Source organism: Mytilus californianus, unplaced genomic scaffold (assembly GCF_021869535.1).
Source record: "Mytilus californianus isolate M0D057914Y unplaced genomic scaffold, xbMytCali1.0.p SCAF_3, whole genome shotgun sequence".
Taxonomy (NCBI): domain Eukaryota; kingdom Metazoa; phylum Mollusca; class Bivalvia; order Mytilida; family Mytilidae; genus Mytilus; species Mytilus californianus.
Window position 1 is genome coordinate 97,988,732 of NW_026262679.1, and position 108,233 is coordinate 98,096,964.

The 108,233-nt window shown below is 32.2% G+C and overlaps 1 protein-coding gene across 1 annotated transcript; it reads left to right on the forward strand.

Moving 5' to 3' along the window:
- The first annotated feature begins 2,838 nt into the window (after positions 1-2,838).
- LOC127733288 (insulin-degrading enzyme-like) lies at positions 2,839-61,462 on the forward strand. The gene is made up of 28 exons (XM_052242642.1): positions 2,839-2,986; positions 7,644-7,822; positions 9,520-9,596; positions 13,280-13,306; positions 14,305-14,408; positions 16,536-16,705; positions 17,314-17,436; positions 18,482-18,594; positions 19,384-19,473; positions 20,538-20,610; positions 25,551-25,643; positions 27,216-27,307; positions 27,798-27,878; positions 28,206-28,309; positions 28,869-28,971; positions 31,045-31,143; positions 32,170-32,276; positions 32,851-32,995; positions 42,632-42,742; positions 43,899-44,019; positions 45,451-45,542; positions 48,581-48,692; positions 49,256-49,423; positions 52,487-52,611; positions 53,386-53,533; positions 55,114-55,175; positions 58,868-59,029; positions 59,820-61,462. Exons 1-28 carry the CDS (start codon positions 2,904-2,906, stop codon positions 59,919-59,921), a joined length of 3,066 nt encoding a protein of 1,021 aa, XP_052098602.1. The 5' UTR covers positions 2,839-2,903; the 3' UTR covers positions 59,922-61,462.
- Positions 61,463-108,233: the final 46,771 nt, after the last annotated feature.

A 108,233-nucleotide genomic window follows, 5' to 3' on the forward strand; every position in this document is an offset into this window, starting at 1 on the left:
ACCCTACGGTGTTAGGTGGCACATTGACACAGCCTACGGCACTAAATGGCATATTTTATATAGCCTGACCCTTACGTAACAAAGGGATAAACAAAAATCACGTATCTATTTTTTTTCAGATTTCATTGCCAACTGATTGTTAGTCCCCTACCAACATCGCTAAAGGGGACTATGTCCGTCCATCCTTCCGTTTGTCCATCTGTCACACACAGTCTGTTTTCCGGACTTTTGTCTAAACGCTTGCAGATATTAAATTATTATTAAGTATGTGAGTGTACCTTGATAGGTTATCAGTTTTCCTAACTTTTTAAGCAATTGCTTTCAGATATTTGAATTATGTTTGGTATGTCAGTGCACATATCAATTTTTAGTTTCATGCTGATTGGAATAATGTTTGGTGATTTATGCCTTTTAAAATTGCATGATCCAAAAACCGGTAGCAGACATTGTATTGCCCCCTCAATACTCATTCACTTGTTGTTAATGACTCGCTTCTGGGCGTCTTCAATGATGCAGTTGTGACGCTGGCGACTTTAGTGAAGAATTCCGCTCAAACCGGTGCTAGGGACCGTCTTTAAACTGGGATTGAGGTGAGAATGTTTTTCTCGGTGTTGAAAATAATTCAAGATATAGAGCAACAATAAAAGCGCTGTTCCTGTTGAACATTTTGCGATTTTGTGTCCTGGCTATGTCCTGGAGGTCGTAGAAATTGTCAACGTGCTTGAGGTGTATATATATAGTATAACTAATCATGTTGAATCGTTATCGATCGTACTGATAGTTACCATAAACAAATTGGGTTGATTGATTCGACATATAACGTTCAATCGTTATCGATCGTATCTATCGTTACGATCGAGTCTTCATCATAATCAAATTGAGTTGATTGAATCGACAAACGATGTTATAATAATAATAATAATAATAATATCTTTATCTAGAGAGAGTAACTCATTTGGATTACACCAATTTTCAATAAGGCTCTCTTAATACAATAATAATTACATTAAAATAAACAATACATATTCAATAATAATGATAAATAAAGATGTAATACAATTAAAATACAATAAACAATTATTATATATGGCATTACAGTACAAATATCATGGTAATGTTAAAAGTACATAGATTTGTAGTTATGTTTAAATTCTAATACTGTGTTTGATTTTTTAATTGAATTAGGAAGAGCATTCCATACTTTTGGTCCATTGTACGAGAAACTAGACTTATACAACTCTGTATTTGGTTTTGGAATTATAAAATTATCTGAGGACGAAAATCTCGTATTGTATTTTTGGTTTGCAGAAGCTGATAAAATAAGACTGGACATATATTCTGGACCTAAGCCATGTTTTGCCTTATACATTAGTAATGATTTATGATAATGTATTCTTTGTGTAATCGGCACAATGTTACATTCGTGAAATAATTCGCTTGAAGGTTTGGTGTAATCATGTTCGTCTAAAATTATTCTTGCTGCTCTCTTTTGCAGTTTTAGTAAACTATCTAATAGAAAGTTATCAATGGTTATCGATCGTATCGATCGTTACGATCGAGTAGTGGTAATAACCAAACTGTGAAGGTTGATTCGACAGCTGGTGTTAAATCGTTATCGATAGTTACGATCGAGAATTCATCTTAAACAAATTGGGTTGATTGATTCAACATACATGACGTTCAATCGTTATCGATCGTATCTATCGTTACGATGGAGTCTTCATCATTAATAAATAGAGTTGATTGATTCGACAAATGTTTTTCAATTATTATCGATCGTATCTTTCGTTACGATTGAGTGATCATCATAAACAAATTAAGTTGATTGATACAACAAACGATGGTAATCAGTTGAGTTGATTGATCCAACAAATGCTATTCAATCGTTACCGATCGTCTGGTTCGTTAAAGATTTGTTGAATTAATCGATCGTTAAGTTGTCTATTCAATACAAACTTTTTAATTGAATTGACTTTAAAAATGCAGGAAAAATCAACTGTTGTCGAATTAGTCGATTGTCGAATACTGTACCTTAATGTACTTTGCCACAAGCAAAATGAAAGATTTGAACTGGGACTATAATAGTCCCAGATTTGAAGGACAATTCTTAAACTTGTTAGGTTTATAAATAATGTTACTTAAAAAAAGTACCAATTTCAATTTAATTCCTGTAGATTAAAAAGTACTTCCACGACAATTTTTTTGTTTTAGTATGATAAAATTTAGTAAAAGTTAGGACCAATTCATGATATCTATTTCCCTGTTGTAAACGTTTTAGTAATGAAAATATTAAGTTAATAGAAATCCGAGACGTCACTTACCTACAAACACTCGCTTATTGAGAAATGTATACTCCACAAGAAAGATTCAATACGGAGCATCACCATGATCAAGGAAAGAATCGAAGCTTAGCAATAGGAAAGGAGTCTTCTCGTCAGTTATCATACATTTTGGTATAGAGATTACTACGAGAAAATATAAAATCAAGGTATAAAAAGGACATTGGACAATGGTGTAGATCGAAAGTTATGGTGGATAACTGAGACTACTAAAGTAGTTTCGATTAAACTACTAAAGTAGTCTCGAGTACAGAAGAAATCATAACCGGGTCGGATCATAAGCAGAGACAGATATGTAGACACTGCAAAAATAAATTATTTTTGAAATACAAGGGGCAATTCCATTCACGCAATAGTCAAGACAGAGACATATATTACAAATTTGTTTTGTTTTTATTTCTCTGGTCCCGGGGTAAATATTTTAAAGAAGAGGTGTATAATTCCGCGAATTCGTACAAACCTACTTCCGCATTTGTTAGTAATATAGAATGCTCAATCTACGAAGGGAGACAAATGTGGTTGAAAAGCTAAATTTGTCATGACTTAGTATTTTTTTGTAAACATATGCTTAATTTTAGATTAATTGTACCAAGAATAAGCAGGTTTCTTGGCAAATCCAATATACGAAACAGTAGTTTATCACACAGGTATACAGTATGACACATGCAAATCATGTCAGAGCTCCAGATAAGCTGCGTATTTGCGTGATCACGCAATACAAATAATTAAAAACCCAATGCAATTGCCCATTGCAGGGTTCAATAACCCAATTAATTCAAAGGAAACCCAATTATATGCCAAAACCATGAGTTCTTAACGCTTTTATTCGCTATCGTTTGCGTTTTTTACCCTTATCTGAATACAGTCGTTGCGTAAATCTATTTTTATAATATTTATAATTGGAAATGTCCTTTCGTTCTTAAAATAGAGCCCTGTTATCAAGTAGCTGTAATGGGTCCCTGTTGGAATTTTCCGTTGCTCAAAAGGTACACGTGTTTATGAAAACATTTCGATCTTCTCGAAGTTTATCCAATAAGCGTGTGACATGCTGTCATATTTTTTCGAATTGCTCGGGATTTGTCATAACATACATGAATTAAAACGAAAGTAAATGTCCGATAAAAATATTGAATATAAGCATGTTTTCGGCTTCTTTTTGATAGCTGAGGGAAAGTTATGATGATAACAAGAAACAGCTAGTGACTTTAGGAAGCGTCCATTGAACGCACGGGCGTGTTTGAGTACCTTAACGAGAACATTGCTATAGATCGATAAACACGGGGTTTTGTCAAAAACGAAATCAGTTGGAAAAATTGAAAGGCCAAATCAATTATGACATGATATGTAGTTGGAAAGCATCGGAAACCAAAAGTTCTGATAAGGGACAACTTAACCCAGATTTATGTAAATTGAATTAAACAAAAACAGTTTATATATTATTTTTTTTCATTTTAGTTCATGAATGAATACACATATCCGTTTTTTACGTCAAATTATGCAGCTTGACACTTTCTTTGTTTTGATCTAATTGTTCTGGATGCTTAAGATAGTTGTCTTATTGGCAAGTGCAGTATAACATTGTCATTTATTTACTTGATGTTGCAGAATTATTTGTAAATTTAAGTTGAATGTGGTCTCCATCATTAAACCACCCTATAAATCTCAAGGTTTTGGGGTATATCTTAAATCTGGGAACAACTTTTTATTTTTATTAAAAAGTAGATCTGGCAAATAGGTGAAAGGACTGGCAAAACTTTCTTCACATATATTACATAAAAATCTAAACACTTAGCCACACCTACCCCAACTATAAACTGTAGGGTGATCATATGGGATCTAGAAAGGCAATTAGTTACTGTCCAACTAGTGACACCAGCTGCAGTTTACATAAGTTTTGAGAAAATACAAAACTGACAGAACGTTTAAAACGGGACACAAATTAAACGTACAATTGCTCGTCAGTGAATAAACCAAATAAAACAGCTAAGCACATATACAAAGAAAGAAACACATTTAAGATGGAAACACATCTGGGGTTGATATAATGTGATTATAACATGCCTAAATTTTCAATATTGTGTTGATGAAAAAACCCAATACATTAAGGAGCTTGGTGGTGAAAAACCCAATTTGATATTTGCTTGAGGGGTGAATTGGAATTGATAATGCAATTAAAAAACTTTATCACCCAATTACATAAAAAAATGGTGGGTAAAAACCCCAATTTGTGAATTCTTATCTGGAGCTCTGCATGTTAAAAAGACGTCGTCTGTTTCTGTCAAAATCATATTTTTTGTTCACAAGTAGACTAGTGTCACTAGTATAAAATCTACAATTGCACACATGACATCCGTCAAAATTTTTTACCAAATTAAATAAAATATGACATAAATTGGCCATAATCTAGTGAAATTTGTCACACGCATCTCCTTGACAGTACTCCAGTCAGAGATTAGATAGTTGAAATTATGTAATTCTGTACACAGACACAGTGCTGCCAGCTATTTAAACAAAATGACTTTGAGTTATTGTGAATAATAATGGAATAACTTTACTCTTAAAAAGACTTTCTTTTGTATGTTACATACATATTGACAAATGATTGTACCAAATTTCATAAATTGTACTAGAAGATGACCACCCCCCTTTTTACACAAAGTAAAGTGGAGGATGATTCAAAGCTCCTGTCAGAATCAGCATCATTATGCATAGCCTACATCTATGAAAATTTGTCCAATGGCATATATTAATTGAAGACCTATCCATGGGAAGAAACTTTAAGGGTCTGAATTTTTCATTTTATTCTAAAACAAATTCTGTTGCTTCAAGGTTTATTATCCTTTCTCACTGTCCTTTCTGTAGGCCTGCTAGTGTGTATTACGAAGTTTTCAATGTGTATTAATATTGAAACAGAAAAAGTACTGATTAAAAGAGAAGTGCCATTATGTACATATATCAAAGGGAAATGTCTTTCACAGGAATTATATTTATTGTCTCATTGCAATTAATAGTAAATGTGGATTTTGTGGCTCCTCAAGCCAAGATTCTTACAGAAAATCCCCAGACTTTATTACATTGATTTTTGTTAAAACATTTTAAACATAGATGTCTTACTTGTTTGTTCATGTTGTGCTAGTCTAAATTGTTTTCAAAAAATCATAAACAACCTTTTCAATCCAAAAAACATTGTGCTGATTCACAAAAGTCAAGCCCACACTAGAAGGTGTACTTGAATATGTCCATATTTGTAGTTGTTTTAGTTAATATCTTTATTTAAAAACAAGTTTTAAGGAAATCATTGCTAGCACTGCATGCAGAAATCCACTTTCTATAATGTACATAATTGTTCAATATAAGAGTAAAAGGGGAAAGAAAGCCTGTGGATTTTTTAAAAAATTTCCATACATGTATGTTTAGCATTGAAACAACAAAAGGGTACATAATCCTTAAACTAACAAAATATGTTTTTTGAAGTAAAGACTTTGCTAACAGTTGTTTCTAACCTCCCTTTTAACTAATTTGAAGGTTTCATGCCATAAATTTCAAATGACACATTTGTAATCAAATACATGAACAAAATGTGTACCTAGGCTACTATGAAGATCTCAAAGCTGCAGATTCTTCTGCTTGGCTGTACTTTTACAGTATCAAAAAGTCTCATAATTTTCAGTTATTTTTCTTTCTTTCAAATGATTCAATGACATCCCTGATGTAAATAATTATAAATATTGTGTCATGCATATAGTCTGATGTTTTAGACACAAACATCAGTGTAGGAATTCGCACTACACATGTAGCTTGTACAATTATTTTCTTATGACAAAATATACTCTTTTGTACTATAGTGGCAACTGTGTATGTAATTAACCATTTATGTTGGCATATGTCACTTTATCAGTTCAATAGTAAATCTGATTCCATACTTTTTTATGTACATGTAGTGGTTAATTTGGAAAATATTTGCATAAGTTGTTGTCCTGTGATTTTCTATTTTTGTAGTTTAGGGACAAGACTCCAATAGTCAGAGAGTTTTATATTTAATTTCTTGCATGCCAATTCAGTCCAAAACCAATGTGATGGCAAAGAGTTCCTCTGTCCATAAGAATTTTAATTTTTCTTTTAGATACTGGCTGCTTTAAATCGGTTTGTGCAGCTCAGCATGGTCCTTGATTTGTTAAACATCATCAATCTGTAATTGCTACTGCTATTGATAATAGGAATTTTGTTAGGAATCAGCTCTTTACCTAAAATTTCTTGCTTTTTATGCCCCACCTACGATAGTAGAGTGGGGCATCCGTGTACTATGAACACATTCTTGTTTAGTACTATTCATCAGAAGTTTTGTTGTTCAAGAGTTTTTACAAACATGTATCTGCAATTCTGTATTTGGGATTTTCGTCCTGGCCACTATCGTAATCCCTTGAGAGAATTCCTTATCTTGCCTTTGCATTGGTCTTTTTTTTTTATCATTAATAAAACAACATTTGTTTTTTTAGTTTGCCTGCAGTGACATTGGGAGGTGAACTTGGTTCTCAATAAGGACTGCCTTTTTTGCATATGTCCAGGAATTTGTTATTTTGGCTTTACATCATGTACATTGTAAGACCCAAATTTTGAAGAAAAACAAGGACAGTGAAGGTTTATGTTGAATTCATCATTTATTTAATTACGTAAAAGGGAATGTGGGATATACAGCAATCCAACAACACAAAAACACAAAAAGCATCTCGTCTTCCAGACAAATCAGAATGTCATATATTCAAATTAAGGTTATTATGATCAACTTTTATTATGCGATGATGATGATATTGACCTAACTGAAAAAATCAGGAGGATGTATTATAGGATTTAAACTACTGTATAATGTACTGTAATGTTGTTAATTTCATGATTTCTAGGGCCTAACCTTTGTGTGAGGTTTTATTTTCATGTTTTGCTTGTTCTTGATTCTAACTTAATTGTCCCTACCTATTATATTTATTGTTAATTTTGTTCTTGTCCTGAAAATGCATGAAATATTTGCCACTGGATGCAAAGCAACCAACAATCAATCAATCTAATAGACACAAATGTATATTTTATGGATTTTATGTGAATCACTTAATAAGCATGGAAATAAAAATCAACATGTAAATTTCCCACTAGACAGTACTTAGAAAAATTATGAATCAAACTTGATTGTAGGACTCATGAACTCGTCTTATTGGGAACCCCTAAGTCTTATGATTTCATGCCATAAAAACATGAAACTTCGCTTTTTGCAGTCTCCATAGTTTAAATTTCTATTAATATTTATCATTAAAGATTCACTTCTACAATGGCAAGCCAATACATAAAAAGCAAAATCAACTCAGATGCCATCTTGAAATCTGCAGAAGATAAAAGAGCATATGAAGGATTAGAACTAAAAAATGGGATGAAAGTGTTATTAATCAGTGATCCTGAAACAGACAAGGCTTCAGGAGCTATGGATGTAAATATTGGTGAGGATTTAATATTGAGACTAAAAATGAAACTACCACTTGAAAATACATGACATTTTTGCCACTGGATTTTTTTCAAACAATAATCAGTCATGGATATACAGGGGTTTCATTATCTTTTATGTTCAGTTGACTGGTACTTTTCCCATTTGTAGGTGGTACTTTTCAATATAATCCATGTATACCTTATGTTATAATTCCTAAATTCAGGCAGTGCTTATCAGTAGAATAGAAAGGTAAAAGCACCCTGTAGTGCCTCCTAATGAATGGCCTAGATATATAGGTGGAACTGGCTGATGTGTATTGTAAATGATACACATGCCACCTACAGCTAATTATGAATAATTTGCCAAAGTTGTAACATTCAAAATATTTTCTGCAAGAAATTCAAGGTAAATGTGAAAATGTTGAAAACATCATCTAAAACATGAATGATTCAAAACAAAAATTTTAACCATTTACAAACAGTCATTGTACCTCTAGTACTGAGATGGCTTAAACATGAAGATTCAATCTATACAATAGAATTTGAAATACCAGCTGACTCATCCACTTGTCCATGACTGGTAAACTTTGTATAGGATAAGCTAGTTTTGTTGGGAAAATATGTAGAATAAAGTTTTCTGAGGATTATGTAGTATTTTATATGGAGCTTCAAATCCTGTGCTACAAGGCAACATTTTTAGTTGTTTTTTGCTTATTGTTCAATTAACGCACCTGGCTTTACTTCTGATTTTTAATGTTTTATATATATCTTGAAATTAGTTTATTTCAATATTAACTTGAGAAGCATCCATCAACTCATTTTAAATTTGAATATGTTGTAAGGGACCAATACTCGCAGATCCAGTCCAAATATAATCCATTTATCTTTTATCTTTCCAGAGTTATAGATATAAGAAGATGTGGTATGAGTGCCAATGAGACAACTCTCCATCCAAGTCAAAATTTATAAAAGTAAACCATTATAGGTCAAAGTACAGTCTTCAACACGGAGCCTTGGCTCACACCGAACAGCAAGCTATAAAGGGCCCCAAAAATTACTAGTGTAAAACCATTCAAACGGGGAAACCAACGGTCTAATCTATATAAAAAACGAGAAACAAGAAACACTTATGAACCACATCAACAAACGACAATTACTGAACATCAGATTCCTTAACACAGTAATAAAAAGGCAATCTTTTGGTTTCAACAGACATTTTGAGTTAACATCCTCTAAATTTTTTGAAATTTTGAAATGTTGTTATGACATAAATCACAAATTATATTTGAATTTGACTGATTTCACTTTTGTCTTTTTGATAAAACACAAAATAGCCAAAATTTTGATTCACAGACATGTACAACATCCACTGAACCATTCCCTTTACAATAACTGATGTTACTCCTGTCTGCATTATATACATGTATGTGGGGGTATCTGTGTCTCATATGGACAACTTTTTTTTTAGTTATTGTTACTTTAACATTTACTTTTCAAGGTTGTCAGTTGTTTACTTGTCATGTGTACATATTTATCTGTTAAATGTGTATTTGTATTTTTTTGGGGTTGTTCTTGTATTGTGTTGTGAATTTTTATAATTTTTTCGTGTAACATTGTGGCCTCAGTACTCTTCTACTCTTGAAATCTACCTATAACAATATGCGTTTCCTGAAATATTGTTATTAATTCTATTCAACAAATTACGTTTAAGGACACATGAAAGATCCGGTAGAACTGCCTGGGTTGGCACATTTTTGTGAACACATGCTGTTTTTGGGAACTAAAAAGGTATGATTACTTTTAATTTATTTTAATTTCACTCATTTCTGGAAAATTTCGATGTTTTAGCTTTTTGATTTCAGTGATTCATCATTCTGTATTAACAGAGAAGCTATGTATCAAAATTGATAATCCTGTTCTAATAAGACATTCATATGATATAAAATTGGAAACTTGTAATCTGGAAGAATGTTAAAACAAATCTGATACCTTTCTTTATGGGATGACTGTAATATTTTTTCTGTCTATGAAGAAAGAACATAAAATATGTGGTGCACACTGAATAACCTGCATTGGTGGTTATTTAAAAGTGCACCTCATTTTTGATGTTATATCGAAATGACAGAAAAAATGTTACAGTCATTCCTTATAATTTAATTCTAAATTCCATTTTTAAGGAGTAAATCATGAAAAAAACATTGATGACGTCACGATCACATGACAAAATTATGTCTATGAGCTGAGAGACAAAAAACTTTCAGCCAAACAAGTTACATCCAAAAATAAATTATTAATACATGTACCTGTAAAAATACATGTCTGATGCATACATAAATATAGGTATTATAATGAATTGTTCAAATTATATTTTTATGTTTGCCAAGAGATGTGAATTTCCTTAAGATAAGCTATAAAGTTTAAATCTCTCATTTGGTTTATTGATTACATAGTACATAGTGGTATTTCTTAAGGTGTATTTTTATACGGCCGCAAAAAAATTTTGTGGTCGTATATTGGTATGACGTTGGCGTCGTCGTCGTCGTCGTCCGTCGTCGTCGTCGTCCGGCGTCGTCGTCGTCCGGCGTCGTCGTCCGAATACACATTGGTTTTCGCACTCTAACTTTAGTTTAAGTGAATGGATCTTTTTGAAATTTGACCATAAGGTTAAATACCACAAAAGGAAGGTTGGGATTGATTTTGGGGGTTATGGTACCAACAGTTAAGGAATTAGGGGCCAAAAAGGGGCCAAAAATGAGCATTTTCTAGTTTCCAGACAATAACTGTGGAACGGTGTATGGACCTCTCTGAAATTATACTACAAGTTTCCATACCACAAAGGGATGGTTAGGATTTGCTTTGGGGGGTTATGGCTCAAACTGTTTAGGAATTAGGGGCAAAAAAGGGGGGAAAACAAGGTTGTCCTGGTTAATGGACAAATACTTTAGTACAAAACATAATTTAAAGCAGTGTAAGGGAGATAAATCAAATACATCATTGAAATTATCTCCCTTACACTGCTTTTAAATTATGTATAAAGTAATGGTTAATGAACAATAAAGATAATCTAAAACAGTGTAAGGGAGGTAATCCAAATACAACGTTTTGGTTACTTCCCTTACACTGCTTTTAAATTATGTTTAAAGAAATGCATATTTATAAAGGAAGACCAGTAAAAATATCTGCAAATGTTGCATCTTTTTTTTTTACAAAAAAATCCATATGAAAGATTTGACACTATATTTTTATTAATTCTATTATAAAATAGATTAAGTTAGCACTATGGTAAATTTAAATGGGTAATTATGGTTGCCAACTCCATTGGAAATTTGAATTGAGATTATGACCATATCTTGAGGGAAAGAATTTTTTTGGGGGAAAAAGGGGGGGGGGGGATAAAAAGAAAATGTGGGGGGCCAATTTTTTCTCATTTCAGATTTCAGAAATTAAAAAGAATTATTCTTCAAATATTATTTTTTTTTCAAATTTCAAATATTGAAAAATTTCAAGAAGTAATCTTTAATTGCACAGTATGGCGCATTAGATTTGTAAAATCTTTGATCACATTTATTTATTTGTTATGCCGAATCTAACAGTGTATTTAGATTTTTAATTTTGGGTCCAGTTTTCAAATTGGTCTACATTAAGGTCCAAAGGGTCCAAAATTAAACTTTGTTTGATTTTAGCAAAAATTGAATATATAAGGTTCTTTGATATGCTGAATCTAAACATGTATTTAGATTTTTGATTTTTGGCCCAGTTTTCAAATTGGTCTACATTAAGGTCCAAAGGGTCCAAAATTAAACTTTGTTTGATTTCAACAAAAATTGAATATATGGGGTTCTTTGATATGCTGAATCTAACCATGTATTTAGATTTTTTATTTGTGGACCCCGTTATCAAATTGGTTCATATTGAGGTCAAAAGGGTCCAAAATTAAACTTTGTTTGATTTCATCTAAAATTGAATTATTGGGGTTCTTTGATATTCCAAATCTAACCGTGTATTTAGATTTTTAATTTTGGGTCCTGTTTTTTAAATTGGTCTACATTAAGGTCCAAAGGGTCCAAAATTAAACTTAGTTTGATTTTAACAAAAATTGAATTCTTGGGGTTCTTTGATATGCTGAATCTAAACATGTGTTTAGATTTTTGATTATGGGCCCAGTTTTCAAGTTGGTCCAAGATAGGGTCCAGTATTTAAACTTTGTTTGATTTCAACAAAAATTGAATATATGGGGTTCTTTGATATGCTGAATCTAAACATGTATTTAGATTTTTGATTATGGGCCCAGTTTTCAAGTTGGTCCAAATTGGGGTCCAAAATTAAACTTTATTTGATTTCAACAAAAATTGAATATATGAGGTTCTTTGATATGCTGAATCTAACCATGTATTTAGATTTTTTATTTGTAGGCCCAGCTATCAAATTGGTTCATATTGAGGTCAAAAGGGTCCAAAATTAAACTTTGTTTGATTTCATCAAATATTGAATTATTGGGGTTCTTTGATATGCCAAATCTAACCGTGTTTTTAGATTTTTAATTTGGGTCCCGTTTTTTAAATTGGTCTTCATTGAGGTCCAAAGGGTCCAAAATTAAACTAAGTTTGATTTCAACAAAAATTGAATTCTTGGGGTTCTTTGATATGCTGAATCTAACCATGTGTTTAGATTTTTGATTATGGGCCCAGTTTTCAAGTTGGTCCAAGTTGGGGTCCAAAATTAAACTTTTTTTGATTTCAACAAAAATTGAATATATGGGGTTCTTTGATATGCTGAATCTAACCATGAATTTAGATTTTTTATTTGTGGGCCCCACTATCAAATTGGTTCATATTCAGGTCAAAAGGGTCCAAAATTAAACTTTGTTTGATTTCATCAAAAATTGAATTATTGGGGTTCTTTGATATTCCAAATCTAACCGTGTATTTAGATTTTTAATTTTAAGTCCCGTTTTGTAAATTGGTCTACATTAAGGTCCAAAGGGTCCAAAATTAAACTTAGTTTGATTTTAGCAAAAATTGAATTCTTGGGGTTCTTTGATATGCTGAATCTAAACATGTGTTTAGATTTTTGATTATGGGCCCAGTTTTCAAGTTTGTCCAAGTTGGGGTCCAAAATTAAACTTTGTTTGATTTTAACAAAAATTGAATATATGGGGTTCTTTGATATGCTGAATCTAACCATGTATTTTGATTTTGGACATTGGACCATAATAGGTAAATTAAAAAAATTCAAGTTCTTAGACCACATTCTTTCTGTGTCAGAAACCTATGCTGTGTCAAATATTTAATAACAATCCAAATTCAGAGCTGTATCAAGCTTGCATGTTGTGTCCATACTTGCCCCAACTGTTCAGGGTTCGACCTCTGCGGTCGTATCAAGCTGCGCCCCAGCGAAGCATTTTATTTAGTTCAGTGTGATTTGTTAAAGTGTTGAATATAATATAATTTGGTTTTTTTTCTCTGTTTTAGTATGAACAGGAGAATGAATACAGTAAGGTGAGTTTAATACAAATATTTTAAGTGAACCACTTATCCTTTTTTTATGTAGACTTAGTTGAAGGCTGTACATGGACCTATAGCTGCTTAAACTTTTTTGACGGGCCATACATTGACATTTGGTCTTCGGTGGAAAGTTGTCTCATTGGCAATTATAACCCATCTTCTTATTTTTCATTTGTATAATCCAGTACAGATATTCTGATTTATCCAGCATGAATTTATTATATTTTTGAGTACAAAAAAAGATAAGACAAATATAAATTTTCTAATTGTTTAAAAAAAAAACTAAACAATTGCAGATATATATATTTCTCTAATTCTTCGTCAATTTATCCCTTTCTGCACCCATTGTATAAAAAAAATTTAATCAACGTGTGGTTTGTTTGATCTCAGTTCTTCATTGGTTAAAATCCGATTATGACGTCGAATTTTCTTGCTTTCCTCTGAATTTCCTATTGTGACGGCATGAAAAAAGGCGACCATGTCTGATGACGTCACATAGAAAGAACACATCTTTTTGCAGATCATTCAAAAAGAAGGAATAAGTTTGCCTGCATATTGTTTGAAAATCATTAGAGAAACAGATTCCACCACCAAATCTCGTGCAATACGATATTATCCACTCTCGACAGTTAAATTTTAAATATTTAATTTGAAAATTTAACTGTCTCAAGTGGATAAATATCGTATCACACTCGATGCAGTGGTAGAATCGATATATATCTGAGTTTAGGAAAATATTTATGGAATAATATTTCATAAAATTTAAGCCTGACCACTCCTTATTTTTTCCAGATAAAACTTTAAGAATAAAATTTTTGCTTTCTGTCTCAAAACTTAAATGGTGAAGTTTTGTACAAGTCTAAAGATTTTGTGAATATGAAATTTGTACTGTCAGGATGAAAAATATCATTTTGGTTATTGTGTTTTAATGTATGACTTCTTATGTCAATGAAATATGAATAATTGGTGTATCTGAATTTTATCTGTTGTAGTTCCTAAGTGAACATGGAGGAAGTTCTAATGCTTACACTTCAGGAGAACATACCAACTTTTATTTTGACATATCACCTGAACATTTACCTGGAGCTTTTGATAGGTAGGCTTTCATATTGACATATCACCAGAACATTTACCGGTAGCATTAGACAGGTAGGCTTTTATTATTACATATCAACAGAACATTTATTGGGAGCATTAGACAGGTAGGCTTTTATTATTACATATCACCTGAACATTTACCGGGAGCATTAGACAGGTAGGTTTTTTTTTGTTATATCGCCAGAACATTTACCAGGAGCATTAGACAGGTAGGCTTTTTTTATTACATATCACCAGAACATTTACCAGGAACATCAGACAGGTAGGCTTTTATTATTACATATCACCAGAACTTTTACCGGGAGCATTAGACAGGTAGGCTTTTATTATTACATATCACCAGAACTTTTACCAGGAGCAATAGACAGGTAGGCTTTTTTTTGTTATATCACCAGAACATTTACCAGGAACATTAGACAGGTAGGCTTTTATTAAATATATCACCAGAACTTTTACCAGGAGCATTAAACAGGTAGGCTTTTATTATTACATATCACCAGAACATTTACCAGGAGCATTAGACAGATAGGCTTTGATCATAACATATCTCCAGAACTTTTACCAGGAGCATTAGATTAGTTGGCTTTTATTACGACATATCACCAGAGTGTTTTCCTGGATAATTATACATGTAGGCTTTCATTTTGACATATCACCAGAACATTTGCCAGGAGCATTAGAGAGGTAAGTTTTTATTTTGACATATCAACAAAACAATTACAGAAGTAAATGAGGGTATATTGGATAGGGGCAGAAATTTTGCCTTACAACAGGTCACCTACGGACCCCTCATTGAGTTGTTGCAAGGGTTCTTAATGTGCAGAGAGCGTGGCACCCTCTTCACAAAAGGCATTGGATTTAACATCCCCATTCTGACCTGACGTGGCTACGGATTGGTACATCCTGCACAGCCTAATAGACATCCTACTATGGCAAGGGTTTTTTACTGCCAGTCGGAGGAAGACCACAGGTGACAGGTGACAAATTATTTCTATTCCCCAGTCACCCATGGAAGGGGGGGAATTTTTTTTTGACATATCACCAGAACTTTTACCAGGAGCATTATACAGATAGGCTTTTATTTTGAAAATATCACCAGAACATTTACCTGGACCATTAGACAGGTGAGATTAGAATGTTTTGTTACAAATCTAGGTAGATAAGGGCCAAACAGTGTTTTGCTTTTGCGCCAATTGGCATTTCATTGCACCAAATTAAACATTCCATTTGAATCGATAATACAGGTAAATAATATAAATGATAGAATAAGATGTATTGAGCAAAGACTTTTAATAAAAACCACAATGAAAGCAATATACACTGAAGTAAAACTAAAAGTCTGCTATGCCACAAAACTTGTAAGCAATTGTTAGAATGTTCTAAATTTGTCTTTTTCCCATCGTATAAGTGATGACCGGTGTGTCCATAGATCACATTGTTATGTACTTTGTTGCCTGAATATTCTTAATTACGTCCTACTAAATGAAAAAGTATGATTGTTTTGAATTAATTTGTGCATTTTACAAAATCTTAAACTGCATGTGGCGATTCTGGTCCGTTGTTGGTTCTATTTTAGTTGTTGCAGATATGTTACACATGAACATTATACAATTTTAAACTTAAGCCACTCTCAGTTTTGTATTAAAAATGAGTATAAATTCACATAATTACGCAGGGTAAATAACTTTTCCCTTATGTGTTTATACCTGTAAAATTGCGCAAATGTAGTTTTTTGGGGCAAATGAAATATAACCAAGTGGCAAAAATGAATCATTGCATTTTTGAAAAATTGACACAAATGCAAAGTATTGGTCACAGATCTATTTAAGTAAATACATACTTGATTCTTGATTTGAGATCTGATTTACCAACTAACTGATACTTGGTAGCAGGTCTGGGTAAGTAAGCACTGAACTCTTGATCAAATCTAGAAAGTAAATACTGGATTTTTGGTTTAGGAATCTTGTTACTAAAGCACCAATGTTTTTGTTAACAGTCAAGGCTTATAAACATTATTTTCTTTAGGATCTGATTACATCCATTCTTGGTTGTAGGTTTCATTCAATTTATTCCCTAAATTTTTGGATAAAAAAATATATACTCACTAGCTCCTACTACTTTGTAGGTTTTCACAGTTCTTTCTGTGTCCTTTGTTTACGGAGAGTGCAACAGACAGGGAGGTTAATGCAGTCAACTCTGAAAATGATAAAAATTTACAGAGTGATCCTTGGAGAATTCACCAGTTAGAGAAAACCCTTACAGATCCTTCACATGATTATTCTAAATTTGGAACAGGTAAAATTAGATTTATTTTTTTTAATCAATCAATTATACCATTATATTTTAGATACTAGATAGGAAGAAAATTCTTTAATATTATTTAGAAATTCTACAATTAAATTTATTTAGGTGCTTAGACTTAGAATGTAAACTTTACAAAACAAATATTTAAGAAAAAAATGTACAGCATATACATGCAGTTCACTAATCAACAAACATTATCTGTGATAGATGAAGCATTTAGAAACATGATGACTGTATAACGATCATTTTTGTAAAGCAAGACTGTTAAGAAACCTTTGAACACACTATTTGTATGCAGCATTTCCAGAAATCACATTATTTAATAAGTCTCTCATATTTGTTGTTTGATTATCATTTGCAATATTAAATACATGTATATGTTTTTTGAATTTACAGTAGTTAAAGAAAAATCCAATGTTTCAAGAGGAGTTTTATGCCCCAACCTCTAGGCTAAGGGGGCATGAAGGTTTACTCTTGTCTGTCTGTACGTCTGTCCCATGAACACATTCTTCTTTTATTTAAAAAGTTCAACAGACAATATACAATACATATTTTTTGTAACTATGGTTTTAGTAATTATATTACGGTATTTTTTTCAGGTAATAAGGACACTCTTGACACCATTCCAAAATCTAATGGTGTAAATGTAAGGGATGCTTTGCTGAAATTTCACGATGGTTATTATTCTTCAAATATCATGGGACTTTGTGTACTAGGAAAAGGTCAGTAAAATTATACATAAATTTAAAGAGTACAATATGGTAAAATGATCACTTTTCAAAGTTTAAAAAAATCTTTTCTTTCTGTGGAAAAGCCATAAGCTGCAAATTCTTTCTCATGGACTGTGGAATCTTGATTTCATACCTATTTGGTGATGTTTATTTTGCTCATACATTGTTGTCAATATAATGGAATTCTAAGCGACAGTTATACATGTGAGAGGTTTAGCTAGCTATAAAACCAGGTTTAATCCACTATTTTCTACATGAGGAAATGCCTGTACCAAGTCAGGAATATGACAGCTGTTTTCAATTCGTTGGATGTGTTTGAGCTTTTGATTTTGCCATTTGGTAAAGGACTTTCCGTTTTGAATTTTCCATGGAGTTTGGTATTTTTGTTATGTTACTTTTTTTTTTGGATGCAATTTCCAAAAAGTTTAGGTTCGAACAATTAAAATTCTTACAATTTATATTTATTTAGCATACTGTAACTTCAGAAATTTTGGGATGTTTTTATTCTTTAGAAAATTGGGATAAGTGAGCTTTCTAAAAAAATAAAAACTTGCATTTAAAATTTTGATAACATTATTCATATGCAGCTATTTCTGAAATCACAATAATTTATCTGACATTTTTGTCCATTGTTCAACAATCACAATAATAAATGCAACAAAAAATTATTGAATTTAGGGCTATTTCATTAAAATGTATGTGGGAGGGTAGGAAGGGAAGTTTAATTATTGAATGTGGGCCATGGGTCTTTTTTCAGTATGCGTCTATTACCATTATGCAAAATTATCTAAAAAATGGTTCTTGGTTGTAGGGATATTTTGAAAGTCCCTTCCTACCCTCCCACATACATTTTAATGGAATAGCCCTTACAGTATGTGACATAGTGGTTAATCATTTTTGTGTAGCCATGATGAAATGTCCAATATTTCTTTAATTATTAAATCAATATTTGAAAGACTTTAATTTTGATTTGTTTACAATTCCATGGTTGTTAAATCAACTTGTTTCTGTCTAAATTGATGTTATATTTTTTTAGAATCGATTGAAGAATTAACAGAAATGGTAGTTCCTATGATAGCTAATGTAGAAAACACAAATGTTGTAGTTCCTGAATGGAAGGATCATCCTGTTGGTCCTGCACAGATGAAGGTATGTTTTATATCTATGACAAGATCAATTGAATGCATACAAGAAAGTTACTAATATTTGTCCTTATCCAATCATTGTTATGGTTTGAAATGTCCGAGGGCAAAATCATCTTTAACATAGATTTTGGATTTTCATTTTTCTTTCTGATAGAGATTGGATTTTTAAGTTGGAATTTTTGTTGCAGAAGCTTTCATGAATATTCAAATCAGTTGGAAGTATTGTATATAAATGAACAGATTTCAAAGAAGATTTCTCAACTTCTTTCAGTTATGTTATACATCTTTTTTTATGTATTGGATATATAAAATGTAGAACTCATTGGTCGGGTTGTTGTCTCTTTGACACATTCCCCATTTCCATTCTCAATTTTATCATTTATTTTTTGTGGATACCAATTTTCTTGGATTAAGAGAAAATTTGATTTTCTTTGTTTAACAAAAGTCTGCATACAATCCTATGGAAAATTTGTACTTCGTTGAACATTTAAATTCATGGTTTATCTGTACTCATGAAATCCATGAAAAATGGTATCTCGTGAGTAATAATGAATCCACAGTACTTGGAATGTTAGATCTACAGTGATGATGCTTAAATGAAAAGACTGTCTATGAGATAAAATTTCGGGTATGTTATTCTGTTATTGAAAGAAAACCAACAACCTCATTTAAATTTCTCAAAACTTTAGCAGTATCTATAAAGCCAATTACTTCTTAACATAAAAAAGAACTTGGATTTTAAAGATGTTAAAATTAAAAGAGATTCAATGTATTTGACTTGTTCTGTTGACAGAAAATAGCCTATACAGTTCCAGTGAAAGATGTTAGAAATCTCTCCATGTCATGGCCTATAATGGATTTACATCCTTATTTTAAATGTAATGTAAGTATCAATTAAAAATATTTGTTTGCAAGCTAAGCTCTAAGTTAGAAAAAAAAATCAAAAGTTGAGATGGTTTTGAGAGTAAGTATTAACTTTTTTATTTGTTTATGTTTACACAAAAGCATTTTTTCCATTATTGTCAAAGGACTTGGATAAACCTTTTATAGAGGAGTAAGTTTTGCATATCTAAATACATAAGCACTTTAATATAAAAATAAGAAGATGTGGTATGATTGCTAATGAGACAACTCTCTACCAAAGACTAAATGATATAGAAGTCTACAACTATAGGTCACCATATGGCCTTCATAAATGAGCAAAACTCATACTGCATACTTTAAAAGGACATTAGCTACCAGTTATAGAATAGATAAAGATACGATTTTTTTTTGTTCAATCATTAATGAAAGTGAAATAGTAAAATAATAATTCGCTTTTAGCAGACAGTTTGGTTCAATTTTGTCAAAAAATGCTAAGCTATAAAAGGAAAAGAATGTCAAAATTGAAAGTGAAACAGGGGTAAATGATTTGGTTGACTGATTCGATCCACAAAAACTTATTCTTATACAGGTTATAATGATGATTAACATATTTTTTTAACCTACAATATGAAATCAAACAGACCTAGAAAAATCCAATTGCATGTGTTTAGTATCTATTTATATCTATATTTATATTTATATCAGTTTATATGACTGTCGGCAGTCTTCGTAGGTCACCTCAATGGTTAATTAATGGTGTCTAGACTAAAATACACAAGAAATGCTGATACATATTATTGAGTCCATGCAACGTAAATTGTTTATTTTAGACTTTTTAAAATTTGGACATAGGTTTTAGTATGTTATAAACCAAATATGAGAATTTGAGTCAAATTAGTGAACATGAATTTGACATCTAATGCCCTTTTAAGACCACTTTGGATATTCAAATTTCCAATATGCTTCATCTTCAATGTTTTCACTTTTTAAATTTTCTTTTTGACATACTTACATAAATTTTGTTTTAATTTCTTATTCTGAAATGTTTTGTTCCTGGTTTTTGACTTTTTTCTACATTTACAGCCAGGTCATTATCTAGGGCATTTAGTAGGTCATGAAGGAAAAGGAAGTCTGCTGTCTGAACTTAAAAACAGAGGTCAGTATTTATTTCATGTTCTACAAAACGTATTTTATGGTTTCACAATAAAAGGAGAAACAGTGTAAATGAATACAACAACTCATAACAGCTACCCATTGTTCTTTGCTGAATTTTTAAGACACTGTGTAAATAGTTTAGATATAAGGAATATTGGTTACTAAAATTCATTTTAGGTGTTTTTCATACCAACACATGGACTTGGTCATTTCCTCTTATATTAGTTTGTTAATCTACAACTTTCTGAAAATAGTTTGACAGAATTAAGCCAAACTCTCACAAATTCTTCCATAGGGCATGGAGTTGTGCAACTGCTATTTTTATACGCCCGTCAATTTTTGACGGGACGTATTATGTTATACAAATGTCCTGTGTCTGTCCGTCTGTCTGTCCGTCTGTCTGTCCGGCGTAAACATGTCGCACCGTAACTTGAGAATGACTTATCCAAATTTCATGAAACTTAACATAGTTGTTTCTTATGATGGTCAAACGATCTGTATACTTTTTGGTGATAATAAGATTAAAACTTTTTGAGTTACGGGACTTAGTAACTAAAACAGGTGTGTGTTTTTTTTCACATGTCGCACCGTATCTAAAAAACAATTTATGATTATTGCTTAAAACTTTACACACTACTTAATTATATTAATCTTAAGATCTGTATACTTTTTGGTGATGATTCAAAATTTTATTTTAGAGATATTGAGTATTTTGTTAAAAAAGGGGGAGGGGTTTTTCACATGTCGCGCCGTATCTCAAAAACAGTTTATGATTATTGCTTAAAACTTTACACACTTCTTAGTTATATTAACCTTTAGATCTGTATACTTTTTGGTGATGATTCAAAATTTTATTTTTGAGTTATTGAGTATTTTGTAAAAAAAGGGGAGGGGTTTTTCACATGTCGTGCCGTATCTCAAAAACAATTTATGATTATTGCTTAAAATTTTACACACTTCTTAGTTATATTAATCTAAATTTCTGTATACTTTTTGGTTTTGATTCAAAATTTTATTTTTGAGATATTGATTTTTTTTTTTTTAAAAGGGGGGTTTTCACATGTTGCGCCGTATCTCAAAAACGATTTATGATTATTGCTTAAAATTTTACACACTTCTTAGTTATATTAATCTAAAGATCTGTATACTTTTGGTTTTGATTCAAAATTTTATTTTAGAGATATTGAGTTTTTTGTAAAAAAAAAAAGGGGGTTTTCGCATGTCACGCCGTATGTCAGAAACTATTTATGCTTATTGCATAAAAATTCACACACAAGACGACGGGCGTATCATGCACTCATGGCGCAGCTGTTTATTATTTTTGTCCTGAGTGTTTTCTGGGTTTTTGTCGAGCCTTCGACTTTTGTCGAAAAAGCGAGACATAGCGATCCTACATTATTATTTTAATAACTTTCTTAAACTAACCTGGATGTCTACCAAACTTGGACAGAAGCTTGTTTATGATCATAAGATAATATTCAAAAGTAAATTTTGTAAAAAAAAAATTCCATTTTTTCCGTATTTTACTTATAAATGGACTTAGTTTTTCTGCCAGGAAACATTACATTCACTCTGTGGTTAAAGTTTTTGAAATTTTAATAACTTTCTTAAACTATCCTGGATTTCTACCAAACTTGGACAGAAGCTTGTTTATGATCATAAGATAGTATCCAGAAGTAAATTTTGTAAAAAAAAAATTCCATTTTTTCCGTATTTTACTTATAAATGGACTTAGTTTTTCTGCCAGGAAACATTACATTCACTCTGTGGTTAAAGTTTTTGAAATTTTAATAACTTTCTTAAACTATCCTGGATTTCTACCAAACTTGGATAGAAGCTTGTTTATGATCATAAGATAGTATCCAGAAGTAAATTTTGTAAAAAAAAAATTCCATTTTTTCCGTATTTTACTTATAAATGGACTTAGTTTTTCTGCCAGTTAACATTAAATTCACTCTGTGGTTTAAGTTTTTAAAATTTTAACAACTTTCTTAAACTATCCTGGATTTGTACCAAACTTGGACAGAAGCTTGTTTATGATTTAAAGCTAGTATCTAGAAGGAAATTTTGTTAAAATTTTGTTCCATTTTTTCCGTATTTTTCTTATAAATGGACTTAGTTTTTCTTCCAGTTAACATTACATACAGTCTGCAGTTTAAGTTTTTAAAACATTTATTAGATTCATAAACTTTACTGGATTTTTACCAAACTTGGACAGAAGCTACTTACAATCAAAAGATAGTATATAGAGGAATATTTTTATTAATTTTTTTCCTCATTTTTGTTGAGCCTGCGATTAACAGCAAAAGTAGGCGAGACACTGGGTTCCGCGGAACCTTTACGAATTTTTTCTACATGAAAACGTGCACTTGCCTATTTCTGCTTATACTATTCTGAGATGACGTGCATCACAAGTTTTCCTTAGAAGACTTACACATTTTCTTTTGATAGGATTTAAACCCCATTTTTTGGCTTTGAGAACTATTTTTCAAAATTTCCCCATTGTGCTTTTGTAGCAATTTCATTTGATAAATGATCTCCTCCTACTTTTTTGTCGAGCCTGCGACTTTTGTCGCAGAAATCTTGACAGGGATAGTGATTCGGTGGAGGCAGCGTTAACTTACTTCTTATAAGCTTAATATTTCAGAAGGTTGAGGACCTGGATGCTTTATACTTTGTATATAGATGCCTTATGTTATGAAGTTTTCGTCTGTCATATGTCCTTTGTCCTTGACCTCATTTTCAAGGTTCAGTGACTACTTGAAAAAAAAGTTAAGATTTTTTGTAATGTTCATTTCTCTCTTATTATGAGTAATAGGATAACTATATTTGGTATGTGCATCCCTTGCACAGTCCTCATGCCTGTCAGACAGTTTTCACTTGACCTCAACCTCATTTCATGGATCAGTGAACAAGGTTAGGTTTTCGTGATCAAGTCCATATCTCAGATACTATAAGCAATAGGTCTACTATATTTGTCGTATGGAATGATTGTAAGGTGTACATATCCAACTGGCAGGTGTCATCTCACCTTGACCTCATTTTCATGGTTCAGTGGTTAAATTTAAGTTTTTGTGTTTAGGTCTATTTTTCTAATACTGTATGTAATAGGTTAGCTATATTTGGTGTATGGAAATATTTTATGATGTACATGTCAGTCTGGCAGGTTTTATTTGACCTTGACCTCATTTTCATGGTTCATTGCTCAATGTTAAGTTTTTTTTGTTTTGGTCTGTTTTTCTTAAACTATAAGCAATAGGTCAACTCTGTTTGGTGTATGGAATGATTGTAATGTTTATATGTCTGTCTGGCAGGTATCATCTGACCTTGACCTCATTTTCATGGATCATTGGTCAATAATAAGTTTTTGTGGTTGTTTGTTTCTTAGATACTAGATTTGATACATCAACTATATTTGATCCATGGAATGACTGTAAAGTGTACATGTCTGTCTGGCAGGGTTCATATGACCTTGACCTCATATTCATGGTTCATTGGTCAATATAAAGTTTTCATGGTTTGGTCTGTTTCTTGTATACTTTAAGCAATAGGTCAACTATATTCAATGTATGGAATGATTGTAAGGTGTACATATATTTCTGGCTCCGTTCATCTGACCTTGACCACATTTTCTTGGATCATAAGTTAATGTGATACTTGTAGTAAAACTTTATCTTTAGGGCTATTAACAAAAAATCAATGGTAGTAAAGCAGGCGAGACATTTCAGTGTGTGAACTCTTGTTTAGAATTTCTAATGATCCATATTTACATTTTTAGCTCACCTGGCCCGAAGGGCCAAGTGAGCTTTTCTCATCACTTGGCGTCCGTCGTCCGTCGTTGTCATCGTCGTCGTCGTTAGCTTTTTACAAAAATCTTCTACTTTTAACAAAACTTGGCCACAATCATCATTAGGGTATCTAGTTTAAAAAATGTGTCCGATGACCCCGCCAACCAACCAAGATGGCCGCCATGGCTAAAAATAGAACATAGGGGTAAAATGTAGATTTTGGCTTATATCTCTGAAACCAAAGCAATTAGAGTAAATCTGACATAGGGTAAAACTGATAATCAGGTCAAGATCTATCTGCCCTGAAATTTTCAGACAAATCTGACAACCTGTTGTTGGGTTGCTGCCCCTGAATTGGTAAATTTAAAGAAATTTTGCAGTTTTTAGTTATTATCTTGAATATTATTATATATAGAGATAAACTGTAAACAGCAATAATGTTCAGCAAAGTAAGATCTACAAATAAGTTGTCATGACTAAAATTGTCAGTCGACCCCTGGTTTATATCTCTGAAACTAAAGCATTTAGAGCAAATCTGACAGGTGGCAAAAATGTTCATCAGATTTAGATTTATCTGCCCTGAAATTTTCAGACGAATCCGACAACCCGTTGTTGGGTTGCTGCCCCTGAGTTAGTAATTTTACAAAAATTTTGCAGTTTTTTGTTATTATCTTAGATATCATTATAATATCTAATATCTAATACTATTAATTATGATTTTAACCTTATTTTACATGATTTCCAAAGCATCAGTAAATACAGGTGAGCAACACAGGCTCTTGAGAGCCTCTAGTTTGAATAGACATGTTGTTAAAGCTCACTTTTCTCCAATGACTGGGGTTATTACCAATGCTTGCTTATAACAACTGGGCATTTCAAAGAACCCTCATTTGACAGGATAATAAAAGTAAATTTGTACTATGAGAATCTTGCATTGATTTGAACCATCATCATTGTTTGAGTGAATGCATTACAGTGAATTATTAGATGGTAATAATTTGTGTTGAAAAGTAGTTTTCTGGCACATGCAGTATGCTGATGACCAGTAATATTGTTTGTTCAGAATGTCAAATAGATACACATACTTATTAGAATAACAAATTATTTGGCTTGACTGTTTATGTGTGAATTGCATAAAACACTTTTTTTTTAGGTTGGGTGAATACACTGTGTGGAGGTCAGTCACCAGGAGCCAAAGGATTTATGTTCTTTAAGGTTGATGTTGATCTAACTGAAGAAGGACAAGGTAATGAAAACATGTTGAAGTGACTATTATTTTGTTAAAAATATAAAAAAAGCAACCATTGACAATATGGAAATGGATTATTAGCATTATAAAGAATGGATGAAATCTTTACATTATAACACAGATTTTTTGGCGAAAAAAAGTAAATTTTATGGTTTGAACTTTGGGATGTTAAAATTATTCAATTACGACTAAATTTTTTAGACAAAAATGATGAAAATAATAGACACACAGGGCCTAATCTAGGATTTTGAAGAGGGAGAAGTGACTTCTCCTTCCATGAGAGAGAAGGAGAAGTGGTCAACTTCATGGAGAAGTGAGATTCCATTACCGTTTCAGGTGCATCGTTTTTTCATGCTTATCACTAAGAAAATTGTTTTATATTCAATAAAAGATATACTTGCAGTTTTTTCATATGTTATTGTACACAATGCATATATAGAAGTTCTTAATAAAAAGGTTTAGACAATATATAGTTGATATTTATTTATTGATACCATAATGTGTTCTTAATAAAATTTGTTGATTGGGACATGAGGGAGTAGCCTAGTAATATTATCAAGATGATGATGCATTAAATTCATGTGCATCTGCCTAAATTTATTTTTAAAACTCCAGAAAAATATGACTCCCAGTTTACCTGATGAATTTCACATGACTGGGAATTTAATTTATATCACCACTTGTCATTATTTTGTAAAACATAATTGAATGTCCAGGACATTAATGCATTTACATTAGTTGTAAATTGAGATTATCGTTAAAGATTGTAAGTCTATAAATGCAAATATCTTTCAATCGCAAATTAATTATCCGATAAACAGCTAATTTCTGTCATTTTTTAAAAATATCATCCATATCAACGAAGTGGTCATGAGAAAAAATCCACTGCTGATCACAATCTGGTCGAGTGTCATACGTTTGCAATCACGTTATCCATCAGCTGTCTTTCTACCTTTTATATTTCAATTTTTATTCAATGAATATAATAAATCTACCCTTAATTCCCACCCTATACCTACCAAATAGTAAAATTGATCGACTCGTGGAGGTAATAAAAATAAAACAAATCAGCTGAGTGATTACGCAACATCCTCAGATGAAAATCATCGTAAAACGATATCTTAAACAGACGTTCAGTTTTCCGTTTGAACAGTTTTGAAAGTTGTATCCGAGGATGTTCAAAATCTCCGTTGTATTTATTTAATTTGATCGTTTACAGTATTAGTCCTGGGTCGTTTCGAAAATCTCGATTTTCCTTGTCAGCCGCCATTTTTTTTTACCTGTCAGACTTGTCAATCACAAGTTGTCTCCCTTTTACAGATTTTGATAGCGATTTGACTTCGCTATGAAGTCAGTCGGCCGGCGAGATTTAGCGATTTTCAAAATTCTATGGCGACTTAAATCGTCATTTCGCTGGCAAGATTATGGCCTGGACACAAACTTGTTCTTATCTACTTTAGAATAGAAATGCTCTTCAAGTACTCTTTTAATTTTAAATAACATTTGTTATTACAACAACAAAAAAATAATTTCATTTGTTTCATAGTTAGTTCCCTTTGTATATTACAGAACACATTGATGACATCATAACTTTGACATATCAGTACTTTAACATGTTGAAGAGAGAGGGTCCTAAACAGTGGATATTTGATGAATGTAAGGTAGGTGATCAACAGATGATGAAACCAATTTTCGAACACAGGGGAATTATTTAGAATGCTGTTTTCTGTTCTGTGTCTATATTAAAACATGCTCACTACAACAGCATTCACCAAGGCAGTTAATAAGCTTAGAAGGTTGTTGATTATCAATGTTAAAGAGATTGAGTTTATTTTAAAAAAAATCAATTCTGAGGAAAATATGTTATCTCAAAATATAACTGTGTAATGAGACAGCAACCAAATGGCAAACATAATCAAGACATCTAGGGTGCTGTTTACAGTCCAACAAAAGATAGGTTTCTGTACAATTTGTCTAGCTTGAAATTGTCCCAAATCTATAAAAGTTGCAGATAGATTAAACAGAAAGTATTAAAGATCTGCCAACAACACCAAATTCAGTCATACTTATTTATTTTTATGCAGTATATGGCATTGCAAATTCAAGGATTTCTGATGTAAAGAAATATATTGACCTTATTTTCCATTTTAGGATTTGAGTGCAATGACATTTAGATTCAAAGGGAAGGAAAAGCCTAGAAACTACACAACACAAGTTGCTGGCCTTATACATGTAAGTTAATTTCATTAATCATACACATTTTAGAGATATACATATACTTCATATATATTATTTTGTTTCAATAAAAAAAAATTAAAACAGCCTTGCATTATTCTTCAGAAAAACCATAAAAAAGGAAAATAGAAATATGAAAATAATTTATATTTTTTTGATTGTAAAAAAAATCTTATCAACCATGTACATTTCAGGCAAAGGTATTAAAAACATTTTCACTACCTGAATAAAATAACCATCCTTATTAAATACTTAGTGCTGAAAGTCATTTGAATCTCAGTGAAAAAATAATCATAAGTTTTATTATCAGATTTAATTTTTCAGAAATACAGCTTATCTGAAGTGTTAAGCGGACCATACTTAATGTCAGAATTCCAACCTGATTTGATCACAATGGTATTGGACAAACTTCAGCCTGATAGAATGAGGTTAGATTGAACTCTGGGTTAAAGGTGACAATAAGATTTTTAGAATCAAGAGGTGTTTGAGATTCAAGCCTCTGAAAGCATAAATAGATTATAAAAGCTAGAAAAAACAGGTGTGCTCATACAAAAAATGATGATGCTAATGATGAACCAAAATCATAAGCAATTATCCTTTAATGGGGCCATGCATTGTCTAGAATTCTAATCCATAATTGGATTATGTTGTAGCCTTGTATGCAAAGTGTTTACTTGTTTCTGTTTTAAGTTTGAGTAATTAATAAATGTTATGTTGTTTTCCTTATAAATAACATTTTATTGTCAAATTCCAGTTTATCACTCTTTTTATCACTCTTTAAGATAATTGAATAAGTGTTCACAGGATTTTAGTTTTAATCCAATCGGACGTTTATTTAAAACCAATTATTAAATAATTCTGGTATCTTGATGAAATCTTGCATTTGAGGGAAGTACAGTATTTGGGCTTTATTTTTTAAATGATTTTGCTAGATCCTTGTTATTCAAGGCAGAATTTAAGTTGAAAACATTAACATTTCACTTTCAGGATCTTTGTAGTAAGTAAAAAGTTTGAAGATAAAACTAACATCAAAGAAAAATGGTATGGTACAGATTATAGTGTTGAAGACATCCCAGACTCTAAAATACAGGTAAAGTTATATTTGTATCAGGCCTTGAATGAGTAAGGATTATCTATTCCTGTATGCTAATCATTTTTTTATGCCCCCGCCGTAGCGGAGGGGGCATTAAGTTTTACCCTTGTCCGTCTGTACATCCTTGCGTCCGTCCCTCCCTACGTCCCAAAATTGGTTTCTGTTCTCTAACTTTAGTTTGCCTCAACCAAATGTTATGAAACTTATCCACAATGCTTATTACCACAAAACCCAGATCGAGTTTGAATTTTGGTGGCATCACTTTTACCGTTCGAGAGTTATGCCCCATTACAAATGGAAAAAATTGCTGAATTTTTCGTTTCCCTTATCTAACTTTAGTTTGCCTCAACCAAATGTTATGAAACTTATCCACAATGTTTATTACTACAAAACACAGATCAAATTTGAATTTTGGTGGCATCACTTTTACCGTTCTAGAGTTATGCCCCTTTACAAATGAAAAAATTGCTGATTTTTTTGTTTCCGTTCTCTAACTTGAGTTTGCCTCAACCAAATGTTATGAAACTTATCCACAATGTTTATTACCACAAAATACAGATCAAATTTGAATTTTGGTGGCGTCACTTTTATTGGTCTAGAGTTATGCCCCTTTACAAATGGAAAAATTGCTGAATTTTTCGTTTCCGTTCTCTAACTTTAGTTTGCCTCTACCAAATGTTATGAAACTTATACACAATGCTTATTGCCACAAAACTCAGATCAAGTACAAAATTAGGTAGCGTCACTTTTACCCTTCTTGAGTTATGTCCCTTTATAATGTATATGCAAGCGGGGGCATCATCTGTATTCCCCGTTTATTTTTTATATGTTTTAAGTTTTACAAAATTAGCTGATTGATTTGTAAAGATACATTATAAATCTGTGTGAAATTAAAACCATAAAATCTTTCAAATACTATGAATACGCAGAGATTTTATGGTTATTACAGCATAAATATAATTTTTCTACAAAATATGACAGTAGTTGTATATTTTTAACACATATTTGTGAGTGGGAAATGTTGCATGCATGTACCACAAAATTAATGACTCTTGAGATGTTTTTTTATAAAAACAAACATGGTAGCAAATTATTTAGTTAGAACTTGCATGTGCTCTATATTTTTGGGTTTAAAAACTATTTGAAAAATGTCTTGTATCTAAGATTTTTTTTTCATGAACACAATTAGAAGATAATTTTTCATGACTTCATAGCTACATTTATTGTGATGTAATGGATTAGAATCTAATTGTTATCTATAATAAATCATCTTTAAAATAGACACAAAAGTATTTAGATAAAATTTCTGTGAAAAAAAGGGCCCCTATTTCCCCCTGTCCCTTTGGGAGCATTCACAGAAGAATTCAGACCTGACCAAAAGCCAGGGGTTAACTCAGGTGCTGTTTCAGAGTTAGCAATCCACTTGTGGCAGATGTCAATATAAGAAAGGCAGCTACCCAAAATGAAAGCAAAACATGAATAATATCTGGAATTACATTATTTGCTAGTGGAGAATTTTTACTGATGAAATATTAATGTTTTCCCAGTAATAGCTTTAAGTGGAGCAGAACTGGGGAATTATTTCCCATAAGTATGCACAAGATGTCATTTATTATCTAGAGAACAACATATCTTCATAATGATAATAATGCACATAATTAATTAAAATTAACAGTTTTAACCATACATGTAGATACCAGTCTTAATGGGAAACAATCAGTTTCTTTGTCAATTATATCTGTTTTAAGCTGTTTCAGAAAACTGATGGTAGGAACTTAGGTAAATTAAGATAGGTTTAAGTCAACCAAAGTTATTCTTAGCAACTTTTTCTTTTAAATATCTACTTGTAGTTGAAAGAGCTGGAGATGAATTACAGATTGAAAGCACCAGTTACATAAACAAATTGTTATTACATGTATAGTTTGTGTTGTAAAGAATTTATCTGAATATACACTGAAATCAATGACGAATAAAGATTTGTTAACCTTCAAAGTGTATTAACTGCCATTGTAATTTTGATATTTAAGTATTGTCTCTAACATTTCTTATATGATAAATAACTATTTGCAGATGTGGAGTAAATGTGGAGAAAATGAAAACTTAACATTGCCAGAAAAGAATGATTTTATACCAACAGATTTTGAATTGGTAGCCAGGGAAGTAGATCCAGTAAGTTATTCCTACAGAATACTAGAAAGAACAAATGTAGATATTGTAAATTCAGAAATTTTTGTAATTTTGTAACTGGAGAGCATGGTTCTTATTAAAAAATTCACATTCTCTCCTCTAGGACTCGAACACAGGATCTCTGTGTTTCAAATCAACGCTCTAAACGACTGAGCTAAAGAAGTACTTCCCTAGTTCTACTCTTTATGACTGTTTAAGTATCTACTACTAAATGGAAGCAATCCTGTCACAATGTTGTTATTATTGCGAAAATTGTGCAGGATAGGTTTTGCAGAAATGAAAACTCTCATTTTAAGATTTGAAAGCATTATTTATTTTATTTGTATGCAGCTTTTTAATGGAATTGCAATAATTCATCTCCCATTTATTTCCCTTGTTTAATAATCGTAATGTTAAATGCACACAAACATTTCTGAATTTACAGAAGCTGATATTCAGGATGGCAAAATATATTGATAAACAAAAATGCTTTTATATATATTAATAATAATATTTACATTATTGTTATGTGAAATAAGTTAACAAAATAATTAATTCTCAACATAAAGCAAATGATGAAACAATTTTTATTTTATGACTTGTACATTATAAGAAACAGACAATAAATGTATGCTTCATAATGAAAAAAACCTGCCTTCTTCATGATGGGTACTCAGTAAATATATTTTGTGGATTGAACTTGTATGTTCAATCAGGGGACATAATTCACTTTATGCAAGCTGATTATCTACAATTACAAATTTTTTTCATGAGTATGCAGATCTGTAGCAGAAAGATAGAGATATCACAAAATTGAATTGTTAAAGTTTAATGGGACTGTTTTATATAGTAGTATGCTTCCGAATTTAAAAAAATCACTCTGATAAAAAAAAATATTGATTGCATTGAATTAAGTTTTTGCTTTTTATTAATTGACAAATATGAGGGAAACAACTTGATTTGCCACTTTGCTGATGGATTACTAATGTATGTGTTAATTATGAAATAAATGTTGTATCTTTTTTATAGACTTCATTACCAGAACTTATTAAAGACAGTGCTATGACACAACTTTGGTTTAAACAAGATGATACATATCTATTACCTAAAGCCTGTATTAATTTTGAACTAATTAGGTAGGTTAACTTCTATTTTTTGGATAAATTGCGAGAAGAATAATTATGTTAAAAGGCAGTCTCTGGTATTTCTTGTATGCAGTTAGTACAGGTATCCTCAGTAAAGAAAAAAAAAACGGAAATTCATTTAAGACCATTCTTCTTAATTAAAAAAACCTCTATATGAGAAAAAATAGTTTTGATTAAACAGGTGGAACAAACCATAGGCAAATTTATAGTTATTGAATGTTACTATGTGAAAGTCATTCCTGTATATATATCAATGTGAAAGGCTACAATGAGCACAGCATGAAATTACTTCAACAATCTGACCACGTTTTCCTTTACGTCTTTAAATTGTATGAGTTACACAAAATCCATAGAAAAATTAAGTTAAAGGGATCAAATAAAAAACTCAAATCAAAACTGGATAAAAAACAGATAATTTTAAAGCTTCAAAAGCATTCATGCTACATGATGTACTTGTATGCAGTTTTCTATCCAAACTAAGTTTTTATTGAATAATATATGCACATAATTTTTGATGCTGGAAAAAAGATAATAGTATAAATTTGTGTTTTTTGTTATATTACAGTTCTTTAGGTCGATCAGATCCAGTGAACTGTAACCTGATGTATCTGTTTGTATCCCTGTTTAAAGATGCTTTAAATGAATATGCTTATGATGCTGAGTTAGCTGGTCTACATTATGGCTTAGAATGTACAATATATGGCATGTCTGTGAGTAAAATATGTTATACCATCCCTCCAAAGATATATATGCTTTTCTTCTTCATGTAGTTTCAATGTTTTCTGGCATGATTTCGTAGAAATGATTACCAAGTGGACTCTTGATGTCATTGAAGATAACTTTTTGGGCAAATCGTACAGCTCTTTTATGTTCAGAAAAATAGTGGCATATGCTATATTGTTTGTGTATGCAAAATGATATGAAGTTTATACAGATGTAATTATAATGAAGTTTATACAGATGTTACTATAATGTATACATTTTCATTATATCATTATGTTTTAAGAAGATTATTCACTTGAGTTTACCTCTTAATTGTCTGCATTATTAATTATATTGGTTGTACTGAAATACTGGGATTTTCCAGTAAAACAAAACCATTAATTTCATGTATGAAATATATTGGATTATTTTATTCCCATGAGGTCATACAATAATGGCTGTTTTCAAGACATTGTCAGTGACGTTGCATCAAAACTAAATTGAGAATGTGTAGAAAAATTCTTTAAATGACCCCCCCCTCCCCCAGACACACACTTTTTTTTTGCAAAAAAAATAATTTTTGAAGAATTTTTCTTTTTAATTTCTGAAATGAGAAAAATTGACCCCCCACAATTTCTTTTTACCCCCCCCCCCCCCCCCCCCTTTTTCCCCCAAAAAAATTTCTTCCCTCAAGATATGGTCATTATCTCAATTCAAATTTCCAATGGAGTTTGCAACCATAATTACCCATTTAAATTTACCATAGTGCTTACTTAATCTATTTTATAATAGAATTTAAAATATGGTGTCAAATCTTTCATATGGATTTTTTTGTAAAAAAAAAAAAGATGCAACATTTGCAGATATTTTTACATGTCTTCCTTTATAAATATGCACTTCCTTAAACATAATTTAAAAGCAGTGTAAGGGAGGTAATCAAAACGTATTTGGATTACCTCCCTTACACTGCTTTTAAATTGTCTTAATTGTTCATTAACCATTACTTTATACATAATTTAAAAGCAGTGTAAGGGAAGTTTTAACACTGCTTTAAATTATGTTTCGTACTAAAGTATTTGTCCATTAACCAGGACACCCTTGTTTTTTCCCCTTTTTTGCCCCTAATTCCTAAACGGTTTGAGCCATAACCCCCCCCCATAGCAGATCCTAACTATCCCTTTGTGGTATGGAAACTTGGGTATAATTTCAGAGAGATCCATACACCGTTCCACAAGTTATTGTGTCGAAACTAGAAAAATGCTTATTTTTTACCCCTTGTTGGCCCCTAATTCCTTAACTGTTGGTACCATAACCCCCAAAATCAATCCCAACCTTCCTTTTGTGGTATTGAACCTCATGGTAAAATTTCATAGAGATCTATTCACTTAAACTAAAGTTATTGTGCGAAAACCAATGTGTCTTCGGACGACGACGACGCCAACGTCATACCAATATACGACCGCAAAATAATAACTTCAGTGATATATTTGATGGTCACTACGTTAATGATATGGGCTTTATGTATTAACTAGTATCCTAAATGCATGTAATATTGTAATTCTTATGGTTTGTAGAATTATTTATTTGTTGATACTTTAAATTGTATTTTCATACTTTGCAAAAAATATATAATCTGGTATACAGGTAAATAAATTAACAAAGCATGAAAGTGTGAAATTGTATTTACCAATAATTATTAATAAAGGTGACAACTAAAAGGTTACATTAAAAGTCATGAGTGCTGATTAACAAGAATTTGTAAATTAGTAAAAGCTTATTTGAAATATGTTCCCTTGTGGTCATAAATATGTTAAACAGGTAATGATCGTAAAAACAAGAGCACTCTCTTTCAAAAGGTGTTAATTATCAATTTGAATTCAAACATTGTACATAGATTACTTTCTGGATGAATTTTAAAACAATAATTCCTGCTATTTGACTTTCAAATCCCGACCTATGGTGCACACTCGTTATTCAGTTGGGGAGATTTGTTTTAGTATATGACATGACAGGAAATTAATATAGAATTCTAACACTTTTATATTCTTACATTTTATTTTTGTTAATAATGAAAAAATAAATTAATTTTAACTATTTTCTCAAGTACAACACTAACATCAATTAAGAACCCTGTGAACGGCCCCTTTAATGCTTTGCATTTACGGATATTATTGGGGTCAATGAAACAGCTACATAAACTATGCAAGCTGTAAATACTGCATGTCAAAGGCACAGAAGTAAACTGTGTGTCGGGGAGGGGGGGGGGTCATTTAAAGTTTAAAATGGCCCTACAGAAATGGGCATTGTTAACGAGTTGGGATATATAACAAATGTTTGTTTGTCTTCCAATGATTAATAACTTTAGTTAAATCTTGAGGAGAAGACTGATATGATGCCCTTCAACTGCAGCATACTGATAATGCCAGTGAAGAATACTAAGGAAAAGGAGTAGAGCCAGGAACCCAAATAAACGGCCCTGTTAAGGTGTTTTTTTTAAAACTTCAATATTAAAGTGAAACTAATGATTATGTATTGCTAAATGTATTATATTTGAATGTATGAAAATTATATATCTGCTTTATATTTATAGATATTATTAGTCTGAAATAGGAATAGATTTCATTGACGTCCATTTTTCTAGGAATTTGTCAATTTTTTCAACCTTTCTTCCTTATTTCATATGTGGCGCCACCCCTCACCCATTGAAATTTTTGTGGAAAAGTCAAGAATATGGTGTATAAAAAATATATTAGCAAAAATATTTGTGGGCAAAGGTTGGCGCTGCTGTTAATTTTTCTGAAAACCGTCATAAATTTTGCAGAATTCTGCCAAAAATCTGTTTTTTGCAAAAATTCAGCTACATTTGTAACATCACAAATAAGTCATAATGACGAAATTGGTGAAAATCTGTTTTGGCTGATACAATTGAACATTTTAACATATGTTTTCATAAAATTTTCCCCACATTATTGCCTTCAAAATTTTTTAAGATTTTAAGGGCAAATTTGGGAGTTATTGCACCAACTCCTTTAAAGAGATAAATGAAATTCACGTTTTGTTTTTAACATGAATTGGAATCTCCCTCCCTCACCCCATTTTGATATATATTTGGTCCAATAAGTTGGAGGAAACCCACTTGTGTATGGAATCATATGCAATTTTGTGCAACAACCAAGAATGTACATGCATTTGTTATTTCAGTCAATATGAAGCAATTATATATTTCATTATATAACTATTAATATTTTTCTGCATTATAAAAAGTGACCCGCTACCTTAGTGAAATTTTAATTGATTTTATGAAAAAAGTGAGTTTCTGTAATCCTATGAAATTATTAATTGACAAACTTTTTTGTTTTTCATGTACCTATATGATAATTTAGAATATTACATTTTTACAAATATACACTTGATTAGTTTTATACGACTGCAAATTTTTGGGATCGTATAATGGTATGATGTAGTCGTCTGCGTCTGCGTCATCATCGTCTGCGTTGTTGTCCGAAGACACATTGGTTTCCGGTCAATAACTTTAGTTTAAGTGAATGGATCTCTATGAAATTTTTTAAGAAAGTTCAATACCACAAAAGGAAGGTTGGGATTGATTTTGGGGATGATGGTCCCAACCATATAGGAATTTTTCTAGTTTCCAGACAATAACTTGTGTGTAACTGTATGGATCTCTCTGACATTGTACCACAAGGTTCCATATCACAAAGGGAAGGCTAGGATTGAGTTTGGGGTTAATTGCCCAAATATATAGGAATTAGGGGCCACAAAAGGGCCAAAAACAAGCATTTTTCTAGTTTCCGGACAATAACTTGTGTTTAAGTGTATGGATCTCTCTGAAATTGTACTACAAGGTTCCATACTACAAAGGAAAGGCTGGGATTGAGTTTTGGGGTTATTGCTCCAAGGGGGGTTTCAAAAAGTTGGAGGGGGGAATGGATTTTTTTTTCCAATTTTTATAGAGGATTCATATTTTTTTTTCTAAATTTTTCAAATTTGGAATGTTTGAAAAGTTTCAAGAAGAAATCTTCAATTGCACAGTATTGCGCAATAGATTTGTAAGATCTTTGACCACATTTATTTTGTGTCAGAAATCTATATTATGTCAAAAATTTGATCACAATCCAAATTCAGACAGTATCAAGCTTGAATATTGTGTCCAAATTTGTACCAACTGTTCAGGGTTTGACCTCTGCGGTCGTATCAGGCTGCGCACAGCGAAGCATTTTATTTGGGTTTTTTTTATAAAAGACAATTCACATAGCATTCTGTAAAATAGATGATGTAGATTGACATAAGAAAACAAACTTAAATATATAGAAAAATAACATTTTAAATGATATGATACAAGTTTGACTCACATATTAATATTTTGACAGGTATAAGAAGGTTGTCATTAAATGTTATTTCCATCTTAAGGATGTACTTAGGTGAGGTTTAGGAATTTTTGTCAGATGTTTGGACACCTTGGTTTTTTTCCTACGATACAGGGTAAAATATTTTGCCCCCATAACACCCAATTATATTTTCATATAAGACTTCAATAGCTCATAAAAGGTCATTTACCTAAATTTAAGCAGATTCTAGATTTCTTTTCTTTCGATTTGAGACCCAAATAATACCAATGCAAATATAAGGTAAAAGTCTTAGTCAGCCTTTTCCCGCCATTTTTTAAAAACTAAATATATGGAAAAGAAGCTCCATAACCTATCAATATTTTTAGCTTATTTTGTTCCTTAACTAATGTTCTTCTGACTTATGGTATCAATTTTAAATTCTAGATATTTTGAATTTCACCTTAGTACATCCTTAACATAGCTCTTCACTGGTTCTAAGTATACAATGGAAAAAAAGTAAAATGTATGATGAGCAAATAGTTTGTGTATTTAGAAGTCATTCAAGTGTTGAATATCAGTCCAATAAATAATATTGTTATGTATTGTTTATGGATTACTTCAGCACCCAGATATCTTCATTTTATACAGCTTGGCATCCTTGGCTGTACTATGTTTAGGTGTAGAACATCCTATATAGATCTGTCCAGTTTGAGAGAAAGCCAAGGCATATGGAAGTTTTATTCCATTGTCTGTTGTCTTTATGTATGTAATAAGCTGTCCAGAGTTGTTCAGGATGTGGAGGGTATTCGTATAAAGATCAACTACAATGACATTGTCTCTTGGTGTTGTCACTATTCTTACAGGTCTGAATGGTTTCTTCTTGTTGATTTCTGTATCCCCTGTATATATATTTATCATATCTCCTGCCTGATCTAACACTACCACTTTACCACTGCCTTCATGTGGATAATAATCTACCACATGTATATTACCATTACCGGTTGTAGTAATACTCCTTGAATATTTGAATATAGGTTGATTAAGTTTGTCATGTTCATACACAACTTCATGGTCTCCTTTCTTATTTATTACAAACACTGCTCCCTTTTCATCCTTAATACCTCCTATTATGACTTGACCATCACTGGTGACATGAATGGCTGAAGGATAGAAAGGATTAATGTCAAACACACTGTCTGTTACTTTACCAGTGGTATTGCTGATCATTTGTAGTCTGGATTTACCAACTACTGCCAGAAGTAGATCAACAGATGCAGTTATTGCCATACCATAGACCTTGATGTTGAATGTAGATATTGTCTTCAGACTTGTTCCTTCAGGTTTCACTTTCTGTATCACTTCATCTGGATCACAAGCTATCCACAGTGAATCATCAGGACATGGAGATAAATAACCAACCATGGTAAGATTAGTCTGATATTGATCAACAACACTAAAAGAAACCTTTGCTTCAGCTGATGGTATGCCAACACTTTGTAATACTCCAATGTTAGGCTGAGTTATCTCACCAGGAATAAATTGAAGTGTTGTTCTACGTGATATTTCAGGTGTGGGAACGGATACTTCTATTGATTTCTCCATTTGGCAAACTTCTTTGAAAAATTTAGTGATGTCAGTGGTATTAATGAAATCTTGAATATTACTATACTTTTCATCTATTTGTCTCTCACTTTTGGAAATGGCATTTATACTTTCTTCATTTGCTTTGGAGGAAGCTTGATGGTTCTGATCTAACTCATTTCTAAGTTTTGCATTATATTTTTCAACTGCTTGTTTTAAAACTTTCTCATGGTTGAGAATATCTGTGCATACATTTGCATACTCTGAATTCTCAGTGGTCTGAAGCAGATTCACCTGAGCCTTGGTCGCTATAATTTCTTCTTTTTCTTTTTGCAGTTTACTTTGTCCTTTCTTAAGTTTGTCTACCTTCAAGTTATATGCATCACTTATTTCGATTAGATCATGTTTCTTGTGAACCTTAACAACACAAGTAGGGCAAATGAGTTTGTCACAATTTGTACAAAAAAGGCAAGAAGATTGTTCTGAATGATCTTGACATTTAATGTTTGTAAAATCCAATCCTTCGCTAGACAGCCACACATTCTTTATGCTTACTACTTTATGATCCTTACCAATTCTTAGATGTATCTTATCTTTACATTTAATGCACATTAGAATTCCACAGGTCAAGCATTTCCATTTGGTATTCTCAGTTTCACATAAATTACAGTTTATGGGTCTCTGGGCTGTATTAACTGATTTAGAAAACGCCATTATTGAAGCTATTCTAATTCCTGGTTTGTATCCAGGTGACTGCAAAATATAACTGACCCGGTATAGGAAATATATAGATTTACATGTATGTTGTATAAAGGTATCATATCTTGATCAAGTAATGGTACACTATTGTTAACAGTTTAAAGATCTTCTTGATAATAGAACTATTCTTCTCTAAATAAAGAATTCTTTATCTTATAATCATATATCACAAAATGCTTTTTGAAACCATTATATTGAACAGCAAAGGAAAAAAATGTTATGGCCCCAGAACACAGCTACTTCGTAGTGCATTTCTTTTAGACAATAAATTCAAATTAAAAAAATCGCACCTGCTCTATCTAGAAAAAGATTTTTACAGTGTAGTGTACTACTTTTTGGACAAATAATATCAGAATTATAGAAAAGTCTACCAGCTCTTACTCAAAATATGGACACTTCTGTGTTAAGGGGGTCTATAATTCAGTTTGACAGCTTCAGACAGACTAATTTCTGACCTTTTATTACTTGAATTAATCACTGCTTTAATTAAAAATTGATCACCAAAATTTTTCTATCATGTAATTTCATCACCCTACTTAATATTTCATGTTCAATATTAAGAAGTATTAAATTGTGCAGATATATTTTATTGAAGTTGCCTTTTTCATATGAATAAATTGAGATTAGGGTTGTAAGTCAATGAGACAGCAACCCACCAACACAAAAACCAATAGACAGCTAGAGGCTTCAATATAAGTGTCTATACAATACATTAAGCTCTAAAGACTTAAAAAAGTTGTACTTAGATTTAACAGAGACTCTCAGACTATGAAAAATCTGCCAATTAGCATCAAATTCCATGAATGAGAAAAAAATACATAAAGATATGACAAATCTCAAATACTGTTGAGGTTTCTGACATGAACATGTGTGAGTTTATCACAATAGAGAAGGTACTGTAAAAGACCAGAAAGTTCCTTACATTTTACCTTTGACCTTTAGAGGATGAAGAAATTGATAAATATTTGAGGTATATAGAAGTTATTTGATATTAATATATTATAATGAAAAACAAAGTAAATATTTTTAAAAAAGAAGTAGGATATTTATCAAAACGGCTCGTTCATATGAAAAAAGTAGATGTTGGGTATACATCAAGGAGACAGCAACCAGAAGACAAGAAAACCTAAAAGAATTCAAGTGGTCAGCATATGGTCTTCTGCGATAGACAAGTGTCTAGAACACTTTTTCTTTTAAACAAATTATAAAACAATACTTGAGACAGTCCCAATATTCAGTCTTGAAATAATTGCAACTAGTACTCTTTTTTTTAGAATGTATGATTTTGATTTGTATATAATATCTATTCACTACATGCAATCTGTAACTGTTTTATATGTTCTAATTATGGTACATGTACATTGAACTATCATGACTATACGATTGTGTTAATATGTTGTATGTTTGCTTTTTGTCGAGCCTTCGACTTTTGTCGAAAAAGCGAGACATAGCGATCCTACATTCCGTCGGCGTCTTCGTGGCGGCGGCGTCCACAAATATTCACTCTGTTGTTAAAGTTTTTGAAATTTTAATAACTTTCTTAAACTATCCTGGATTTCTACCAAACTTGGACAGAAGCTTGTTTATGATCATAAGATAATATTCAAATGTAAATTTTGTAAAAAAAAAATTCCATTTTTTCCGTATTTTACTTATAAATGGACTTAGTTTTTCTGCCAGGAAACATTACATTCACTCTGTGGTTAAAGTTTTTGAAATTTTAATAACTTTCTTAAACTATCCTGGATTTGTACCAAACTTGGAAAGAAGCTTGTTTATGATCATAAGATAGTATCCAGAAGTAAATTTTGTAAAAAAAAAATTCTATTTTTTCCGTATTTTACTTATAAATGGACTTAGTTTTTCTGCCAGTTAACATTACATTCACTCTGTGGTTAAAGTTTTTAAAATTTTAACAACTTTCTTAAACTATCCTGGATTTGTACCAAACTTGGACAGAAGCTTGTTTATGATTAAAAGCTAGTATCTAAAGGGAAATTTTGTTAAAATTTTGTTCCATTTTTTCTGTATTTTACTTATAAATGGACTTAGTTTTTCTTCCAGTTAACATTACATAACAGTTTGCAGTTTAAGTTTTTAAAACATTTATTAGATTCATAAACTATCCTGGATTTTTACCAAACTTGGAAAGAAGCTACTTACAATCAAAAGATAGTATAGAGAGGAATATTTTTATTAATTTTTTCCTCATTTTTGTTCAGCCTGTGATTAACAGCAAAAGTAGGCGAGACACTGGGTTCCGCGGAACCCTTACGAATTTTTTTCTTTTATTATTATTTTTTACATGTATTGTATATGAGGGCCTCAGGGAAGATTAGTAATTGTAACTAACTGTGTTTACCCTCTTTAAATAAAGAATTTATTATAATTATTATTATAGACAATATTTGAAGGCCTAAACTGCCCATAGTCTAAAAAGTGGTGAAAAAATTAATCAGTCATGTGAAATGGTATGAATTCATAGTTCCCTACACTCAAAACTTTGAATTTTTGAAATAATAAGGAATTTCTATCTTCAGGAATAGATAACCCTAGCTGTATTTGTCAAAACCTTTCAGAATTTTGGACCCTCATAACTCTTCAACTTCGTACTTTATTCGGCCTTTTTTAACTTTTTTGTTTGAGTATCACTGATGAGTCTTTTTTAGTCGAAACGCTCGTCTGGCGTACACAATTTTATTCCTGGTATAGATGATGAGTTTATATTTAAGTTACTGTACTTTAGAGCACATTTATGCAGCAATATTATAAAAAGGTGAATTACATAACCTGAAAGATAGATAAAACTTTTTGCACAGGTTACCTTAAGATGGGATTTTTCAGAAATTTATGAGAATGTTATGCAATGGTTTCATTCTAATCTCTGTTAAGAACTTGAATATAACCCATTTTAACTCGTAATAAGAAAAAAACTGATGTTTTCTTTTTTTTTTTCAGTTTGCTATTGGAGGATATAACCAGAAACAGAAAGTTTTATTGGCCAAGATTTTAGAGAAAATGACAACTTTCAAAGTGGATCCAAAAAGATTTGAAATATATAAAGAAATGGTTGGTATAAGATGAATATGTAATTTCTGTGAATGTGTTGTGATATAAAGAAAGACACAAAATGACAAGTTTTACACTTTATAAATTACATAAACTGATATCATATAGACCTTGGTTCATTATTTGGTAGTAAGTGTAGGATATTTATCAAATGCCTGAAACTGAGTAATTATTCAGGAAAACAGGGAATAGATGAGTGAAACAATGAATGTGACATACTTTTTGGCAGTCATATCGCTGTCATGCTGTATGACCATTCCTCTTGGGGAGCAGTCAGATCCAGAAAACTTTGTTGTAAAGAAAACAGACATTAGCCCATGATAATGTTCCCTTAAAATTCCAAAAAGTATATTACATTAAGTTTCATTTCATCAAAAGGCATCAATTTAAAGACAATTTCTTAAAGACTTTTTCATTTTTGTATTTTTTACCTTCTTAAGTCACTGTGGTAATTAAACTTCTCTTTTCTATGAAAGGAATCAAATATCAGTAGATTGGTTGAATAAACTTGGCCTAAAGTTGATTGTTGTCTTGACTCTGGGGCACTAAATCATTTATTGGGAAATAACTCTAGGACAATAGGTCCGGGTACACAGTTATCGCCCTTTGATTTTCGTTGTCCACGAATATAGTCCCTAGTGTGGACAGTGTGTTACTTGTCGATTTTTTTTATACCCCTTCCAAATTTATTTCTCCATGTTTTATGACTCACATAGTAAGTAGGGGGGTGAAATGACACTGTAAAAAAATTTGGGTCATGAATTTTAAAGTAAAGTAGTGATTTGGTCCAGCTGAAAAATGTTAAAAATTAGCACTTCGGAAGCTGTCAAAAGATTTGAAGACCCCCTTAACATGAAATTGTCCATATTTTGAGTTAGAGCTGATGAAGTTTTCTATAATTTTGATATAATTTGTCCCAAAAGTAGTACACCACACTGTAAAAATATTATTGAGAAAGCGCAGGTGGGATTTTTTTAATTTTCATTTATTGTCTAAAAGAAATGCACTACGAAATAACTGTGTACTCGGACCAATAAGAAAACCGCAAATAATGAAAAAAAGCATGGACAGAGTTAAATTTAGCCACTGAAGGATGCATGAACTTAAATACACAATATCATAATAGTTTTACCAGTTTTTTTTATTATTTCTCTAGTATACCAGAAGCCTTAAGAACTTCAGTGCAGAACAGCCACATCAACATGCTATATATTACACATCTGTACTGATGTCAGAATTTATGTGGACCAAAGATGAATTATTACAGTGTGTTGAGGGTAAGCATAAATGTAATTTTGGCTTTATAGTTATTATTCACAGCTTGAATTTTCAAATTCTTAACCATAAAAATGGCATAATCATGAGCTCTTTTGTGTATTAGGGCTGTTCCATAAAAACATACATGGTACCCAGGGAAGGCACTTTCATAATTTGGTAACCTGCACCTAAAGAGGCAAATTTAGAATTTTAATTACATTACCACTGTACTTGACATCCACCCATAGTAGAGATTTTAAAGTGCCTTCCCTGTGTCCCATGTATGTTTTTATGGAACAGCCCTATGATATTAACCATTTTTAACATAGCTTAATTTAAAATTATGGTATTGTTAGTCTTTTTTTTATCTTTTTTTTTTTATCAAAATTTATGGTTTTTTTTTAATATTTGAGGGATCTTCATGGAAGTGGTTATGACTGCCTATGCAGATGGGTCAATATCCTTAATTGATTTTCCATAGGGGGTAATGGTAACATTTTTTCCTGTAGCTCAGCCCATATCATAAACTTGGATATGTATGATGGCTAGTTTCGAAGCTGAGACATTTTCACATTTGTGGTTAAATTTTTGGGGTACGAAGTGAGATTACTTTTCTGTAAATTAGCATACCCCAAAAATCCTTTCGTGATGCGGCTAAAAAATCCCTTTTTTAACACAATAAGTTCTTTGAAAATTTAATACTTTGAACACATTTAATAACTCCATAGTTTTTACACATTTATTCTATAGTCCTCTTCTTTCCAGATCAACACAAATGGTTAAGCTCAGTCACTTGTTAAAAATAGAAACATGTCCAATATCACTACACAGAGATTTTTTGTTTACACACAACATTTGAGTTCCTCATTTTGAGGCGCATTAGGGATATTGATCCAGGTCAGAATAGCTCAGTAGCATGATGCAAGTGTTTGCTTAAATGTTTTTGTGTGCTTGCCTAAAGGTAGGGGATGCAATCCCTACCACACAACCAAATTTTTAAAGTTAGTCTTTGCTGCTTCTTTATTTTGGAGTAAAAACAGAAACTGTTTTGATTGGAATCATAATAATGTATCTCAGTATGCAGACATGTCATGTCATGCTGCAATATTTTATGTAGTAAGCCAGTATGTTAAAAATATAACTCAGCATTATCACATTAACATGCTGGTGTACCTAATATGAATGTCAGTCAAGCACTTGACTTAAAAGTTAATGTTATACATGATGTATATAGTGAATCAGTTGGGTCTTTTTTTCAATGTTCTAAAAGAGTTTCCAGATTTATAAGTAACATTTTATTATATCAGTGCATTAAAAAACAAATGAGTATCACTATTTCTAATTTAAAAGCTGTGGCCATTTTCATGGGTCTAGCATATCTACATCTTACTTCTAGATCAATATCAGTAATGGCTGTTGATAACTTTAGAATGTTCATGTTTATATTCCAGAGATGACAGTAGAGAAGCTAGATGCCTTTATACCTCAGTTATTATCTAAATTATATATAGAAGGACTTATATATGGAAATGTAACAAAGCAGGTTGGTTGTCTTTAATTTTTAGCTCACCCGGCCCATAGGACCAAGTGAGCTTTTCTCATCACTTGGCGTCCGTCGTCCGTTAACTTTTACAAAAATCTTCTCCTCTGAAACTACTTGGCCAAATTTAACCAAACTTGGCCACAATCATCATTGGGGTATCTAGTTTAAAAAATGTGTCCAGTGACACGGCCAACCAACCAAGATGGCCGCCATGGCTAAAAATAGAACATAGGGGTAAAATGTAGATTTTGGCTTATATCTCTGAAACCAAAGCATTTAGAGCAAATCTGACAATAAAATTGTTTATCAGGTCAAGATCTATCTGCCCTGAAATTTTCAGATGAATCAGACAACCTGTTGATGGGTTGCTGCCATTGAATTGGTAATTTTAAGGAAATTTTGCCGTTTTTGGTTATTGTCTTGAATATTATTATAGATAGAGATAAACTGTAAACAGCAATAATGTTCAGCAAAGTAAGATCTACAAATAAGTCAACTTGACCAAAATGGTCAGTTGACCCCTTAAGGAGTTATTGCCTTTTATAGTCAATTTTTAACCATTTTTCGTAAATTTTTGTAATCTTTTACAAAAATCTTCTCCTCTGAAAGTACTAAGACAAATTTAACCAAACTTGTCCACAATCATCATTAGGGATGCTATAAACAGTTTCGTATAAAAAACTAGGGGTTATTCCCCGACTAAAAATAACCATGGAGGGAAATCCCTTTTTATTCATATAATTGGTGAAAAAGTATCATGTTTTTTGTATTTGATTGTAAAAATTAGTTAATTAGCTTTCAAATTAAACAGGTTGAATGATTAAAATAATTTTAAAAATAAGATTAAATATTCATGTTTTGAGGGGAGACAACACTGTAAACATCCTGTTTTTTTGGCAGTGAAAATTGAAAACTTATTTGCAGCCACTGTAGCTCTTTTCGAAGCAGGAAACCGTACCCTGAAACAAGATTTTTATTAAAGGCCAGGTAAAAACCTATGAATTTCATACAGTTTTGATTATGGGAAATGTGCCTGTATCATGTTTACATGGGTATGCACATGACCTGATTTCAGGTTTTTTATGTTCAGATTAGGCAACTTTTTCCCCATTTTCTCTGGATAGAACTTTTTTACTATATTAAAAAGTACAGTATATTATTATTTCAATATAAACTAGAGAAAATTCTGATTCCAGTAATATCTAGTTTTATACAAGTATCTTTATTAACCATTCCACCACTAAGGGTCACTTAGGCATGGTCCCTTAAAATATGACGTCATAGAAAAAAACTGTTGATTGCACCCTAGGGTATCTAGTTTAAAAAATGTGTCCGATGACCCCGGCCGCAAACCAAGATGGCGGACATGGCTAAAAAATAGTACATCGGGTAAAATGCCGTATTTGGCTCATATCTCTGAAACCAAAGCATTTAGAGCAAATCTGTCAGGATAAAATTGTTCATTAGGTCAAGATCTATCTGCCCTTAAATTTTCAGACCAATCAGGCAACACGTTGTTGGGTTGCTGCTCCTGAATTGGTAATTTTAAGAAAATTTTGCAGCTTTTGGTTATTATCTTGAATATTATTATAGATAGAGATAAACTGTAAACAGCAATAATGTACAGCAAAGTAAGATCTACAAATAAGTCAACATGACCAAAATGTCAATTGGCCCCTTAAGGAGTAATTGCCCTTTATAGTCAATTTTTATAATCTTCATAAATTTTGTAAATTTTTGTAAATTTTTACAAAATATTTTCCACTGTTACTACTGGGCCAAGTTCTTTATAGACAGAGATAATTGTAAGCAGCAAGAATGTTCAGTAAAGTAAGATCTACAAACACATCACCATCACCAAAACACAATTTCGTCATGAATCCATCTGTGTCCTTTGTTTAATATGCACATAGACCAAGGTGAGCGACACAGGCTCTTTAGAGCCTCTAGTTAATTTAATGACACATTTGATATTTTAATGTAATATCATGAGACCTTGTTTTTTTTAATGAAAATTCTTTTCAGTAGTGTGTATTTTGTTCTCAAAATGGCCATGCCTGACATTTTTAACAGTTTAACACTTGTTCTTTTACAATTTTGGTTTTAATTATTGCAATGTTTATCCAGTAGCTTTTTATGGAGAATTAAAAACATTGCTTTATTTTCTAATTTGCAGGAATTAAAATGAATAGTTGGCCATTAAAGGTTACATTTCTGTAAATATCAACAATGCAATTTCCCATAGGAACTCCTTTTATGGCTAAAACTGTACCACTTTTACTATGAAGTTTTGAAAAAAATTATATCCTAGAATGGAAAGTTCATATGCACTATTTTTTTCAAAGGTCAAAATATAGGGCTGTGCGGCATATTTTCAATGTTTATATGCCCCGAACTTCTAAGAGTTTAAACTTATACTAAAATTCTGTACTACCCCTACCTTAACTTTAGGTTTTCAACAGATTTCAATTTCACCGCTATGCATATGTATATTTACTGGTAACATTCCCAAGTTATGTCTCTACGAGATGAAACATAGAGATCATATCTGGGAACCAGTATGTAAACAAAATTAATTATCTATGAATATTATATATCTCCCCAAAATAGACGTGGTTTGTGAAATAGCTGTATTTACAAAGTGCAACCTATAGGTTGTCAATGAAACCATTGTAAAAAGCAACAAAATGTTTTTTGAAAAAGATGAAAGTGTTTTAGCTTGAACAGAATTTTAAGAACATTGTGATAGGATATTTTTAGGACATCATGTTTTAAGAAGCTTTGAATAATTTGGATATTGTGCAATTTATTTAAAATTAAATTAAGGATTTCTATCTTGTAATGTTGTTGGACCATTAAGATCATCTTTTATGAAATACGAAATAGGAAAAATACATGAATATAGAAGATACAACTTCAATTTTGATATAATTCATTGTCTAGTCAATTCAAAAAATCTATGTAGAGAAAGTGTTCTCTTTATTCTGCTTGATTGTATAATATACTAACAAAAGTTACGAAGCTATTGTATTTTACAGGGAGCATTAGATATTGTTGACACAGTAGAATCTATACTGACGACTAAATGTAACACTAAGCCATTATTGCCTAGTCAGACAAAAAGACTTAGAGAGTTACAACTGCCTGATGGTTAGTTTATTTTCTCATTGTTCTCATTGAATTATATGTTTACAAAATATACATATCTTAAAAAGCTGTGATATAAAAATAGACTAACAGAAAAACTGTCTATAACACAAATTATTTTTAGAATTACTTGAAGAAAGCTTGGGAGTTTGGTTTTTAGAGCAAAAGTCCTTCTATCAGAAAATTAATTAAGATTTGGTTGTAACCCCATGTACTTGAAGATTAGGGTTTCCATACAAAATTGAACTGAAACGATATTGATCTTACCTCTATACAGTAAAAGTATATTAATTATCAACAAACAATATGATAGGGTCAGGACAATAATAACACAATACCTAAATATCTCTTCAAGTGACAGCTTAGTAAACCGGAATCTTTCTATTATACTATAGGTATGTGCCTATCCAAGTATTAATTTCTAATAGTGAAAAATCAAAGGTTTAGTAATATAAAAAACTTCCAGTTAAAGACGCCAATTATCATAAGTATCAGATTATTTGTTTAACAAGTTGCAATTTATAGGAAGATAATCTAGTCATTCATGTACTTCTTTTTTTATTCAGGCTCATCATTTGTTTATCATGAAAAGAATCATGTCCACAAAAGTTCTAGTATAGAGGTATACTATCAATGTGGATTACAACAGACACAGCCTAACATGTTACTGGAAATGTTTGTACAGATTATAGCTGAACCTTGTTTTGATATCCTGAGAACAAAAGAACAGTTAGGTAAGTTTTTATACGACCGCAAAAATTTTTGCGGTCGTATATTGGTATGACGTTGGCGTCGTCGGCGTCGTCCGAAGACACATTGGTTTTCGCACTCTAACTTTAGTTTAAGTGAATGGATCTCTATGAAATTTTACCGTAAGGTTCAATACCACAAAAGGAAGGTTGGGATTGATTTTGGGGGTTATGGTACCAACAGTTAAGGAATTAGGGGCCAAAAATAATCATTTTTGTAACTTCCAGACATAACTTGTGTGTTAGTGTATGGATCTCTCTGACATTGTACCACAAGGTTCCATATCACAAAGGGAATGCTGGGATTGATTTTGGGGGTAATTGCCTCAAAATATTAGGAATTAGGGGCAAAAAACAAGCATTTTTCTAGTTTCATGACAATAACTTGTGTGAAAGTGTATGGATCTTTCTGAAATTGTACTACAAGGTTCCATATCACAAAGGGAAAGCTGGAATTGAGTTTAGGGGTAATTGCCCGAAACGTTTAGGAATAAGGGGCCAAAAATAAGCATTTTTCTAGTTTCCAGACAATAACTTGTGTTCAAGTGTATGGATCTCTCTGAAATTGTCCTGCAAGGTACCATACCACAAAGGGAAGGCTGGGATTGAGTTTGGGGGTGATGAATCATATGGGGGTTCTAAAAATTGGGGGGGGGGGGGATTTTTTTTTTTTTCATTTTTTCCTTTTTTTTTTCTTTTAAAATTTTCCATTTTAAGTTGGTTATTTCTGATTTATATTTAAAAGCAAATAATAATGATATGGTAGGAGATACACACCAAACAGGATGTGTAAATTATTATATAATAAGTATTGTGCAATAGCAAGAAATTTTCAATTGCACAGTATTGCACAATAGCAAGAAATCTTCAATTGCACAGTATTGCGCAATAGCAAGAAATCTTCAATTGCACAGTATTGCGCAATAGCAAGATATATCCAATAGCACAATATTGCGCAATAGCAAGAAATTGTCAATTGTGCAGTATTGCGCAATAGCAAGAAATATTCAATTGCACAGTATTGTGCAAAAGAAGATACTTCGTATAAATTGCTTATTTCTTGACCAATTTCAATGGGGTTTTATTCTTGAATTCTTGGGATTCTTTAATATGCTGAATCTAACCGTGTATTAAGTTTTTGCATTTTGTGCCCCGTTTTTAAATTGGTCCACATTGAGGTCCAAAGGGTCCAAAATTAAACTTTGTTTGATTTCATCAAAAATTTAATTATTGGGGTTCTTTGATATGCCGAATCTAACCGTGTATTTAGATTCTTAATTTTTGGTTCCGTTTTCAAATTGGTCTATATTAAGGTACAAAGGGTCCAAAATTAAACTAAGTTTGATTTTAACAAAAATTGAATTCTTAGGGTTCTTTGATATGCTGAATCTAAACATGTATTTAGATTTTTGATTATGGGCCCAGTTTTCAAGTTGGTCCAAATCGGGGTCCAAAATTAAACTTTGTTTGATTTCAACAAAAATTGAATATATGGGGTTCTTTGATATGCTGAATCTAACCATGTATTTAGATTTTTGATTTTTGGGCCCCGTTATCAACTTTGTCCACATTGAGGTCAAAAGGGTCCAAAATTAAACTTTGTTTGATTTCATCAAAAATTGAATTCTTGGGGTTCTTTGATATGCTGAATCTAACCATGTATTTAGATTTTGGATATTGGACCATAATAGGTGAATGTCCAATTTAAAATTTTTAAGTTCTTAGACCACATTCATTCTGTGTCAGAAACCTATGCTGTGTCAAATATTTAATCACAATCCAAATTCAGAGCTGTATCAAGCTTGAATGTTGTGTCCATACTTGCCCCAACTGTTCAGGGTTCGACCTCTGCGGTCGTATCAAGCTGCGCCCTGCGGAGCATTTTATTGTAACATAATATTATATTAGTCCTGATTAAAGTGGAAGTATGTTTTAATAGCCTTCTAACAAAAGAATGGTTAGATTGATTTATTTAACTGATGAAGCATGATACATTGTGTCTTAAACTCTGTTCATGGCATCAACAAAAAAATTAGTATATGTATGTAAGACTCGGAGGTGCAATGGGGACGCTAAAGTGTACCCTGGTCAGGCTGAAGTGTGGTGGTCTTTTGCAAAATGTGATGGTCCTTTTGCTGATGTGCAATTTTCTATATGACGCATGATTGCTAGTTAAAAATCTGCAGATGTGTAATTATTATAAAAAAAGTAGATTTTTTATTAGATGGAATTCGCGCTTATTATTGTCCATAAAATATTTATGCCATTTTGGTTTTGATGATATGTATGTATATGGATGAAATAAAAGAATTGTTAAAGGAATGATCATCCTGTTTTAAGCCTGTTTACCATACAAATTAGGATTATATGACAAACGTATACTGTTTAACTAGCATCTGTTAGTACCCTGCTATATTATGGTTTCATCGATACCAAGTTTGCATATATGCCTATAGAAAGTTTGTACTTTCTTGAACATTTGAATTGGGGGAAATCCACTAAAATTGGATTCCCATGAATAATATTGAGTCCACAGTACTTAGAAAAAGTGTCAGTGTTTGCAAAAGGAAAATAACATTTTATTAAGTTGCTGCGTCCACAGCCTTTTTATATAGTTTTACCCTTGTCCTTCATACCGCAACAAACAGTTATACAGGCTTTTTTCTAAACGCCTTCACATATTGAGCTGTTTTTTAGTATGTGAGTCTGCTATGATGAGTAACAGATCGAGTTTACGTTTGGTTCCGCTCCACTGATTTTTGTCATAATGACGTGCTTTGGACTTTGAAATTTTCCACTCCTGAAAATGGCTTTACGCTTTTTTTATGAGCGGGGCCATTTGTGTCGTTCCAACACATCTAGTTATGGATTTATCTTCATTTTTATGATAAAATTATTTTTATTTATGCAAACATTGAATAATCTATCTGTAAAATAAAAGTTTTGTATTATAACCTTTTTGATTAACAACCATTTAATTTGATTAACAACAATTGAATTTGATAAATTGCTGTACTGAGATTGAGATTAATAATTTCTTATTTCCAGGTTATATAGTATTCAGTGGAGTGAGAAGATCTAATGGTGTACAAGGACTGAGGGTTATAATACAGTCTGATAGATCTCCTGATTATGTAGAGAAAAGAGTAGAGGCATTCCTAAATAGCATGGATGTAAGTACAAAATTAAACACTGGGTATTGATACTAAAAAACATAGTTAACATTTTCACGGTAACTGATTTACAATGTGGATTCATTATTTTTGTTGGGGTACAAGTTTTTGTGGTTTTAAGGATAAAATTGAACTTCCAATTCAAATGTTTAATGAAATAAACATTTCCTATTATTTTGTATGTAGAATTTAGTACCCATGAAAATATAATTTTTCTTGAATCCTTGGAAATTGGTACACACAGAATTAACTTTAATTTGTATTTATCTTAAAGCTAATTTAATATTTCTCAGTTGTTCAGGTTGCTTTGCTTTATGTGACCTTACCATAGATTTATTTAGGCACACCTGAGCAATTGACTACATGTCAGGTTTTAGACCAATAAGATCTTATTATTTAATCCACTTTTTAAGGCGATACAAGGTTCAGTTATTGGCGATATTTAAGAAATTTTATCCCTAAAAGCTGACATTCAGACTTGAAAGACTTAGGATTTGATCATTTACCACAGAGATCAGCGTGTCATGAATATTTCAATTATTTGATCAAATGATTATTATTTATACAACTATGACATCAAACAATACTATGTATTTAATTGGGCATTATTCCATAAGAAATGTAACCAAAAATACTTGTGTCTTATGTGTCTTCTTTCATAAGACTTTTATATTGGATTACGATATGGAATCTCTCTTTTATCCCTGACAATATGCATCATACATTATGTTTCAAAAGCCTTCATGTGATTTCAAACCTGTAATTTTCACACAGGACTATATCAAAGATATGACAGAAGAAGCATTCCAAAAACATTTGAAAGCTCTGGTGTCCAAACGTATGGAGAAACCTAAAAAGATATCAGGACAAAATTCAAGATACTGGTCCGAAATATTATCTCAACAGTATAATTTTGACAGAGGTAAGAATAAAAACCCACAAGAAATATAAGCCACCATTTGCATTTGGGGTTGTGAGTTTGAACCCATCAAGTGGCAGGTGCATTCCACTCCAATCTTAATTGACAAGAATTTTCAGTTTTCCTCCCAAAGGTCTGTGTTTCTCTCTGGCTACTCCGGCTTTCTCCACCAATAAAATCAGGCCGCCAGGATATAGCAAGACTGCTGAAAGTATCGTTTAACACCAACAATCAATCATTCAATCATTCAATCATAAATCTACAACTCCTTGAAAACTGCTTAACAAAATTCCAACAAAATTGTATAGATTTTTCTACTGGACATAAAGTGTTGCTCCTACTATTTTAATTTTCAATTTAGTGAATTTTAGGGGTTTCCCACATCAAAACATAGACTATGCTTATATCAGTTTGTTAATCTGCAAGTCCTTGAAAACAGCTTACAAAATTCCACCAAACTTACACCAATTCTTCTACAGGACATTAAAATTGTGCACATTTGAGTGATTTTTACCAAGACTTAAACATAGGCTTTGACATTTCTGCTTGCATCATTTTGAGAGGTCAGGAAACGAACATCTCTTTTTGAAACTCACACATTCACCTTTTTGTCTCAAGTTGAAAAAGCGAAACTTAGGCATGCTGTTTTTGGTGTAGGTGGCGGCATCAACAATGTATTAGTTTGAGATTAGGTCAGTTTATGGGGATTTGCTAGAGGTCAGTGATATTTGATGTGCAGTTGTATTAGCATTAGAACATCTCATTTCCATGGAGATTATGTATACTGACTTTGAACTTTAGCTTAGTTTACATGTATTAGTTTGTGATTAGGTCAGTTTAAGGGGAACCATTAGGTCCGAGTACACAGTTATCGTCCTTTCATTTTCGTTGTCCACAAATATAGTCCGTAGTGTGGACAGTGTGTTACTTGCCAATTTTTTTTATACCCCTTCCAAATTTATTTCTCCATGTTTTATGCCTCAAATAGCAAGTAGGGGGATAAAATTACACTGTAAAAAAATTTGGGTCATGAATTGTAAAGTAAAGTAGTGATTTGGTCTAGCTGATAAAGGTTAAAAATAAGCATTTCGGAAGCTGTCAAAAGATTTCAAGACCCCCTTAACATAAAATTGTCCATATTTTGAGTTAGAGCCGATGAAGTTTTCTATAATTTTGATATAATTTGTCTCAAAAGTAGTACAACACACTGTAAAAATATTATTGAGAAAGCGCAGGTGGGATTTTTTTAATTTTCATTTATTGTCTAAAAGAAATGCACTACGAAATAACTGTGTACTCGGACTATTACTAGTAGGTAAATGAAATTTTGTATGCAGATGTATTAGCATTAGCGTATCTCATTTTCATGGAGGTTATTTGGCTTTGCACCTTCAGTCATAGTACATTGACTTTGAATGATTTGCATAGTTTACATGTTTATATATTGCCATTTAAATTTCAACATTTGCACTATACTATCAAAATTACAAAACGTGGCACATATCTCTGTGTCAATAGTTTATTTAAGCAAACAATAAAAAAATATCTAATATCTTTTATGTAAAAATTATAATTATTTTCAGAAACTGTGGAAGTTGAATTTTTGAAAACTGTGAAGAAAGAAGATGTCTTTAGTTTTTTCAAAGTAAGAAGATATGTCATGTTATGTTTACATTCAATTATTTATTGTGATAAGAAAATTAGCATGAACTTTTTCATATGGTTTATTTTTTATTTGTCCACATGATTGTACTATTGTCAGAACAATTGTAAATAATTATACACTTGATAGGAGTAAGAAGATAAGTTGTGTTATGTATAGATTCTTAAATTTCTTGTGTTCAAAAGATTAATATGTTTTTATGCTCCCGCCGTAGCGGAGGGGGCATTAAGTTTTACCCTTGTCCGTCTGTACGTACGTCCCATAGTTGGTTTCCGTTCTCTTACTTTAGTTTGCCTCAACCAAATGTTATGAAACTTAAACACAATGCGTATTACCACAAAACACAGATCAAGTTTGAATTTTGGTGGCATCACTTCAACCATTCTAGAGTTATGCCCCTTTACAAATGGAAAAATTGCTGAATTTTTCCTTTCCGTTCTCTAACTTAAGTTTGCCTCAACCAAATGTTATGAAACTTATACACAATGCTTATTACCACAAAATATAGATCAAGTTTAAATTTTGGTGGTGTCACTTTAACAGTTTTAGAGTTATGCCCCTTTACAAATGGAAAAAATTGCTGATTTTTTGTTTCCGTTCTCTAACTTTAGTTTTCCTCAACCAAATGTAATGAAACTTATACACAATGCTTATTACCACAAAATACAGATCAAGATTGAGTTTTGGTGGTGTCACTTTAACCATTTTAGAGTTATGTCCCTTTACAAACTGAAAAATTGCTGTATTTTTCGTTTCCGTTCTCTAACTTAAGTTTGCCTCAACCAAATTTTATGAAACTTATACACAATACTTATTACTACAAAACTCAGATCAAGTACACATTTTGGTAGCGTCACTTTTACTGTTCTTCAGTTATGTTCCTTTATAACTTAATATGATATGCAAGCGGGGGCATCATCTGTGTCCCATGGACACATTCCTTGTTTATTTTAATAGTAATTTCCACTTATTTGTATATAGAATTATAATATTGTCAAAACTATTGTAAGGAAATTATACATCCCAAAGAAAGATCCTAACTTTTTATAAAAAAAATGAACTTGAATGAAAAGAAAATTCTGTCAACAGATATTTGGGGTATATATAAATGAGACAGCAACCAAACAACACAAATAACTTATATCAACAACCAAGATTCTTTAATGCACCAACTACTTTCATTATCAAATCTAACTCAACTTATTTGAACATTGAAGGAAAGGTTTCTGATTGCTATGGATTTATAATGAAAAGTCATTTACTCCATAATTCACCCACTTCCAGGTATTTGCACCATAATTTTAGATGCATGCAATTTGAGAATTTGTTTCAACAACAATACAGCAACCCAACAACTCCAGATCATCAGAAAGAATTATTGAATTTCCTGTTTTAATTTTTTATGCCCCAGTCGTAGCGGTGGGGGCATTAAGTTTTACCCTTGTCTGTCTGTACGTACGTCCCAAAATTGGTTTCCGTTCTCAAACTTGAGTTTGCCTCAACCAAATGTTATGAAACTTATACACAATGCTTATTACCACAAAACACAGATCAAGTTTGAATTTTGGTGGCGTCACTTTAACCGTTCTAGAGTTATGCCCTTTATAAATGGAAAAATTGCAAAATTTTTATTTTCTTCTAAATATCAAGTAATTTTTATACGAGGTCGTATATTGGTATGACGTTGTCGCTGTCGTCGTCGTCGTCATCCGAAGACACATTGGTTTTCTCACTCTTACTTTAGTTTAAGTGAATGGATCTCTATGAAATTTTACCATAAGGTTCAATACCACAAAAGGAAGGTAGGGATTGATTTTGGGGGTTATGGTACCAACAGTTAAGGAATTAGGGGCCAAAAATAAGCATTTTTGTAACTTCCAGACATAACTTGTGTGTTAGTGTATGGATCTCTCTGACATTGTACCACAAGGTTCCATATCACAAAGGGAATGCTGGTATTGATTTTGGGGGTAATTGCCTCAAAATTTTAGGAATTAGGGGACAAAAAAGGGACAAAAAACAAGCATTTTTCTAGTTTCATGATAATAACTTGTGTGTAAGTGTATGGATCTTTCTGAAATTTTACTACAAGGTTCCATATCACAAAGGGAAAGCTGGAATTGAGTTTGGGGGTAATTGCCCTAAACATTTAGGAAAAAGGGGCCAAAAAGGGCCAAAAATAAGCATTTTTCTATTTCCAGACAATAACTTGTGTTCAAGTGTATGAATCTCTCTGAAATTGTACTGCAAGGTACCATATCACAAAGGGAAGGCTGGGATTGATTTTGGGGGTAACTGCCTCAAAATTTTAAGAATAAGGGGCAAAAAAGGGGGAAAAAACAAGCATTTTTCTAGTTTCATGACAATAACTTGTGTGTAAGTGTATGGATCTTTATGAAATTGTACTACAAGATTCCATATCACAAAGAGAAAGCTGGGTTTGAGTTTTGGGGTAATTGCCCTAAACGTTTGGGGCCAAAAAGGGGCCTAAAAACAAGCATTTTTCTAGTTTCCAGACAATAACTTGTGTTCAAGTGTATGGATCTCTCTGAAATTGTACTGCAAGGTACCATACCACAAAGGGAAGGTTGGGATTGAGTTTGGGGGTGATGAATCATAAGGGGGTTCAAAAAATTTGTGGGAGGGATTTTTGTTTTCTTTAAAATTTTCCATTTTAAATTGGTTATTTCTGATTTATATATAAAAGCAAATAATAATGATATGTTTTGAATAGGTAAATTAAAAAATTTTAAGTTCTTAGACCACATTCATTGTGTGTCAGAAACCTATACTGTGTCAAATATTTAATCACAATCCAAATCCAGTGCTGTATCAAGCTTGAATGTTGTGTCCATACTTGCCCAAACTGTTCAGGGTTCGACCTCTGCGGTCGTATCAAGCTGCGCACAGCGAAGCATTTTATTAAAATTGGAGTTATCTTCCTTTGTCCATGATTATAGTTGATTCACTAAAAATCAATGCTTTATACAATGCAATGTTTAATTTTGACTTCCACTGATAAAACACAGATCAAGTTGAATTTGGGTAGTGTCGCTTTAACCATTATTGAGTTATGCCCCTTTATAAATGGAAAGATTGCAAAATGTTTAGTTTCCATTCTGTTACTTAAGTTTTCCCCAACCCTAAACACAATATTCAATACCACAAAACTAAGATCAAGTACAATTTTTTTGTTTCCGTTTTCGAACTTTAGTTTGCTTCAACCAAATGTTATGAAACTTATACACAATGCTTATTACTACATAATACAGATTAAGTAAGAAATTTGGTGGCAACACTTTTACCATTCTTGAGTTATGTCCCTTTATAAACACAAAAATTGCTGAATTTTTCGTTTCTATTCTCTACTTAAGTTAGCCTCAACCAAATGTTATGAGACTTACACACAATGCTTATTACCACAAAACTCAGATCAAGTTCAAATTTGGGTACCGTCACTTTTATCGTTCTTCAGTTATGCCCTTTATAACTATATGATATGCAAGCAGGGGCATCATCTGTGTCCACATGTGGACACTACCCACATTTTTTAATAAAAAAAATCCTTTAATATAGTTAAATGCTGTAATCATCAAGGGGTAGGGGGTTACTTTGAAATTTCTTACCAGAAATATCTTTCAATAATATATAAAACTATGCATTGTATATTTTAGGATAGAATAGCTGTAGGTGCTCCGTACAGGAAGAAGTTTTCTATTCATGTTGTTTCCTCCGTCAATGGAGAACAACAAACAACAGAAACAAATGGAGAACAACAGACAACAGAAACTACAGATGATGGGAACAATCTGCTGCCCTCTCCAGAACTACCTCAGGTAATTATGTTACCTTTGAAAATGACTCTGTTTGAGAAAATTTCAATCAAGGTTTTCCTAAAGCTTTTAGGTCCGAAAAACTTCACAAACTCATCGTATCTTGATATCTTCTCCAAAATATGCTGAATTTTGAAACTATAATATTTATGTATGATTGTCATTTTGTTTATTTTCTTTTGTTTCCTATTCTGACATTGGACTCGGACTTCTCTTATACTGAGTTTTACTGTGCGTACTGTTGTGCGTTTGTTTTTTCTACATTGGCTAGAGGTATAGGGGGAGGGTTGAGATCTCAAAAAACATGTTTAACCCCCCCGCATGTTTGCGCCTGTCCCAAGTCAGGAGCCTCTGGCCTTTGTTAGTCTTGTATCATTTTTTATTTTATTTTCCTGTGTATAATTTGGAGTTTAGTATGAAGTCCATTATCACTGAACTAGTATACATATTTGTTTAGGGGCCAGCTGAAGGACGCCTCCGGGTGCGGGAGTTTCTCGCTGCATTGAAGACCCATCGGTGGCCTTTGGCTGTTGTCTGCTCTATGGTCGGGTTGTTGTCTCTTTGACACATTCCCCATTTCCATTCTCAATTTTATAAGGAAGAGATTTGTTTTACCTAGCATTAAGGCTCTTAAACTGGATCCTTTTAAGAAACAAATAGTGGCCTTTTGTGATATATTATGAAAAATTTGAAACTTAAGGCCTTATTTTGAAAAAAAAAAGTGAGCCCTGTCCTTTGTAGACTATACTCTAATGTTTATTTTAAGGAGAATTTCAATGATTGTCTTTTTCAGCCTATGGTTGTGACCAGTGTAGCAGAGTTCAAAAGAGACATGGGACTTTATCCATTACCAAGGCCTTATATAGACCTACAGAAAGCTAGATCTAAATTATGATAAATTTATTGATAGGAAGAATAGTTGTGATGAAAATAGAAGACCTAATGAAACTTTACTTTGTGATTCAACTCTAGTTGAGTTTTAAAAAGCACTTGGTGAAATTTTACCTTCAAATGAAAAAAGCTTTTATTTTTCTGTTAACATCATCAACAATTCTGTAATATCTTATATAATCAAAATTGATTAATTATTTGATTTCAGTTTGTTTTCTTAAATATACAATATGTATTAAAATAAATTACAATAAAACAATCCAGTTTGCAGTCTCAATACTGCTTGTTTCAGTGGAATATTTTTATCACTTGTGCACAATTTTAAGCAAAAGTTAATTTTAGAGAAGTATAACTTCTAGGTAATTGGAGTTGAACCATTGGTAAATTTAAAGGGTTGCCTGTAAGATAAGAAAGAGTCCCGTCTACATCTGGCAAGCAAATATCACTTTTCATATTTCATGAATGACAACTGGGCAGTGTGTGTCTAGTCAGTTAAGTGTGTTTAATGTTTGTAGTGAGAATGAAATGATGGTTGGAATAAGACCCGGAGCAAATTGGACATAAACATTAATGTTATACACTCACATTTTTACTTATGAAATATCCCATCAACAACCAAGGTATTTTGGTATGCTGTTGACCATCTCCTTTTCATGTGCATGTTATTAAGATTAAGATTGATGCAAAAGAAATGGCTATTAAATTCCTTGGATTCATTAGAAATTGTTTAATGAATTAAGGTAACAGGCACTAAAACTGAATAATTTATGCAAAGTATAGGTTCAGAAATTAAATAACTATAGTGTTAACTAGAGACTCCTTTCCCTTTTGATAGAGTTTTGATGATGTATTACCTAGACCAATATCACAACTTTCAACTGTTGATGTACAATGGAGGAAATTAAGAAGGTCTTATTATTTTTTAATTTTTTTTTTAAATATTGCATACTGATGTATGTTTATGTGATTTTAGGAATTTATTAAATGTTTTTATTATTGTGAAAAATATGTCATTATTACTATGGCATTAATTAGAAGTTGTATTTGTAATTCTGATTGCATTTATTGATTTCAGCATTTCACTAAATTGCATAAAGTACCCCCTCATTGGTCTCTGTGATCAACATTGGTAAATGCAGTTTAGGTAGCTGTATACTTTATGTATACCCCTCATACTCTTTTACTTATACACAATAATTTTTGAATTAACAGTACTTTTGTATATGACTTTTTTTTTTTTATATATTTTTGCCTTATATGAAATTGTATTTGTAACTGGATTTCATACATGCACTTAAACAGATAATTATCATTTTATAATTTTGGTGCATCTGAAGTTGTTTACTGGTTTTACCTTCACCAGGAACATCCAAACTCAAACACTTGAAAGCCAATGATGTTTAAATACCTTAAAATGTTAGGCGTATATGACCAACAGAGACCTATGTATGGTTGGGCAAAATCAAATGGCAAAATAAATTATATCATTAATAAGTAATGTTTGTAACCTATTATATATCATTAATAAGTATGTTTGTAACCTATTATATGGTCAGATTATCACTTCTGAAGACAGTACCTTCATATATACGACAGTAGTCTAGAACTGATAGTTACAGTTGTGTAACAGTGATAAAATCATCTAAAACACATGTCTAGAACTACTTGTTACAGTAAATTAGTTGATCTAAACACATGTCTAGAACTACTTGTTACAGTAAATTAGTTTATCTAAACATGTCTAGAACTACTTGTTTCGGTAAATTAGTTGATCTAAACACATGTCTAGAACTACTTGTTACAGTAAATTAGTTGATCTAAACACATGTCTAGAACTACTTGAAACAGTAAATTAGTTGATCTAAACACATGTCTAGAACTACTTGTTACAGTAAATAAGTTGATCTAAACACATGTCTAGAACTACTTATTACAGTAAGTTAGTTGATCTAAACACATGTCTAGAACTACTTGTTACAGTAAATTAGTTGATCTAAACACATGTCTAGAACTACTTATTACAGTAAGTTAGTTGATCTAAACACATGTCTAGAACTACTTGTTACAGTAAATTAGTTGATCTAAACACATGTCTAGAACTACTTGTTACAGTAATCAAGTTACATATCAATAATCAAATGGCTCATTATAAGTTCAGAAAATCTTCTGTTTGTTCTGAAGGATTGAGGGGGGTGTTTGGCATAATCACAAAGTCAATATAAAAAAACCTTATTTATTTTATTATGCTCTGAAAATGGCATTATGTTTTCTTGTCTGTGTGTCCCTCCATCAGTCTGTCTCTCGTATGGGGTTAAAGTTGTGCTTTAGGGTAGTTTATGTCACATTAACTTGAAATTTAGTACACATGTTCAATATAAAGTTAACTGTTTAATGCTACTGTATGCCAAATTAGAGTTTGAACCAGATTTCACAGTTCCCTGAACAAGGAAATATGAGTGATTAAAGTTCTGTTTTGACTTAGTATTCATAGTTCACTGAACATGGAAATGTAATGTGAAACTTTACTGGACATGGAAGAATTCACTGAACATGGAAATGTAATAGAGAGAGAAACAGGCATTGTGTTCTTGATAAATCAATTTGAGATATAAATAAATGAAATAGGATCACATTTAACACAATGTACTTTGTGAAGTTATTTTGTACAAATTACAATCATAAATGAAAATAAGCAAAACAGTGCTCCTTCATAAATGAAAAACAAATATATTCAGAAATTGATATCTGAAAATCAGTTTCAAGAACACACATAATTTTTGTTTAATCTTACTGTATAACCTTCGTATATTATTCATTCTAAATGTGAATATAGCAGATAATTTCCATTTATTTCACATTCCTTAAAAATTAACTGTCAATGTCACTTAATGTATCATTTTATGCAAAGTGATAAATTATGTTCCAAAGAAAAAAGGACAAAAGTTCCAGCTCATGGTATTTTTTTTCACATTATTTATTTAAGGTATATATATAATTGTAGTAAAATTAACTGCACTTAAATTTTAAAATCGTTGATTAATTATTTCACATACTGAATTAAGTAATTGGGCATTATACTTGTCAGTGATGTCAAACAAACAAGCAATCAGTGAAAATAATTTTATAATGATGTATAAATATTCTTTACCTAAATAAAATTATAAAAAAAATAGTATCTTATTCTTTTAATACTGACACAATATGTGGAGGACAAGAAAGAAAAAGAAAATTTAGGAAGAGTAGAAATTAACTTTTCTATTGTGTATTATGATGTACTGCAACAGATTTGGTAGTATGCTGCATTCTTCTCAGCTGTCCATTCTCATTTACAGCCCCTTTATTTACATTATATTATATTTGGTCCAAAGCTTAGAAATATTAAATTAAACCATGAATGTGATTTGCAGATTCACTATTTGTCCAATTGAAGAAGAATGATTGTGATGGTCTTGTACTAGAAACTTGCTGTGGAAATATTCCTGTTACATGTATTAATGAGTTTCCAAAACTTAGGTTCATAGACTCATACTTCAAATTGTCTTGTAGTAACAAATGAACCATGAATGCGATCTGTAGATTTACTATTTGTCCAATTGAAAATGAATGATTGTGATGGTCTAGTACTAAAAAACTCGCTGTGGAAATATTCTTGTTACATGTAACCGAGTTTCTAAAACTTAGGTTTATAGCATCTTCGCTAGCCAAGGGTTACAATCCAGTTTCCTCCTCTCCACTACATTGTAACCCTTTGCTAACAGAGATGATTTAAAGGGCAAAGGGCACATTTATAGCATATCAATCAATACAGATCACAAAGGTTATACATATCTGAATAAACATCTCCTGTAATCTAATTATAGGAAACATACACAGGGGAAGAGAGAACTAATATTAAAAGGGATGAACCTATTTGTTAAATCTAACATGGTATATTTTTTTCCTGTCTCATCTGGACAATTTTGTTTAGAAACAGACTAAATAATGCATTTCTACATCTTCATATAGAGAGATTTTCTTAATTTATGTTTTCTATCAATATATGAATATGACAGTTGTTCTGCATTCTTTTCGTTGGTTGATATAGTCTAAGGTTTTGATTTTGTCAGGTTTTATTGCCTTCCATTGATTTGATTTTACCTTGAAGTTTGGAACGTTTGTTAATACTTTTTTAATATCTAAGTGAAGCAGTGTATAGAAAGAGAGAGCACTCTTGAACACAATATAGATTATTTTCTGTTAAGTTATGTGAACATTGTTGATATAGCTTCTATTAAGTTTTCATGCATGTCTCCCAGTTTCTGTTGTCAAACTGTGGTGACTCAGTCTAAATTAAGTTGAAATTATTTCATTGTTAAAATTGTTCCTATTTTAGTTACTTTTGTTATTGCATGTAAATTTAAATTTAAAATATAGGCTAAGGAAGGTCTTCTGAAGACATTTCTTTAAATGCAATTTCAATATTTTTTCTTAAAATTTTTTTTTCAAAAAGGAAGGTTGATTATCCTGTAAATAAATATATTAGAGTACCATGAATTATTTGAATGGTAATTCGCTAAATTTCTTTCCATTATAAGTTCTTCTCAATAGGTCAGGAAGAGAGTGCTCCGGTCTATACCGGTATATAAATAATTGCTTTAATAAGTTTATATATTCTGGGTCTAAGACTATGTAGCCTGTAGATGTTTAATTTGGTTATCGTTTTTTGTTGGGTGTTTGGAAAAAAAATTGTCTGGATGTATTTTTGGTTTACTTTTGTTTTTGGGTTAAGTTGTTATTGATTTTTACACTACATATCTTTTTGTTCATATTATGACCCACATCAAAATTGAAATAAGGAGATGAGATTTGATTACATGTTACAAGTACCTATCTTTCCAAAATGCAATAGTTATCAGAATATTTTTTAGTCCTGTAGATATTTAGCTGATTTTTGTTTTTTAAGTATATAATGGTTAGTTACAGAGCAAGTATTTCACGCGTCCCGCCCGACATCGTTTCCCGTATTCACGCTCATTACTTTGACGTTCACGTGTCAGGCTTACAAAAAAATCGGCCAATCCCGCATCACGCTTAGACCCCAATGAGACCCACTTTACAATTTTCCGGGTAATTGGTCATTTGAACGCAGTGGTTCATATTAGACCGATAGAGATCGTTAGAATTAAAGATAATGTGAACGCTAACTGGTTTTATTTAGACCGATTCAAAGAATTCTAGTGTGAACGAGGTCTAAGCGACAGTTTGACACGCTTTCATAAGATAAGGAATTATGTAACGGCATGTCGACGTACTGCAAGCCTTACTTAATATGCTTCAATATTCTCAGTATATACATGTAGTAATATTGGGTTTTCTTCGAAAAACAAAATATCAAATGGATTCGTCAAGAATATTATAAATGAGTCAGTACACTGTATGTGTAACTGAATCCGTGAGATGTTCGACAACGTACTGTCATGTCAGATAAACTTCTTCGTGCATGTTTTTCATATTTGATTTAGTATTTTCAAGAGGGAGCGGAATGTCCATCGATAGATAAATTAATGGGAGAAAAGGGGTGGGGGTAAAAATGGACAAAATTAGTCCATTACATAATGCGATCTCGGATGCATTTTTTTCCATGGAAATCATGGCTTTTTTTCTTTCTTTTGACATGAAAGTTAAAAAATTATGTTATGTACGGAGTAAGGAGATTGTTCAAACCTTGAAATTTTATTATTAATTTAAAAAATGTTGTTCTCTGGACGACATAAAGAAGTTTTGTTCTGAAGACAAGTTTGTTTGGAACAAATTACTTAATTAAACAGTAAAACAACCTAATCAAAATACTATTCTCCCTGGAATCGAAAGACTGAAATATGTTCTACTGACTTAGGGCTATTTTCCTAAAGCTTGTAGAGTAAAGGCTTGCTTTGTTTGTATGAATTTTTGCTCAAGAATGGCAATTAAGATTGACATCTGCAATCAATAGATAGGCGGGGCTTCATCTTGTATACCTTATATTTAATTGTTATTGAGTATAATGTATACAAGCTGAAGCCCTTCCTATCTATTGATTGCAGATGCCAATCTTAATTACAATGCTTGAGCAAACATTCATACAAACAAAGCAAGCAAGCCAACCAAACTTAAACTACAAGCATTAGGAAAACAGCTCTAATTAATCAACAATATATGGTCCAAACTTCGCCATGGCATATGAATTATCCGATATAAACCAAAGCGAACAAACTTCAATTTACGTGTATCTTATTCTTCAAATCTGAATAAATATCGAGTGGAAAAGAAGTAACATGGTGTATTGATCAACAACACAAAATCCCTACATGCAATTGGCAATACAAAAAGCAAAGGAACAATGCTTTTATTGCTGTTCTTCATCTGGAAGACACTTTGAGGCCTGCTCAGTATGTATTTCCGACTTTTTCAATTAATATGCAATACAATGACCCTTTTTAAAGTCAATAGTTAATTATAAATTCTTGAAAATCATAAAGTTTTTGACATACTGCAATTAGAATTGTACTTTGCTTTTCGAATTACAAATATTAACTCAATTATACGCTGTATAACATTATTCTTTGTCTTGCATAAACCACAAATGTTAGACATAATTCAAATTTTGTTAAGATAAAGCCTTATAAAAACAACATGTTAACATTTTGGAATTCATTTTTGTTGTAATTTTCTTCCGTTTTCGATCATTCTAAAGCTCATGTATAAATGAATATTGGTCACTTTTTTAAGTGATCATCAGTTAAAAGTAACAAATGATGACCAAAATATATCATGAAACAACTGCCATATATCAGTTTACTTCTCGGGTCGGTGTACCATGAAAAGTGGAGAAATCAAGAAAACGAGAGACTCATTTTCTTCTAGCAATTTTTATCTTTAGAAAGATGGTGTACTTTCAATGGCATTTTAAACGCAGAGTAATTTTTTGAATGTTTGATGTACATATGTTGAATCATTCATCTTCAAAACAAGATGGCTAAAGATGATAGGAAATATCAAAGAATGAGGATATAATAGGTTTTTTTTAAACCAACACATCTTTGCGTGAAATTGAAAATTCAACTGATTAAAAGTCAAATTAACCTCTAAAATTCATTACACGCAAACAAGTGTACCACTGAACTGAACATTTCATTGACAAAATGTCCGAAAAGAGCCCGTATTTACACGCGTACTGGACATATCTTTTATCATTCTAACCAGACTTACATTTTATCAACCGTTAGTGAATCATTTTTTTAAGGTTATGAATCCGTGGTTTCATTATATGTTCAATGCTAAATTTGTGTGGATGTATAAATACATAGCCAAGTCCCGTCTGTGTTTTTGTTAGATGTGTTTCTGCTTTATATCTATCTGATGTGTTAAGCCCTTTTCAACTGATTTTTATAGTTTGTTCTTATGTTGTACTGTTACACCACTGTCCCAGGTTAAGGAGAGGGTTTGAGGCCATCTAACTAGTTTAACATAGCCACATTCTGTATGTGCCTGTCCCAAGTCAGGAACCTTTAATTCAGTGGTTGTCCTTTGTTGCTGTATATCATATTTGTTTTTCGTTAATTGCTTTGCACACGAATCAGGCCGTTAGTTTTCTCGTTTGAATTTTATTTACATTTGTCATTTCGGGGCTTTTATAGCTGACTATGTGGTATGGTTTTGCTCATTGTTGAAGGCTTCACGGTGACCTATAGTTGTTAACTTCTACGTCATTTGGTCTCTGGTGGAGAGTTGTCTCATTGGCAATCATACCACATCTCTAATTTTCATATTTACTGAAGCTCGTTGATGAGTCGCCAATTCACAAGGGCGTGACAAACTGTCACTAATCTGCTTACCCTTCCGGAGTACCTGAAATCGCCCTCGGTTTCTGATGGGGTTCGTGTTGCTCAATCTTTAGTTTTTTTAGGTTGTGTTTTGTATAATGTTGTTTGTCTTTTGGTCTTTTTCTTTATTTGCCATGGTGTTGTCAGTTTATTTTTGACTTATGAGTTTGAATGTCTATTGGTATCTTTCGCCTCTCTCTTCTATTGCCCAGTCAGCTTGTCTATTGTACAAAGTTTGACGTGCGGTGATGCTTGAACTGTGTAAATTACATTCTCATAGTTGTATGACATTGTTTAGAACACCAAAAGGCAATCCTGATTCAAAATAACATTGATTTAGAAAAAAGTACTTTGCAACCGCGGAGAAAAAGTTGAGAAAAGTAAAAAAAAAACTGACAATGCCATGGCAAAAAACAAAAAAACAATCAACAGTATACAAAACACAACATAGAAAACGTCGCGTGCTTTTACGTGTATAATTATGTTATAATCGTTTGGTAAATAATTGTCATTACATACATTTCTCTCGGAATATGGAATAAAACAATTACTGTCTTTTGTTTTGGTAAATATATGGTATAATTGACTTTTGAAAAATTGACTTTCACTTCGGCCGCTGGTGAAACACTTTTGACCTGTAGATATGAATCATAAGAAAAGTAAAGCAGTCTCAACTAGCAAAACGTTATTACAATACATAAGTCTTACAAAGTTTTAACTTACCCTCACGATATTGGTGCCGTGACGAAAACGGAAGGAAGATGAGTTAGAAACCCAAAACAGTTCGAGTAGCACATCGGCGAGCTGTGATAAAGCTACGGAGGAAAGGGTAACCGACAGAAGAATCACAACAAGATGTTGTAAAACTACAATGCACGATGAGGATGATAAAAGCGAAGCAAAAACATTGTCCGGTCGCAATGAAATGGAAATAATCTAAAAAGAAGAAATCGAGAAATTAAAGAAGTTGACAGATACGAGTTGGACATACAAATGGGAATCTCTAAATTATAGAACTACATCAAAGAAGTAAGTCAGTCCAAAAATCAATCACCTTCAAACCCTAAATCATCAGATTTTATATATACATAACTCAGAAAGAACATTCAAAGCCGATAAACTGGAACTCAAAACAAACAAGTGTAAGCCGGTCAAACATCTATGTCTTCTAGTCATTAAAAAAATTGCCTAAACCCAACTTGCCCACTTTTATTGGAAACCTACTAGAATATACAACTCTTTGTAATCTATACAATTCTGCCGTACATGTAACTCCTTCATTGAATGACGTACAAAGCTTTGATTATTTGCAATCACAACTTAACGGAGAAGGTATCCAATGTGTAGCGGAAATGCAAATTACTAGTACAAATTATTATAAAGCAATACAAATTATCTATGTAAGATTCGGCCATCAACACCAAATCGTCAACGCGTACATGCAAAACTTGCTACGTTGGTCTACACCTACACCCGGAACTAAGGGCTGAAATCGTTCAGTTACGCAAAAGAAAGCAAAGGAGAGGCGAAAGATACCAAAGGGATATTCAAACTTGTAAGTCGAAAACAAAGTGACAATGCAATGGCAAAAAACGATCAAAAGAAAAAAATATACAAAACATAGAAAACTAAAGACTGAGCAACACGAACCCCACCGAAAACTAGGGAGGATCTCTGTCTTCATCTGTGAAACAGATATTCCATAATGGTCAACTAACGCGTCCGTAAAATTTTCCAAGAAATGATCTCAACTTCGCCACTTGTAACTCTTGGTTTAATAAGCAACCCTCTATCATGGAAATCATGATAGAAAATGCAAGCTCAGGAATATCGTATCAACTAACATACGAGAGCTTAAGGGAATGGGCCGATATCAGGAATCGTGCGGAAGTGTATTTATACCACTAGTTTTTAACAAACTTCCATGTTTGGTCAGACAAAAAAATACTTGCGAATACGATAATGATGATTAGGATATTTAAGTTACCGCAAAGTAATAATGAAAGAAATGTGTATTCAAGAGCCTGCTCTTGTCAATCCTACCAAAACCGATATTATCCCGACCGTATGGTGTACGATTAGGGTCAAAAGTAAAATACCAAAAATACCGAACTCCAAGCCGGAAAATTCAAAACGGAAAGTCCCTTATCAAATGTCAAAATCAAAAGCTCAAACGCACCAAACGAATGGAAAACAACTGTCATATTCCTGACTTGGTACTGTAGTCTTGGTATCTTCTGATGAACTTTTTTTAGAAAAAGGACGAGACGTTCTTTGACATAACCCTAGTTCACCAACTTTCTGTTTAGACACTGGGGACGTTTTATTAAGTCTGATTCTAATATGACGACCTATATATCGTCAACCAGTATAATAACAGTATATCTACTTTTATCGCAAACGCAGTAATACACAAAATTGACTATTCCATGTTACGCCTACCTTATTTATACGACCAGAAAAACTCAATTCGCGACAGAAAAAAGCCCAATTTTAGGTTTGCCAAGCTTCAAATACAATCCGGTTATTTCTATCATAATGCACAATAAACAAATAAGTTCAATTCAGTTACTAGTATTATTTCGGTGTTAAATTTCATAAAACGAAAATTTCGAGTTTCGCTCGTGATAAAATAATCAAATATAAATGCCAAACCCATGGTTAAATGAAAACAAATCTAAGGCTGCCATGAATTATTTTTTAAGTAGCAGCTGCAAGCTCTTGAATACCGAATGAGTTGGGAAATGTATATACCATATGCAGGTGAAGTTGGTATATTGCTACTAAAGTCAAATGTATTCAGATAGTACAATTGCATTATGAAAATGCATATGCTATGTTTATTATAGCAAATGCAATGATTATTACTGCAAATGCTATATATATTGTATCAAATGCGTCATTTATTACTGTAAATGCAACAATTATAAAAATTGTATATTGCTATACTCAAACGTATTTAACGGATCAAAAGTAAATAGCAGCAAATGCAACAAATTGTTGCGTTTCCACCATTTTAATTTTCATTGAAGCAAATACATAAAATGTTGTTTGGAGTGGAAATGACATGCTAATGAAAATAAAGAAGGAGGTAATTTAACCAAGGTGGCTATCAATCGGATCTGTTCATCCATATAACATTTTGGCCAATATTAAAGCCTATTCGCTTTTGCAATTGATTAAAACAAGTGCATTAAGTTTTATACATGCATGCACTTCATAAATGCAAGCCATATTAAAAAGTAGAACTATGGCAGAAATAATATTAAGTTTTAGATATAAATATTATTTTTACACACTTTGACATCGATGTGCGAGACCAAAAACTACCATGAAAATAAAATGTTCGGTAATATGTTGACATGAGGGTGTGGATGGGGGTTTACAGAATGAATAGAGAAAAATGGGCAAAAAATATAAAGAATAGAGAAAAATGGATCAAAAAAATAAAGAATAGAGAATAATCAGGTATTAAATTATAAAGAATAGAAACTAATGGGGAAAAAAGTAATGCCCTAAAAACTTAAAGAATACAGAAATTATTCAGTCATCTAAATATATAGAGGATTTTTTGCGGATTCATTCAAAACATTTAATTTCACTTTTGCACACGATTATTTCCTGCATTTTGTGTTGCAGAATAATTTTTATTTTCATATTCACGACTTGGTACAGCCATTTTTCGAAGAAAATGATGTATTTAACCTGGTTTTATAGCTAGTTAAACCGCCCATTTGTATGACAGCTGTTTATTGTTCCGTTATATTGATGGTATTGGATGAACAACCCAAATAGCCATAGTTGGTTAACGCGACAATAACCCGGACCCATCAGTCAAATGTGTAAACATACCGATCACAGACATACAACACCACTCACTTATAAAACAAAACAAAAACATACACAGAAATATGACTAAGACGCCAGCAAAAACTGTTTTAACTGTTTCATATTCTTCATGTCGGGGCCTTTTGTGGCCGACTATACGATATGGGTTTGTCACACTGTTGAAGGCTGTACGGTTGCCTATAACTGCTTTCATACACTTCACTTTGAACTTTGGTGGAAAGTTGTCTCATTGGCAATCATACCACATCTTATTTTTATATTTGTAGCTGATAGTACATACAGTTTAGTACATTGTGTAAAACATAATGAAATATATTTGCCCGATAAAGTACAAATAAAATAAAATATAAATACAAGGGTATCAAAAAAAAAAAAAAAAAAAAAACTATAAAATTAACCTCAGGCTCAGGAGTCCAAATCGTACCTCTGAACCCACTCACATTAGGATCACCCAAAGCCAAAAACCTGACAGATGGATGCGCGAATACCAAAGCCATGGACTTGCATGAGACTTAAAGGAACACAATAGTCTTGGAGAACAGGATTTATCTATTAGTTGTAATTAGCTTTGAATTAGTTTCAGTCACTGCGAGTACTTTTTCTTCTTTGCTTTATTTTATGTTAGCTGTTGTGCCTCGTACCGATCTTTTCAGTTTAATAGCAAATTGCAACTGATTTTTGTCTCGCCTGCGACGAAAGTCACAGAATGCGAGACACAGATTTAACAATCCAGCGGCACCGGGCGGTGAAAACTGTTTGTATTAAGCTTTTATATTTCAGAGAGTAAAAAAACCTGGAGGCTTCATACTTTGTAAACAGATGCCGTTTTTTACGAGGTTTCCATCAGTCATATGTCCGTTGTCCTTGACCTCATTTTAATTGTTCAGCGAATGCTAGAAAAAAAGTTTATTTTTTGTGTCGTGTGAACTTTATTTGGTATATGGGTTCCTTGCAAGATGTACATGTCAGTCTAACAGGTTCCATCTGACCTTGACCTCATTTTCACGGCCCATTGGACAATTTAAGTTTTTGTGTTTTGATCTGTTTTTCTAATGAGATATGCAATAGGTCAACTTTCTTTGGTGTATGGAAAGATTTTACGATGTACATGTCAGTCTGTCAGGTTTCATTTGACCTTAACCTCATTTTCACCGTTCATTGCTCGATGTTAAGTTTTAGTGTTTTGGTTTGTTTTTCATATACTATATGCAATTGGTCAACTATATTTGGCGTACGGAATGATTGTAAGGTAAATATGTCTGTCTGGCAGGTATCATAAATCCTTGACCATATTTTCATGGTTCATTGGTCGATGTTAAGTTTCAGTTGTTGTCTGTCTGGCAGGGTTCATCTGACTTGTCCTCATTTTTATGGTTTATTACTCAATAAGAAGTGTTCATAGTTTGGTCTGCTTCTTGTATACTATAAGCAATAGGTCAACTATATTTGGTGTATGGAATCATTGTTACGTGTACATGTCTGTCTGGCATGTATCATCTGTCCTTGACCTCATTTTCATAGTTCATTAGTCAATGTTAAGTTTCAGTAATTGTGTCCTCTTCTAAGATACTATAAGCAATAGGTCAACTATATTTGATTACTGGCAAGATTGTAAGGTGTACATGTCTGTCTGGCAGGGTTCATCTGACTTGACCTCATTTTTATGGTTCATTGATCAATATGAAGTGTTTATGGTTTGGTCTGTTTCTTGTATACTATTAGCAATAGGTCAACTATGTTTGGTGTATGGAATCATTGTAAAGTGTAAATGTATTTCTGGCTCAGTTTATCTGACGTAATTTTCTTGGATCATGTTAATTTTATGTGATACTTGAAGTAAACTTTATGTTTAGGACTATGATGATGATATCAAAATAAAACCATTCGTCAATAAAGCATGCGAGACATTTCAGCGTGTGCACTCTGGTTACAGAATGTTCTTATGTTGTGCTGTAATACAACTGTCCCAGGTTAGTGGAGGTTGAGCGCTCACAAACATATTTAACCCCGCTACATTCTTTTTTGTTTCTATCCCATATCAGGATCCTGTAGTTCAGTGGTTGTTGGTTCATGTCTGTCATATTTGTTTTTCGTAAATGTTTTGTTAAAAGCTAGGCCGTTAGTTTTCTCAGTTGAATTGTTTCACATTTTTCATGTCGGGCCCTTTTAAAGCCGACTACACGGTATGGGTTTTTCTCACTGTTGAAGGCCGTGCGGTTGCCTATAATTGCTTACATCCACTTCATTTCAACTTTGGTGGATAGTTGTGTCATTGGAAAACATACCACATCTCCTTATTTTTATAACAATAGTATCAAGATAAAAGGAAAACTGGAACATCACAGACATACAACAAAACTGACTTAAAAATTCACACAAAAATAAAATCTGACAAAGATGTCTATGACTGTAACAGCTATTTAAAAAAGTGAGTGTGTTGATCTTGAGAACATGACTGGCCAAACAATATGTCTAATGATCTTTAATTTCCTCTCAGTGTATATGGAAGCAAAAAGTAAGCATCTATCATGTCTATATTTGTTGCTATGAACTAAATGAAAGGCAACAACGCATGCGTTTACGCAGCGACTGTAACTTTTTTCAGAAGGTTAAAAATATACCAACTTCATCATACATGGACAGTTGCATTAGACTTACAATACTTGCGAAAACAGGCATATTAAATAGTATGCCCATAAAATGTCGTAAACTTTTGAAAACATATTTTGCTTTAATAAAACAAATGTTACCAAACTTAATCTAAATGTTCTTCCGTCAATCTAGTTTAAACTATTATCTGGGGATTTGATCTATCAACAAATATAAAACTGCAATTTTTAACTTATGCTGTTAAAGCCAAACTTATTAGTTCAACAAATAGTTTAATCAACATGGCTGACATTTTTTAGATTGACCCATCATATCACTTATTGCTCTTGTATGGTCATTTTTAACATTTTTTTTGGGGTTGGGGTTGGGGGTTGGGGGTTGGGGTCTATTGTAGATAGAGAAAATCTTTAAAAAGTAAAAATGTTAAGCAATATAGGATCTTTAAATTAATCAAATGCCCTACCCTTTGTTATAGATTTTGCCGGCCTTGAAAGATGATTTTTACCCAAATTTTCCTTATTTTTTAATTAATTTGCTTATTTTTTAACTAAAGCAGATAGTGAGAATCTTTTTAAGTAATAAAATGATCTGCAAAATAAGAAATAAAACAATAAGTCAACATGGCAGAAACTGTCAATTTGCCTTTAATAGGCGTTATTGTCCAATTTTTAGAGTTTATTGCAGAAACTATGATATAAAGAGAGAAATTTTGAGAAGCAAAATGTTCAGCAAAAGAAGATCTCCACATATATCAACATTGCAGAAATCGTCAATTGACCCCTTTTAAGAGATAAAAGCCCTTTGTATATTTTCTCAAAAACTAAAATAAACATTTGAAAGTGTAAACAATAAAAATAATCAGCAAAACAAGATCTGCAAAAATGCCCCCAAAAAGGCGTAAATCATTGAATGACTTCTCATAGAATATTGGCCTTAGTAAATGACTACTCTCTATACTTATTTCCTGTTTTGTCTAATATCTCGGAAATTGTAATAGATAGGTAGAAACTATAAACAGCAAAATTTTAACATGTGAGCGAATCAGGGTCTTAGCATATCCTTTTGTTTTTCATCTGTTCTCTCATTAATATGTAAATAATTTTTTTCATATAGAAATCTGTCCTAACAGAGACTGCACTGACTCTCAACCTGCACAGGTTAAAGAAATGATAGTGATAGTAACATTGAAACAGTTTTATTTTCATTTTTATTTTACTTGAGTACTAGTATATAGGATCCGAAATCCAAATGTTATTTACTACTCAGAAACTTTAATAAACACATTAAAATAAATATTCTGGCCCCAAAATATTTAGAACGTTCACATTTTTTTAGGCACGATCCGCTCGCCAAATTTTCTGAGGTAGGTATACAGAAAAAGTTTTGTCAGTGGCAGATGATTAAAAAAAAAATAAATCAAATTTTGGGCTTAAAATCATTATAAAAACTCTAGTTTATATCATATAATTATATGACATTATATGCTTCAGAAATTAGGGGTTCGTTTAATGGTTCCTCTAAATTATAACATTGTAAAATTTGTGTCGAAATATTGTTACCGTTAACGTAATATGATTAAAGACTTTCATTATAGAAAATCATTTTGAAAGTAATGAATATCATCATACAAATAATTTCTAGAACTGGAAGATGAAAGAAAATATCAAGAGAAAATAGAATTTGTTGTAAATGTGAAAAAAATGAAGTATTAATGGGGACGATCATTGGATATTGGGGTAGCGGTTTGTATGTTGAAATTAAGCAAATGCTGTAACTTTTACCGCAAATGCTACATTAATTACCACAAACAGTGGCGTAGCAAGCCCATTTTTAAGTGAACGCCCGAATCTCGGCGAGAGGCATGTAAACCCTGAACGGGTGAAGGGCAGAAAACATCCTGTTAGGAGGTTCGAGGGACCAAAGCCCCCGGAAGCTCACGCATTATCAAGAAAGTGCTACCATTTCTGTCATTAAAAACTCATCAATAGCAACATACTGTAAAGTCTAATTTGTTTATTTTTATGTTTAATTTAATTTATTTTATTCTGTTAATTTGGAATCTTGTGAATTGATCATTGGTTTTAGAGAAACATGTCGCAAAAGTTACTATAAAATATGTTAAAAAAATGTGGGGTAAAAAAATGTGGGGTAAAAAAATCAATCGACAAAAAATTCAAGTCTCCATTCCAATGTTGTGATTCTATAATTAACAAAGTCCATTTATCAGTAAAATGAAAAGAAATACTTTCAAAATTTTGTTCTGAATACTGTCTTTAATTTGGTAATAAAACACTTCAGTCCAACTTCTGTAGAATTCCATGAAGGTTTGACATAGTTATTGGTATTTTAACAGAAAAAATGAACCACAGGCTGAACCTAAATGTTGACGACGCCGACGGAATCTTAGGTTCGCTAAGTCTCGTTTCCGCGATATAAATGTCGCAGGCTCGACTAAAATGCAAACCACATGTCGTATCTCAGCAGACAATGAATTCTTTTGAACAATAGGAAATTGAGTATAATTCACAGTAAATTCAGACTGACAGAAAATAAACAAATATATAATATGACACCATTTGATTAAAAAGTAAATTTTGTCACTTTTATCTTAATTACAATTCACTGAAGAAAAATATTACAAGACTTGTGTGCATTAAATTCAACCATTTCTTTTTGATTTATCTAGATTTAACTATTTTTGTTCTCCTAAATCCATGTGCTCGCCCGGGCGTTTTGACGTAAACGTAGCTACGCGCCTGACAAATGCTACATGAATTATCGCAAATGCTATAATAATTATCGCAAATGCACCAAATGAATTTTTGACCCTACTGGTATGTCAGCCGCTCGGATTAGCTACAAAATATTACAAAAAGCGCAAAACCTACAATTAAATGGCATTTGCAATATTGAAAAGAGCATTTGCAATTTTGAATATAGCACGATTTGCAATAATTTTGTGCTATTGCAAGATAAAATGACTTTTGACCCTTATGTCACGCCATACACATCTCCTTACTTTATGTTGACTCAACCCAAAGGAAATAAATATCTGTGATTATATGATTTCATGCCTTCACTAGTCAAGCGACGTTACTAAAGGCTCAGGGCGGATCCAGTCATTTTAAAAAGGGGGTTCCCAACCCAGGATAAAGGACTATATGTCCCCATTCAAATGCATTGATCGTTCCATATTAAGTCCCATTATAAAGTTAAAAAAAAAAATTTCACTGTATGTCTTAATTTTTTTTCCACTTCACGGGTTCATTGAACCGCATGCTTTTCATTGGTTACTGTTTTGGCGGGTAATTTCTATTGTTGTAATTTTTCATATGATGGAAGTCATTTCGAAGTCGAAACGTAATACATATTTGGTATATTTGTCTTAGTCAGTTAGTGGTTGGAAATTTCATATATCACAAGTCAGGTTAGTCTTATTCTTTCTTCCCTAACATCACAAAAAATGACCCTATTCATTTTTTTTTACACATTATGAATGACCATGTTGAAAGTCGAGAACGAGTTGTACGCAGTAAAAAAAAATTAAAATAAAAAAAGATTAATAGTAAATGTCAATTAACATATACTGTTTTATATAATTAAACAAACTGCAATAAAATATTTATGGGACATTTGATTTTCTGGTATTTTTTACAGGTGGAAATTTCTTCATCACCTGTTTGCTGGACATGCTTATTTATTTCACTTTTGTATATAATATATAACTGTTTGCATTTTTGTTCGGCAGAATTTTCATTTCCATCCTGTCTATGGCAAGATATTTTTTTCTGTTCTTATCGGAATATATATTTTTCAAGTCCAAAATCCTGTCACATACACAGAAAATCAAATGGTCGTCTAGCGTAATAGTCAAATGAGTTAATGTACATATCGAGTTGACCGGTATGAATGCTGAATTTTTATGGAATACAAAATTTACACACCCCATTACTCCACTCTGGTGTTAAAAATTATTTTTTTTAATAATTTTTACTTGAAATGGCACATTATATAACCTCACTCCCGAAACCTGCAGCAATCGAAAAAAAATTAGTCTTTTAATAGCTGAAATCTTAAGAATTAATTTAAAAAATTGAAAAAAAGCAATTAAAATTGACATGTCTATTGAGGCTTTGAAAATAACTTTCATTTGAGGAAATTATCTACTATTTTGGGAACTTTTCCCATTTGTTGTTTATACCCAATTTAAACCATTTGAAAACCTTGTAACATAGGGTCATGCAACTTCCCTTAAAACTATAATGTATTGAAATGCAGAGAGGTGAGTAATATATTTCCTCCATAAACAGATCATTCTATCTTGCATTTCAACTTCATTGATAATGTTTTATATTTAATTTCATTTTTAGAATAGTATGATTATGAGAACTGCTGTCATCTTACCTAATGGTGATGTGATGCATCTAGGTGAGCAGATATTATATTTAACAACCTCCCCCATGGTAGCCTCTGTATGGGAGAGCTGAGTGATAGTATAACAACCTTCCCCATGGTAGCCTCTGTAAATGGGAGAGGTGAGTGACAGTATAACAACTTCCCCTATTGTAGCCTCTGTGAACTAATATGTTAGTGTAAACATTATTTTATTTTGAAAATAACTAAACATATGATATGTTAGATCCTGATCCTGATCCTAAGGTCAAAGTTGACACAACTTGTCTCTCTGTACTGTTTTTTCCTGTTATGGTACACTGTTGCACATGGTAGCTGTTCTGCTCTTTGAACTCCCAAGTCGACTTAGAGAATATGTAAATAGGAGAGCTGAGTGACAGTATAAAAACTTCCCCAATGGTAGCCCTGGTTAGTAAAGGTAGAATCAGCAATTTTGTTTTCTTGAGATATAAAAATACAAGAAATTTCAGGGGTCTGGGTACTTCGGATTTCTCTACCAATAAAAACTAGCTTCCGAGATATAACCAAGTGTGCTGAAAGTGACGTTAAACATTAACAGTGAATTATTAGAAACTAAATGAAACAGTATGGATAAGTGTTTGTGTCCAGTGGCAAATATTATAAACATTCAGGACAAGAACATGTAAATAAACCTGTATGTACTTACTAACAAATTTCTAGCATGTTAGTCCACAAGGCAACAGTCTGAATGAAGACCTGTTACCTTTACCAGTTCTAAACATTATTCTTACTTCAAAAGTCATATTTTACTCGCTCTGAAATTTCCATTTGACCTAGTTGGGAATTGAACTGATAACCTCTTGCACTCTTCCAGGTGGTACGTGTTTACTGATCAATGAAGATGTGATAATGACGACTCCAGTGCTGCCAAGTCTCATGCTTTTAGCGTGAGACTCACACATTTTCATGCTTATTTGGCGGCATTTTCATTGGTCTATGGGTTTTTCTCTTTGATCTTTTCAATTTTGGCCAAATGTCATGCATTTGCTTCATGAAAACTTGGCAGTACTGCGACTCTCCAGTGGCAGTGTCTTCATTAAATCAGATAATATTCTTATAAAAAAAAAAAATATGTTGAATAAAACATGTATAAAACTTGACATTTTTATAGAAAAAATTAATTTAGTTGAATAAAACACATAAAGTTGTCACAAGTTGAAATATTAACTTAAAAAAACAATATTTTAGAGAAACCCAACAACGTGGCAGAAAACAGAAAACATTGAATGCAACAACCTTAAAAAGTGAGCAGTGTTTGTATACATGTGTGTTACACAGCTCTTGCAGTTTCTGAGAAGTTTGGTAAGAGTACTTTTAATAAATGTACGTGGTAAGTACTTTTTTGTGGCATTATTGCTACAAGATAATACAATAATGGCAAATATTTATCAAGAAATTAAATTATCTTTGTACAAAAATATAACATTTTTATCACATGATTTTTTTAATAGGCATCTAATTAGAAACCTCATTGGCCTAAAATATTTCAAATTGTTCTTTTTTCAGATCCATAGGTACTTTTGATTTTTTTACAAGTGTATGGAAGTTGGTTTTATTTAAAGTTGACATTTAATCAGTGGGAGAAAACTCTGATAAACATGATATTTATTTTTATTTCAATTGATAGTTATGGCCTAAATTATACTTACCTTTAAAGCAAATTATTACATGTATTGCCTTTCCCAATTTTGTTTTTAAGTTGTGTTAAATTTATCAACTATAAAATATTCACCACTTATTTAAACTTGTTAAAAGTTTTGTGATCATTTGAATTTTATTTCTCATTGTTTCATTTATATTTTTATTTCAATATTGAAGAAATTTTTTAATGTGAATAATATTTCATGTAAAAGCCTTCTTGAATTTTTTTTTTTTATCAAAAATCTACATGACATTATTCGCTTTCTCAAATTGTTCCTTTCATGTGAGTCTTTGGCATTAATTTCCTTATCAATAACATCAATAAAAGAAAGACTGAAATTGAAATTATTGCATTACCCTTAGTCATGCTTACATCAATGAAAGACTTTGTTTGCATTTTTCAAAAACTAAAGTATATGATGTAGGATGTCATTGTTAAAACACCAATCATTATAAGTAACAGCATGGAGACCCCCTATTAGCGCATTAACATGTCCAAATTGTATCCTACATCATATAACGTCTTGCTTATAATGTAATATCCTTATATTCATACTTGTAAAGAAAGACTTTTATTTTGAAAGATTTTTATAATACTCATTTCTACTCTAAAAGACTACCGCACAAAAAACTGCACCTCGACTGATACATGAAGACTTCAGACAAATTATATCAATGATATGTCACTAGTGACCACAATAAGGAGGTCCACCAGTGCATGGAAGCACCTCTCAGGTGAGGTTGCAGGATGAAATCACATGTATGTTAGTTGCATTAAACTGTTCTGTGCATTAAAATATCTCACTGACTTTGACTTTGTAGACATCCAGAGTATAAATGGGTTTGTTTCAAACAGTTATTTTAAGTTTTAACAAGATTTTATGTCAATATTTATTAAAGGTTCACCAATTTTTGTCGAGCCTGCGACTTTTGTCGCAGAAAGCTCGACATAGGGATAGTGATCCGGCGGCAGCGTTAGCTAACTTCTTAAAAGCTTTATATTTTAGAAGGTGGAAGACCTGGATGCTTCATATTTTGTATATGGATGCCTCATGTTACGAAGTTTCCGTCAGTCACATGTCCAATGTCCTTTACCTCATTTTCATGGTTCAGTGACTACTTGAAAAAAAAGTTAACATTTTTTGTAATGTTAAATTCTCTCTAATTATAAGTAGTAGGATAACTATATTTGGTATGTGCGTACCTTGCAAGGTCCTCATGCCCGTCAGACAGTTTTCACTTGACCTCGACCTTATTTCATGGATCAGTGAACAAGGTTAAGTTTTGGTGGTCAAGTCCATATCTCAGATACTATAAGCAATAGGTCTAGTATATTCGGTGTATGGAAGGACTGTAAGGTGTACATGTCCAACTGGCAGGTGTCATCTGACCTTGACCTCATTTTCATGGTTCAGTGGTTATAGTTAAGTTTTTGTGTTTTGGTCTGTTTTTCTTATACTGTATGCAATAGGTCTGCTATATTTGGTGTATGGAATGATTGTAAGGTGTACATGTCTAGCTGGCAGGTGTCATCTGACCTTGACCTCATTTTCATGGTTCAGTGGTCAAAGTTAAGTTTTTGAGTTTTGGTCTTTTTTTCTAATACTATATGCAATAGGTCATCTATATTTGGTGTATGGAAATATTTTATGATCTATGTCAGTCGCGCAGGTTTTATATGACCTTGACCTCATTTTCATGGTTCATTGGTCAATGTTTAGTTTTCTTGGTTAATGTTAAGTTTATGTGACAGTTGAAATAAAGCTTTATATTTAGGACTATCAACATAATATCAATGATTAGTAAAGAAGGCGAGACATTTCAGCGTGTGCACTCTTGTTATAATATTGATAGCAAGTCTTTAGGGTTAATGCAACAATACAGGAGATTTTCACTGTTTACCGTAAGTTGAGGAATTGAAGAGATTATATAGCCAAACTTGAGGGTGATATTAAGTTAGACATACTTAGGAGAGGTATATTTTTTTTATTAGGAGATTTGGAAGGTAACTAAACGAACATTATATTCTCCATTAAACATTTTTATAATTAAAAAGGCCAGCAGAGTATATCTTTTTTCATTTAATTTTATCACTTTTGAATCAGCAATCCATTTTTTCAGTGGTAAAAAACATTTGAAAAGGACCAGAGCAACTGAAAAAGAACCAATCATTGTCAAAATCTTGTGTAATTAAGAATGACATCTGCAATCAAAAGATTGGCGGGGCTTCAGCTTGTATACATTATTCTTAAATGTTATTGGATGTTAAGTATTATTGCAGAGTATAATGTATACAGGCTGAGGCCCCACCTATCTATTGATTGCAGATGTCAATCTTAATTACAATGCTTGAGCAAACATTTATACAAATGAAGCAAGCAAGCCAACCAAACTTTAAACAACAAGCATTAGGAAAATAGCCCTAATTCTATTGCTGTTTTTCATAATCAAGTTCACAGACAAGTCCTTCAACAATTAAAAAATGTTTAAGCTTGAGAAGGGGTCAGAACTTCTCCAAAACAAAGTGATATATTTTGGCTAAGGTATTCAGTTAATTGTGTATATCCAATTAGAACTTCCAACTATTGTCTCTATGGTGGATTTTTTGGTAAATTATTTATAAAAATGTTGTGATTTCTGTAGATTCTGAATAATAATAACTTTCTTTTTATTTCCAAGTATATCAAGGATGGCAGAAAAACCAGCGGAAAGTGAAAGATTTGGAAGAAATATAGGCAAGTAGAATGTTTGAGTGATTGTTTGTTTCTGACTTTGGAGCTTTTTTCCTAATGCTTTTAGTTTTAAGGTTTGGTTGGCTTGCTTGCTTTGCTTGTATAAATGTTTGCTCAAGCATTGTAGTTAAGATTGACATCTGCAATCAATAGATAGGCGGGGCTTCAGCTTGTATACATTATACTCTGCATTATACTTAACATCCACTAACATTTAAGTATGAGTATAATGTATACAGGCTGAAGCCCCACCAATCTATTGATTGCAGATGTCAATCTTAATTACAATGCTTGAGCAAACATTTATATAAATGAAGCAAGCAAGCCAACCAAACCTTTAAACAACAAGCATTAGGAAAATAACCCTAATTGTATTGCTGTTTTTCATAATCAAGTTCATAGACAAGTCCTTCAACAAATAGAAAATATTTAAGCTTGAGAAGGGGTCAGAACTTCTCCAAACAAAGTGATGTATTTTGGCTAAGGTATTCAGTTAATTGTGTATATCCAATGTGAACTTCCAACTATTGTCTCTATGGTGGATTTTTTTGGTAAATTATGCATAAAAATGTTGTGATTTCTGTAGATTCTGAATAATAATAACTTTCTTTTTATTTCCAAGTATACCAAGGATGGCAGAAAAACCAGCGGAAAGTGAAAGATTTGGAAGAAATATAGGCAAGTAGAATGTTTAATTGATGGTTTTTTTTGGGAGCTTTTTTCCTAATGCTTGTAGTTTTAAGGTTTGGTTGACTTGCTTGCTTTGCTTGTATAAATGTTTGCTCAAGCATTATAGTTAAGATTGACATCTGCAATCAATAGATAGGTGGGGCTTCAGCTTGTATACATTATACTCTGCATTATACTTAACATCCACTAACATTTAAGTTTGAGTATAATGTATACAGGCTGAAGCCCCACCTATCTATTGATTGCAGATGTCAATCTTAATTACAATGCTTGAGCAAACATTTATACAAATGAAGCAAGCAAGCCAACCAAACCTTTAAACAACAAGCATTAGGAAAATAACCCTAATTGTATTGCTGTTTTTCATAATCAAGTTCATAGACAAGTCCTTCAACAATAAGAAAATGTTTAAGCTTGAGAAGGGGTCAGAACTTCTCCAAACAAAGTGATGTATTTTGGCTAAGGTATTCAGTTAATTGTGTATATCCAATGTGAACTTCCAACTATTGTCTCTATGGTGGATTTTTTTGGTAAATTATGCATAAAAATGTTGTGATTTCTGTAGATTCTGAATAATAATAACTTTCTTTTTATTTCCAAGTATACCAAGGATGGCAGAAAAACCAGCGGAAAGTGAAAGATTTGGAAGAAATATAGGCAAGTAGAATGTTTAATTGATTGGTTTTATTTTTGGAATTTTTTCCTAATGCTTGTAGTTTGAAGGTTTGGTTGGCTTGCTTGCTTGCTTTGCTTGTATAAATGTGTTCAAGCATTGTAGTTAAGATTGACATCTGCAATCAATAGATAGGCGGGGCTTCAGCTTGTATACATTATAACTCTGCATTATACTTAACATCCACTAACATTTAAGTATGAGTATAATGTAAACAGGCTGAAGCCCCACCTATCTATTGATTGCAGATGTCAATCTTAATTACAATGCTTGAGCAAACATTTATACAAATGAAGCAAGCAAGCCAACCAAACCTTTAAACAACAAGCATTAGGAAAATAACCCTAATTGTATTGCTGTTTTTCATAATCAAGTTCATAGACAAGTCCTTCAACAATAAGAAAATGTTTAAGCTTGAGAAGGGGTCAGAACTTCTCCAAACAAAGTGATGTATTTTGGCTAAGGTATTCAGTTAATTGTGTATATCCAATGAGAACTTCCAACTATTGTCTCTATGGTGGATTTTTTGGTAAATTATGTACAGAAATGTTGTGATTTCTGTAGATTCTGAATAATAATAACTTTCTTTTTGTTTCCAAGTATACCAAGATGGCAGAAAAACCAGCGGAAAGTGAAAGATTTGGAAGAAATATAGGCAAGTAGAATGTTTAATTGATTGTTTTTTTTTGGGAACTTTTTTCCTAATGCTTGTAGTTTTAAGGTTTGGTTGGCTTGCTTGCTTTGCTTGTATAAATGTTTGCTCAAGCATTGAAGTTAAGATTGACGTCTGCAATCAATAGATAGGCGGGGCTTCAGCTTGTATACATTATACTCTGCATTATACTTAACATCCACTAACATTTAAGTATGAGTATAATGTATACAGGCTGAAGCCCCACCTATCTATTGATTGCAGATGTCAATCTTAATTACAATGCTTGAGCAAACATTTATACAAATGAAGCAAGCAAGCCAACCAAACCTTTAAACAACAAGCATTAGGAAAATAACCCTAATTGTATTGCTGTTTTTCATAATCAAGTTCATAGACAAGTCCTTCAACAATTAGAAAATGTTTAAGCTTGAGAAGGGGTCAGAACTTCTCCAAACAAAGTGATGTATTTTGGCTAAGGTATTCAGTTAATTGTGTATATCCAATGAGAACTTCCAACTATTGTCTCTATGGTGGATTTTTTGGTAAATTATGTATAAAAATGTTGTGATTTCTGTAGATTCTGAATAATAATAACTTTCTTTTTATTTCCAAGTATACCAAGGATGGCAGAAAAACCAGCGGAAAGTGAAAGATTTGGAAGAAATATAGGCAAGTAGAATGTTTAATTGATTGTTTTTTTTTTTTGGAGCTTTTTTCCTACTGCTTGTAGTTTTAAGGTTTGGTTGGCTTGCTTGCTTTGCTTGTATAAATGTTTGCTCAAGCATTGTAGTTAAGATTGACGTCTGCAATCAATAGATAGGCGGGGCTTCAGCTTGTATACATTATACTCTGCATTATACTTAACATCCACTAACATTTAAGTATGAATATAATGTATACAGGCTGAAGCCCCACCTATCTATTGATTGCAGATGTCAATCTTAATTACAATGCTTGAGCAAACATTTATACAAATGAAGCAAGCAATCCAACCAAACCTTTAAACAACAAGCATTAGGAAAATAACCCTAATTGTATTGCTGTTTTTCATAATCAAGTTCATAGACAAGTCCTTCAACAATTAGAAAATGTTTAAGCTTGAGAAGGGGTCAGAACTTCTCCAAACAAAGTGATGTATTTTGGCTAAGGTATTCAGTTAATTGTGTATATCCAATTAGAACTTCCAACTATTGTCGCTATGGTGGATTTTTTGGTAAATTATGTATAAAAATGTGATTTCTATAGATTCTGAATAATAATAACTTTCTTTTTATTTCCAAGTATACCAAGGATGGCAGAAAAACCAGCGGAAAGTGAAAGATTTGGAAGAAATATAGGCAAGTAGAATGTTTAATTGATTGTTTTTTTTACGGAGCTTTTTTCCTAATGCTTGTAGTTTTAAGGTTTGGTTGGCTTGCTTGCTTTGCTTGTATAAATGTTTGCTCAAGCATTGTAGTTAAGATTGACATCTGCAATCAATAGATAGGCGGGGCTTCAGCTTGTATACATTATACTCTGCATTATACTTAACATCCACTAACATTTAAGTATGAGTATAATGTATACAGGCTGAAGCCCCACCAATCTATTGATTGCAGATGTCAATCTTAATTACAATGCTTGAGCAAACATTTATATAAATGAAGCAAGCAAGCCAACCAAACCTTTAAACAACAAGCATTAGGAAAATAACCCTAATTGTATTGCTGTTTTTCATAATCAAGTTCATAGACAAGTCCTGCAACAAATAGAAAATATTTAAGCTTGAGAAGGGGTCAGAACTTCTCCAAACAAAGTGATGTATTTTGGCTAAGGTATTCAGTTAATTGTGTATATCCAATGTGAACTTCCAACTATTGTCTCTATGGTGGATTTTTTTGGTAAATTATGCATAAAAATGTTGTGATTTCTGTAGATTCTGAATAATAATAACTTTCTTTTTATTTCCAAGTATACCAAGGATGGCAGAAAAACCAGCGGAAAGTGAAAGATTTGGAAGAAATATAGGCAAGTAGAATGTTTAATTGATGGTTTTTTTTGGGAGGTTTTTTCCTAATGCTTGTAGTTTTAAGGTTTGGTTGACTTGCTTGCTTTGCTTGTATAAATGTTTGCTCAAGCATTGTAGTTAAGATTGACATCTCCAATCAATAGATAGGCAGGGCTTCAGCTTGTATACATTATACTCTGCATTATACTTAACATCCACTAACATTTAAGTATGAGTATAATGTATACAGGCTGAAGCCCCACCTATCTATTGATTGCAGATGTCAATCTTAATTACAATGCTTGAGCAAACATTTATACAAATGAAGCAAGCAAGCCAACCAAACCTTTAAACAACAAGCATTAGGAAAATAACCCTAATTGTATTGCTGTTTTTCATAATCAAGTTTATAGACAAGTCCTTCAACAATTAGAAAATCTTTAAGCTTGAGAAGGGGTCAGAACTTCTCCAAACAAAGTGATGTATTTTGGCTAAGGTATTCAGTTAATTGTGTATATCCAATGAGAACTTCCAACTATTGTCTCTTTGGTGGATTTTTTGGTAAATTATGTTGTGATTTCTGTAGATTCTGAATAATAATAACTTTCTTTTTATTTCCAAGTATACCAAGGATGGCAGAAAAACCAGCGGAAAGTGAAAGATTTGGAAGAAATATAGGCAAGTAGAATGTTTAATTGATTGGTTTTTTTTTTGGAATTTTTTCCTAATGCTTGTAGTTTGAAGGTTTGGTTGGCTTGCTTGCTTGCTTTGCTTGTATAAATGTGTTCAAGCATTGTAGTTAAGATTGACATCTGCAATCAATAGATAGGCGGGGCTTCAGCTTGTATACATTATAACTCTGCATTATACTTAACATCCACTAACATTTAAGTATGAGTATAATGTAAACAGGCTGAAGCCCCACCTATCTATTGATTGCAGATGTCAATCTTAATTACAATGCTTGAGCAAACATTTATACAAATGAAGCAAGCAAGCCAACCAAACCTTTAAACAACAAGCATTAGGAAAATAACCCTAATTGTATTGCTGTTTTTCATAATCAAGTTCATAGACAAGTCCTTCAACAATAAGAAAATGTTTAAGCTTGAGAAGGGGTCAGAACTTCTCCAAACAAAGTGATGTATTTTGGCTAAGGTATTCAGTTAATTGTGTATATCCAATGAGAACTTCCAACTATTGTCTCTATGGTGGATTTTTTGGTAAATTATGTATAAAAATGTTGTGATTTCTGTAGATTCTGAATAATAATAACTTTCTTTTTATTTCCAAGTATACCAAGGATGGCAGAAAAACCAGCGGAAAGTGAAAGATTTGGAAGAAATATAGGCAAGTAGAATGTTTAATTGATTGTTTTTTTTTTTGGAGCTTTTTTCCTACTGCTTGTAGTTTTAAGGTTTGGTTGGCTTGCTTGCTTTGCTTGTATAAATGTTTGCTCAAGCATTGTAGTTAAGATTGACGTCTGCAATCAATAGATAGGCGGGGCTTCAGCTTGTATACATTATACTCTGCATTATACTTAACATCCACTAACATTTAAGTATGAGTATAATGTATACAGGCTGAAGCCCCACCTATCTATTGATTGCAGATGTCAATCTTAATTACAATGCTTGAGCAAACATTTATACAAATGAAGCAAGCAAGCCAACCAAACCTTTAAACAACAAGCATTAGGAAAATAACACTAATTGTATTGCTGTTTTTCATAATCAAGTTCATAGACAAGTCCTTCAACAATTAGAAAATGTTTAAGCTTGAGAAAGGGTCAGAACTTCTCCAAACAAAGTGATGTATTTTGGCTAAGGTATTCAGTTAATTGTGTATATCCAATGAGAACTTCCAACTATTGTCTCTATGGTGGATTTTTTGGTAAATTATGTATAAAAATGTTGTGATTTCTGTAGATTCTGAATAATAATAACTTTCTTTTTATTTCCAAGTATACCAAGGATGGCAGAAAAACCAGCGGAAAGTGAAAGATTTGGAAGAAATATAGGCAAGTAGAATGTTTAATTGATTGTTTTTTTTTACGAAGCTTTTTTCCTAATGCTTGTAGTTTTAAGGTTTGGTTGGCTTGCTTGCTTTGCTTGTATAAATGTTTGCTCAAGCATTGTAGTTAAGATTGACGTCTGCAATCAATAGATAGGCGGGGCTTCAGCTTGTATACATTATACTCTGCATTAAACTTAACATCCACTAACATTTAAGTATGAGTATAATGTATACAGGCTGAAGCCCCACCTATCTATTGATTGCAGATGTCAATCTTAATTACAATGCTTGAGCAAACATTTATACAAATGAAGCAAGCAAGCCAACCAAACCTTTAAACAACAAGCATTAGGAAAATAACCCTAATTGTATTGCTGTTTTTCATAATCAAGTTCATAGACAAGTCCTTCAACAATTAGAAAATGTTTAAGCTTGAGAAGGGGTCAGAACTTCTCCAAACAAAGTGATGTATTTTGGCTAAGGTATTCAGTTAATTGTGTATATCCAATGAGAACTTCCAACTATTGTCTCTATGGTGGATTTTTTGGTAAATTATGTATAAAAATGTTGTGATTTCTGTAGATTCTGAATAATAATAACTTTCTTTTTATTTCCAAGTATACCAAGGATGGCAGAAAAACCAGCGGAAAGTGAAAGATTTGGAAGAAATATAGGCAAGCAGAATGTTTAATTGATTGTTTTTTTTTTTTGGAGCTTTTTTCCTACTGCTTGTAGTTTTAAGGTTTGGTTGGCTTGCTTGCTTTGCTTGTATAAATGTTTGCTCAAGCATTGTAGTTAAGATTGACGTCTGCAATCAATAGATAGGCGGGGCTTCAGCTTGTATACATTATACTCTGCATTATACTTAACATCCACTAACATTTAAGTATGAGTATAATGTATACAGGCTGAAGCCCCACCTATCTATTGATTGCAGATGTCAATCTTAATTACAATGCTTGAGAAAACATTTATACAAATGAAGCAAGCAAGCCAACCAAACCTTTAAACAACAAGCATTAGGAAAATAACACTAATTGTATTGCTGTTTTTCATAATCAAGTTCATAGACAAGTCCTTCAACAATTAGAAAATGTTTAAGCTTGAGAAGGGGTCAGAACTTCTCCAAACAAAGTGATGTATTTTGGCTAAGGTATTCAGTTAATTGTGTATATCCAATTAGAACTTCCAACTATTGTTGCTATGGTGGATTTTTTGGTAAATTATGTATAAAAATGTTGTGATTTCTGTAGATTCTGAATAATAATAACTTTCTTTTTATTTCCAAGTATACCAAGGATGGCAGAAAAACCAGCGGAAAGTGAAAGATTTGGAAGAAATATAGGCAAGTAGAATGTTTAATTGATTGTTTTTTTTTGGGAACTTTTTTCCTAATGCTTGTAGTTTTAAGGTTTGGTTGACTTGCTTGCTTTGCTTGTATAAATGTTTGCTCAAGCATTGTAGTTAAGATTGACGTCTGCAATCAATAGATAGGCGGGGCTTCAGCTTGTATACATTATACTCTGCATTATACTTAACATCCACTAACATTTAAGTATGAGTATAATGTATACAGGCTGAAGCCCCACCTATCTATTGATTGCAGATGTCAATCTTAATTACAATGCTTGAGCAAACATTTATACAAATGAAGCAAGCAAGCCAACCAAACCTTTAAACAACAAGCATTAGGAAAATAACCCTAATTGTATTGCTGTTTTTCATAATCAAGTTCATAGACAAGTCCTTCAACAATTAGAAAATGTTTAAGCTTGAGAAGGGGTCAGAACTTCTCCAAACAAAGTGATGTATTTTGCCTAAGGTATTCAGTTAATTGTGTATATCCAATGAGAACTTCCAACTATTGTTTCTATGGTGGATTTTTTGGTAAATTATGTATAAAATTGTTGTGATTTCTGTAGATTCTGAATAATAATAACTTTCTTTTTATTTCCAAGTATACCAAGGATGGCAGAAAAACCAGCGGAAAGTGAAAGATTTGGAAGAAATATAGGCAAGTAGAATGTTTAATTGATTGTTTTTTTTTTTTGAGCTTTTTTTCCTACTGCTTGTAGTTTTAAGGTTTGGTTGGGATGCTTGCTTTGCTTGTATAAATGTTTGCTCAAGCATTGTAGTTAAGATTGACGTCTGCAATCAATAGATAGGCGAGGCTTCAGCTTGTATACATTATACTCTGCATTATACTTAACATCCACTAACATTTAAGTATGAGTATAATGTATACAGGCTGAAGCCCCACCTATCTATTGATTGCAGATGTCAATCTTAATTACAATGCTTGAGCAAACATTTATACAAATGAAGCAAGCAAGCCAACCAAACCTTTAAACAACAAGCATTAGGAAAATAACCCTAATTGTATTGCTGTTTTTCATAATCAAGTTCATAGACAAGTCCTTCAACAATTAGAAAATGTTTAAGCTTGAGAAGGGGTCAGAACTTCTCCAAACAAAGTGATGTATTTTGGCTAAGGTATTCAGTTAATTGTGTATATCCAATTAGAACTTCCAACTATTGTCGCTATGGTGGATTTTTTGGTAAATTATGTATAAAAATGTTGTGATTTCTGTAGATTCTGAATAATAATAACTTTCTTTTTATTTCCAAGTATACCAAGGATGGCAGAAAAACCAGCGGAAAGTGAAAGATTTGGAAGAAATATAGGCAAGTAGAATGTTTAATTGATTTTTTTTTTTGGAGCTTTTTTCCTAATGCTTGTAGTTTTAAGGTTTGGTTGGCTTGCTTGCTTTGCTTGTATAGATGTTTGCTCAAGCATTGTTGTTAAGATTGACATCTGCAATCAATAGATAGGCGGGGCTTCAACTTGTATACATTATACTCTGCATTATACTTAACATCCACTAACATTTAAGTATGAGTATAATGTATACAGGCTGAAGCCCCACCTATCTATTGATTGCAGATGTCAATCTTAATTACAATGCTTGAGCAAACATTTATACAAATGAAGCAAGCAAGCCAACCAAACCTTTAAACAACAAGCATTAGGAAAATAACCCTAATTGTATTGCTGTTTTTCATAATCAAGTTCATAGACAAGTCCTTCAACAATTAGAAAATGTTTAAGCTTGAGAAGGGGTCAGAACTTCTCCAAACAAAGTGATGTATTTTGGCTAAGGTATTCAGTTAATTGTGTATATCCAATGAGAACTTCCAACTATTGTCTCTATGGTGGATTTTTTGGTAAATTATGTATAAAAATGTTGTGATTTCTGTAGATTCTGAATAAAAATAACTTTCTTTTTATTTCCAAGTATACCAAGGATGGCAGAAAAACCAGCGGAAAGTGAAAGATTTGGAAGAAATATAGGCAAGTAGAATGTTTAATTGATTCTTGTTTTTTTTTGGAGCTTTTTTCCTACTGCTTGTAGTTTTAAGGTTTGGTTGGCTTGCTTGCTTTGCTTGTATAAATGTTTGCTCAAGCATTGTAGTTAAGATTGACGTCTGCAATCAATAGATAGGCGGGGCTTCAGCTTGTATACATTATACTCTGCATTATACTTAACATCCACTAACTTTTAAGTATGAGTATAATGTATACAGGCTGAAGCCCCACCTATCTATTGATTGCAGATGTCAATCTTAATTACAATGCTTGAGCAAACATTTATACAAATGAAGCAAGCAATCCAACCAAACCTTTAAACAACAAGCATTAGGAAAATAACCCTAATTGTATTGCTGTTTTTCATAATCAAGTTCATAGACAAGTCCTTCAACAATTAGAAAATGTTTAAGCTTGAGAAGGGGTCAGAACTTCTCCAAACAAAGTGATGTATTTTGGCTAAGGTATTCAGTTAATTGTGTATATCCAATTAGAACTTCCAACTATTGTCGCTATGGTGGATTTTTTGGTAAATTATGTATAAAAATGTTGTGATTTCTGTAGATTCTGAATAATAATAACTTTCTTTTTATTTCCAAGTATACCAAGGATGGCAGAAAAACCAGCGGAAAGTGAAAGATTTGGAAGAAATATAGGCAAGTAGAATGTTTAATTGATTGGTTTTTTTTACGAAGCTTTTTTCCTAATGCTTGTAGTTTTAAGGTTTGGTTGGCTTGCTTGCTTTGCTTGTATAAATGTTTTCTCAAGCATTGTTGTTAAGATTGACATCTGCAATCAATAGATAGGCGGGGCTTCAGCTTGTATACATTATACTCTGCATTATACTTAACATCCACTAACATTTAAGTATGAGTATAATGTATACAGGCTGAAGCCCCACCTATCTATTGATTGCAGATGTCAATCTTAATTACAATGCTTGAGCAAACATTTATACAAATGAAGCAAGCAAGCCAACCAAACCTTTAAACAACAAGCATTAGGAAAATAACCCTAATTGTATTGCTGTTTTTCATAATCAAGTTCATAGACAAGTCCTTCAACAATTAGAAAATGTTTAAGCTTGAGAAGGGGTCAGAACTTCTCCAAACAAAGTGATGTTTTTTGGCTAAGGTATTCAGTTAATTGTGTATATCCAATGAGAACTTCCAACTATTGTCTCTATGGTGGATTTTTTGGTAAATTATGTATAAAAATGTTGTGATTTCTGTAGATTCTGAATAATAATAACTTTCTTTTTATTTCCAAGTATACCAAGGATGGCAGAAAAACCAGCGGAAAGTGAAAGATTTGGAAGAAATATAGGCAAGTAGAATGTTTAATTGATTGGGTTTTTTTTTGGAGCTTTTTTCCTACTGCTTGTAGTTTTAAGGTTCGGTTGGCTTGCATGCTTTGCTTGTATAAATGTTTGCTCAAGCATTGTAGTTAAGATTGACGTCTGCAATCAATAGATAGGCAGGGCTTCAGCTTGTATACATTATACTCTGCATTATACTTAACATCCACTAACATTTAAGTATGAGTATAATGTATACAGGCTGAAGCCCCACCTATCTATTGATTGCAGATGTCAATCTTAATTACAATGCTTGAGCAAACATTTATACAAATGAAGCAAGCAAGCCAACCAAACCTTTAAACAACAAGCATTAGGAAAATAACCCTAATTGTATTGCTGTTTTTCATAATCAAGTTCATAGACAAGTCCTTCAACAATTAGAAAATGTTTAAGCTTGAGAAGGGGTCAGAACTTCTCCAAACAAAGTGATGTATTTTGGCTAAGGTATTCAGTTAATTGTGTATATCCAATGAGAACTTCCAACTATTGTCTCTATGGTGGATTTTTTGGTAAATTATGTATAAAAATGTTGTGATTTCTGTAGATTCTGAATAATAATAACTTTCTTTTTATTTCCAAGTATACCAAGGATGGCAGAAAAACCAGCGGAAAGTGAAAGATTTGGAAGAAATATAGGCAAGTAGAATGTTTAATTGATTGGGTTTTTTTTTGGAGCTTTTTTCCTACTGCTTGTAGTTTTAAGGTTCGGTTGGCTTGCATGCTTTGCTTGTATAAATGTTTGCTCAAGCATTGTAGTTAAGATAGACGTCTGCAATCAATAGATAGGCGGGGCTTCAGCTTGTATACATTATACTCTGCATTATACTTAACATCCACTAACATTTAAGTATGAGTATAATGTATACAGGCTGAAGCCCCACCTATCTATTGATTGCAGATGTAAATCTTAATTACAATGCTTGAGCAAACATTTATACAAATGAAGCAAGCAAGCCAACCAAACCTTTAAACAACAAGCATTAGGAAAATAACCCTAATTGTATTGCTGTTTTTCATAATCAAGTTCATAGACAAGTCCTTCAACAATTAGAAAATGTTTAAGCTTGAGAAGGGGTCAGAACTTCTCCAAACAAAGTGATGTATTTTGGCTAAGGTATTCAGTTAATTGTGTATATCCAATGAGAACTTCCAACTATTGTCTCTATGGTGGATTTTTTGGTAAATTATGTATAAAAATGTTGTGATTTCTGTAGATTCTGAATAATAATAACTTTCTTTTTATTTCCAAGTATACCAAGGATGGCAGAAAAACCAGCGGAAAGTGAAAGATTTGGAAGAAATATAGGCAAGTAGAATGTTTAATTGATTGTGTTTTTTTTTGGAGCTTTTTTCCTACTGCTTGTAGTTTTAAGGTTTGGTTGGCGTGCTTGCTTTGCTTGTATAAATGTTTGCTCAAGCATTGTAGTTAAGATTGACGTCTGCAATCAATAGATAGGCCGGGCTTCAGCTTGTATACATTATACTCTGCATTATACTTAACATCCACTAACATTTAAGTATGAGTATAATGTATACAGGCTGAAGCCCCACCTATCTATTGATTGCAGATGTCAATCTTAATTACAATGCTTGAGCAAACATTTATACAAATGAAGCAAGCAAGCCAACCAAACCTTTAAACAACAAGCATTAGGAAAATAACCTTAATTGTATTGCTGTTTTTCATAATCAAGTTCATAGACAAGTCCTTCAACAATTAGAAAATGTTTAAGCTTGAGAAGGGGTCAGAACTTCTCCAAACAAAGTGATGTATTTTGGCTAAGGTATTCAGTTAATTGTGTACATCCAATGAGAACTTCAAACTATTGTCTCTATGGTGGATTTTTTGGTAAATTATGTATAAAAATGTTGTGATTTCTGTAGATTCTGAATAATAATAACTTTCTTTTTATTTCCAAGTATACCAAGGATGGCAGAAAAACCAGCTGAAAGAGAAAGATTTGGAAGAAATATAGGCAAGTAGAATGTTTAATTGATTGTGTTTTTTTTTGGAGCTTTTTTCCTACTGCTTGTAGTTTTAAGGTTTGGTTGGCTTGCTTGCTTTGCTTGTATAAATGTTTGCTCAAGCATTGTAGTTAAGATTGACGTCTGCAATCAATAGATAGGCGGGGCTTCAGCTTGTATACATTATACTCTGCATTATACTTAACATCCACTAACATTTAAGTATGAGTATAATGTATACAGGCTGAAGCCCCACCTATCTATTGATTGCAGATGTCAATCTTAATTACAATGCTTGAGCAAACATTTATACAAATGAAGCAAGCAAGCCAACCAAACCTTTAAACAACAAGCATTAGGAAAATAACCCTAATTGTATTGCTGTTTTTCATAATCAAGTTCATAGACAAGTCCTTCAACAATTAGAAAATGTTTAAGCTTGAGAAGGGGTCAGAACTTCTCCAAACAAAGTGATGTATTTTGCCTAAGGTATTCAGTTAATTGTGTATATCCAATGAGAACTTCCAACTATTGTCTCTATGGTGGATTTTTGGGTAAATTATGTATAAAAATGTTGTGATTTCTGTAGATTCTGAATAATAATAACTTTCTTTTTATTTCCAAGTATACCAAGGATGGCAGAAAAACCAGCGGAAAGTGAAAGATTTGGAAGAAATATAGGCAAGTAGAATGTTTAATTGATTGTGTTTTTTTTTGGAGCTTTTTTCCTACTGCTTGTAGTTTTAAGGTTTGGTTGGCTTGCTTGCTTTGCTTGTATAAATGTTTGCTCAAGCATTGTAGTTAAGATTGACGTCTGCAATCAGTAGATTGGCGGGGCTTCAGCTTGTATACATTATACTCTGCATTATACTTAACATCCACTAACATTTAAGTATGAGTATAATGTATACAGGCTGAAGCCCCACCTATCTATTGATTGCAGATGTCAATCTTAATTACAATGCTTGAGCAAACATTTATACAAATGAAGCAAGCAAGCCAACCAAACCTTTAAACAACAAGCATTAGGAAAATAACCCTAATTGTATTGCTGTTTTTCATAATCAAGTTCATAGACAAGTCCTTCAACAATTAGAAAATGTTTAAGCTTGAGAAGGGGTCAGAACTTCTCCAAACAAAGTGATGTATTTTGGCTAAGGTATTCAGTTAATTGTGTACATCCAATGAGAACTTCAAACTATTGTCTCTATGGTGGATTTTTTGGTAAATTATGTATAAAAATGTTGTGATTTCTGTAGATTCTGAATAATAATAACTTTCTTTTTATTTCCAAGTATACCAAGGATGGCAGAAAAACCAGCGGAAAGAGAAAGATTTGGAAGAAATATAGGCAAGTAGAATGTTTAATTGATTGTGTTTTTTTTTGGAGCTTTTTTCCTACTGCTTGTAGTTTTAAGGTTTGGTTGGCTTGCTTGCTTTGCTTGTATAAATGTTTGCTCAAGCATTGTAGTTAAGATTGACGTCTGCAATCAATAGATAGGCGGGGCTTCAGCTTGTATACATTATACTCTGCATTATACTTAACATCCACTAACATTTAAGTATGAGTATAATGTATACAGGCTGAAGCCCCACCTATCTATTGATTGCAGATGTCAATCTTAATTACAATGCTTGAGCAAACATTTATACAAATGAAGCAAGCAAGCCAACCAAACCTTTAAACAACAAGCATTAGGAAAATAACCCTAATTGTATTGCTGTTTTTCATAATCAAGTTCATAGACAAGTCCTTCAACAATTAGAAAATGTTTAAGCTTGAGAAGGGGTCAGAACTTCTCCAAACAAAGTGATGTATTTTGCCTAAGGTATTCAGTTAATTGTGTATATCCAATGAGAACTTCCAACTATTGTCTCTATGGTGGATTTTTTGGTAAATTATGTATAAAAATGTTGTGATTTCTGTAGATTCTGAATAATAATAACTTTCTTTTTATTTCCAAGTATACCAAGGATGGCAGAAAAACCAGCGGAAAGTGAAAGATTTGGAAGAAATATAGGCAAGTAGAATGTTTAATTGATTGTGTTTTTTTTTGGAGCTTTTTTCCTACTGCTTGTAGTTTTAAGGTTTGGTTGGCTTGCTTGCTTTGCTTGTATAAATGTTTGCTCAAGCATTGTAGTTAAGATTGACGTCTGCAATCAGTAGATTGGCGGGGCTTCAGCTTGTATACATTATACTCTGCATTATACTTAACATCCACTAACATTTAAGTATGAGTATAATGTATACAGGCTGAAGCCCCACCTATCTATTGATTGCAGATGTCAATCTTAATTACAATGCTTGAGCAAACATTTATACAAATGAAGCAAGCAAGCCAACCAAACCTTTAAACAACAAGCATTAGGAAAATAACCCTAATTGTATTGCTGTTTTTCATAATCAAGTTCATAGACAAGTCCTTCAACAATTAGAAAATGTTTAAGCTTGAGAAGGGGTCAGAACTTCTCCAAACAAAGTGATGTATTTTGCCTAAGGTATTCAGTTAATTGTGTACATCCAATGAGAACTTCCAACTATTGTCTCTATGGTGGATTTTTTGGTAAATTATGTATAAAAATGTTGTGATTTCTGTAGATTCTGAATAATAATAACTTTCTTTTTATTTCCAAGTATACCAAGGATGGCAGAAAAACCAGCGGAAAGAGAAAGATTTGGAAGAAATATAGGCAAGTAGAATGTTTAATTGATTGTGGTTTTTTTTGGAGCTTTTTTCCTACTGCTTGTAGTTTTAAGGTTTGGTTGGCTTGCTTGCTTTGCTTGTATAAATGTTTGCTCAAGCATTGTAGTTAAGATTGACGTCTGCAATCAATAGATAGGCGGGGCTTCAGCTTGTATACATTATACTCTGCATTATACTTAACATCCACTAACATTTAAGTATGAGTATAATGTATACAGGCTGAAGCCCCACCTATCTATTGATTGCAGATGTCAATCTTAATTACAATGCTTGAGCAAACATTTATACAAATGAAGCAAGCAAGCCAACCAAACCTTTAAACAACAAGCATTAGGAAAATAACCCTAATTGTATTGCTGTTTTTCATAATCAAGTTCATAGACAAGTCCTTCAACAATTAGAAAATGTTTAAGCTTGAGAAGGGGTCAGAACTTCTCCAAACAAAGTGATGTATTTTGCCTAAGGTATTCAGTTAATTGTGTATATCCAATGAGAACTTCCAACTATTGTCTCTATGGTGGATTTTTTGGTAAATTATGTATAAAAATGTTGTGATTTCTGTAGATTCTGAATAATAATAACTTTCTTTTTATTTCCAAGTATACCAAGGATGGCAGAAAAACCAGCGGAAAGTGAAAGATTTGGAAGAAATATAGGCAAGTAGAATGTTTAATTGATTGTGGTTTTTTTTGGAGCTTTTTTCCTACTGCTTGTAGTTTTAAGGTTTGGTTGGCTTGCTTGCTTTGCTTGTATAAATGTTTGCTCAAGCATTGTAGTTAAGATTGACGTCTGCAATCAGTAGATTGGCGGGGCTTCAGCTTGTATACATTATACTCTGCATTATACTTAACATCCACTAACATTTAAGTATGAGTATAATGTATACAGGCTGAAGCCCCACCTATCTATTGATTGCAGATGTCAATCTTAATTACAATGCTTGAGCAAACATTTATACAAATGAAGCAAGCAAGCCAACCAAACCTTTAAACAACAAGCATTAGGAAAATAACCCTAATTGTATTGCTGTTTTTCATAATCAAGTTCATAGACAAGTCCTTCAACAATTAGAAAATGTTTAAGCTGGAGAAGGGGTCAGAACTTCTCCAAACAAAGTGATGTATTTTGCCTAAGGTATTCAGTTGATTGTGTATATCCAATGAGAACTTCAAACTATTGTCTCTATGGTGGATTTTTTTGGTAAATTATGTATAAAAATGTTGTGATTTCTGTAGATTCTGAATAATAATAACTTTCTTTTTTTTTCCAAGTATACCAAGGATGGCAGAAAAACCAGCAGAAAGTGAAAGATTTGGAAGAAATATAGGCAAGTAGAATGTTTAATTGATTGTGTTTTTTTTTGGAGCTTTTTTCCTACTGCTTGTAGTTTTAAGGTTTGGTTGGCTTGCTTGCTTTGCTTGTATAAATGTTTGCTCAAGCATTGTAGTTAAGATTGACGTCTGCAATCAGTAGATTGGCGGGGCTTCAGCTTGTATACATTATACTCTGCATTATACTTAACATCCACTAACATTTAAGTATGAGTATAATGTATACAGGCTGAAGCCCCACCTATCTATTGATTGCAGATGTCAATCTTAATTACAATGCTTGAGCAAACATTTATACAAATGAAGCAAGCAAGCCAACCAAACCTTTAAACAACAAGCATTAGGAAAATAACCCTAATTGTATTGCTGTTTTTCATAATCAAGTTCATAGACAAGTCCTTCAACAATTAGAAAATGTTTAAGCTTGAGAAGGGGTCAGAACTTCTCCAAACAAAGTGATGTATTTTGGCTAAGGTATTCAGTTAATTGTGTACATCCAATGAGAACTTCCAACTATTGTCTCTATGGTGGATTTTTTGGTAAATTATGTATAAAAATGTTGTGATTTCTGTAGATTCTGAATAATAATAACTTTCTTTTTATTTCCAAGTATACCAAGGATGGCAGAAAAACCAGCGGAAAGAGAAAGATTTGGAAGAAATATAGGCAAGTAGAATGTTTAATTGATTGTGTTTTTTTTTGGAGCTTTTTTCCTACTGCTTGTAGTTTTAAGGTTTGGTTGGCTTGCTTGCTTTGCTTGTATAAATGTTTGCTCAAGCATTGTAGTTAAGATTGACGTCTGCAATCAATAGATAGGCGGGGCTTCAGCTTGTATACATTATACTCTGCATTATACTTAACATCCACTAACATTTAAGTATGAGTATAATGTATACAGGCTGAAGCCCCACCTATCTATTGATTGCAGATGTCAATCTTAATTACAATGCTTGAGCAAACATTTATACAAATGAAGCAAGCAAGCCAACCAAACCTTTAAACAACAAGCATTAGGAAAATAACCCTAATTGTATTGCTGTTTTTCATAATCAAGTTCATAGACAAGTCCTTCAACAATTAGAAAATGTTTAAGCTTGAGAAGGGGTCAGAACTTCTCCAAACAAAGTGATGTATTTTGCCTAAGGTATTCAGTTAATTGTGTATATCCAATGAGAACTTCCAACTATTGTCTCTATGGTGGATTTTTTGGTAAATTATGTATAAAAATGTTGTGATTTCTGTAGATTCTGAATAATAATAACTTTCTTTTTATTTCCAAGTATACCAAGGATGGCAGAAAAACCAGCGGAAAGTGAAAGATTTGGAAGAAATATAGGCAAGTAGAATGTTTAATTGATTGTGGTTTTTTTTGGAGCTTTTTTCCTACTGCTTGTAGTTTTAAGGTTTGGTTGGCTTGCTTGCTTTGCTTGTATAAATGTTTGCTCAAGCATTGTAGTTGAGATTGACGTCTGCAATCAGTAGATTGGCGGGGCTTCAGCTTGTATACATTATACTCTGCATTATACTTAACATCCACTAACATTTAAGTATGAGTATAATGTATACAGGCTGAAGCCCCACCTATCTATTGATTGCAGATGTCAATCTTAATTACAATGCTTGAGCAAACATTTATACAAATGAAGCAAGCAAGCCAACCAAACCTTTAAACAACAAGCATTAGGAAAATAACCCTAATTGTATTGCTGTTTTTCATAATCAAGTTCATAGACAAGTCCTTCAACAATTAGAAAATGTTTAAGCTGGAGAAGGGGTCAGAACTTCTCCAAACAAAGTGATGTATTTTGCCTAAGGTATTCAGTTGATTGTGTATATCCAATGAGAACTTCAAACTATTGTCTCTATGGTGGATTTTTTGGTAAATTATGTATAAAAATGTTGTGATTTCTGTAGATTCTGAATAATAATAACTTTCTTTTTTTTTCCAAGTATACCAAGGATGGCAGAAAAACCAGCAGAAAGTGAAAGATTTGGAAGAAATATAGGCAAGTAGAATGTTTAATTGATTGTGTTTTTTTTTTGGAGCTTTTTTCCTACTGCTTGTAGTTTTAAGGTTTGGTTGGCTTGCTTGCTTTGCTTGTATAAATGTTTGCTCAAGCATTGTAGTTAAGATTGACGTCTGCAATCAATAGATAGGCGGGGCTTCAGCTTGTATACATTATACTCTGCATTATACTTAACATCCACTAACATTTAAGTATGAGTATAATGTATACAGGCTGAAGCCCCACCTATCTATTGATTGCAGATGTCAATCTTAATTACAATGCTTGAGCAAACATTTATACAAATGAAGCAAGCAAGCCAACCAAACCTTTAAACAACAAGCATTAGGAAAATAACCCTAATTGTATTGCTGTTTTTCATAATCAAGTTCATAGACAAGTCCTTCAACAATTAGAAAATGTTTAAGCTGGAGAAGGGGTCAGAACTTCTCCAAACAAAGTGATGTATTTTGCCTAAGGTATTCAGTTAATTGTGTATATCCAATGAGAACTTCAAACTATTGTCTCTATGGTGGATTTTTTGGTAAATTATGTATAAAAATGTTGTGATTTCTGTAGATTCTGAATAATAATAACTTTCTTTTTTTTTCCAAGTATACCAAGGATGGCAGAAAAACCAGCAGAAAGTGAAAGATTTGGAAGAAATATAGGCAAGTAGAATGTTTAATTGATTGTGTTTTTTTTTTGGAGCTTTTTTCCTACTGCTTGTAGTTTTAAGGTTTGGTTGGCTTGCTTGCTTTGCTTGTATAAATGTTTGCTCAAGCATTGTAGTTAAGATTGACGTCTGCAATCAATAGATAGGCGGGGCTTCAGCTTGTATACATTATACTCTGCATTATACTTAACATCCACTAACATTTAAGTATGAGTATAATGTATACAGGCTGAAGCCCCACCTATCTATTGATTGCAGATGTCAATCTTAATTACAATGCTTGAGCAAACATTTATACAAATGAAGCAAGCAAGCCAACCAAACCTTTAAACAACAAGCATTAGGAAAATAACCCTAATTGTATTGCTGTTTTTCATAATCAAGTTCATAGACAAGTCCTTCAACAATTAGAAAATGTTTAAGCTTGAGAAGGGGTCAGAACTTCTCCAAACAAAGTGATGTATTTTGCCTAAGGTATTCAGTTAATTGTGTATATCCAATGAGAACTTCAAACTATTGTCTCTATGGTGGATTTTTTGGTAAATTATGTATAAAAATGTTGTGATTTCTGTAGATTCTGAATAATAATAACTTTCTTTTTATTTCCAAGTATACCAAGGATGGCAGAAAAACCAGCAGAAAGTGAAAGATTTGGAAAAAATATAGGCAAGTAGAATGTTTAATTGATTGTGTTTTTTTTTTGAGCTTTTTTCCTACTGCTTGTAGTTTTAAGGTTTGGTTGGCTTGCTTGCTTTGCTTGTATAAATGTTTGCTCAAGCATTGTAGTTAAGATTGACGTCTGCAATCAATAGATAGGCGGGGCTTCAGCTTGTATACATTATACTCTGCATTATACTTAACATCCACTAACATTTAAGTATGAGTATAATGTATACAGGCTGAAGCCCCACCTATCTATTGATTGCAGATGTCAATCTTAATTACAATGCTTGAGCAAACATTTATACAAATGAAGCAAGCAAGCCAACCAAACCTTTAAACAACAAGCATTAGGAAAATAACCCTAATTGTATTGCTGTTTTTCATAATCAAGTTCATAGACAAGTCCTTCAACAATTAGAAAATGTTTAAGCTTGAGAAGGGGTCAGAACTTCTCCAAACAAAGTGATGTATTTTGCCTAAGGTATTCAGTTAATTGTGTATATCCAATGAGAACTTCAAACTATTGTCTCTATGGTGGATTTTTTGGTAAATTATGTATAAAAATGTTGTGATTTCTGTAGATTCTGAATAATAATAACTTTCTTTTTATTTCCAAGTATACCAAGGATGGCAGAAAAACCAGCGGAAAGTGAAAGATTTGGAAGAAATATAGGCAAGTAGAATGTTTAATTGATTGTGTTTTTTTTTTGAGCTTTTTTCCTACTGCTTGTAGTTTTAAGGTTTGGTTGGCTTGCTTGCTTTGCTTGTATAAATGTTTGCTCAAGCATTGTAGTTAAGATTGACGTCTGCAATCAATAGATAGGCGGGGCTTCAGCTTGTATACATTATACTCTGCATTATACTTAACATCCACTAACATTTAAGTATGAGTATAATGTATACAGGCTGAAGCCCCACCTATCTATTGATTGCAGATGTCAATCTTAATTACAATGCTTGAGCAAACATTTATACAAATGAAGCAAGCAAGCCAACCAAACCTTTAAACAACAAGCATTAGGAAAATAACCCTAATTGTATTGCTGTTTTTCATAATCAAGTTCATAGACAAGTCCTTCAACAATTAGAAAATGTTTAAGCTTGAGAAGGGGTCAGAACTTCTCCAAACAAAGTGATGTATTTTGCCTAAGGTATTCAGTTAATTGTGTATATCCAATGAGAACTTCCAACTATTGTTTCTATGGTGGATTTTTTGGTAAATTATGTATAAAAATGTTGTGATTTCTGTAGATTCTGAATAATAATAACTTTCTTTTTATTTCCAAGTATACCAAGGATGGCAGAAAAACCAGCGGAAAGTGAAAGATTTGGAAGAAATATAGGCAAGTAGAATGTTTAATTGATTGTTTTTTTTTTTTCGAGCTTTTTTTCCTACTGCTTGTAGTTTTAAGGTTTGGTTGGGATGCTTGCTTTGCTTGTATAAATGTTTGCTCAAGCATTGTAGTTAAGATTGACGTCTGCAATCAATAGATAGGCGAGGCTTCAGCTTGTATACATTATACTCTGCATTATACTTAACATCCACTAACATTTAAGTATGAGTATAATGTATACAGGCTGAAGCCCCACCTATCTATTGATTGCAAATGTCAATCTTAATTACAATGCTTGAGCAAACATTTATACAAATGAAGCAAGCAAGCCAACCAAACCTTTAAACAACAAGCATTAGGAAAATAACACTAATTGTATTGCTGTTTTTCATAATCAAGTTCATAGACAAGTCCTTCAACAATTAGAAAATGTTTAAGCTTGAGAAGGGGTCAGAACTTCTCCAAACAAAGTGATGTATTTTGGCTAAGGTATTCAGTTAATTGTGTATATCCAATTAGAACTTCCAACTATTGTCGCTATGGTGGATTTTTTGGTAAATTATGTATAAAAATGTTGTGATTTCTGTAGATTCTGAATAATAATAACTTTCTTTTTATTTCCAAGTATACCAAGGATGGCAGAAAAACCAGCGGAAAGTGAAAGATTTGGAAGAAATATAGGCAAGTAGAATGTTTAATTGATTTTTTTTTTTTGGAGCTTTTTTCCTAATGCTTGTAGTTTTAAGGTTTGGTTGGCTTGCTTGCTTTGCTTGTATAAATGTTTGCTCAAGCATTGTTGTTAAGATTGACATCTGCAATCAATAGATAGGCGGGGCTTCAACTTGTATACATTATACTCTGCATTATACTTAACATCCACTAACATTTAAGTATGAGTATAATGTATACAGGCTGAAGCCCCACCTATCTATTGATTGCAGATGTCAATCTTAATTACAATGCTTGAGCAAACATTTATACAAATGAAGCAAGCAAGCCAACCAAACCTTTAAACAACAAGCATTAGGAAAATAACACTAATTGTATTGCTGTTTTTCATAATCAAGTTCATAGACAAGTCCTTCAACAATTAGAAAATGTTTTAAGCTTGAGAAGGGGTCAGAACTTCTCCAAACAAAGTGATGTATTTTGGCTAAGGTATTCAGTTAATTGTGTATATCCAATGAGAACTTCCAACTATTGTCTCTATGGTGGATTTTTTGGTAAATTATGTATAAAAATGTTGTGATTTCTGTAGATTCTGAATAAAAATAACTTTCTTTTTATTTCCAAGTATACCAAGGATGGCAGAAAAACCAGCGGAAAGTGAAAGATTTGGAAGAAATATAGGCAAGTAGAATGTTTAATTGATTGGTTTTTTTTTAGAGCTTTTTTCCTACTGCTTGTAGTTTTAAGGTTTGGTTGGCTTGCTTGCTTTGCTTGTATAAATGTTTGCTCAAGCATTGTAGTTAAGATTGACGTCTGCAATCAATAGATAGGCGGGGCTTCAACTTGTATACATTATACTCTGCATTATACTTAACATCCACTAACATTTAAGTATGAGTATAATGTATACAGGCTGAAGCCCCACCTATCTATTGATTGCAGATGTCAATCTTAATTACAATGCTTGAGCAAACATTTATACAAATGAAGCAAGCAAGCCAACCAAACCTTTAAACAACAAGCATTAGGAAAATAACCCTAATTATATTGCTGTTTTTCATAATCAAGTTCATAGACAAGTCCTTCAACAATTAGAAAATGTTTAAGCTTGAGAAGGGGTCAGAACTTCTCCAAACAAAGTGATGTATTTTGGCTAAGGTATTCAGTTAATTGTGTATATCCAATGAGAACTTCCAACTATTGTCTCTATGGTGGATTTTTTGGTAAATTATGTATAAAAATGTTGTGATTTCTGTAGATTCTGAATAATAATAACTTTCTTTTTATTTCCAAGTATACCAAGGATGGCAGAAAAACCAGCGGAAAGTGAAAGATTTGGAAGAAATATAGGCAAGTAGAATGTTTAATTGATTGGTTTTTTTTTTGGAACTTTTTTCCTACTGCTTGTAGTTTTAAGGTTTGGTTGGCTTGCTTGCTTTGCTTGTATAAATGTTTGCTGAAGCATTGTAGTTAAGATTGACGTCTGCAATCAATAGATAGGCGGGGCTTCAGCTTGTATACATTATACTCTGCATTATACTTAACATCCACTAACATTTAAGTATGAGTATAATGTATACAGGCTGAAGCCCCACCTATCTATTGATTGCAGATGTCAATCTTAATTACAATGCTTGAGCAAACATTTATACAAATGAAGCAAGCAAGCCAACCAAACCTTTAAACAACAAGCATTAGGAAAATAACACTAATTGTATTGCTGTTTTTCATAATCAAGTTCATAGACAAGTCCTTCAACAATTAGAAAATGTTTTAAGCTTGAGAAGGGGTCAGAACTTCTCCAAACAAAGTGATGTATTTTGGCTAAGGTATTCAGTTAATTGTGTATATCCAATGAGAACTTCCAACTATTGTCTCTATGGTGGATTTTTTGGTAAATTATGTATAAAAATGTTGTGATTTCTGTAGATTCTGAATAAAAATAACTTTCTTTTTATTTCCAAGTATACCAAGGATGGCAGAAAAACCAGCGGAAAGTGAAAGATTTGGAAGAAATATAGGCAAGTAGAATGTTTAATTGATTGGTTTTTTTTTAGAGCTTTTTTCCTACTGCTTGTAGTTTTAAGGTTTGGTTGGCTTGCTTGCTTTGCTTGTATAAATGTTTGCTCAAGCATTGTAGTTAAGATTGACGTCTGCAATCAATAGATAGGCGGGGCTTCAACTTGTATACATTATACTCTGCATTATACTTAACATCCACTAACATTTAAGTATGAGTATAATGTATACAGGCTGAAGCCCCACCTATCTATTGATTGCAGATGTCAATCTTAATTACAATGCTTGAGCAAACATTTATACAAATGAAGCAAGCAAGCCAACCAAACCTTTAAACAACAAGCATTAGGAAAATAACCCTAATTATATTGCTGTTTTTCATAATCAAGTTCATAGACAAGTCCTTCAACAATTAGAAAATGTTTAAGCTTGAGAAGGGGTCAGAACTTCTCCAAACAAAGTGATGTATTTTGGCTAAGGTATTCAGTTAATTGTGTATATCCAATGAGAACTTCCAACTATTGTCTCTATGGTGGATTTTTTGGTAAATTATGTATAAAAATGTTGTGATTTCTGTAGATTCTGAATAATAATAACTTTCTTTTTATTTCCAAGTATACCAAGGATGAAAGAAAAACCAGCTGAAAGTGAAAGATTTGGAAGAAATATAGGCAAGTAGAATGTTTAATTGATTGGTTTTTTTTTGGAGCTTTTTTCCTACTGCTTGTAGTTTTAAGGTTTGGTTGGCTTGCTTGCTTTGCTTGTATAAATGTTTGCTGAAGCATTGTAGTTAAGATTGACGTCTGCAATCAATAGATAGGCGGGGCTTCAGCTTGTATACATTATACTCTGCATTATACTTAACATCCACTAACATTTAAGTATGAGTATAATGTATACAGGCTGAAGCCCCACCTATCTATTGATTGCAGATGTCAATCTTAATTACAATGCTTGAGCAAACATTTATACAAATGAAGCAAGCAAGCCAACCAAACCTTTAAACAACAAGCATTAGGAAAATAACACTAATTGTATTGCTGTTTTTCATAATCAAGTTCATAGACAAGTCCTTCAACAATTAGAAAATGTT

What these genes read in the sequence shown, in the direction of transcription:
- LOC127733288 (XM_052242642.1), top strand. Translation starts at nt 2,904, where the DNA reads ATGCTTAATTTTAGATTAATTGTACCAAGAATAAGCAGGTTTCTTGGC. An exon ending in TTATTCTAAATTTGGAACAG is followed by an intron (nt 16,706 to 17,313) that starts GTAAAATTAGAT and finishes TATTTTTTTCAG; the next exon opens with GTAATAAGGACACTCTTGAC. An exon ending in ACTTTGTGTACTAGGAAAAG is followed by an intron (nt 17,437 to 18,481) that starts GTCAGTAAAATT and finishes ATATTTTTTTAG; the next exon opens with AATCGATTGAAGAATTAACA.